The sequence below is a fragment of the Blennius ocellaris genome, assembly GCF_963422515.1.
Source record: "Blennius ocellaris genome assembly, chromosome: 9".
Taxonomy (NCBI): Eukaryota; Metazoa; Chordata; class Actinopteri; order Blenniiformes; family Blenniidae; genus Blennius; species Blennius ocellaris.
Genome location: NC_137658.1, coordinates 9,680,957 through 9,817,563, shown reverse-complemented (window position 1 = coordinate 9,817,563; position 136,607 = coordinate 9,680,957). Strand labels below are relative to the sequence as shown.

Sequence of the window (136,607 nt, the reverse complement as noted above, 5' to 3'; positions counted from 1 at the left end):
CTCATGGTTTAGGACTGGGTTAAAGAATTGATTTTTTTTTATCAGCCAAGCTTCCACTGAAGCCCAGTGAATGTCTTTGAAAGAAAACTTTGCACTATGTTTTTCTGTCACCAACTTTTCTACTTATTTACTTTTATTCCCTGGCCTGAAAAAACTGCTTCATATTATTTTTCATACTCAATGTACTGTATATGTTATTTGCACTTTTTATTCTTTCATATTCTTCTAATGGCACTCAGAGATCAATTTATCTCATTCTACAACTGTTTGAATTCTCTGATTTACAAAAACAAAAGGAAAAATATATTGCGATTTTTATTATTAAGTGAGTGTGGAAGGTGTGGGTTTGATTCCCAGTTGCTGCAGGAGGGTGTCCAATGCAAAAACTGCAAGTTGGAATGACTTGGCAACCCCTGTAAAAAAAATAAAAAATAAAAATATATAAATAAAACTGTTATTATTAATATTATTCCACCTTTCAAACATCCTCATAGAATGCAGTCCTGTTGCGTTGAATATGTCCAGTGTGTCCATCCATATGAGTGTGTACACACACACACACACACACACTCACGCAGGGGCGAAACGAGTACTCCGAGTTCCTTCCTGTCCTTTGAGGGCGTGGACCTCATCAATGAAAAAAAAAAAAAGAGAGAAGCGGTGGACACTCGATTGGTGGAGACTTTGATTGACAGCAGCAGCGGACCAATCAGGTGGCTCCTCTGCAGAATCGTCGTTTTTTTCCGCCGGTTCTAGAAAACCAACCACGAGTTGTGGTGCTGTGGGAGAATCCATCTTGAAGAGAGCTCTCCGGTTGTGTGTGACCAGTAAGCAGGTTTTTTTTTGTACTTCCTTATTCTGGTTTTTTCCCCCCGTTAGATTGTCACGTAAGTAGCCCGATTCTTGTAGGTTCTTTATCTCCGCAGCTGTTCGTCTGGGTGTGGATTTGAAAGGGGGGGAGGGGAGGGGGGTGGGAGAGAAAAGTGTGTGATCGTGAAATTGCAAGGCCCGTACGGCGATGTGAACGCTTTACAATTACGTAACGAGCGGATTCCAGTCGCTCTCCCCGGGTTTGGTTTATCAGCGGCCACCACATGGCCACAAACATTCGTAATCTCCTCCGTTGGGTAGACATGTACTTCAACATGTCGCTGGCTTGCCGCGGCTGTTCTAGTAAACGATACCCGGTTGCCATTTCCCGGCACTGGGCAGCGGCGGCTGCCGCTAATGTATGGATCGTGCCGGGGCAAAATGGTGGGAAAAGCACGTATTGGCATGGCGTAAATGGCGAAGCATGTATGATCGCTTATATAACCACCGGTGATTTCACGACTCGGGTGACTCGGGTGTTTTATTATTCTTTTTTTTTCTCTCTCTCTTTCTTTCTTTCTCCTCTTATGTTGCATCAGGTCTAATCGTTCGAAAATGTCTGAGGCTGAGCAACAGTACATGGAAACGTCGGAAAACGGCCACGAAGCCGACGATGACTATAACGGAGCCGGCCTCGCCGACGAGGGGAACGACGGCAGCGCCATCAACGAGTGCGGGGAGGGAGAAGCGGAGGGAGAGGGAGAGGGAGAGGGAGAGGGCGCGGGGCCCGACGCTGACGCCGACGCCGACGCCGACGGAGACTCGCAGAACGGCGGCACCGAGGGCGGACAGATCGACGCCAGCAAAGGCGAGGAGGACGCGGGGTGAGTGCACACGACCACACCGGAATGGAAACCACGATCGGAGCTGCCGGTTTGCCGTGTTCTCTTTGTTTCAACCGGCCTTTTGTTGGCGCCATGTGCATGGCGGAGGGAGGGAGAGAGAGAGAGAGAGAGAGAGGGGGGGGGGATGGGCGCTCCAGCGGGGATTAAATGTAACGCGTTTTGGTTTATGAAAGGAGGAGAAACGGTGGTGGTGGTGGGGGGGAGAGAAAATGAGCGAGAGGGAGGTGGTGCTCTTGTGTCGAGGTTTTCAGTTTATCGTGTTTAAAGAATCTCGAGGCTCTCGCGGCTGCAGGCTGCCCCCTATGCCACTGGGTCAACAGATGTTCGGGAACAGTGTGTACATAGTGTATATTTACCCCCCCCCCTACCCCTGCCGGGCGCCACCCCCACCTCCACAATATGAAGCCTGTAGGAGAGCTGCTGCCTGGGCCGCTCAAAATGTCTCTTCCTCTCGCTCTCTGTGCTTCAGGAAAATGTTCGTCGGTGGTCTCAGCTGGGACACCAGCAAGAAGGATCTCAAAGATTACTTCTCTAAATTTGGCGAGGTGACGGACTGCACCATTAAGATGGACCAGCAGACGGGCCGGTCAAGAGGCTTCGGCTTCATTCTCTTCAAAGATGCTGCCAGCGTAGACAAGGTAAGTGGGGAGTGGCGTTTTTGAGGTTCGGCGGTCCGCCGTCTTTCCAAAGATTGGTGAATTCCATTCTTCCTGATGTCCGTTTCCCAAACCAGGTTCTTGAGCAGAAGGAGCACAGGCTAGATGGCAGACAGATTGACCCTAAGAAAGCTATGGCCATGAAGAAGGATCCCGTGAAGAAAATCTTTGTCGGAGGCCTTAACCCTGACACTTCGAAGGAAGTCATTCAGGAGTATTTTGCGACTTATGGAGAGGTACTGCCTTCAACAAACTGACCGGTTACCCAAGAGGCTATTGAGTGTGAAATGTTGACCGCTTTGCGCTTTCCTCTTTGGTAGATTGAGACCATCGAGCTCCCACAGGATCCAAAGACGGAGAAGAGGAGGGGGTTCGTATTCATCACGTATAAAGACGAAGCTCCTGTCAAGAAGGTTATGGAAAAGAAGTACCATAATGTTGGTGGGAGCAAGGTAAATGCTGAGCACAGATTGGATTTTGGCCGAAATGCGTTTGAATCATGTTTCACACTTTAATGTGTGCGTTTTGTGTATCATTACAGTGTGAGATTAAAATAGCCCAGCCCAAAGAGGTCTACCTGCAGCAGCAGTATGGTGCCCGTGGATATGCAGGACGCGGTAGGGGCCGTGGAGGTGATTACTTTGTGTGTTTGTGTATGCCGGCAGAATCTGCGCTCAATAACGGCTTTAAATGTGTGCATCTGGTCTGCTGGAGGTATATGACGAAGCTCTCGCCTGTTGTTTCTAGGCCAGGGCCAGAACTGGAATCAAGGCTACAACAACTACTGGAACCAGGGATACAACCAGAACTATGGTTATGGACAGCAAGGCGGATACGGATATGGCGGCTATGGCAACTATGACTACTCTGCTGGTTATTACGGCTATGGGGGTGGCTACGATTACAGTAAGCGATAAGTGCCCCCAGGGAAAGATATAAAAAAAAAAAAAAAAGAAAAGAAATGAGCGAAACTTTATTTTCTTGGTCCTCCTTGTTGTACAGAAGAACTCAGTCCCTTTTTCTCTTGTCCTCCAGACCAGGGCAATACAAGCTATGGGAAAACTCCAAGACGTGGAGGCCACCAGACTAGCTACAAGCCATACTGATCACACATAGCGCAGGTATGCATTTTTGCATCATCCGTGGTAGTATGAGAACATAGCTGTAACCATTAGTGCCTTTTGACCCCAACAATCTTTCATCTACTCTAAATCCATTCAAGCATTGTGGTGGGGTTAGGGTAGGTCGTGTTGTGGGGTCTGTGACCATTCGAGATGGATTCATTCCACCTGTCAGCCATCTTAAGATGCATCTTTGCTAAGACTTACTTGATCAGTAAGGATCGAGTTGGTGGTGGTTGAGAACAGAAATAAGGGTCGTTTCACCTTTCACTGGGGTGCTAGGTGTGCTAGCTAGCGGTCGTGTTCCTCCTTCCCCCCCCTTCCCCTCCTCCCCCTCCCCCCCCTCCGCCCTCAAAGTGTGTCTGTCCATTCACTGACGTGTCAAACTCATTCATGCACCTGTCTTGTCTGTGTGTAACTGCATGCCACGTTTGGTTTATTCTCAGTAACGTTAAGCACCGTGTTTTTCTCTTAAGGTCTAAAGTAAATAAGAAAAAGAGATCCATGGTCTGACCACAGCGAACATGGGCTCTGGCTTTTCCTTTGGAGTTGGCAGAAATTTGGACTCATGCTCCATTTGTACAGATCAAGTGAGGAACTGGGGAAGCAAATGTCACTTTTCCACTTTTTATTTTATATTGTTTTGTGTCCATTTACATTTCCAGTGATGGAAGTGTTATTTTTACTGTACTTTTTGGTACCTTTTTGAATCTAATGTATTGTATGGTTGTATTTTTACATGTCTACTGGATTTTTGAGCAGAAGCAAGAGCTTTTAAAGCTCATAAATAAAACGATTTAGCTTTTTTTTTTTCTTTTTTTTTTTTTTTCTCCTTTTGGTGTTTCTAGATCTTTAGTTATTTTCTCCCATGCTGAGTGTTGGATGCGAGTTGCATGGCTTCAGATGTGGGGTGAGGTAAATAAGGGATTTAAACTAATCAAAGGTTCTTTGTAAGCGTGTCAAATGAATGTTTGCAGATGGCCTCGTAGACGAAGACAACCAGCATTTTTTTGTTTCATTTTTTTTGTTTGTTTGTTTGTTTGTTTGTTTGTTTTGTTTCTTTTTGGCTTTTAAGGAAATTCTTCCCCCATCTTGTCTGCAATTTTAAGTGGCTTTACTAGTGTAATTCAACTGAACGCAAGCCTGTTAATGTAAGAGGGTACCCCCTCTCTCACTGGAAACTCATTCCTCTAGTGTCTTGGGCAAATTGGTAGAAATAAACTTTTGGTTTATATTACAAATGGATCTTTTTGTTATTATTTGTAAAGATAATGTTAAATGTTTTGTACTGTTAAATGGCTTGCTTGTTTTGTCATCAAGTAATGTTAACATCTCTACGGATGCCTCTTTGGGAAGCTGTGGGCGAAGGCTTCACTGCCTGCAGGATAACTGGCTGAGTGTTAATACCCACCCCACTAGATGTGAAACTGCAATACTTGAGGTCATTTTAATGATTGTGTCCAGGAGTTAAAAGAATGTGGTCCGGTAAGTGATTAACTCCACCATAATGTGTCTCAACATTACAGAGCCAATCAGTATTAAGGGGAGGCAGGTTACATGAGTGTTTGCTGTTGGTGGGTTAAAAGGAAAAAAAAGATGAGGTCAAACATGTAAACAGTTTATTCGGTCTTTGGTACAACTGTGAGGGTTAATTAACATTTTAGTGTGTGATTTCACAAGAGACTGTGCTGTAGTTGGCATCAGTTGAATTGTTTCCACCCAATTGGCCCGTTGTCATCCGAGAGAGTTGCTGGATCTTCCAACTTGATTTAATCTGGCACACATCTGGGGGGGGTGGGCAGATATAATAACATTTAACTTTCAGGGTGTTTCAGGACTATTATCTAAAACTCACTGTCCCCACTTTGTCCCTAAATTAAATCAAGATAGATGAGATGAAGAGAAACCATAGCTATGACCCATTTAATAAACAAAGGAAGGAATCCTCTGTGATCAATACCGGCTGGAGAGAGACGACACGTTCTGCTGAGTGGAGTGAACTTGTTTGATCTGCTGGAGCCTCAAGGATATCTCATATCTCTACCTCTGAACTTGATGAATGTGACCACCTGACAATGTCTGATGCAATTAAAGGTTTTCTACAGGTTTAACAAACCTTAGATGTCTTCCTTTTCCAGTCTGAGATCATTGGCTGTCATGTCTGTGAAAACAAGCAACCCGGAATAGTCTGTTCACGCTCAATATAGGAACGGTTGAGATCAACAAGTTCAGTGTGTTACACAGAACGCAACAGGATTTTGTGTATCGACTACATAACTTGAGTTAATGCAGCGAACCTGTAAGTATGCGGTCGATACACTGCACCACCAGCTCCGCATCCTCCGAGCTGAAACACATCGGAGGCTTAAACTTCAGGACACTTTCCCAGGGGCCGTCAGTACTGACACAGATCTGATGGTCCATCTTCAGCCTAAGTTTAGGGGGACATAAACGTGAGCACGTATTCCATATGTATCGGAAGGAAGGGAAGCTCAATATTGGTCCGCACCTTTTTACCACCCACGCTGCTGTTTTGGTAGCCGGAGTTCTCTTCTCTCTGTCTGTGACCAGCTCGATTCCCACAAACAGCCCAACTCCTCTGAATTCGAGGACAAATGTGAGATAATAGTGGAGCTTTATTAATATTAGGACAATGTGCACATGTCTAGTAAAAATGTGCAGCCAACAGTTTTACAAGGTAATGTAAAAAATAATTAGAATTTCAGAGTACTGATCATATAAACATGGTAAAGTATGAGCTGATTAGGAATATTTCACAAATGATATATCAATGTTTCATAAGATGAAGCCCTCTGCTAAATATGCCTTCAAAATACTTTTTTTTTTGGTTTGTTTTTCTGAGAAGTACTGGCCAATTGGCAAAGCATTGCATACCTATCCTTACATGTGTTTTTGATCATACCCCAGACAAAAGTAATTCATTTCTGGGAGTTTTGCTGAGATCAAGAATCGAATAGACAACTAGCATAATTATCTTACTAAAAGTTGTCTGACCAAAACAGTAGAAAATGAGAATTAAGCTATACATATGTCATGAAAGGGGTTTAATCAATCTAAACATCTGTGGGGACGTTTCAATGGGGTGAAAGAGGCCTGTAAATAATGTACGTAACGACAGTAGACTGCTGATATTAATTTATTTGTTTGGCTGATTTAAAGTGACTCTTGTCATTGAACCCAGAACTGAATATGTTTAGTATTATTCTGACTTGCTTCACTTTGGAAGCACTGCTCACAGCATCCTTACCGAACATCTCCAATGATTTCATGCCGCGTTTGTAGGTTGGTCAACAAATCTTTTAGATGTGCGCCCACTCTGGTGGCGTTTCCTCTGAGGTCCTCCTCCTCGATCACATCAAGGACCGCCAGGCCGATTGCACAGGACACTGGATTCCCTCCGAACTGCACGAGGATGGTTAAGAAAACATACAGCAACAACACTGGTTGTATAATCGCAACACATTGAAGAGTGACTGAATCCCTTTCAGTTAACAAAGTTAAACCTAATTCCACATTAGTCCAGTTCATATTTTGTGTTACTCACCTCACACTTTTTAATGTATAAATGTGTCATTATTCGATTAATTTCAATATTTACTATACGGGTGAGCAAATCCTCCAAATAAAAATGTGCACAGTAGTTACCGTATTAAAGTACTCCACGCCATTGGCTGTGAAAGCTCCTGCTATCTCTGCAGTAGTTGCCACACATGCCAGGGGATGCCCGTTGCCCATTGGTTTGCCCATCGTGACAATGTCAGGACAGAAATCTCCCTGAAGCTGAAAAGCCCAAAAGTGACTCCCCACACGTCCAAAACCAGTCTGCACCTCATCTGCCACAAAGACGCCGCCAGCAGCACGGACGTACCTGCGGAGAGAGCGATGCACCATGACAATGCTGTGTGCATAAGGCTGGACAAATTGAAAAAACAAGTAAAAAGGTGAATCCCAACTCTGCAACTTTTGCAGAGTATCCCTGAGGTAGAATGATTTGTCCTCCAACGCTGGGCAAGGATTCAGCGAAGAATGCACAGATCTATGGGAAAAAAGTTTGATTTGTTACATTTCTCTTTTAGTATGCCTGATAGTAAGTTTTCTGACAGCAGCAGGGATAACCATGCCTTGCGGCCTTTCCCCTGCACTTCGTCTATCAGGTCTTTCACTTTATCAGCGTAGGCTTGGCCCGGGTTGGGATGATCTTCTCTGTAGGTGCCACGGTAGGTGTCCGGTAAGGGTGCCTGTGAAATTAAAACACATTCTTTCAAATAAGCAGCAGGTAACTGCTATCCAGGAGTTGGTGTGAATATGGCAGCTTAAATTTACAAACCACATGAACCCATTTTTTCTGTCCTGCGAGTTTCCGGAACTTGTAAGGACTAATGTCGATGAGGGACATTAGATGCCCATGGTATGCACTGGCACAGAGGGAGAATTTGTTGTAATTTACAAGCACGGTGTAGCCGGAGGGTACTCCTGCTGTACCAGAACGGGACACTTACTGATCCAGCACAATGACGTCTCGATGCTGGGTGTACTGCTGTGCCAAACGTAAGGCAAGGTCATTGGCCTCTGAACTGTGACACAAACCAGATACGAAGTCACACGGTTGCTCCTTCTGGAGAACTTCCATGTGGGTTGCAGTGGTGTAAAACAAAGCAACTCACCCAGAGTTGACAAAATAGAAAACACACAGTTTGTCTGGCAGGGTGGAGGCCAGGCGATCTGCATACAGGACCACGTTGTCATGCAGGAATCTGGTGTTGGTGTTCAGGAGCTCCATTTGTGCTGCTGCAGCCTTTGTAACGCTGGGATGACAATGACCCACTGTAGAAAACAGAATCCACTAATGAAAAGCTGTTGCCACTAGGTGGCAGGAGCTCGTCATGACAGTGTTTTATTAGTTGATTATAAAAAGTGTACTATGAACTGAATAATAAACAGCTTACCATGGTGGACGTTACTGATGCAATCCAAATACCGTTTGCCGTTTTCGTCGAACAGATATTGCCCCCTGGCTCTGAGTATCTTCACAGGGTCCTCGGAATAAAACAGTTTGCACGATTGCCTGTGTGCGTATAAAAAAAAGACGTGTCAACACACCGGAAGCTTAAAAGAAGAGAATACCAACATACTTAATTATACATACCCGATCAACTTCTTCCTCATAGCGAAGGTTTCTTCCTTTTTAAGTTTTTCTAGTGCCATTCTGCCTTCAGTGTAAACTTGACAGTTGCTACTGAGGTTAAAAACAGAAGTCGAAGGAAACTTGGATAAATCCTGCTGCACTCCCTGCCCAGCTCCGCTATAATACGCCCCCCCCCCCACACACACACACACACACACACGCATGCGTCAGTCACATGACCACTTCTAACTCGTCAATATTCACAAACATGTATTATATATATTTTTGTATATCTTGCTACTATAAGTAGTTGGAATATGTGAATAGTACAGAAAATATGAGTGTACGATAATATTATCTACTATGACAAGAAGTCTGCCTTTTGCTTTATCTGGCCTGTTCTAACTGTGGGAGTGTCAATAAGGTAAAGACGTGTGAAATTTGCGTGAACATACTTGTTTTGTCTTAACCTGACGTTAAAAATACTTATATAAACACTCCGAAATAAAAGGTATAGGCGAAAGAAGTAGTCGATGGTTTCTTCAATCTTTAAAAAGCAAGGGTTGTACATTAACCCCCACCCATTATGGTATCGCCCAAAGGCTATATATACTGCGTTAATCTGCCGTCTATCCGGTTCGCTCGCTGTGCAGCTTCGGTTGCTAAGGAAACGCTGAATGCAGGTAATACATCAGGACAGCTGTAGCATGCTAGCTGCAGACAGGCTGCGTGACCGAGCTAACGCCACAAGTCATTCAGATGTGCACCGTGGGGCCACGCTCGTCTTCTTTACGGACCAGTCCACTATTTGTCTTTCCTGGACGAATAATGGCCACGGCCGTCTGCGGTGACACACCAGCGGCCGGCAGCAGATAGGACGAGATGACGCTCGTAGTTGTACTTGGTGTACTTGTTATCCTATCGGCGAGCTAACATCACCGGCTAGTCACTCCGTACTTCACGGGGCTGCATCGTGTTGCTGAGCTAGCTCACGATTTGCTAGATGAAGTCAGTATGTAACTTAGCCATCCTTTCACCTGCTTTTTGGAGGTTTTTTTTTAACATTTTTATTTACGTTTTGCACTGTCACTGACACAGCAGCCTCACAGCTACACATCGGTGATAGCGGGTTTTTGCAGACGATCACAGACGGGGTTTTTCCCCCCTCCCTAGTTAGAGCAATCTGCGCAACAACGTCTATAAGCTGCTTGTTGGGTCGGACGGTCAGTGAAGTATCCTCAGGTCATAAGTAGGTAATTACCTAATAACCTCCATCAGTGCGTTTCACTTGTCATGCCTTGCTTGTTGATTGAAAGCATCATCCAGTCGTATTATAATTTTGCCCAGGCCTTCCTAAAAATGTGTAGTTAGTGTTTTTGTGTGTGTGTGTGCGTATGTGTGTTAGCTGGCCATTTGACAGCATTGCTTTTAATCACACTTGGATGTCAGAGGTTTCAAACGGTGGCTGCCACTACAAGTTGAGTTTTGGCCTCTGAAGTAGCTTGTCTGCTGGCATGTGGAACAAGGCTAGCAATGTAGCACCATGATTGCCACAAGGAAGAAGGCCCCAAAGGCCACTTCTCACTGCAAGTCCTGAAACAAAGTCTCTGCAATGAGTTTGATTTCAGATATTGTTAATTTGTTTACTTGTGACTAAGGAACATATCTGGAAGATGATGCATGCTATGTTGTAATATTTGTGTCTGTTTCAGCTTTAAATGCACTTCAGCCTTTGCACTTTTCAACAACAGTGCAAAGGCTACAGGGCCATGTTCCATTTTCACACAGCAGACAGGTCTGGGATTGTGCGGTGTCTTTTATTTTATGTTCAATTTTGAGATGTACATATCTCTGCTGTGACAATGAGCAGGGTGATCTCCAGAGATTTCCGGGAATCACTAACTTTGAAACTTAAAAGTTATGTGTGTGTGTGTATGTCTGTGTGCGTGCATACAAAGAAAATACCCTCGGTATGTGTTTTTATTGAAATGCACAGACGACTGTCGCGTGGCCTACTGATCTCGGGCTGTATTGCCATTTTGGATTTGCCTCAGTCATATAAGTCCTTGAGACCTGGTCTCTGTTCTTTTGTCCCTGTTGCAAAGATACTATGGCATGCTTCCAACCCCTTTCCCATTCATTTTTCACACACTTCCCCCATCCTTTCCCTTTTAGGCTCTCCCTCCCCCTTCCCTCTTCACTACTTTCACCTCCTGTCATTTGAGTTTATTGGGCCTGGCTGACTTGATTGCATTTGTATTGCCCCAGAGGTTTTTTTTGTGTTTTTTTTTTTTTTCCCCCGACAGATATAAGCAGCATTCCCTTTGAAATGACAAAAGTTCATGTTTGAAGTACCAGTAAAAACATTGTTCACTTCACATAGTGAAATGAGAAGTGCTTCTTTGTTCAATCTCCTTGTATGTTCTTTGGCTTTGTGAACATAAACATGTTTTTCATGCATGAATGAGGCAGCCTATGGATCCCATGCCTGGGTCACATATAGAAAATATGTGCTCGGTGTGGAGACATTATCTTTTCCACAGACCAACTACAATAACCAATAACATTTTGAACTTTTTATTCGCAGATTTGACTCTTTCAAAGAGTCACATGTTGAAAAATTGCAGACTTCCATTTGTGCAATATCCAAACTGCTGAATTCAAATTTCACTTGGTCACCAACGTTGTTTAATTCAGATCTGTTATTGCCTGTCCTCGTAGGTCTCATGGAGATTATGGTGGCATAGTGAGAAAGCTGGTCCGTCTGGCTGGTTGAGGTGTGGAGGGGACACCGCAAACCACGCCAGGATTCGTACGGATACAGTTCACTTCACACTGCAGGTCTCCTCGTCTACATGCCTCCCCTTGAAACAGAGCTACAACTATGGTGACACTTATCACAGAGCAGCTCCGCAAGCAGAGTCTGGAAGAACCGTACCACAAGTCTTTCTCATTCAATGTGAATGTGGTGAGTTTGATACCAAAGTTTATTAATCGAGCTGTTCTGTATTATTTCAATACAGTTATGTTGGTTCTGTATTTGAATTTCGGTTATGATATTTGTTACAGTCATTGCCTGCAGTGGGCTCCAGCCCCACTGTCTCATGGAGTGGTTGTAGAACACCACAAGGCAAGTTCACTGAATCAAGAACTTCATTTGCACCAAGCAGGAAACCCTGTCTCATGTCTCTTTTTTTTATTTATTTTTTTTATTTTCAGAGTCCAGCTCAGCGGCACACCTTCCACCCAAAACGGGTGTTTTGGATGACTCGTCTGGACGAGACTCGATATGGCCTCATTCACACTCTGCAGACCATTTCCAGGATTCCGAGGCTCCTTGTAAAGATAAAACTTTCGAGAGCTCCCCTCCGCCGCCACCTTCAAAGCGCCACTGCCGGTCCCTCTCTGTTCCAGAGGATCTGTCTCGATGCCGGTCCACCTGGCACCCCAGTGCATCGAAGGTTTGGACACCTGTCAAACGCACCTGTCATAGTGGGGGAGTCTCCAGTTCCGGCTCTGGAGCCAGCTCTTTGCCACTTTGTGGTCCCAGCTGCTCCTTCACTTCTTCCTCCATACACTCATCTTCCAGCCCGACCTTCTTCAGCTTAGCGCTGTCATCCGACTCCCCTTTATCGTGGGGTTTCCCTTGGGACCCCAGCGACACACTGAAAGGAGCCTGCTCTGGCTCGTTTGCTACTCCTTCCTCCTGCTCCTCATCACCAGCCCCACTGGTTCCTCACTCACTGCTGCAGCGCCGCTTCTCTCTCTCCCCCGTGCTGATTCAGAATGCCTCCGGGATGCCCTTGCCCCCTCAGCCCTCCCTGGCTTCAGTTTTGACTTATGGCTGCTCTGGCCTGGAGCATCCAGCTGTGTGTCAGTCTCCCACCTCAGCCTGTAGTACGCCATCCTCCTCGAGACGCGGCCTACACCCTGCACTGCCACGATGCCACTCACAACCCAGCGACATGCGCAAGCCTCGGTTGAAGAGGCGCCACGACCCAGACATTCTGCCCTGCCCCAGGCCGGGTCTGGACTTCAGTAAAATGACACAGGTGGGTTTGTAGTAAGTCATGCACCAGGCGTGATGTGTGTATTAACGTTTTCCTGATTCAGTCATGAGTCTCCCGTCACTGCATCTTTCCTCTTTTCTGAAAATAAGCTTTCAAATTCAGAAATGACTCATGTTTATGAGACTGTGCTGATAAATAAGCCTTCGCTTATTTTGCCTGAGTGTCACATCGCCATGGCTGGTTAGGTAGGAACCAAGTTGCATATGTTCCTGCTGTTTGCTCTTCTTGGGTAATTTGATGCGTCGTCAAGCAAGTTCGGTGGAAATAATTTTTTTGAAATTACAGATGCACCTTTGTCTCCATAGTGAAATCAACATGTGCGACATGCATGTTTCAAGAGACTGCCGATCTGTGATAAACTATTTTCATGCTCTAGAACGTTACATATTTGGCCTAAATGGTGGTGAATGAGAGCACTGTGATAAATTCGGGCCAAGAGGAAGAGCGTGGCTATTTAAAGGAACAGATCTCAAAGCATAGATAATAACATCGTAAATGTTTCTATTGATCACAAATGAATTCATTATAATTGTCCGTTCACCTGATAACTTGCAGCCTAATGCATGCACAGTCGGTGCAAAGTCTTGTTCATTGCAGGTCCGTGTCCTCCCCTGAGTCTCTCTGGATTTACCTCCAAAAAAACATTTTGCTCTTTCAGCAGCTGTTAACAGACGAGCGAAATTTCATTAAAGCTGGTTGTGGATCTTCTTTTTTTAACTTGTTGCATCCCCCCCCCCCCCGAATCTGTGCAGATGAGTAACCACGAGGGCTCGGTGGGTGTGATCGTCCCTGCGTCTTCCCAGGCGGAGCGCCGCTCGGCCTTCTCCCCCGCCGAGTTCCTGGGACGGGCCAGCATCGGACCACTGAGCGAAAGCGAGGAAGAGGACGAGGAGGAAGGGGACTTAAAGAGGACTGTAAACGACGGACAGAAGATTGTCTTTGAAAGGGACTGTACCGAATTGGACTTGAATCTCATCGAAGAGAACTGACCACTCCTGCATCCATAACCCCGTTAAGCACACGTGTAAGGCTTTGCGCTCCCTCCCGCAGAGTCCCGAGGCACATGTTCAGAGTTCATGAGTAAGAACCAATCAAGTAGGAGCTAGTATCAAAATACATTGCTATGATTGTAACACTTGAGCTAGTTCACCCTTCAGCAATCCACAAGAAAAAGAAAAAAAACCGAAAGAAAAATCCAGTGCCTGCCTGTTCAGCACTCCTTGGGGAAATGTGCATGAGAAAATAAGCAAGTTCCCATGAGCAAACAGGTCATATTTGATATTAACAGGAGTCTTAATTAGCATTGGTTTGCATCTTGATAGTCTTACATATCATCCAACACCTCTATATATGAGAATAAGCAGAATGTTCCTACTCTTTTCTATTTTCATGCTGTACACTGAAAGCCAATAGTTGCAAAAGAGGCGAACGATCACTTCTCTGCACCAACAGGCGCACGACGCCGCTTGTGTTCGAGTCTGTAGATGTGAGCTGCTGTTGGGGGGGGGGTGAAAAGTTGCCATATGCATGCAACACGACATCGGAGGAGCTGAGAAAAGCCTTTGAATCTACATTCAAATTGTGCTTTGGGTTTTCCAGGACACATTCCAGGATTATCTGTACTTGCTGAAGTCCTTCAGCTCTTTAAGTGCTGGTGTCCAGTTCTGTCCTCCTGAACTCCTGGCCTGGCTGATCGAAGCCCTCCGGCTCCACATCAACAGGTTGTTTTTAGCTTTCTGCAGAGCTTTGCAACAGGCCTTAAATTTGTATTGTTGCTGTCAGAGCACCAACATGTCAAATCCATACGGGGCAGCAGCTCTGAAGACACTTTTACTGCTGTCAGTGATTCAACCGTCTCCTTTTGGGGGGGGGGCCTGCATCGTTAATGGGACGCTGTTCCTAACTATAAAACTTCCCTAATTGTTTGAACGTTAGCACATCTGGTCCACAGTAATACTGATGATACTGTTAACTGACCATGCCTTAAGATACAGAGTTCCTGCTCCTCTGCTCTTTTCTCTTCACAGCCAGACATTTTTGCAATCCTCATTCGCACTGATTCAGATATTTTTCGAACATGGGCTACAATACTACGATAGTCCGTTGAATAGCTAAATCAGTGCTGCAGCGTGACGCTGCATCGCACAACGTAACGTGGTTAGAGTGAGCAAGCACGTCCAGCCATTCCTGCGAGTGTTTGCAACAACAGCGCCGGTCATGCCGATGGTTTGGTGGCCTTCAAGAAATGATTTTCTTTTCATGTTTTCAGATGGAATTAAACCTGTTGCACAATTTATGTACAAATGAAATTTAATAGAATTATTTTTTTTTCCAAAAAAGCATCCTGGCTTACTTTTTATAAACTGTACTGGGTTGTGAAAACGTGTCCTGTTGTCATTTCTCATGCAAAGTTAGAATGTATGAGTTTTTATTTTTTTGTTTCTTCTTGTGTGCACACAGAGGGGGAGCATAAATGTGTGTGCAGAGAAATTATGTATCCTGCAATTTTCATACAAAAACTAAGTTGTAGTGGGAATATGCACAAAAGGATATGAAAAACCTACAATAATTATTTTCTCACAGTCACCAACAAACATGTTTACAGTAGAATGTGTTGTATGTGAGGACCCTGACACAACTGAGGAAATCTGGTAAAATGAAACAGATTTCATGAAATGATTAATGACCAATCATCAAATAGATTATTATTCATAAACACTGTACATGAAAGCCTTTTAACTCCTCACCACCTGGAACTATAATGATTTATGTGACATTTAATGAGTTATCACAATAGACTTGAAGAACTTTATTAATGCCAATTGTTGTTTCTTTTGCAGTGTTGTGCCACACGGAACAGAACAAAATCTATATAGAAATAGAATGGAAAGTTAAAATATCAAGAGAGGATGAAAAAAATCAATAAGTAAATTAAAATATTCATATGTACAATACTTAGCAGTGACTGATATAAGCATGGGATTTGACGGAAAACCTAAATTTACAAAGAGGAGTTTTACAGTGTTGTTGCCACAGGAAGGGAGGATAAATGAAGAATCTGTGACTCTACTGCACTTTGGAGGCATGAGTTCAGATGAAGTTTCTTCTGCTGCTGACCAGGACATCACGAGGGGGAGTGAAAGACATTGCTCAGGGTGGACCTCAGAGACTCCATCTATCCATCTCCACCCCCACCACATTGCTGGCCTTCCTGATTAGAATCATCTATCTTCTGTATTGTTTCACCCATCTTGTTGGAGGGGGGGCCCGGAGCCACCGTACATTTACTTTGAATTGTGTTATCTAATCCATCCATGAAGTAGAAATAGAAAGAAAAAAAACCAAAACAAAGACAAAAACTTTTTTATGGCACACGTTTGTCTCCTCCATCTTAGTTTCAGACTTTTTGCGAGTGTGTTAAATCGTGAAAGCAAGTGTGATCAGAAGTTTCCCCAGTGGGTACAAGTTTCGGACTTGTTGCCCTGTCATGTCTCGGTGGATCCTCCGTGGACGGGGAGGGCGCTCCTTCCAGTCCGCGGTTGCAGTTTCACGGACCGTCTGACCCCCACGCAGAGCAAAGCCACTTCCTCTTTTGTCTGCTTTCATGGCGATCGGGAGAGAGGGAACACCACGGACACACGCACACTGTCTCAGCACTCCGCAAAGAGTTTATTCGGGGTAAATAATTGACATTTTCCGCGAGATTCGAGCACCGGCGCGCACGTGAGACGCGACCGAACACAATCCCCGGGGTGATTCCAACTCTTGTTGGAGGATAGTTAACATTTTTGGAGCTTGTGGGTGAGATATTTCACATTGTAGCGCCCCTCGCTGATAACAGATCGGTGGAAACGGGCTCCCCCTCCTGCAGCTCTCCCACTCGGCGGCACGCGACTTAACGGCGCTCGCGAGCTAACGGTAGCCGCGCCGTGAGCAGCTCATATAGTTGTTGAAATCGCCCACATCGACCAAACTCCTGCGTTAAAAGAAGCCAAAGAACGCCGAGTACTGTGTGCATTCATTAACGGGCTCTTGTTTGAATTTTTTGCCACTTGTGGTCCTCAAGTGTTTGTTGTTTGGGTTCGCTAGCATCTTCGGCTAGTTAGCTGTTAGCCGCTGTTAGCTTTAGCCTGCGATGGAGAAGTTGTCAGTTTTGAGTGCCTGCAAGTGTGTAACCTCAGTTATATGCATCCGAACGAGTTGTTTGCGAAAAAGGAGAGCAGGAATTCTTCACTACACTTTTCCCAGCGAGTGTTGAGAGTTTAAGCAGCGAGTTAGCTAGTAGCATTGGGAGCTAACTAATTACGGTCACTTTACTACCCTTAGTTTAACAATAAAGTTATCATTATTTAACTTATTTACAGCAGCTACTAACTGTGAAGTATCTGTTTATCAGTAAGGGATGGTTTCACAAGTCTAACGCAAGCTGCATATAAAGTTTGAGACACTTTGAATCGGCAGATTGTGTGAGGGGAATTATCGATGCAAACTGAACTAGTCCTAAAACAAGATTACAAATGTAATAAACTTTGAACAAAACTAAAGGATGGGTATAAAGTTGTCATCTTTATCTTTAAATTGTCAGAATGACAGTATCTCAGTCTGAAGTCATCGTTTGGTTGTTTTGTTTACAGTATAAACTGATTGACAACCTGAGTGGCACAACACACGTCGTTCTCTAGGTGAGTGTCTGTCACCAAACATTTCATCAAGTTTTAACAAGTTCTGGGAGTTAATACCTGAAAATCACTTAACATAAGTTTTAAGGAATGGTGCGATTTGAAGTTAGATGCTTCCTTTATGCATTTCATTTAAAAAAATAAACTCCACACAAACGTCATGCTGTGCAAATTTGCCACGAAGAATGTTTTAAAGCTATAATTCACCCATATTGTTTTTCTTAAAAAGTTTTGATGCAGATCCTTATCTAGTTTTTATTGGTCTGCTAACATGCATGTTTACTTTTATATGTTCATTAATATGTATAGTCGGGGTTTTTTGGGGATTGCTTTTAAACAAAAGTGTGAATTATCTCCCTTCTCTGACTGGACTTTCCGTCTTTTGTGCAGGTGACACTAAGAGGACTTTGTTAAAGGGGCTTTCCTCGCACTCGGATCTGTTCTTCGCTGTCCCAGATTGAGACTAACTGGTCTATGGCTCTGATGGACAAGCACAAACAGGTTAAGCGACAGAGGCTTGACCGTATTTGTGAGGGTGAGAAATGATTCACACACACAAACACTTCAAGTTGAAATGTGAAGAGTCCGCTGCGGTATTCATGTCATTGATGTGCTTGTTTGGAGTTGATATAAACTCATTTTTAAGATTGGCACTACATTCTTAGCTGACCATGTTACATTAACATAACACCTTGCTGCTTTTCTTCTGGCCCGAAATTTGAGTTCCAAGTATCATGATCCATTTAATACTTGACCCTGAGTGTGGGGACCTGGTTTGAATCCCTCGTGCAATTTCTGATTTACTTAGTACTGAATTGTGTAAGGAATATTTTAGTGGGGTTTATTTTTATGTTGTTGTTTTTTTTTTTTTAAGTTATTAGTATGTGGGTATCATTGTGAATACGCCCCCCCCCCCCCCCCCCCCCCTTACCTCAAGTGTTGATCAGCGTTTGCTCTGACCTGATGGAGACCATGGCTCTGTGAATGTGTGCTGTGCAGGATGTGTGCTGCATTTCATACTAGAGATCAGAGAAAACCCGGTGAGGTATATTCTTCTGGGTGTGTGTCAGAGCGAGAGGGGTTTTACTCTGGGATAATGTTGATTGGAGGTGGTGGTGATGATGGAGCTCAGACATAAAGAGGCGCTAAAATGGAGGGAAGTGTCTGGGAGCGTCTCTGGAGACGGGTGAGAGGGAGAGGACAAGGTGAAGGGTCGCGGCCGGCTGCAGGGAAACGGGCCAGCTGTCTCTTTAAAAAACGACAACAGCTCAAACCGCCTCCGGCCTGCGCGGCTCCGGCTATGCTAATGAGGTTAGTGCTGGTTGGCCGGCTCTGAATGGCGCCGCCCGTGATTGGCTGGCGGCCGTGGGGGAGGGGCTGGGCGTGGATGACAGCTGGGATCGAGTCGGCCAAGAGCAGGCTGGCGAGAGAGGGAGGAAAAAAAAGAGCGAGGGAGAGAGAGAGGAAGACAGGCTGACACACTTCATAATGCAAGGTTAGGCCCGGTGCTCGTGTGCGTGTTTTTTTTTTCTTTTTACATTTCTATTTCTGTGTATGTTTGGATGTGTGCGCGCGGTGTGTGAGAGCGGCCGGCGGCTCGGGTGTGGTGCGGCTGGCTGCCTGCAGTTTCCCTTTTATGTTCACCAAGATTGGCGTCGCAGCCGTTGAAGGAACTGAACAACCGTGTGTGTGTGTGTGTGTGTGTGTAGCTGCGTCTGGGTGGAGTACTGCTGCTTGCTGCATTATCATCGCTGGCTGCCCCTCCCCCCTCACCTCTTACTCGAACTACAGCCAGAGGGAGAGCGGAGGGAAGGAGGGAGTGAGGGGAAAAGAAAGGGAGAGGGAGGGAGAATGAATGAATCACTGAATGAATTGTATTGTGTGTGCGGCCATGCTCTTCTCGTAGGCCTTGGGTACTGCCATGTCCCTTTGCTCAAATTACTCTCTGTGTAGGCCTGCTTGGATATATGTTTTTTCAGAGGGGGTCTTTGTCACGGGCCCTCTGGGTTTCCAACATTGTGAGAGACTCTTTGTGCTTTCACCATGTTGCACTAGACACGATAGCATTCTTCAGCTAGCTGCAGTGATTGTACATTCTATAGGAGCTTTATACATATAGCTATTTTTTTTTTGTTTTTTTTTTTGTCCCGTGTGCATTCCCCCCCCCCCCCCCATGTTGGGAAATGCTCAGACGTCAGAGGAAGTGTTCACAAATATTTGCTTTCCACCCTCGACTACCAGCTCCTTTTCCTCCTCGGTAGTCTCACAATTGCGTCCTGCCCACAGCCCGAGTAAATGTTCCAGCTCGTCACACTCCCCCACCGCGCGCGCGCGCGCACACAAACACACAAACACACACACACACACACACACACACACACACACACACACACACACACACACACACACACACACACACACACACACACACACACACACACACACCTGTCACCCAGCAGGGGCCTGATAGTGTGTACTGTGCATATCTGGAGGGAGTCCAAATCTAGAACTGCTGCAGAGATGAGGACAGAGTAGGAAAGGTGTGTGAACCGTTTCAATGATATCACCATGAAGCAATAAGGAAAAATGCCATTCTAAAGGTTTTCCCTCCAGGACGGCTAATCTGGATCATACAGGAGAAATTTGTGTAAATGTGCATTTTTGTTTGTCTGCACAAACAGAAAACGGGGACTCCTCATGTCTGAGAATTTAGGTCATGACTCGAACCCCCACCATCTCCTCCCATACACCCCGCACTTTTCTCCACCCCTCCCCCCCCAGCCGCCATACTCCATCACCTCTTCTTATGCCCCCCCCCCCCCCTCCTCTGTGCATGTCCGCTGCTGATACAGTAGGGAGGTCAAGTTCCTAGATCAACACTAAACCAAACGTCTCCCGCTCATTCATGGCCGTCTGAGCTCCCCCACCTCCGAGGTGCCGAGCACAACAGGGATGGACCTGTGTGCATATTAGTTACATGGTTTCCTAAACGAGCTCCAGTTTATCACCAAATAGGCCAGAATACTGGACGCTCTCCATGCGCCAGCAGAGATTTGATTACACGTTACTTTTGTATCACTCGTCGCGCACATCATCAGAGTCGTACCCCTCAGGCTGCTTTTAGATGTGTTGGAAAATAGGGGAAGTCAATAAAGTCTGACTTATTGTCTAAGAAGTGTCATGTTTAGCCATATGCGTTAATGGAATTTTATGTCCGTGCAGTCAGACGTAGGAAACGGTCGAGTGACTAACGTCCAGGTATAATTTATTGTCTTTGAAATGCACGCGCTTCATAGCCGTGCACCCCGAGTGTCCTCAACAAACGGTCTGCAGCCTGAACCCACGCCTCCAATGTGTTCTGCTCTGTAGTTTTATTGCACGCTCGTTACTGACCGGTGTTTCCTCCTGCTGTACTCAGGTATCCGACCCCCCATCCTCAATGGGCCCATGCACCCGCGGCCCCTGGTGGCTCTGCTGGACGGGCGTGACTGTACTGTGGAGATGCCCATCCTCAAAGATGTGGCCACCGTGGCTTTCTGCGACGCCCAGTCCACACAAGAGATTCACGAGAAGGTAGGCGAGAAACACCGACATGCACCATGGCACAACTCTTATGAGTTTGTTCTATGAAAGAACTACATCTTGTTTTGTTTTGTTCAGTTAATGACTGCTTTTATTCGTATGTTTTTCTATATTGAGCATTATTTCAAACATGAGCACTTCTGTCACTTCTTGTCTTCCTGCTATAAATGAGGTATGGGGGGGCAGGGGGTGGTCTGCTTGCTGTAAACAGCCAAGAGTTGTTTACTAGAGTTTGCCTAGAATTAAGATACACAGCATTCATTCAGGATCTTCTGTCATTTCTACGTTAACACATGAAACTGTTGTGTCCTCACGCCCAGCTGCATCCTTTATTAAAATGGAGCCTGAATAGTAATATCGATCATCAGCAATCTTGTCAGTGGTTTATGTGATAGTTTGGTGTCAATGGATTCAACAGTCTCACAGGGGAGAACGTGCAAACTTGTCACCACTTGGATTAATTCGACTTGATGCTTCACAGCTCAGCGGAGGCCAAAATCTAGCTTTATACACACATGCTTGTGAAATGTACGTACGTACTTGTACATGTAAAGGTAAAATGTTATGAAGCTTCAGATTTAGTATTCACCTCACTCTGAGTAGGTTTTGAAAAAGAACGTGGCAACGGAGTCTACCAAAATAATTTTCACAGCACTTTATCTGTAATACAGTGGAAACAATATATCACAATGTCCTGTTTTTTTTTTTTTTTTTGTGGATCAGCCTTTAACTTTTTTCTGTTATCCTTGGCAAAGACTCAGTAAACGCTCTCCATCATATAGTCTGTAATCTGTATTTGTCTTTTGCAGGTGTTAAATGAAGCAGTCGCTGCTCTGCTGTACCACACTATCACTCTGTCCAGAGACGACCTGGAAAAGTTTAAAGGCCTACGAGTAATTGTCAGGATCGGCTCCGGCTTTGACAACGTTGACGTCAAAGCAGCTGCCGAACTTGGTGCGTAGATAAACGTAACTTCTCCAAAAGACACAGTTTGCTCGACACAAATGTTTTTAAAGGAGACTGACCGTTCCCTCCTTCCTGCCACCCTTCCAGGTATTGCCGTCTGCAACGTGCCAGCCTCTTCTGTGGAGGAGACAGCCGACACGTCTCTGTGTCTGATCCTCAACCTGTACAGGCGGGTCACCTGGATGCACCAAGCCCTGAGGGAGGGGACCCGTGCCTCCAGCGTGGAGCAGATTAGGGAAGTGGCCGGAGGGGCGGCTCGCATCCGAGGCGAGACACTGGGCATTATCGGGCTCGGTGAGTGTAGAGCTCTGAGTGAAGTTTAAAGTGTTTTAGTGCGTTATCTTTGTGACGCTGCAACAACATACCGCTTCCTGATCAGCTTCCTGCGCAAGAGCAGCTGTTTCTAACCTGCCGTGTCCTGTGATCTTTCAGGGCGCGTTGGTCAAGCGGTGGCTCTGCGGGCCAAGGCGTTTGGTTTCGGCGTGATCTTCTATGACCCGTACCTGCCGGACGGCGTGGAGCGCTCCCTGGGTCTGCAGCGAATGGCCACCCTGCAGGATCTGCTCATCCACTCGGACTGCGTTTCCCTGCACTGCAGCCTCAACGAGCACAACCACCACCTCATCAACGACTTCACCATCAAACAGGTCTGTACAAGCAAAACGGACCTCAGCTTCTACCCACAACTCCCAACATGCGTTTCATACTTTAGTGCCTCCGCGGTCAAACATTTGACCCGGCTTAGGCAGCGTTTCAAACTGTAAGTAGGACAAACGGCACATTAACTGATATTTTTCATAATGCTACTTCTATTGATTTCTCTAGGAGTTAGAATTTCTGTGAAATTAACAGATACAACTGGCAGGGTGGTGTATTTTTACCTGCTTCAGCAGCTTTTTCACAGTTGCATGAAGGATTTAAGATTGCACTTTAAGATCGTATGTTGTTTGTCATAGGTTTTGTTCAAAGTGCAATAAATGTAGCAATCTTCAGAAAGTAACTGAATATGAAGACCTGTCTTGACATCTTTGTACCTTTGCACCAAGCAGATTTTTTTTTTTTTTTTTTTTTAAATGACAAATGATGCAAATCCAAGCCGGTTGTATTTAGTTATAAATTCACAGCCTTTTGAACAAAGCCATTGTCTTCCTGTGTTATAGATGCGTCAAGGAGCCTTCTTGGTGAACACGTCGAGAGGCGGCCTGGTCGATGAAAAAGCACTGGCTCAGGCCCTGAAGGAGGGTCGGATACGAGGAGCCGCCCTGGACGTCCACGAGACGGAACCCTTCAGGTAGCACCGTGGCTCACGGCGGATTGCTATTAAAAAGGGCTTTTGTAGATCCAACAACTCCACAACCGACTAAAGTTTCATCGCTGGCCACCTGAATTTGGCTACGTTTCGATTCTTTGAAAAATGTATTAAAGTTTTTTGTTTTTTTTTTCAACAAAAAGGCTCAAACAATTGAAATTAAAGGTTAAATGTGAAGGATTTGTTGTGTTTAGGTTTTACTGGGCGATCTGAAAAATTTGATAATTCCTCCATGAGCCAGTTTACTGGGCTAAAAATCTGATAACTGGGAAGATTATTCTAATAATCAAGTCTGAATCAGTTATGTACCCTTTCAGAAATGTGAGCTTTAATGTTTCAGTTTATTGGACGCCTTTCAGAGTTGAACATGTTGATGCCTACAGTCTTAGTCTTGCAGCTTTTAATTTCATTCAAGAACAAATTCATGTCTTCATTCTTTGTCGTCTTTCCACTGCTGCATGTTTGTCTTCCGCTCACATTGTGAATTCTGTTTTCTGCAAAAAAAAAAACCCAAATCAAATCTAAACGCGTGCAAATTTAAAATGACAGATTAAATCATCAAAAGTCTCGTCACACTGCTTACATGAATCGCTGCAGAAATCTAATGAGGTTTTTAGTTTGATTGTATACAAGCTCAGCGAAGAGAATCGGAGCCACGCATTAAACACTTCTTCCAATAACGTCCCCGCCTCTTCTCAACAGCTTCTCCACGGGCCCTCTGAAGGACGCCCCCAATCTGATCTGTACTCCACACACATCTTGGTACAGTGAGCAGGCCTCGGTCGAGGCTCGCGAGGAGGCGGCCAGGGAAGTGCGCCGGGCCATCACTGGTAAGACACGTCCACCGCGAGACCAGAGAGTGGTTACAAATACTCCGAATCCGTCAGTAGCTCAGATGACCCGTTAAGAGACTGTCGTCTGAACCTCGACGAGGTAGTAAGAGGTCTCTTGTTTCCCTGCAGGCCGTATTCCTGATAGCCTGAAGAACTGTGTTAATAAGGAGTATCTGATGGCAGCCTCTCAGTGGCCCAGCATGGAGGCAGCCACTGTTCACCCAGAACTTAATGGAGCCACCTACAGGTGAGACCAAGTAATGCTCCCGACTACGCCACAATTACAATTACACAATTACAAATTTTGGTGTGAAACGGTCATCGGCTCGCATTACAAGACATTGATGCCAGATGCATTGTCCAGCTCGAGGCTCGCATCACCTTTTTAGTTCACGAGTCACCAGCCGAGAATCACTGATGTAAAAGACGTGAGCAGACATCAATTACCTGAAGTGGAGTACGTACATGGAATCTCTGTTATGTTGCTTGAGTTGTACTTCTTTATCACTCTGCAAAGCTTTTGCAGCCCAAATCTTTTATAGAGACGTTAATAAAATGTTCTAAACCTTGCCAGTGTTTGAGACCAGTGTCTTTAAGCTGACTGCTCACAGGTTTTATTCATCGTCAACAGCAGCGACATAAAACGCAAACACAAATAGCCAGTCACTTTGTCACAGTTTTTGCATTCTGCAGTTCATACAAAGAGACATTGTGAGGAGCGTGGCATCTATAAAAACACAAGTGGTCATCATTAGAGTCAAAACAGCTTCAGGTTTTTGTGTTGATCTGCTCCAAAGAACTTGTTAAAACCTGATCGGGCAGCTGTCACATCTCGCAGCCACACCCTGCCGGTGAAGCAACCTGGCATTTTACCCGAGCCGGCTTTTATTCTCTCCCCCTCAACCGAGGTCCCCTGACACATAACGCTCTGTCTTTTGGCGGGTTTCAGATTTCCTCCAGGTCTGATCAATGTTGCAGCAGCAGGGGGTCTCCCCGGAGCCGGCGCGGGCGTCGAGAGCCTGGTTTCAGGAACCCTGGCGCACGGCATTGCCCCCGTCTCCCATCCCCCTCACGCCCCATCCCCGGGGCAGCCCACCAAGGCTGAAGCCGACAGAGACATCCCCTCCGACCAATAGCCCCCTCCCACCCACCCCCTCCCCCCATCCCCCTTCCACCCGCCGCTGCCAGCACATTCCGTCATCTCTGGAAACCATCCCCCCCGCCCCGCCCCCCCCAGGATCAGACGCAACCAAGACCCTCCAGTACATCGGCAGCAGCAGTTTGACCTGTCGTGGATCTACAGTCTTTTCTCAGATCACACAACCAGCCCGGGAGTGACCGATCCACCACTAGCCCCCCCCCCCCCCCATCTCACTCACTCCCCCCCTCCCCCCCAGAACACACGCATCCCTCCATCCACATCCCACCCATCATCCCGTCCCCCCCCGACCTCCACTCCCCCCCACTACGTCAGCAATAACTGTTCTCAAGGATTCAAAGATTGGATTGGTTTATTTCCTTAGTTGGCCGTTGTTTTAATGAGAAGTTGATCTGTTGTGGTCGTAGGTGATATTGTTTATAAAAGATAGCATTTTTCTGACGTGAGGCTTGTCAGTCTGCCGCCCCGTGCGCTCCAGGTCCTCCGGCCGGTGACGCGTGGGCAGAACGGTTGGAGCCCCACTTTGTACATTAATGGCTCATGTTACTGCTCTTTTTTTTTTTTTTTTTTTTTCTTACTCTCTTTCTTCCCTACCGCCACCGTTCTTACGACGGTGGGTAACGCGTACTGAATTAAACCGGACAGATTCACAACCAGGTCCTCGCTCCCCTCAGCCCACTCATGCCCTTATCCCTCCCCGGCACCGTCACCAGCTTGCTCAGCAGAGGGATTCAGAAAGCTTGTCGGTGTGAAGCTCTGGCCCATCAAAGTGTGTTTGAGCTGCTCTGCTCATATTTAAGTGTTAAACCTTTAAATGGGGTTGCCCGGTATCCTTTAACTCTTCCTCTCGTCGTCGTATAGTTCATCTGAATGGTCATCCCAGTATGGACACATGCTGTGCCACTTTGTGGATTATCTTTCCCCCCGAGATATAAAGCTTAGTCGTATCAGATGGCATCAGAGCGCATTGGTATGAATTTCCATCACCTGCCAGCAGCCGAGGTGTGTGTGTGTGTGTGTGTGTGTGTGTGTGTGTGTGTGTGTGTGTGTGTGTGTGTGTGTGTGTGTGTGTGTGTGTGTGTGTGTGTGTGTGTGCGTGTGCGTGTGCGCGTGCGCGTGCGTGTGTGTGCGTGCGCTCCTGTGCTCCTCATTGATACAGTTTTAGCAGCTTTTTCATGCTCGGGGGGAGGGAAAAAAACAAAACTAAAGGAAAAACCCCACCAACATGCCAGAGGCCTTTCTGCCAGCAGATGGCGCCATCTGGCCAGCTGAGAGTCGGCAAGCTGATCTCAGTGAAACGGGTTCAACTTTTAGCCCTCGGGATGAACAATACGGTCACACACTGCCGAAATCTCAAACTCCGCTGGGAAGCAGGGCTCGACTACCGCCTTATTGTTTGAAATTATCTCGTGTCCCTAAAAGCACCCTCCCACCCTCTCTCGACTCTTCTCCCACTGTCATGCCCCCCCCAACCCACCCACCCCACAAACACACACACATCCACTCATGAACCAGTGTGCTCCCACCATTTCCTTCAGCCTTGAGGGAACAGTAGAGATTCAAACCCCCCCCCCGAGGAGCAAAGGGACAGTGGTTTTGCATGCTAGCTTTCTTACCGACAGTGGTGTGTGCGCGAGTGTTTCTGTTTGTTTCTGTGTGTATGGGTTGTGTGTTTGTGTGTATGGAGTGTGTTTCTGTATGTGTGGGTCGTTTGTGTGTGTGTGTGTGTGTGTTCTCTCACCCTGTTAAGATAACAAGCTGTTGTCGTTCCAAAGGAATAGTCCCTCGGAGTAACTCTTAAACGCTGTCGCCCTGGTGTCAAGGGAACACCTTTCTAGTACCTCAGTAACAGATATTGAATGTACCGTGCATACCCTTTTATTTTTTGTACAGATTTTCTAGATACGTCTTTACTATTCTTTACTAGAAGGGTTGTGAAATTGTAGCAGTAAATGAGACAATAAAACCAACAAAAACACCACCCCGGATGATTTGACAGAATCTTTGTAGTTTGGATAAGGTCACTGAATACTCAGGCTTCTAAAACCAATGTGTTTCTCTTTGCCTTTTACCTTTTTATTTCCCTGTGGAAAAGTCAGCACAATTCCGCTCCCCCCCCCCCCCCATTCGTAGGCTTCAGACTGTAGTTGATGTGTTTCGACCTCCAGCATACTGACATTTTGAAAATTGACAAAAAAAAAAAACCCCAACAAAAAACAAACAAACAAAAAACAAAAAAAACAAAAGGCGGTCGTCGTGGTCTGCTCGTTTTCTTTTATTAGAACAGTAATAGTAGTAGAAGCTGTTTTGTTTTTCATTTGACCCCCCTCCTCCCTCCCTCCCCCCTTCACTGTCGAGCTGCTCTATCTATAGTGCATGTGAGGTAATTTTTTTAAGGAGAAATACTATTGCCCCCCCCCCCCCCCCCCCCCCCGTTACCCAACCGTACCCTCCTCTTCCTCCCTCTCTTTGAAGGTGTTTTCAACCCGAGTTGCCATTTTTGTCGTGGTCAGTTTCCAGTGATGTACAGTTTCCCCCCCCCTCCCCCCCAACCCCCCCAGAGTCTATGAGAGACATGGAGCATGTCTGTGTCCTGAGAAGTTAGGCTCCTCTGTCATGTGATGAGTATATATTTTTAAAATAAAAAAAAAAATAACCCCCATAGTTCGGATTATGAGCATAATAGCTATCTTAAATTTTGCTGTTGATGATGATTATATATATATTTTTCAGTTCAGCAGTGCACTGTTAATGAAAACCATTGTTTATTGTAGGATTTCATTTTTTATGGATATGCTGTCTGTGTTCTACATGTTGTACTGAAACATTTCAGAGAAAAACAAAAGCCCTTACCCCCTTTTTCTTTTTTTTTTCTTTTTTTTTTTTTGGTTTTGTTTTTTTTGGGGGGTTTTTTCCCGCCCCTTTTGGATTTGTCGTACCCTACCTGTCCTCTCCACCTTCTCTCCTGTGGGCCTTACTTCTTCACTCCCCTTAACAGTAGCTGTTATAGAAAGACGCCATGGAACCACTCACTGCCTTAATACAGTTGACCACAGCAGGTGAAGTCGGGAGACGCACCCAGCCGAGACGAACGGGCCACCATCCAGTCCGCTCCGCTAAAAAGCCCCTCACACCACCACCACCCCCACCCCGTCAGCCTGTACCGACTGCACCCCCCGTCTCCCTCTCTCGCTCTTTCCTCCTCCTTTTTTGTGACGATCCACATTTCGCCTCGCGTGAACAGTTCGAGCTCAGCCCCGCATTACTCCAGCGTGAATCCTCCTCGCGTCATTAGCTTTGTTCTCCAAGTGAGTCGAAACCTGCAGCGTGTGTGTGTGTGTGTGTGTGTGTAGGCAAAAAAAACAAAAACAAAACCAACTTTTAAAGCACAGTGTGTATGCTCATAACACGACAGCTGATATTTCACTCTCGGGTGTGAGACCGCCCCGGCCGCTCGCAGCCTGCCGGCGGGGCGGGGCGGGAGGTGGAGGAGGGCGAAGCGGACAGTGGGTGTGGCCTGTCGACATATAAAGCAGAAATATACGGTGAGAGTTGGTCACTTTTTCTCTCTCAGGGTTCAAATGCACACATATCCTCCAGCAGTCGCCCTCTGTGTCGTGTCCCTCATCCAGAGTTTTCTGCCTCCCGAATGTAGAACAGCCTCCTGTGTCTTCTTTTTTTTTTTTTTTTTTTTTTGTACTCTCCCTTCGTTGCCCCTTCTTTTTGTGCACAGGTCTGAACTGTTTTTTTTTTGTTGTTTTTTTTTTCCTTGGCTTTCTTTTTAGCACTGACATCTAACCATCTAACAAGGAATGAATGAATGTTTGAACGTGACTGTGTGTAATGTTAAAATTGGGAAATGTATTTTTACAACATGTGAACATTTTTTTTTTTTTCCACTCACTCATTGTGAATTGATTTTTTTTTTTCTTTCACCAGACTGCAAAAACAAACAAAAACAAATGGAAAAAAAAAATCTCCTGTAACTAGGCTCCTAAGCTTTATTTTTGTTTTGTTTACTTTTTTATTAGAAACAATCATGTTTGTGATGGTAACTTCCAATGGTAAACTCCACACCGTATTTTAATAAAATCTTGAAAATTAAAAACGTGCTTTTTGTTTTTCTTCCCCCCTCCCCCACCAGGTTTAAGCGCACAGCAGAATTCATGGCGTCAATCGGCAGAGAGGAAAACGTACAAATATAAAAGTACCTCACTGTTCATGGCGAAAGGAAATGGTGCCAATTAATTCCAGTTGTCGGTGCATCGCCCCGCCGATGTCGCAGGAGCACTTTGAGGATGTGGAGCTGTGTTTACAGGACGTCTGCCATTAACAGAATTGTTTACTACCGCAGTTTGGCGGCTCTTTTATACGGCAGCAAGGGGTTATGCAGTACCAGATGACAACAGGTTAGTGTGTGTGTGTGTGTGTGTGTGTGTGTGTGTGTGTGTGTGTGTGTGTGTGTGTGTGTGTGTGTGTGTGTGTGTGTGTGTGTGTGTGTGTGTGTGTGTGTGTGTGTGTGTGTGTGTGTGTGTGTGTGTGTGTGTGTGTGTGTGTGTGTGTGTGGAGTGAGATGCAGGAAAAGGCGGCTTCTGTGTAGGCCTACGGGGCAAAGAAGAGTGGGGAGGAATTATCAGCCTCACAATTGCTTCCACATGCAGAGAATGGAGAGCTTTCACTGAAATATGAAGTGAGCGATGGGTCGTTGGGCGACTCGATGGCTTTTTGATTTTCATGTGTAAATATTGCGACGCTTGGTTTGTGTGTGTGTTTAGCACGGTTATATTTTAACTGCCCATATGAGCCCGACAACAACGTAGTAGTACTGTTGTAAATCTGTGAGATGGCCCCCTCACAATGTTCTGCGATTGGCTCATGGTTTCACTCACTTGGCTCTTGAGACATTGGCGTGAGCATGTGATTGACAGGAAGACATTTCTCTGCTATCTCGGAGGTTGGTTTGGTCTCGCAGACTTATAACGGCACTACTGCATTGTTGTTGGGCTCATATGGACAAGTTAAAATATAACTATGATAAACACACACGCATGTATATTACCGGTATATGTGGTTTATCTGCACTCAAATGGAAAAAGAAAACCTCGTGTGGGTGTAATAAGATTCAAGAGGCAGAAAACAAAGACAAAGATTATTTTAAAAAGAGAAAAGTTTAACAAAATGTGCTTTTGTTTGCCTGTGTTTTCCCTGGGATTGATTAGTGACTTGTCCAGGGTGCGTTTACACAGAGTTGGCTGGGAACGAGATGCTAAGTCCGATAAAGCAGTACAGAGGGCTGACGAACCATTCAAGCTATGTAAGTTTTATTTTAGGTTCGTGAAAACTTGCCCATTCAGGCCTTTTCTTTGATTCGTAGGAGTCTGCTTGACCACTGACTCAAAGTCTTCTATAAGTTTGTCTTGGTTGTTTTACAGCTATGATCTATGCAAAAGACCAATAAGCTGAGTTTCTTCATAATTTGATTTACGTGTAAATAAAAGAAAACCTTGACTTGTGTCAAAACGGTGCCGATTCACTGGATGAATGAATGTTTGATTTCCCGTATTGAATTAGTAAACCTATTTTGAAATGGCATCAGTGTATTAAACACAATTGTGCTTGTAATATCTGCCTGGGTGAACTTTGCTGAGGCTACAAGACAAAATGCCACCAAACGGTTGAAGAATCACGCCGAGGCTCACTGACCACATTCCACGAACACATGGAATAACAATATTTTGACATGCTGGTGTTTAAAAATAGATTAAACAAATCATGGGACCGTATTTACTGCATGTTCTGTGTTTGGATACTGGCACGCAAATCTTTTAGTCCGGCTGGTATTTTGGTTCTAAATTATAACAGGATACAGATGAGGGGCCTTCGTTAGTTCAAAACTGCTCATTTGTTATTATAACAAACCACCAATGCCAACATCAGTGAGGCGCTGGAGAGAAGTCTGCAAAGACAAGTCAATCCAATACCAGTTAAGATATTTTATGTTGGCCCGAAAGTAGCTCTAAGCTGATTTAATGATTTGATGAGAGCCTTGATATCTACCTCTTGATTTTTATGGCTCTTTATCTGAAGCAGAGACCCAACATGCGTTTTGTTTTTGCATAAGTGAGGGACGGATGTATTGCGTAACGGTGAGGCCCAGGATGCGAGCAGTATTTTAACAGACATGATTCACGGACACTTCAAACACTCTTAAAGCCCCCCTTCCTATCGCAGTGTTCAATACTCCTGCCAGTAAGCATGCCGTTCCTCCAGACTTTTTCTTAATCTGTTTGTTGGGGTCGTCAAGTCTTCAAGAAAAACTGTCAAACCAGACGAAATGCGAGGGCCTATATTCTCACAATGCCGCCGGGTCAGTAAACTCCGTTAACTACCCTTTAAAGACGAGTTGCTCTGCGTTGGTAACTTCTGTTGATTTAAGTGTGTGTGTGTGTGTGTGTGTGTGCTGGGATGTGCACACTTACTCGTGTGATGTATTAGTCTCTAGACAGATGACCTATCGTTCTTGGAGGGATTGTGCTACCAACCCCAAAGCTGTGGGATAAATGTTTGCTTTTGAAATGATTAACTATTATTCCAGCCTCTCAGTGACTCAGATGCTGCATCAATAGGATGTTATATATATATATATATATATATATAACAACCAGCAATGAACAGAAAAAAAGAATGTTTGTGCAAGTCCGATCCATAACATACTTTTGTTTTCTGTTGTAATTCCCGAGGTGATGCACTTTAACACAAGACTGTTGTATGTAATGGATGTCAGCATTATCCAGCCATTCTTTGTAACTGCGGTCTTTCCTCGCGTCTGAGGCCGAGACACAAGTATGGCCTCCACACAAGCGCTCAGCGATTAGCTCATGGTTTCCCTCTTATTGCTTCACTCACTTGGCTCTTGAAACGTTGACGTGAGCATGTGATTGACAGGAAGACATTTTTCAGCTATCTTGGAGGTTTGCGTCAGGCAGGCAAATCTGCTGCCATATCCTGCGTGTGTGTGTGCGTGTGTGTGTGTGTGTGTGTGTGTGTGTGTGTGTGTGTGTGTGTGTGTGTGTGTGTGTGTGTGTGTGTGTGTGTGTGTGTGTGTGTGTGTGTGTGTGTGTGTGTGTGTGTGTGTGTGTGTGTGTGTGTGTGTGTGTGTGTGTGAGTGCGTGTGCGTGTGCGTGTGTGTGTGTGAGCGTGCCAACCACAAACTGCACTTTAACTGTAAGCCACTGATGTATGTATGAGTGTGTTTAAGTAATCAAAGCAATCATCACTTCCCGCATATGTCTGCAGGCACACTGGCCAATGTGAGTTCACATTCGGGATGACTGTGTGCGTGCGTGCGTGTGTGTGTAGAGAATGTTAAGACAGACACACACCTGTGTAACTGAGTGCCAATGACGTCTCACTTTAACGTGAGTCAGTCTGGACACTGAACTCTCTGTCATTAATTATTGGGGGAACTGGATTTTTCCCATAACCTACTTTCTATGGTGGATAGATAGATAGATAGATAGATAGATAGATAGCAGAGATCAAGCCAGAAATGGCCGTATAGACGGTGTAATGGTTTACTTGATTGTTTATGACTGCGGGACACAAAGTCCAAATTGTTACCTGATACACATTTAATCCCACTTCTCCCCTTCCTCTGTCTGCACCTCATCATCATTCCTTATTCCTGGAAGTTTTACAGAAGAGCCCTACAGTGACGTGGTCGGCGGTGTTTAAAGATCTCCAGTCGCAGGCTTGTGCTCCTGCTCTGCTTGATGTTTGCCAGGTCAACTTCTATGGTGCAGATCTGAGAATCAGCCGGGCGAAATCCACTTGTGATGTCATCCCTCAAACCTGACCCTGTGTGTGTGTGTGTGTGTGTGTGTGTGTGTGTGTGTGTGTGTGTGTGTGTGTGTGTGTGTGTGTGTGTGTGTGTGTGTGTGTGTGTGTGTGTGTGTGTGTGTGTGTGTGTGTGTGTGTGTGTGTGTGTGTGTGTGTGTGTGTGTGTGTGTGTGTGTGTGTGTGTGTGTGTGTGTGAGTGGATCGGTGATATACCGGTAGAGTGCCTTGTTGCGTCGCTGCCTTTGGACAATAATGGGGAAAAGCAGCCGAAGGTTTTTGACACACACTCTCGATCACGCGCCGGGACAAACGGCCTTATTTAGTCTGAGTTTTGACACGTTGATAAGTGAGTGGCGGCCGGCAACAGAAAACCTCCCGAGTCGTCCATGTGGATACCAGCTGTGGGAACCAGTGACCACCACACATCTCTGTTTCATTCCCGCACACACACACACACACACACATTTGCGCACCCTGACCTGAGGAAATGGGGTTCCTCGGCTGGGATCGCAGCTGGATCTGTCACAGGACAGAATAAGTAAGCGGCCATTTAAAACCCTCTGATCGTCTTGCAGAGTCCCAATCAGTAAATTAAACACAGAAAATCAAATCATGCGCTCCAGTCCAGAATGCACTTGTCTGCTATCCAGGTTGCACCTACTTTGTCTTCCCCTCTCTGCTTCCCTGCCATTATTCAGCAACTCTACACCTCGCAGGTCTGACGGTGAGCACTGAAGAGCAAGGACAAGAAAATACACAATGCTGAGTGGTGTATATCAAGACGCCCAATGTGGTGTTGATTACCTTGTCAGCAATGAGGTTGCTGAGTTTATGTGGCCACACTGAAAGACTGGAGTGGGAGAGGGAGAGAGAGAGAGAGAGAGAGAGACAGATAGACGGAGAGAAGAGGGGGACAGTGGAGGAGAGGAGGCTGTTAACTGCCTTTCCATACAAGGAGAGGTAGGGGGAGAAAAGAGGAGGAGGAGAGAGAAAGAAAGAGAGCGAGAGGAGGGTAATTTGAGGAGATACAATGAGAGAGTGAGGGAGAGAAAGAGCGAGGAGGAGGAGAGAAATTTGGAAAGAGATAAAGACGGGGAACAGAGAGATTAAGAGTGATACGGCTGCCACAGATTGCTGCTGGTAGCAGAGAGAGGAAGAGAAGAAGAGCGAGCGAGTGGAGCTGTGTCCTCTGTGCCCAGGAACTGATCCAGCACAGGTAGGAGAGAGACACACACACACACACACACACACACACACACACACACACACACACACACACACACACACACACACACACACACACACACACACACACACACACTTCATTCAATCTCTTGGGTATAAAGTCCAGTTTTGTTTTGCTTTTTCAGAGAGATTCAGGTCCAGGGAACTTTAGAGACGTGGAACATTTACATAAAATAAGTTGAGATGGATTTTAATCATGAAAAGCAGCACTACATCAATCTGAAAATGAAGAGCTACAAATGAAAGAGAAGCTTGTGTGTGTGTGTGTCCAAAACAAAAAAATAAATAAATGGAGCTTCCATGGCTGAATTTACAACATGTTTCTTTTCAAGCAGAAGCAACGTGCACAGATGTCTCTTTATTTTTTACGAGTTGTCTGCGCGGCAGTCTGAGGCTGCCTCTGATCACACCGCTGATGTTTATATCCATTTGCATCCTCACAACGAGAGCCGTTTTCCCCTTCGTCAGGGCCAGACACAGTATCCTGGCCCGTGCCTGCATAAATCCATCCTCACTGTTGCTGATGTTGGAAATGTGGCTCGAGTTAAGTAAATCAAACGCTGCACAAGCGCCTCACTTTCCTTTGCTGTTTGAAGTGTTGCCTGCTCTTGTCATGATTTCCCCGTCTGACTGCATGAGAAACGGGGTTTCTGACCTCCCGTCGTGACGCACGTCTGACCTCTGTGTTCTTTTTTTTTTGTGTCTTTTTTTTTCCAATATAAATGAATGAAATAGTAGGAGCAAATATGTGCACTCTATCCAGGTTTGTGTGAAGAAAGTCTCTTCAAGCACCAACCCAGGAACACACCTTTGCCTCACAAGAGACTCTTGAGAAAATCCCAGGGAACGCAGCAAATTACATCTCTGACACCTCCTCGTTAAAAAAGAAAATAGAGCCTATCCCTGGCCGTGTGCACGAATCTCTGCTTGTGTGTGCATACCTGACTGCCTGTGTGTATGAGCGAAGGTGAATGTGTGTATTAACTCTGCATGAGACTCCTCTAATTACACAGTGAAGGAGCCATAGGGCGGCGGCGGCTACATTGGCTCTGCGCCACATCCCCTTGTTTTATTGTGTCTTGCGCCTGACAGAAAAACTGCTGTGTGTGTCTATATGTTGACTGATGACAGCAGGTCTGCGGCGAGAGCGTCGAGCGTCTCCTTAAGCGTGTAAACTTTATGTTGGTGGAAAATGAGCGCGCGCAGGAATACTGGGTTTGCCCTTCATTATCCTCCGAGGTGTTTTTCGGGCAGCAGACATCAGCTGGTTTTGTGGGTTTGTGTGTTGACTGTGGGGATTCACGAAATGTCTCTTTGGTGTGTTATAGTGCTTCTGTTACAAGTTCGGCGGGAAGGTCAAAGGGTCTGTTGAACCAAAGTCTGGGCGTAGAATGGGGAGTGATTATTGGGTATTACATGACGCCATGCCAAATAAATCATTCCAGAGGAAAGCGATCATGTTGGCCCATATCTCCAATTTAATGTTGGTGTGAAAAAGACTGAAAAATGTTAAGACTTTCTTGTCACGGGCCTGACCTGGTTTTCTATACTGCGGAGAAGCATTAATGTGAAAAACTTCGAAATCCACACAATTTTTTCTTTTTTTTTCTTTTTCTAGTAAAGTTACTTTTTGAAACAAGCTGCAGTCTTAAGTATCTCATGTTGGAGCTTCACCGGCCTCCTGCGGCGTGGCGAAGCTGCAGCCAGTGAGGTGATCAGATGACTGAGCCGGAAGATCAAAGCTGGGCGCTCTGTGTCTCCATACCCGGGGTATTTTTTATTTTTTTTTATGGCTGGTTGTTAAACCATGCAGTGGTTAATATACATTTAATAGAGACAGGGAATTGATAAAGCACCGGGGAGACATATTGCTCGCGGTCAGAAAAGTGTCGGAGTTGGAGTTTTGCAGCTATATTGGCTGAGTAATACTATCTGACCTCTAGAAATAGACTTCAGGGACAATGTGCGGCAGGACACCAGCGTTATGTGTGTTGACGGAGTGTGTGTTTGCGCTGTGGTCCACTTGCCCAGATTTAACTGTCTGCATTCTGCAGCTGCTTGGAGTTTTAGTTATGATATAGTAACCCGTGGAAACAGCACTCTCTCTCTCCCTCCCTGTAACGCACAAACGCAGCAAAGAAAATCATCTCTCATCAACTTATTAACTATCGTGTCAGATAAATAGCAGCAGCTTATGAAACAGCAAATAAATTAATTGACGTCAGTATTTTGCGACACATTTTCCACAGGTTTCTCCCTCAGCGCAGAGTTTTGGAAAATTTCTAAAAGAAACTTTTCAGATCAAATCACTGTCTCATTCTGGTGCCAGTTTGATGGTGGTTTTTGAAGCTTGTGTTTTTTTTTAATGCAGACTCTCAAAATTCATAAGTGTGGAGTGAATTTCGATGAGGATTTGGTGACAGGCTGCGCATGCAGGCAGACTGCGGGGTAGTTTGTCTCGCTGCTGGTTTGTCAGCAGCTAATTAATCTCCTTTCTTGCTACTTATGAAAACGCTGTTTTGTCCTGGACAGATGTTTCCAAGGACCACGCTGCAGGCCCATTCCTGGAACAATTGCTTTGACTTTTCTCAGATTTTGTTGCTTTGAAAGTTTTCAACAAGCCCCTATTGGTGGTAAAAAAACAAAAAAAAAACAATTTAAGAATGGATGGGAGAGTGCTACTAATTTAAATACAAAAATAAATACTTAAGACCATGTGGTGTAACTTGCTAGCACATCCAAACTTTTTCAATCCACACATGAAAAAGTACATCTTTTGCTCTTTCAGGTTACAAAGATATTTTCTGTCTTTCATAGCAAAGGCATGAAGCAACTCACTGACCGCAATGCTAATGACAGAAAAGGTGCAACAACCAGTTTTCCGAGTTGTTCCTACCACCAGCTGTTGAAATGTGGAAATAGGAGTGATAGTTTTGACAGAAATCAGGAGGTGGGAGCCGCCACATCTCGTTAAATCCGTACTACTCAGAGAGTGAAGGTGACGATCATAATGGCGGCACTCAGGGGACAGTCATTTACTTCACTAACACTTCTCTGCTATTTGAACTGAGGCACACAAGAAATAGGAATAAAAAAAAAAAAACAACAACCGTAGCACCACAATATCGCGAGAAATTAGACATCAACATGCTGTTAGTTTGAAAAACTACAAGTCTGCTGTGGGTAAGTGAAGGCGCTGACGTGATGGAAGGATGCCTATTAACTGGTGATCGGCAGAGAAATAACATACACGTTTGAAAAAAAACCCAAAACACACATTTGTTAAGAACAAAACTGGTTTCATTCTGTTATTCTCCTCCAAACCACACAACGACATATAAGGCTGTAATGTGTTCAGAGCAGTCGTCGTCGTCGTTGCATCCTAATAGAGTGTGAGTGTGACTCAGCAGCCGGCGATCGGTGGATGACCAGTCGGTGAGGTCAGTCGAGCACCAGAGCAGACAGAGTTTGCATCTTTCCCTCGGAGATGTCATCCCCTGTCGTTTTTTTTAATTTTAGCCTCCGTAGCAGACTTTACGCCGAGCCTGGTGAGTGATGGCTGGTTTTGTCCTGCCGTCAGCCTGGCCCTGGCTCAACAGCACGCTCAGTCCACCAAGGAATTTCAAAGGATTTCTTTAACTCAGCGTTTCAGGGTCGGTGGGTTCAGTAACTTTAGTTCTTTGATTAAAATGACTGTGTTGTGGTATGGCAGACAGGGGATTTCCCACCATTTATTCTAGGATTGTCTGAGATTTCCTAGAAATTTCCATATTTTCATTATTTTTTTCACAGATATACTGTGCAATGAAATGCCCTGGGCAGTTTTTTTTTTCTTTTTTTTTTTCAATATGCCATACATTTTCTTGGTAGTGAATACCCCATCAGGGAAGGGACTGTCTGCAAACCTACCGTGTACCAACGTACCGTGTCTTTTCTCTCTTTCTTTCAGATGATGTTTTCAGAGCACCTGACCTGCGGTTGGCTGCAGCAGCTACTCGTCGTACTCGTGAAGCTTTGCCTCACCTGCGCTGGACCTTTGAGACCAAGCAATGAGACGGAATGCACAGCCAAGACTCCTGCTTCCTACATCCTGGTCTTTACCGGTCACTGGAGTCCTCAGGCCTTTCCAAAACAGTATCCACTCTTCAGACCCCCCGCACAGTGGTCCAAACTCATAGGTAAGGAAATGAGAAGATTAGAAAATCCACCCTGTGTAAAAAAAAAAAAAAAAATGTTTTGAGTCTGTTGAACATGGCTTCTTATCCGCAGCGATGAATGAGGGGCCAATATTTCACAACCAAGAGTTGCAGGTGCAAAAAAGCCAATCGGGGCGGCAAAGCAACGCGAGGGTGTCCAGACCAACGCAATCTCCGCTTCGCCTAGACACAGATTCCTTTGTTTCACGTCATGTGTCGAAGGTTTACAACCTCGTAGTCGGCCGGCAGACACGAACACAGGAGGGTGAGAGATGTTAATGAGCAAAGCAGCTTGAAGCGGAGAGCAATAAGACTCGTCTAAGCGCTACCAGATGGTATCGCCCCTTTGTTTCTCAAACTACTGTTCTGTCCACAACTTTTCTTTAATATTTCTCCATTTCCTCTGCTGGTTTACCTCAGAGTCGGCAGTAAAACACCAGAGCAGTTTTTAGGGGCCGGTGAAGGTGGGTGATGATCTTTGGGGCGTTGGTGGGGTCAAACCGGAGATGGGAAGATGCGATTTGGACCATTCTAGTCTCCATTTTTCTTTTTTTTCTTTTTTGTTCTTCCCCAAGCCATGAAGCATGGGATGGCTGGCAGATGTTAGCACATGTGTGTACATGTATGTGTGTGCGTCTATTTCGCTGCTTCGTGGCGGCTGTGGCTTTGTCTGGTTTCCAGCTCTCCTAGTGGTGCCCTGCTGCCCCGCCAGAGGAAGGTGCCCTACTTACTGCTTCTCGAGACAGTCACAGGAGATTCTGACACATTTATGAAGGGATTTTTATTGTCCCTGTTTAACAGGGTGATGCAGGAGTGAAATCTTTCTCTTGGCCAGTCTGGAAGTTTTCACCACAGGGTTTGATTGACATGAAGAAATAACATTGGTTTCCATAAAGAACAACTGGTCTGCGGGACAATCTTTACAGTAAGATGCAAGTTTAAGAGTGAGTCTATGTAGGGCTTTAAAACAAAACACAGGACATAGGTGGATGGGTGGCAGGGGTGGGATAACCTGGATACTCCCTGTGGTGTATCCAGGAACATCCCTCCTCCCATCTGCTGAATTTTTATTTTCCAACAACTGGTGGCATTATATTCAATTTAAATAGTTATCAAAAATACTTTGACATTTGACACAACCAGTGTAACTTTAAAAATATATATGCTGTTTTATGTACAAGTATAATTTCTTTAAGCATTAAAGTTTGTAAACGACATTGAGAGTGTAAAAGCAAATTTGCCTGAAGTCTGTTTTCTTCAGCCATTCATCGACGCCAAGAGGGATATTAGTTGATGAGTGTCATACTATACAAGGAGATTGAAAACTTTGCCAATACTATGCTAAACACAGAGCCAATTTTAGGAAGAAAAAAAAACAAAAAAACAACAACAACATACAAACATGCAGCCTTCATTTGTGAGCTACAAGACCTATTCCTGTGTTATTCCATGAGGCGGAGCAAATTGTAAAGGCTTTGTCAGAAACAAAGCAAAACAGTAGGGGCTTCATTTTGTGACAAAAAGCAATGATAAAATAAATATGGAGTTTGCAGCAGCACAAAAAGAAACTAAAGCCGTTATGAGGTTTGAGGGTGTTTCATGGTTTGTGCAGCTTTATTGTGAAGACCAAGAGTCAAGGGACCAAGGGCACTGCCAGAAAGAAGAGGGGGATGGTTTTTATCAAGGCCAAAAAATACAAAAGCAATTTAGGAAGAGTGGGAAGGGGGCTTTGAAGCCTCGGTGGGGCTTATGTGTGTCGTGTTATTGGGTTTCAAGGTCCTGACGCTGGTGGGAGACTTGTTAGGATGGAAATGTAATTAAGTGCATAAGTAATGGCAGTTTGGGGAGAAACGAGATATTGTGTGAAGTGTGCTATGCAGGTTTTGTGTGTGGCTCGGCGTGTGTTAATACATGTGTCAGGAATATTTCAATTCAACTCGATAGCGCACGGTGACTGTGTGTGTGCGTGCGTGCTTGCGTACGTACTGTACGCAGCATTGAAAAGTGAGGCAAGGCAGAACCATCAGAGCATTTGTCAGCGTGTTTCTGGCTAACCTCACTCTGCCCTGAAAAGCACCGGCCTGAGCCAGAACCTGGGGTACAAACAGTTTAAGCTAAATCAGTGTCCTGATTCTTTACAGATTTCATAGATAATCAAAACTAAGCATACGGATGTGAAGTAAATGGCTCTATTGGCCCATATTATCACAAAAAAGCATGATTAAGACTTTATTTGAACGGCTTGAATTGATTTTTGTCCAACTTTGAGTTCGGAGCCTACTTCCTGGCCGCTCCAGACTGCAGTTTCCTCGGTGATAGATGGAGGAAAGATGTGACGGTAATATTGCAATAACGCCAAAAGACAAACATGTGTACAGTTCCTTAGAAATTGTGTTGAGGTGCAGGAAGTAGGAGGCAGCCGTAGAAATACATACAGGCTCCGTGGTGGAAATGATCTCACCGTCTGGCTGGGGCTCTGTGGTGCTTCAGTGACATTGATATACATTCCAGTGAATAGGCATCTTACTTCTGCCCTCTCCTCTTCTCAAAAATGTCTCTTTTTTTTCCCCCTTCAGCGGTCAGCCATAATCACCATTTTCATCTATGGGAGGAGGGCGCTCAAGCCAGTGTAGGGGTGCAGAACTTTGCTGAACTTGGGGTGACGGTGGAGGTGATGAAGACGGCCAAAGAGTCCAGGAAGAAACGCACAGTCGGCGCCATGTACCGAACAGCTGGCATCCCTAATGGCATCGGGTACAGCTCCACAGAAATGGTCGTGCACCCCCGGAACTCGCTGGTAGGCATAAATAAACCTCATTAGTATGATACCCATTCATAAAAGCGCACTGCGTGCACAGATGCATTGAGTCACACAAACCATCTGTTTGACGAAAAGACTCGGTCGTCTGGTGACCCGGGTCCCCCCACAACGTTGCTCATTTGCTCCGACCAAATAGTTCTTCACCGCTTTTTTTTTTTTTTCCACTATCCAATCAGACTATGTTTAGCCCCAAACGCTGCAGCTCTGTAGCCACAAACGCCCACATCCATCCTGCGCGGTCTGCACTCTGTCTGAGGCCTGGCCCACTGAACCCTGTGAGCCGAGGACAGAGGGGCCAGGATGACGTTCACAACCGGAGCTGTTTGGAAACATATTGAAAGAGGACACCACTACTTTTGGTTTATCAGATGTATAAAAAAAAAAATCAACATACCGTGGCATGTAAAGCTTATAGACTAAACTTTTTTATGCTGCCATTTAATCAAACTCAAGCTAAAACCAAAGGGAAAATAATATCTTGCTCCCATAACCCATCAAGGAAGCTCATTGTTTCATGAAACAAACACATTACAATGTGCGAACGCATTCAAATTGTTGCTTCTGCTGAGCGGCAGCATTAACAGGCTCATCACAAACGGTGTTAATTACACAAAAACCTTGAATCGATGCATTCCAGCGGTCATGCTGTGCTCTCATCTGGAAGTGAGAGTGCATGGGGTGCAAAAACAGCATCTCACGCAAGAAAAACTGCTCCTCGACTAAATCAATCTTCACAGAACTTGAATCCCCGTCACGAAGTGATGGTTGAAAGCTCGCAGCAGATCACTCCGGCTTCAACAATACCCTTATGTTAAGGTTGACACACAAACAAAGAAACGTGTTGATGTTCTCAAGGTGGCAAGACTAAAAGTGAGTTCAGGGTAAAATTCGGCCCTGATGGTGAGTGGAACAAGCTGTGAGAACATCCAAACCAGGTTGCAGAAAAAGAATGATGCTCGCCCCAGGCCCTCATAGTCAAATCACAGGAGATAGATGGAAAGAAGGAGTTACAACAGCCTCTCATACTTAAACATCTGAGCTGAAATAGCTCCACTCATCATGGCCATCTTGAACCATTCAATCCATCAGGACTAGCGGAGATTAGGTCAAACAGTGCGACAGACTTTCGCAGTCTGCATCAATATGAAATCCATCAACAGGTTTCAAAATAACCTTGGTATCATTTTTTTTTTTCTGTGCAGCTGCCTTCTCTTTTTAAATCATCTCACATCCAGGCTAAAATACTTTTATAGGCTTCAAAAAGAGTGATTAACTCACGAGGAAAATCACGTTTTTGTTTTTAATATTTTTTTATATCTGCACATGTTCGCCGTGTCACACTGATGAGTAATGAACTAAAAACCAGTCATCGATTTAAAATGCAACACAACAAAAGAGTTCGTGGAAGACCACGGAGCACCGTACCAGCTAACATAGGAGTACACGTTACAGGTAGTTTCCTGTTGTCGGGCCAGCTTCAACTGTGTTGGCGGCCGCTATTTTCTGATGGCGTGACCTGAGCTTACTTGAGTTTCAAAGCTTCTGAGTTGAAACAGACAAACACAAAAGCACGCGCAACAACCGAGGCGAGCTAGCTAATATCAGTTACAGCAGAAAGGCTAGCTCATCGTCTGTCACGAAGCCGCTCATTTCACGAAACACTCGCCAGCAGCTAAAAAGATTTACTCTCTGGTGGATTTTTTTTTTCTCCAACTTTTTTGTTCCAAACTCTTCGTCATAAACATCTTCTTTATCGTCTTCACCTCTGCCATGATGTTTGCATTAAGAAAAAATAACGAGCTAGCGTGTAACAGGGAGCATTATTCATTCGTCCCTGGACGTCATACCCACTTACCTAAGTTACTGAGGGCGAGTACATCCAAAAGGGAATAAAAGAGGTGCCTTTGAACTGCTTACACTCCAGTAAGACATCAAGATGTTTCCAAGGCTGTTATTTAAAATAAAATAGTTGCGTATTGTTCCTTTAATTAGTGAGTTTTACTGCTGCTCTGGGGCTGCTTTTGGCGGGCAGTTCACTGAGGCTCCGTGCTGATGTGGTGCAGTTGCAGACTGTTGCTTCACATTTGGTATATCCAGTCGATAAGAACAAAAGGATTTCTTCTGTATGGAGGCAAGACCCCGTCGCACTCGGTATTATGAGGCAAGCCATTGCTGCTGATTGGTCCCTAAGTCTGAGGGCAAAGCTCAAGGCTGGACTGTTTTTTTTCTTTTTTTAAGTCTTGAGCTAAATTGGTGGTCAAAGAAAAAGGGTTTGAAATATGGCACTGCGGAAAAATGTGCCATAAAGCGTCCCGTTTATTTGTCAAGTAGCTGATGAATGGGAGAGAGAAAGGTGCGAGGAGGGGGAACATTTGCTTGAGCTTTTTTAGAAATAGGTGTGTGTCTGCCCGAAAGTCTGGTGACCTACATTTGTTTATTGGTTGTTCCACCGCTTGAACCCGAGAGCCCTCAGAAATCATAAACATCTCTGTTGGAGGGCATCTTTCGTGAGTACCCACCGTGGACGGCAGCTTAACAGCTTGTCATCCAGCTATGTGATCTGTGTGACTGATTTCAAACGGCCGTCTGTTTTTAGACCGGCGTGCCCAACGGGAAATACAAAAGCGCGGCTATTGTTTGTTTGTTTCAAAAGTGACTGACGTGACTCTGTTCCCAGTTTAATCCGGTGGTGTGCTTCTTGGCCATTTCTTTCTCTCCTGCACTTATTTAGAAACGTCCACCCCCCCCACCACCGCCGCCACCTTTTTTATTTGTTACTTTATAAAACCACAAGTTCTACGCAATGCTCAAGAAATCCCAGATACATATGATTCCTATCTTCTTATTTATCAGCCTTATGTTACTGTTTTTTTTTGTTTTTTTTTATGTGTAATTCACAACGCCCGAACAAAACCAGAGAGGTACCATCCAAATATTCAGCTGTGAGAGCAGAAACTGAGACAGCAACGGCTCAGCATTAATGCGACTGTGCCTGCTCTGGGCTGTGTGCCTTCTGGGCCGACCAGCTCTCCTTAGGGCTCCGAGGGAGATTTGCTGTGATGGAGATCAGCTGAGGGGGCTCATGGTAGCTTTGAGTAACAGTCTGTGCTCCAGAGATACTTCCTTGACCGTATATTGCAAACCACAGGGAGCTGATCAAGCCAGCAGCAGGGAGAACCCCCGAGAAGACATCCTCTCTGAGAAGGCCCAATGGATATAGCAGGACGGCTTCTTGGAAAAACCGCTGGTTGAGGGGAGGACGAGGTGGATGAGAGGAGGGAGGGAAGTGAGCAGAAAAACAAGGGGGGGATTGAGGAGGATCGGCGAAGGATTTCCAATGCAGTTACTTCTCATTGTCTGTGTGTCGAACGGATCGACTCAGAGACTCCGGGTGTGGGTGTCATGCTGAGTCGACCTGCTCCATGTACCAGGAGGTCGGTCCAGCTCTATGTTCTGATCCTATCCCAGTCCCACCAGCATACCCCCACCCATTGCCCCATCCCACTCCAGGCCACCGTTTCCCTCTCCATCTACAGTTGCCCACGCCCAAACAGCCCTCCCCGAGACCCAGCAGCTTAACGTGAAAGTCCTCAAATAACAGCGTCTTGCAAGTGAGGAGGCGTTTTCAGATGTGCTGTTTTCTGGGCAACTGCCACCTTGGTGTGTGCTGACCCCCAGGCCACTTCCTGCATGAGGTCACCAGCTCTCAGGAAACATCCATCACTCGAGAGACACAGTCGAACCCAGCACAGGAAACTGAGTGGGTTGCATGCATGCACACACATGCAGGTTCTTGTATTTATAAGGTACGGAGTTATACAGAGCTATAAATCCTGACGTAGATTGTGTTGGTGCCTGTGATGTCATGAACACTGCACTCATTCTCCTGGCGATCCAACTTAATCTATTCTCCGCACGACATGCAGTCCGAACCTTGAGCGTTTGGTCCGTTTACACAGGATCAGTTTAAAAGATGAAATAAGGAATCCCACAAAAACAGTTTTCACTTTAATTTCAACCGGTTTATGGCATTTTTGTGATGAATTTGTAATTCAGTATATTTGTCCATGGTATGGAAAAAAGAGATTTGGCGGGTTAATCATTCGAACAACTTTACATAAGTTTACAGTTCCAGGGGAACTCAAAGTCAGAATAATGTGAGTTCATACAGTATTAAGTCAAAATCTACAATCAATCTGAAGACTGTGAACCTGCTCCAAAGCTTTATGTCTTCTGAGGCGTTGCTCTTGAGTTCTTCACGTCATTCAGCGTTCACATTTTCCTTCAGGAAATAAACTGCAGCTGAATCAGACGGAGCTCTGGTGTTAATCTCAAGGATATCCCACCGCTTCAGTCTGAACAGTTGTTTTGTGTCTTTTGGACGGATGTTTCATTTTAACAAGGCCCAATCTGAGTACAGAGGCTGCTGGAATGTGACGAGCAGTCGTTATTAGTCTGCCAGTTGAATTACCAGCCATGTATGGCCATGTACTAGTAAATCACTTTGATATTGGGGTCATGTGGTGGACTCTGGTGGGTCGTCAGCCGTATTTCGTGTTTTCTTTCCAAATGTTTGATTGTCGTTTCTTCATCTCGTAAAACCTTCAGCACTTCATTGAGTTTCTGTTGTCTCTGCAACGATCTGGCTTAAACATGTTGTGACAAAGCCCCTGAAGTTTAGCTCTTGAAGTCTTCTTTTGATCACTTGATGAGGAAATGTGTACACCTCCACCCACGAGGGCATTCTTGACTCACCGCTCATGAAAAGGTTTTTGTTTGTCCCTGGGAAAATGATGTTCCTCTCATCCACATGACTTGGCGGTCATCAAGTCATTTAACAGGTCAGAGTTCTCCTCTGTGCACCTGATTTCAATATAATATATCCAAATATTGAGGGTAGCAAACCAGCTTAGATGTTTCTTGGGTCAAATTTTACTTTTGTTTACTAACCTGATGAGTTCCGTTGGCACCAAACAGCTTTACAGCCAAAAATAGCAAATAATTCATGCTTTTATTCAGAGCAGTATATTTAAAACTCTTACCTAATGGTTATAATGGGCTAGAAAGCTCCTTACTTGATTACTTAGAATAAAACAGACTTTTTGAATGGATCTGCCTGCTGGAGTATTCAGTAAAATTCAAAACAAATACTGGGGAGAAAACGTTAAAGCACTTGTCTGTGTGGTCTCAACAGGTGTCCCTGATGGTGAAGGTGATTCCCAGCCCGGACTGGTTCGTCGGCGTGGATAGCCTCAGTCTCTGCGAGGGCAACCAGTGGAAACAGGACGTGACTGTTGACCTCCACCCTTATGATGCCGGCACTGACAGTGGATTTACTTTCTCGTCGCCAAACTTCCCCACCAGCCCACCAGAAAACATCACAAAGGTATGAGCTTGTGCGGTGCGATATAACGACAATAATACGTCAGACATCCTGAAGAAGTTGGAGGCGTTTTCCCTCAGTGGGGAAACAATGCAAGGTGTGAGAGCCCCCTCTTTATATTCTTAGAATATTATGCGCAGTGTGAGAACGGGACGTCATTCTTAGCTGTCTCCACTTAAATGATTGCTTGGAAACCCTCATGCCTGACCTGAAGTGATTTGACTAAAAAGGGCCCCGCTTATATAATGCACCATCTATCCTTTCCCGGCATGTGTTTGAAAGCGGGCTATTGTGTATTTGAAGTTTTTTTGAGAATCTGCCGGCTTCCGTGATGAATTATGTCTGACTGTTCTCTGCTGACCTGTTCAGATCACGTCTCAGATGCCAAACCACCCAGCCAACTCCTTCTACTATCCACGCTTAAAGGAGCTTCCACCTATTGCCAGCATAAAGTTCATTCGACAGAACCGATCACCAGACCGTCATGCCCCGATGTCGAATCATATTCTGCCCAACTCCATCAACCCCCAGCGCTTCTCAGGTATGACCATGCATCATCGTTGTTTTTTTTAGCATTTTCGGGCCCAAAATCAAAGGAAATATGCAAAACAGTTGAATTGGAACATGATTTAAGAGAAAACTGCAGAACTTTGGTAACCTCTAAGATTCTGTCATCTCTCGCTCTCCCGTCTCAACACAGCTACGCCACTGGACTGTGAAGTGTCTCTCTGGTCCTCTTGGGGTCTGTGTTTGGGCCCCTGCTCCAGAGGAGGCGTCCGCCACCGCACACGATACATCCTTTTGCGGCCAGCCAACGCTGGCGTCCCCTGCCCTGAGCTGGAGGAACAGGCCGAATGCGTACCACACAGCTGCATGAAACGCCAGTAACACCACAGAGCGTCCCAGCACACGCAGTGCCAGCACACAACACTGGGACTTTCATGTTTTTTTGTTTTTTTTTAACTGCTGGACTGAGAAACATCACTGCATCTTGAGCAGGGTCGTGCAAAGGATTGTATCGTCTTCGTTACAACCAAATTGTGGAAGTTTGGGATGCACTGTATTACCCATTAAGGCCATTAGGTTTAGAGTATACACTCGTCTGGGTCTGTTTATCTGCAGTAATGAGAGGCTGAACTCAGATTGTGTTGGAAAACGGTTGAAGAACACAGCGAAAATGATTTGTTTTGTAAAGTGACTTATAAACTATTGTCGACACAGAAGACGGACAACTGGGAAGAAGAACCGTGAGAATTTGACGTCTTATGGTTTGATCACTATCAGACAGATGTGCATTTAAATTGTTGTGGCACACCAAAGTCACAGATGCACATCTTCCACATGCTCAACCTCGTACATGAATGCACACATGTACACGCTGAAATCTCCACACAAAGGTCCTTGCACATTCTGCATACCTTTACAGGCGTGGAGGCATTAGTTTACATAGATATCCTATACATGCTTGGCACACGAAGCTCTTTTAAAATAACCCTACACCTAAATTTATAAATATCACCTAATAGCTCATTCAGAGCTTCCAAACCTGTCGAGAGAAGATGGACAAATTACAACAAGATGCAGGTTTTCGTAACCGGATGAAAGATTGTATTTGTAATATTGTATCTTTTTATATTTGACTGTTGAGATTTTGTACATATTGTATGATGTATCGTATCTTGTGTAACTCATGAATAAATGTGGAGGTGTGTTTTTCAAATAGAAAACATTCGTGTTACTTTGTCTCCACGGATCATTTAGCTGTTTTTACAAAGGCAAAAATGCTCATTTAAAGCTCTACAAATGGGGTACATTCTGGATTTGCACTGCTCTTGATAAGCACAGCATTGATGTGCACAGGGAGAAGTTTCACCCATATTGACACTTCTTATTTTATATCAACAGAACCCACAGCCTCCAGGCACAAATATACCCCCCAAAAATATCACACTAAGAAAAGGTTGTGATGCTTTTAGTTGGCCAGAACAAAAGTCACAGATTTATATCGATGGGCATTATTCATATTACCGTCTCTCTTCTAAACGTTGATAGCTTCATAGCTTTTTGGCCTGTGCTATTTGAAACGTGGTATTTGTTCTGTGGGATCATCCCAAGAAACCCTGACTCCCCCATTGCATTGCAACACTGAAAAGCAGAGGTTTGTGGCGAAGCAGCGCCGCCTACTGGTCATAATCAAGGTACCCACCTCGTCAAAGATTAGGATTAGGACGATGATGATGACAATGATTTATTCTTTGTGGATATATTATTTTAAAGGAAGCCATTACGTGACTAAATTATTTTCCAAAAATTATTACTATCATTATTATTTTTTTTTTTAGAAATAACATGCTGTAAATATAATAAACACATTACAAGTATGGAACATTCTAGTTGAGTGGTTCTTAAGCTGTCTTGTGTCCAAGTACCTCCATCGTAACTCGTAAGATTAGGAATATAAGCTGTTTTCATCATATTTAATGCTATATATGAATTTCATTTTATATATTTATATTCAAAACTTTATTTAACTGAAAACAGCGATGTTGTTTTCCCACATAAGTTTGAAATAAACCTTTCAGAATAAACTCATAAATGAATAAATAAATCAATTCATAATAAATAACTTGATCCTGTTTTGATCATTATAATATTCGAATTGAAATTGTATATTCTTTTCTCTATGTGCCACTAGAGGGAGCCAGTGTACCACAGTGTCAGAATCTATAGTTCGGTTGTATGGAATCACCGGAGTCCCAAACTTGAAAATAAATAAATGTGGAAATATGAAGAGAATCAATAATAGAAACGTCTGGAAAAAAACAAAAGCGATACAATGCAAATCGGCAACGGCTGTGGGCGGGTCTTTCTGTTCAGGGTGACAAGTCGATACCTGATCACACGATTCCTGCTCGAAGGACGTCATGTTGAGCATTTTTTGTTCATGCCAATAGATGGCACTGTTGCATTATGAACACGTCTGTATTGCAAGTATTTAATTTATTTTATTCCTTTTAGGCATTTCTTATTCCTTGCACAATGTTGCAAATATAATTTATTTGTTTTGGTAACAAAAGTATTTTGTTTGATTAAGAATGCGTTGGTTATGTTGGTTTTTGGCGTAATGTGGGCGTGTCCACTCGTCGTCTTATTTATATTTCCGGGTTTACCGACGAACGAGAGACGACATTTGGGAGTTGAGGGGAAAACATACAATCGTTCTGTAACTACACGCTCCCCATGTCCGCGAGTGTCCATAGATATAAAACACAACACAGCAAACATTTGGAGTGTTGAAATTTCAGGGTTGAATGTTTCTGAGTTGATTTAAAAGTGTGATTTTTAACACATTCTGATTTAAATAATTATCAGTGTTGGCGTTATTTGATCGAGTAGATCACATCAGTGTTGACTCCAGTGTAGTTGTGTACCGTAAGTGTTGTAACTGTTAGCAAGAGTGTCTGGCTGCAGAACCTCCACTCTCGAGCTCCCTCCACTGCAGCCAAGACACTCTTGGGGAATGTGGGAATGTGACGCTACACAGTCATGTACAGTAGATGGCGGTATGCACCTGAAAGCGGTTTGTAACCCGCAAATAAATGAAAGAAACAGAAGAAGAAGCTCCAGTTAACACTGCGGAAAACATGGTGCTTCGGCCGGCCGCTAGAGGCCGCTGTTTCCGCCCTCTCTCGCTCCGTCTCCGCAGTGCTGCCCGTCTACGAGGAGTGCGTTTGATTGTTGCAGGGCTCAATGGCGGACAGAGCAGGGTAGTCGCGTAAACGCCGAGGACAATAACGTTTCGACTGGGCGATCTCCTGGAGTGACTCCGTCCTCCACCGCAACTGTCAAAAGCTCTCAGTCCGTTGTGCAGCCACATCCGACTCAAGTGACCCGCCGCCTCGCAGACCATCTCCCTCGAGTTGCCCTCCCGAGCGGCGGAGAAGTTACACTGTTCATGGTGGCTCACTAGAGGCTGCTGCTGCTAGCTTGTGAGCGAACCATGGGGGAACCTCTCGAACTCATCGGGAAACGGCTGCTTCTACTCCTCGACGACGGCAGGTCAGCGAACGGGCCCGAGCAGGGGAAGCCAGCCTGGGCCCGTGACTGGCTCCGGGGAACGGTTCGAGCAGTGAGCGTCATCGGCCTGCCCGTCCCGGAGGTTAGCGGAGGGGAGGCGACAACAACAACCACCGCTGCGGGGCTAACGGTCAGTGTTTACATACAAGTAATGTCGTCCTTGGTAGCCAAACACACGCCATTTAAGGCTTGTAAAGTACGAGGTAGCTTTTTAGTGTGTTCTTTCCTACATTTAATCTGTTTTTGACCGTCAACATCGATACCTTTTCTGGGAGTTTACATTAGCACTTACATGTACTAGCTAGTATTCCAGTCGCAGACAGCGGGGCGAAGCCAAACTCGAGGGCGGGGATTTTACGGCCTTTGCTTTGTTCACCCTTTGGCTCCTCAACGTTTATCTTCACAATTATTCACCTTAATATTGTAGTTTACGATTGCAAAGCACTGACGAATCAGCGCGAACTTGAACCGTGGCAATATTACAAGTGGTGGCAGCAAGGAAGTAAATGATAGTAACAGCGGATCACCGTCAGCTAACGTTAGTGGAGTTAAAGGCCTTTTGGGTTACAGTGAGGATTCGTCTGTACTGAGGTCTCCTCTCAGTTTAATATGATCCCATCTACACGAATAGATCACTCTTAAAAACATTGAATGAGTCCACATATATTATATTTGAGAACCCGCTGTGTGAGATCTGCACAATAAACGGGTGGAGGAGGCTGACCTACCTGCAGATAAACTTGGTGATGTAGGTAAGTGTCTCATTGAAAACAAGCCTGCAGTACATTTAATTTCAGTTGCATTAAAATACTTTGACTTCAATCGGCTGATTCCTCTATCTATGTCTGACTTAACTAAGTAGTTTGTCCATTCTTTGGTGAAAATATGTGAAGATTTCATCAGTTGCATCCATCATGTGTACACATTTTGTCACACATTTTAAAAGTCCACTTTTTTTGTCTTGAGCAAACTCACACAGCAAAATGTAACTCCAATTCCACTGTTGTAAGATGTAACTACTGTCTTTTACAATTGATAATTTTCCAATAAATATACTGGTGTTCCCTCCATCCAAATATCGTCAAAATTTCAGGAAGGGAAATGTTTACTGGTAACCCAAGCCTAAAGCGCAACCTAAAGTGTTTATTAAAGATCCCAAAATGTCAATTGGCTGCAGTAATCCAGGGTATTGTGATCAATCCACCCATCTAATGTACTTTATTCGTCCCAGGGCTGCAGCCAATCGCCTCTGGTGATAAATGATGACAGGTCAAATACAAGGAGATGGATGACCACACAGACTCACTTTCACAACCATGGACAGTTTGGATTCTGACTTGACCTCAAATGCTTGCTTTTGCAATGTAGGAGAAAACTGGAGTACCCAGGTGACTCCAGAGAGGTGCCCTCTTCCCTGGACTCAAACTACTTACTGATCAAATCTATTGCAGTCAATCATCCACATGAAAATAATTTCAAATTGTATGAACATATTTGCGAAGGCCTGGTGCCCCTCAAGGCAACAGACAGAAAATGCAAACTTTACACACCAAGCCCCCCCCCCCCCAAACTCGACTCAAACAGAAACGTTCTTACTATGATGCTAAAGTGCGAACTCCTACACTGTGGTGTGGTTCTTCTGCGTCATGACATAGGTGTGCAAATTAGAAAACCGTCTCGTGACTGTGGAAATGGTTTCAGAGCATCAGGGAACGACCCAGAATCAATGTACATGTATATTTGGTGAAAACATATTTCACCTCGGGTGTGTGTATCTGTTGAAACGCATTACGACAGCCAAGCACAAGCGTGTGTGATCTATCCACAAGCTCGGTGGGTTTGAAATACTTTGCACCCACTTGTTGCATGAAACACGTCGTGAGTCAGCCGCTATAGGACCAGTGCAGAGGGGATTTGAGGATGTAGTTAACTTGGCCAATTCCCACTGTCCCGCTGACGTTTGGAATCAAAGCCAGCGATCAAAGAAAAGGTGAATTGTCCCATATCTGAACAAGTACTGACAACGCCAGCTGTGATTGTGAGCACATAAAAAAACCAACTGTTTTCAGCCAAAATTTCCAAGATATATTTTGCCTGACAGATTTGAATCAGTGGATCTTGAAGGTTCCAATTGTGGAGAGTCTCTGCGTTTTGAATCTTGCTGACAATTAGTGATGGTAAATAGTAAATATGTTCAATTCCACCACTCTTCCCTTTTCACAGTTGTTGCTCTGAGATGTTCGTGTAGAATTTCAATACCAAGTATACAAAATACACAAGTTTTGATTTATGGTATTCATGAAAAGAAAAAATGAATAAATTGTAGAATAAAAAAAACCAAACCTGTCATCGCAGTAACCTCAAACTAAAACTCATGCTGACCAAACAGAAGTGTAGTAAACACAGTTAGACAAAACTTATTAGCGTTTGCTTTTGGTAATCCACAATATCAATACATGGTAGATACATTAAAGTTAAAGAGGTTTCACAGTAAAATTAATGGAAATGTACTGAAGCTAATATTGCTGCCAATATTACATGAACTGATACTATCATTTATGTTGCTAAAACACACAAAAAAAAATGTACAGGGTGTTTTGTTTCTATCATTTGCTCCAATGATAAATAAAAAGGCATGGTGAGCACCAAGTGACCTGGATTCAAATGCTGATTCAATTCAACTTTATTCATATAGAACAAAAAATAAAGTGCAGTCACATCTGGGCACTTTTACATAGAAAAAAACCCCCCAACAATTTCAAATGAGGAAACAATAGTGAAAATGGGAAGGGGAAAAAAGAACTCCTCTTTAACAGGAGGAAACTTGTGCAGAACTAGACTCAGGGGTGGCGGCTATCTGCCGTTCCAGTTGTTGTTCGTGGATCGAAGGAGAGGAAAGGATAAGACGGACAGATTGTGTGGACAAATTCAAACCCGAGTTCTTCATCTTCAAACGTTTGGTCTGGACCCGGGACAAGCAGCCTCCTTCAGCATTCACACTGGGTTTTCTAGATTTAATAAACCGCATTTGCTTCACATTTTGATTTATGAACTTAATGTTTTCTGAACGAGCATCTACTAGTCTTAACTCTTCCCTTACTTTACTACCCGTGTCTGTTGCACTGTGATGTTCTCTGTCTGGGAGTAAATATGTCAAATGCTTATGCACCGTGAACTCCCACTCCTTAAGCGGCTCGAGTTCTGAATTTGATTTTCTATGTCTTTATTTAAAAAAAACCCAACATGTATTTGTCTTATAGTTTAATATTAGACCTTCAGTCTCTGGAGCTAGTTCATATCTTCTCTGCTTGGTGTTTATGTCAATTTCAGACATAGCAGTATGTCACTCCAAACCAAGTACGTAGTTGATACTTTGCACAAATCCAATAATAATGGGCTGCCAGGCCACCAAGAGCCGAAGCCCATGTAAAAGTTGTCTATACATGACACGTGGCCTTTCCCAGGCTCGTAAACATCCTCTTCAAATCTACCTTCTCTTTGCAGTATGAGCACATCTGCTTCTTTCCCATGAGCCACTCTGCGTTTTTATTCCTCTTCCTCTTTGTATATGTCACTGACAAGCCGTGAAGTGGCAGCAAAGTGTGGCCATGACAACCCAACATGCCATTGTACATATAGTTTATTTTGAGCATACTAATCATCTAATGTTTACAAAATTAGCTTTCTCAAAATCAATGACACACTTGTGTCCTCATTGTGTCGCATGGGATTGGAGGTAAGATTCCTTTTTTCAAGCTGAATTATCCTTAACGTCAACAGAAAGTCCAGTTTGAAAGGAACGTTAAGACCTTATCGAATATTTCTGCTACATAACTTTCATTCCTGCGGTGTCCATTCTGTATGAAACGCTGTCAAATTCCATGCCCCAAAGCAAACAGTTCAAGAAAAACTGTTGAAATAACAATTTTTTTATTTAATAGACCAATGTGAACATTTATTCACGAGCTGCGGTTGCATTGACCATAAGTAATCTGATTAATCACTGATGTGATTCAAACGCCACCATATAGCCAGTTCTGATCAGATTGGCCCCATCTAATTAAATTAAGACATTATGGGATTGATCCATTGACTGAAACAGATATTTTGGTGCATATAAACCTGAACAAACATTTTTTTTTTTTTGGGAGGGGGGGGGAGGGGTTGTGTCCTTGGTGAAGTGGGAATCTGATCTTACAAACAAATCGCTCTGATTCACAGCATGTAAACACTGCTCGTGTGTGTGTCTGTGCTACTGTGGCCAAAGTACTCTGCTTACAACAGACACCACATGGTGTGACATGCTCCTTCACACACGGCCAATTTGTGCTAAATGGCATTTATCTCGGGATGTAAAATTATTCCTCAAAGTGATTAAAGCAGCTTCATATAAGGAGTGGCCATAAAATACACCAAATAAAGGTCCTAGATTCAGACCAAAAACCGAGTGGTTGTATCGCTCGCATGGAGAAGGGAACGTCATGCCAATCACTTCTGATCATGCCACACACACTTTGCCTCACACCCGGCGTTAATGAAATAATAAAAATCGGGCAAAAGCTTGGTATTGTAATGCATTATATTTGCTTGTGTTCGATCTGACTCTTTCTCACATGGCCACATTCATACAAGTGTTTTTCTCTTCTCGTGGTAGGTGTGTGTGGAGTTTGAGAACGCCTCCCAGCGGTCCTCGTGGGTGCAGGTGTATGATGATGGGGTGAAAGCGGTGCTGGTTGAGGACTCCATCGTTTGGGCCAGTCGAAGTGAGGCGACTGGGACTGCCGGAACTCCAGCATCAGCCACAGCCTGGCCAGCTCTGGTGAGATCAGCCATTGGTGTAATGATTTGTTCAGACATGTCGAGCAACAGCATTTACAGATAATCATTGACACAGTTCACGTTTCAATGTACCCATATTCCAACAACTCGTGCATGTGAGCCCTCTCATACAACACAAACATTAATCAATCCTTTTTGGGGATTATACTGTGTCCCAGGCACTGTTGAGCACATTTCTTGTATAAAAATAATAAAGATTCAAGATTTCTTAAACTGCTACTTAGAAATATAGAAAAGTTATAGTATTTTTCTTCCCCACATAACGGTTATAGATACAAGAATCTTGAATAAAAGTGCAACAGGCTAATGGAGAAATAAGTGAGAGTAGAAGGACAAATGAATTGAACTGCTGAGTGGATGTCCTCAGCATTGCCCCTGATCTGTCAGGAAGAGATGTGAGGTAGAATTTTATGCATTGCCGTGTTTATATGCATTTTAACTCTGAGGACAATTACAGCAATAAAGTTGCACTTTTGACAATATATATATGATGTCTGCAGTCATTTTTGAGTGCATTGAGAAAAAAAATCAAATTGAAACTCGAATAATTTTTTTTTTTTAAATAGATTTTTCTTTGAAGTCACATCGCCCAGCCCTACTGGCTCGATATTGATACTTGCTAACAATGTCGAAATGTTTGCTTAAAGATGTCCATTTCTTGATAACTGACACCCATTGACGGTGTTTTTGTGTAGTTGAACTTTTTCCCTCAAAGTGTTCAGATGTTTACGTGTTGTTGTGTTTTTCCATAGGTTTACCGCTCTCTGGTGGACAAAGTGGGTCTGGGTTCGTTGGTTCCCGTGGAGTACTTTGGAAACAAGAACTTAGAGTTCCTGCCCGATAACAAAACTGTACAGAGGTTTGAGGTGCGTCAAAGTGTTTCCAATGAGAACACAAACACTTCTGCTCATTCAATTCTGCTTTTTTTTTGTTTTTGTTTTTAACTCGTGTTAATTGAATACATGACTCTTGATTGGACAGTGGGTTTTGGTGTTGTTGCTACGCTGTTGCAGTGTCACTAGTTTGAATCCAATGTGGTGTCTGTATGTGCAGGTTGACAAAGACCTACGGCATCCGTTGCTGTTGGAGCAGCCGTCTGTGCAGGCTGCCATCACCAGCTGGCGTACTGACTTTGAACTGCAGGAGATCTTCAGAAAGGGTGAGGCAAAATTGGTACCGGTTTATAGTTGTTTTCAATATTAGATGTAATCAGTTGATCACAGCATTTCACCAGACGCATTGCAGGTACTCACATGGATCTGCATCCAAATAACAGTAAAAAGCAACACTATAACAACCAAGATAAAGTTAATAAAAGTATATCCGCTCGCCATGCCACGTCTCCCGTCTTTTATATTTTCCAGGTCTAACTCCTTTTCCATTCCACTGTTCGTTGGTTTCAGGTTCATACACGATTCAAGGACGCAGAGTTCGTGTGTATCAGCCCGAGTTTGAGGAGTGCTGGGCCTCAGGATTGGTGTCACAGCACGACCCCATCTCACACATCATGGAGATTACCTTGGATAAGGTAAATCACATTGATCCTAGTTTATACTCAAAGTCATGACATGAAAGGAGGCTTCCCAACACTCACCCTTTGTTCTGCAGGGAGAAGAAAATCAGCTTGTAGATCCTCGGGTCATCCATGTCAAGCTGACTGAGGAGGAGGTAGGACTGTCATCTCGTTGGGAGAACCGCGTTTTCTCTGTCCTGGCGTATTGTTATCTTTTAAACACCACTCACAATACAAATATTCCCTAATGTTCTCTCTTCTTTTAGCTCGGTAAGAATGGCCGGCGGAGGAAGGATAGTGAAACAATGAAGGGTGATAATGGTCGCAGGCGCAGGACTGCGTCAGAAGGTGAGGATGACTTGAACTTGAAACGTTTTAAAGGAGCAGGAGACCCGGCAGCGGACGCACAGAACTGTGGCGACTCCAACAATACTTCAGCGGAAGGGATTGGGATCTGGGCTGGAGATTCGAGCGAAAGAGTCAGCAGCACGACCAAAAACGGAAGCTCCTCGGAAGGACCCTTCCCTCAGGGCAGAGTGGCGTCCCCCAACACCACTTCTTCCCTTCAGATGGACCCGGCAAACGCCGCTGCCCGTTACTCTGCCCACGTCAAAGAGAACGGCCGCTCCCTCTCCACGCAAGGAGCAGCAGACTCCACCACCACCATCACCCACACCCCAACCCCTCCTCCCCTGAAACCAGCCCCCTCCCCTTTCTCCACCACATCTTTTCCTTCACTAGGCCAGATGCCAATCTTAGTCCCTGGAGCTCCAGGCCCCAAGGCTTCCCCATCCCCCCAACCAGACAGAGAAGAGGCTTCCCAGTCGGCATATTCCAAAACAGCTGCCCTTGTCTCCCCGGGACCTGTCACCATTTCTTGGTCTCAGGACAGTGGTCCCAGTGTGGCGCTCTCTGCTTCTGTGGGTTTCAGTGCGAAAGCTCCAACCTGGGGAAGCCAGACTGAGGTAAGACAATCGATAGGATGAGTGCTTTTGTTTTTATATGTAAATTACACATGTGGACCATCATCAATTAATATATTTTGACTTCCGTGAGGAAAGTTAAAATAAAATTAAAGTTTAAATGAAGGTGAGACTTGAGAAGTTAGTGATTCCGAGAGCTGTCAGACTATCATGGCAAATAATTCACAAGCGGCTTTAAGCTGGTCTGCATTGGACCAGCATGAGCGTGAACAGAGCAGACTATGACAACGAAAATCAAATGTGAAGAGCAGTAAGTCTGGAAAGAGCTGCATTGAGTGATTAGGAGCTAGTGCCTTGAACATTATCCTCATCCAAAGTCTGAAATTGGTTTGGAGCAAAGTGGTGTTGAACAGGAGAAAATAACATGTTCTACAGATTCATCTGTGCCACAAAGAAGTACAACTGACATTTCAACTGTTTTAAATGTGGAAAATTGCTACAAACTGCAGTACATGAAATGCGTGGAACACTGTTGCCATGTTGATAATTCTCACTACATTTAGCAAGTCCTCAGACATTATTTGGAAAAAGCCACCAGCAATAAATCGGGTGACTGTTTGCAATGTTTTTGACACTTATAAAGATTTATTATGAAAGGACATATTATTTTCACTTTTTTTTTCCCCAGCAGAGTGCAGCAGCAATGGAATAGAATGGATTGTGCATGGATTAATTTTCAATAGAATTAAAATATGCTTTCCGGAGAATAATTGTAGTGCTTTCCACATTGACATGTTGAATAATTATATTGGCCATAATTGTGCACCTTTCTGACCCCCTTTTCCATGAAAACGTTTGTGAAAAGGCACATAACGAACTGTGACATTTCTATTGTTGTGGAGTGAACACACATACTATTACAACCTGATATAATGTGATTTTAATACCCTCACTGATAAGTGTTCTGTTACTGCTGTTAATATACATTCACTTGTTTTCGCAGGCTCCTAAAACGGCCTCAGGTTTCCGGTTGTCCCAGGCGGTGTCTGCCGCTCCTGTCTTTGGAGACGTTACCTCCCAGACCAATGGCGCTCCTGCTGCGAGTCCAGCTTCACAGGACACCCCGAGGCCTTTCGGCTTTGGATTTGGAACCGTAAAGAATGAGTCTCAAGCTCAGCAAGACCAAAACCTGTTTTTCCAGTGTATGACCCAGACGTCTGGCTCCAGCCAGAGCCTCGCTGCAGGTCAGACCCAATCCAAGGACTCCAACTATTTCACTGCAGTGTCGGAGGGCCTGAGCAAACAGCCCCCAGTTCTTTTTAAGAGCACAGCCTCCACTGAAGGGCTGAAAAAGCCTGACCAGCCCAAAGTGCCTGAGGCCCATCCAACAGGAAACGGTGTGTTCAACAAATCGCCATTGGCCTTCCAGGGTATGGGTGGCTCCGCAGGAGGACCGAGCTCCAGCTTATCTGGTGGTGGCGGTGCCGCGACTGCTGGAGTCCAAAACACTTCTAAGAAGAACTGTAATAATGGAACTTCTGTTGGGGGATTGGGGTTGCAGTCCGGTTTTAAGTCTTCAGACAGTCACCAGAACCTGTTTCTACAAGCGTCGAAAGAGCCTGCAAATCCCTTTCTGGCATACGGAGATAAAACCTCCCTCACACCTTTTGCTGGCCTTACTGGGACTGAGCCGCAGACCCACGGTTCTGTTTTGGACGGCAAACCAAACCTGTTCACGATGGCGGAACCACCAACGGGGATTCTGTCTTCCGCCTTCCCAGCAGCTGCTCCAGCCAGCTCCTCCTCCTCCTCTCTGGCTCCCGCCTCTTCTCCCAGACGGCAGAGTGACGGAGCTGTGAAGAGCGAGGAGCAAAGTGACGGGGAGATGCCGACATCCACGTCAGGATGCTCCATGTTCGGCAGCACCGGCCCTGGTGGACCAGAGGACGAGTCCATTTCCTTTGACCAGAACCAGTCCCAAAAGTTTAACCTGGAAGACAGAGGCCAGTCTTCTAAACATGACTCTGACTCCAGCAGCAACAGTGACCTCTCAGACCTGAGTGATAATGAGGAGGGGTTAGAGAAAGGTCAAATTCCAGGAGGACCTCCGCATTCTTCCAAGGACGCAGCCCTTCTACAGAAAAATAAAATCCAAGGAGCTTCAAAGAGTCGTCCACGTAACAAACCTTTTAAAGGTAAGGTCTGCTCACTTTCAGTGCCACGCCATCATTTATTGTGATCAGGTTTGTTGGATGCAGAATGAACAGAAGTTCTCTTTCAGTGGGCCAGTCTGTACTGAAAGACCAGAGCAAAGTGCGCCGTCTGAAGCAGTCCGGCGAGTCTTTTCTCCAAGACGGCTCCTGCATCAACGTGGCCCCTCATTTACACAAGTGTCGTGAGTGTCGCCTGGAGCGCTACCGCAAATACCGAACTACAGACGACGACAGCGATAATGATGACGATCCAAACGTGGCCTGTCGTTTTTTCCACTTCAGAAGGTATGGGCAATGCTCGTGTTTTGCCCTGCATAATTGAGCTTAATATTAGTTATTCAAATAAAGCACACTATCTTACTTTGTTAAAATACTAACATCTATTTTGCTTCTTAGGTTGGCCTTCACTCGTAAAGGTGTGCTGCGTGTGGAAGGCTTCCTTAGTCCTCAGCAGAGTGACTCCATGGCTATGGGTCTGTGGCTTCCGGCCCCAGCTGTTCAGGAGGGCCTGGACCTCGATACATCCAAGTATATCCTGGCTAATGTGGGAGACCAGTTCTGTCAGCTGGTCATGTCTGAGAAAGAGGCCATGATGATGGTGGAACCTCACCGTGAGTATGGCGATACGTGTCCGTCCTCTTGTCGAGCCACGTGTTCATCTGACCGTCATTTCACCCGGTGCTCCCAACCGGTCAGCGGTGTCGTGAAAACTTGGTTGTTTTTTTTTTTTTTGTTCTTCAGAGAAAGTGGCCTGGAAGCGTGCCGTGCGAGGTGTCCGAGAAATGTGCGACGTGTGCGAGACCACTCTCTTCAACATCCATTGGGTGTGTCGCAAGTGTGGCTTTGGCGTGTGTCTGGACTGCTACCGGATGCGCAGGAACAGGCCACGCGAGGGTGAGTCTTGGACATCCAGCAATATTTAACTTCGTCTGCTATTGGTTAACCAAACCGTCTCGGTTTTACCTGTTCATTTTATACCCTGCAGATATTGACGAAGGTCCAGAAGATGACGTTTTCTCTTGGTTGAAGTGTGCCAAAGGCCAACCCCATGAGCCACAGAACCTCATGCCCACTCAAATTATACCTGGGACAGGTAATAGTACCAAATCATTGCATCATAAATGTGTAAATCTTCACATAAACACCAGGTTTATGAACTTTATTACAATACGAGTACAATGACATATTAGTAGAATGACATGGGCAATGACGGACCTTTTTTTTTTTTGTTGCTTTTTCTCTCTCAGCTCTTTACAACATAGGCGATATGGTACATTCAGCGAGAGGCAAGTGGGGTATTAAAGCAAACTGCCCTTGTGCCAGTCGACACACGAAGCCTCTAGTGCGCCCTACTGCGCCAAATGGGATATCACAGGTACTGTTCATCAAATTACTCTTATTGAGTTTCTCTGAAGTCGTTTGACCCGAACGTTGTCCCGTGGCTGCGCTTGTCTCGTCAGTCTCCCATGAGCAGCGGGGGCAGTGGCCTTCCAGTCGCGGCGTCTGGTGCTGGCACCACTCCGAAATCAGAGGGGGACACACCTGCAATCAAAACAGAACCTACGCAAACGGCAGCGCCATCAGACAGTGGCGGTGGCGAAAGTGTTGGTAGCACCAGTAACTCCACCAGTGGTACGTCGTCCCCCTGTAGCCTTGCCCAGGCCTCTGCCAAGGAGCCGCGCTCATCGGGAGAAGGCAACAGCTCCGCTTTGCACTGGCTGGCAGACTTGGCTACTCAGAAAGCGAAGGATGACACCAAGGGTCAGTAGGAAAATTGAAATGGCTGATTCAGTGGAATCCATCAGAAATGAATAATTAAAAAAAAAAGTGAGCAAATCAAGATGGAAGTTTAATGTTGCATCGATATTTTATGCCTCTAGAATCGGGATCTCTTCGCTCCATGATGAATCGAGACACTCGGCCACCCTTCGGACTGGATTCACTCAGTGCCCTGTCAAAGCCTTCTGCTTCCAGCCCCAAGTTGTTTAACAGCCTGCTACTGGGCTCCAGCATGACCCAGTCCAAACCCGAGGGCTCCAGTCTCCGAGACCTGCTCAATTCAGGACCGGGGAAATTGCCTCAAGGCCCCGGAGAGAGTGGAGTACCTTTCCCCTCTGTGTTCACCTCAACAGGAGTACGTATACATCTCTTTATCAACCTCATCGGCAAACGCCACTTGTAGACATTGTCCCCATCAATGTGTAAATAGCCGAATGTAGAAATTTGAAGTGTTAGTCATTGAATTTTCATGTTATGTTATTGTCCTGTTAAATGTTTGGGAGGACTAACATTGGGATTAGCAGAATGGTTACAAATTGTATTACTTCTATCTCCTGGTGTGTGAATTAGTTATTTTTGTCCAGGGGTTAACTGCCTGTTAAAGCAGGCTCTACTGATGAGCTCATGTTTCGAGTTTTGTAACCAAAGACGACTGTTTGGTCCGTCAGGGTGACAAGTTGAAGAGCAGCCTCCCAAACTTCTTGGATCACATCATCGCGTCGGTTGTGGAAACCAAGAAGGCAGAGGGCCGTCGCTCTGGGACGTCTGAAGGCAGCGAGCTCAGCGTGTTGGGGGGCCGCAAAGAAGGCGTGATGGGCCTTAGTGTTTTGGAACCACACACATCACACTCCTGGCTCTGCGATGGGCGACTCCTCTGCCTGCAGGATCCCAGCAACAGCAACAACTGGAAAATCTTCAGGGAGTGCTGGAAGCAGGGACAGGTGAGAACGCACGAAGGAAAGATTGTTCCAGATGAAGGAATTGGGTCGACTGATGACGTGACTCACATTGCTCTTTCCTCCCCCCCCCTCTCTTCTTTTCTCCTTGATAAACAGCCTGTGCTGGTATCGGGGATACACAAACGCCTGAAAGGGGAGTTGTGGCGGCCTGAGGCCTTCAGTGAGGAGTTTGGAAATCAGGACGTAGACCTGGTCAACTGTAGAAATTGTGCTATTATCTCTGACGTGAAGGTGCGAGAATTTTGGGACGGCTTTCAGGTCATCTCCAGTAAGTAACCAAGCATTTATTTGTGTATGCGCGTGTGAACACCGTCGTTGTTAATAATGCATCTTGCTCATATAACGGAGTGTGGCTGCTGTTATTTCTGTAACTGCAGAGCGGCTGCGAGACAGTGATGGGCAACCCATGGTGTTAAAACTAAAAGATTGGCCTCCAGGTGAAGACTTCAGGGACATGATGCCCACACGGTAAGGAACTGACATTTTGATTTCCTCTCCTCCACGTGTTTGCCGAGCAGTCACAGATCTGTGAACTAATATTTCCAGTGTCACATGTGGAAGTGCCTGTCAAATGATTGAGTCCTACTTCCTCCAGGTTTGATGATTTAATGGATAACCTCCCCTTGCCCGAGTACACAAAAAGAGATGGCCGTCTAAACCTTGCGGCCCGCTTGCCCAACTTTTTTGTGCGTCCCGATCTCGGACCCAAAATGTACAACGCCTACGGTAAGAATCATCCTCTGACTCAAAGACGGTGTTTGTCTTTACAGTTTGTGCGCCGCCACTCACACGCTCTTTCACACTCAGGCTTAATCTCGACTGAAGACAGGAAGGTGGGAACCACTAACCTCCATCTGGATGTATCTGATGCCGTCAACGTCATGGTCTATGTTGGCATTCCTCACGGCGACGGAAACCACGAGCAAGGTCGGTAGACTTAAAAAAAAAAAACAACCTTGTCTCTGCATCCGTGTCTGATGTGCTGAATCACATGCAAACATGCCCGATACACTCGTTTTTTGTTTTTCAGCATTGAGTGAGCAGCTACACTTACTGAAATCAGTTTTTTGCATTGCAAAACAAAACATTTAATCCCCAAAATGTTTTTATTGACAGTGTTGCCTTCAGTTTGCGTCACATCAAATCCAACACATTGCACATTTGTTGTCATTTTCTTGTAACTGATCACTACTGAGCAGCTCTCTCCCAACACTGTCTAGACTTCATGTTTAGACTGTTTGAAGTCATTCCAAACTTGGTAAAGACTCCTGGAAAGACCCTCCGATGGGTCTCGGTTTTTTTTACATTGTGGTAAAATTTCTCATTCACAGAGGCAGATATCTCTGGACGTGCAGGTCTGTAGACTTTCAGTTGTATCACTTGAGTAGCATGCCCTTCTACTTGACTAACGCCCCCACCTTTCACTCCTCTGCTCCGTCCCTATGTTGTTGTTTGTGCCGTAGGGGCCAGAGCACCTGGGCCTGTCTTTCAGTTTCTGCTGCTGCGTTTTTAGCCCGTTGCATATTTCTTAGTTAATGCAAGCTGCAGTCGACTGCGTTAACACCTTGCCGCCCTCTGGACATCCTTGCTTTTTTTTTTTTTTTTTTCCTTTCTGTGTAGACTCAAAGGTTGAATTGAACAAGTGTGTCACATTTGGACATTTTGATCAATGTGAATCTTCATTCGCATTGTCCCGAGTCGTTGGATTGGGAGATTCTTCAGTTCCTGTCTGGCTTGGGTGCGCTGTGCTCTGGTCCTTACACTGTTGGGTGGAAAGCTTGAATGAAGGGCGTCTAGAATTGGCACGCCTGTTTATCTCAGGCGCCAGTTTTACTCATCATACGCATCCCCAACCGAAACAAACGCAATGAGAGGGTGTATAGTGTTAGCCTTGACAGGTATTTTCATAAATGACAAACTCTTCACTAGGGTCCTTTTTCAATTGTTGATCACAGACAGGGAGCAAGAATTGAAGAGGAATTTATTGTTTGGTAACATATAACCATTGGACTGTCAATTCAACAGAGAATTACTGGAATAAATAGAAGTGAAGCATCAGTCTTGTGCTGAAACCTTTACAGGTCTCATTGAAATAAGTAATTTCAATTTTAAAAAGAAAGAGAGAGAGAAAGTTGTTCCAAGTATATTTCAGGATATGTCTCTTATGACTTTTAAAACTTAATATAATTGGTTACTACGATCTGTGGTGTAAAACTGACCAAAACATGCATCAGGTATAGAGTTGAAACAATTTAAACAGCTTGCCCTGAACAGGAAGTAATAAAGACATGCCTATTAAAGGGTTAACGTAACAGAATTATGCTTCAGTGTTGACTTTCAAGACTTCTTTTTCCAAGTTCCCAGAACCAGCTTTCCTTTCATTTAATTTGTTAGTACAAAGCGTTCAGAGCCACCATCGTACCAAGACACTCCAAAAAAAAAAAGAGAGAGAGAATTTGTATTAATTTCTTATTCATCTTTCATTCTTACAACTGGAGATATGAAATACCTGCACTCCTCCAACCTGGCGACTAAATTATGGCTGTGAAGGATTCGGCTATGGAGATTAAATAGGGATGACTGTGCCAGTACACACAAACATCGTAAGCCGACTCATAAGTCACTGCTCACATGGCTGGATCGCTAAAAGAAAGCGAGGATGCATAGCCCTGGGCTCGTGAAAGACAAAGGCCCACTTCGACATACTTGTTAGTGACTCTGCTTGTTTGCAGTCTTTCAGCGCTGAATGTTGGAGGTCAGAAGTCTCCCGAGGCAGTAGGGTTATCTGCGTTTTGAATCAGCCTGTGGATGTGAACATTGTGTTAGTAAAATGTGATCGTGTAGTCTGTAAGTTGTCCTCTTTTTTTTTTTTTCTGCCCCAGTGGTTCTCAACTGGTCTGGTCACATGATCCACATTTAGTTTCAGTCACGTCCAAAGTTTAATGTGAATGCATCTCCTTGGTACAATATGTCGAGATAATAGTCGTATTGTAGCTTCGTGCTTCATCAATTGGCTGCTGAAGGAAAATACCAGTCCACATACAGGATGACTGCTCGGGGATATTTTGCAGTGAAAGTCATATTGTGCAGTTGGAAATGGGCTTTAAATGGTTTGTTCTTGAAAAAAACAAAAAAACAAAAAAAATCCAAGCCCTAACATGTAAACTCCTGAAGTCCACCAACGATGGACGTGTGACCCTCCACTGGGTCACGAGCCAGTTGAGAACTACGGTTCTGCACCGTCTGTGTCCAGCAGTATGATGGTTGTCCACTGGTGCGCTTAACAAGTACGTGTGAAAGTGGGACATTAACGGTCGTGGTCACGGTCCCAGGCCTGAAGCATGATGCGTTTGGTCAATAATGGGGATGGGGGGGGAGAAGAGGCAATAACATTGAAGTGATTGGAATAACATTAAGTGCTGCTCAAATCGACCTCTTTAAAGAGGAAGCTGGACTCTTCGGTTCTTGTTCACATTGAAACCCTGCTGTTGCTGTTGCTCTGTATGTGTCGGTTTGGTATCCAGAGGTCATGACCACCATTGAGGAGGGCGACGTGGATGAAATGACCAAGAGGAAGGTTTACGAGGGAAAGGAGAAGCCGGGAGCTCTCTGGCACATCTATGCTGCCAAGGACGCGGAGAAAATCCGAGAGCTGCTCCGCAAGGTGAGCCGCCAGTAGATTCCTGTTTCAAATGGCGAGAGATCCCACTGAGGCCACCGTCAGTCACTGCACTAGTTACAATTTAAACCAAGTCCTCCCGAGAGCGGACAGAACTATCACAAGTCAACACAAAAAGGGGTAGATGAACCCTCACCAGTCATGAAAATGTCTTTGGTCTTTTCTAAGCGATGACCTATTTTAATTTTAATTTTGCTTGCATCAGGTGGGAGAAGAGCAAGGACAGGAAAACCCTCCAGACCATGACCCCATTCACGACCAGAGCTGGTACCTGGACCAGGGGCTCCGCCGCAGGCTCTACGAAGAATACGGCGTCCAGGGCTGGGCCATTGTCCAGTTCTTAGGAGATGCTGTTTTTATCCCGGCTGGAGCTCCGCACCAGGTGGGACGTTTAGACCAAGATAAATTTAACATTCTTAAATGGCCCCCATTCATAAACATGCAACGCTGTCCCGTTTATGGAAGAGGCTTGCTCACTTGTGTCGTCCTCTCCGCCCCCCTCAGGTACACAACCTGTACAGCTGTATCAAGGTGGCAGAGGACTTTGTGTCCCCCGAACACGTGAGACACTGTTTCAGACTCACGCAGGAGTTCAGACACTTGTCCACTACTCACACGAACCACGAAGACAAACTACAGGTGGGTGTGCTTCTCTTCTTTTGGCCTCATCGTGTCACATTCTAGTCCAGTGAAGCTTCAATCCAAGCTTCCGGCTCCTCTCCAGGCCGTGTGGGGAATTTTGTAATAGAAGCTGCGTTTAAAGTCCAATTGAAAGTATTCAAGCTCTGTTTTGGGAAAAATACCATAAAAGACACAATGGAAACTGCGGTTACGGGATGCCTTTTCCCAGTGTCATTTCTTTTCAACCTCTCTTTCATTGCAAGGGGAGAAATCATGAGAATGAAAATACTCAAAAATAAAATAATTTTTGCAAAACCAAACTGAGGTTTTTTTCGAGGCAATACTCCCAATGTTTCGTGTTGTTTTTTGAGGCCTTCTGTCGTTTTTTTCCACTGCTTTCTGATGACACTTTCTTCGCGCCATCAGGTGAAGAACATCATCTACCACGCAGTGAAGGACGCTGTCGGGACACTGAAGGCCCACGAACCCAAACTGGCTCGTCCCTAGTTCCTCTGTCTGAACAACCAGCCTCTGAAAACCACTCCACTCTGTGCACCAACATAACACAAGTACAAGCTGCAGAGAACAGAGATATTGTAGGGTTTTTTTTGGTTCGTTTTTTTTTTTTGTTTTGTTTTTTGGGGACAGGGTGGGAGCGGGGCGGCGGGAACATTTGATTTGGGGATCAGACGTTAGGGCCTAATCAGCATTTTGATGAAGGAAAGTCCTTTGTCACTGTTAAAACAGTTCACGCAAACATGTCTAGTTTTTAATTTGATTTTGGTTCTTTTTATGATTAACTCTGTATTTAAGGTCAGTGTGTTTGTTCTGTTTTCATTGTATATGTAAGATGTGAGAGTAAGGGAGGTTAAAGCTGATGTGCCTTTGGAGCAGAAGATCAGCTACATTATAAGCAAACTGGCAGAAATGTGAGTTCTGGGCTAACTTTCCTATTTTGATGATAATGACGATGATTTTTTTTTTTTTTTTTTTTCCCCAATAGGAACAAGGTTACCTTGTTTTGTTTTTGTAGATTTCTTTTGATGTCTTTAAACAGCTGATTGTTTCTGCCCTCTGTGGCTGAAATAAATCTGAGGAGCAGCCAGTTAAGGGAAGCAGACCAAAGTTTTATATTTTTAGTTTTCTTATTTCACTCTTAGTGTAAGAAATCTTTTTCTTTTTATACATCACAAGGAAATGATTGGGACGGCTTCAGAAAGGATGTTTGTTTTTGTTTTTTTCTTGTTTTTTTTTCCCTTGTTTTTCTTCTCCCCACCTGTCTTTGTTCCGTGAGTTGAATGAACGGCAGACAGAACTACTGGCCATTAACATTGTATCAATATATATATATTGATCTTAGCAGTCTGTTTGATTTTTCACAATAAAGTTTACAAAAACTAATGTTTCTTTCACAAAGTGTCTTCACCCGCTCAACCACATGGACATGGAAAATATTTAAAAAGGTCAGGATCTGGCCATATGGTGGTGTACTGTGTTATATTATCAGTTTGTACTGAGTTACTCCCAGAAGTGTCAATTTTGCCTGCAGATTAAATTAAATTAAACTTTTGCTGGATGATACGCTCTCCAACAAACGCTCCCTAATATATTGAATCAAAAGCAAACCCAGGAGACATTTTACTGCATTACTAGTAATTTTGCTTGAATTGTGCCTTAGTAATATTTCAATCTGATGAAAATTAGCTACAAAATCAAATGCGCATTTAGTAAAATTACAAAAGCAGAATGCTATACATCTGTGCATTGTTACTGCTGTAGCACTAGTGCAGCTGAAGGTGACTGTATAATACTGTAATCTGGACAATGGTATCGCTTATGTTCATTGGATCTTCGTTTCAGAGGTTTCTGTATTCTGCAAGGAAGTCGATCTGCTTGTTTTGTGTATCGGCATTCACATTTCCACAAACTGCTTTCAAGCACGTGAGGCTGCGAACACTTATGACTAACAGTGAAAATGCCCTCAGAGGCACAATGTGAACTAATTAAATAATGCCACTTCTGTACACAAGCAGTGACTCACTGTTCCTCAGCGCTTACTGTTAAGGCTGGCACGCACTGAAGGATAATCGGGCCGATTTTAGTCCCGATTTCCTCCCGAGCATGGGCCCGATTGTCTGCAAAAAAAAATAATTTAAAAACCGTGTGATTTTCCTGTGGTGTGGGGGAGTGTTGAGAGTGATTTTGTTGAGTCCGATCCGCTCAGAAGGAGAGATCGACGATAATGAATATGTTCAATATTTGTGCCGAGAAATCTTGTCTGTTCAGAGTCGATATATATATATATATATATATATATATATAAAGGATTTTTTATTTTTTTTTAATATATATATTTATGGTACAGAGCTTGATACTCTGCTGAAGAATCAGTTAGTGTGTGGTGAGCGCCGTAGTTCAAACCACACACTCCCAGATCAGAAGAGGAACATCTTGTGCGATCCGTCTTTTGTGATCAAGTGTGTGGCCTCTTGATCGGTGAAGATTTTTTTTTAAATCCTGTCGTGTGTGTCAGGATTTAGTCTTCTGTTCGTCGTCAAGAGCTCCAGCAGTCTAATTTTACATTGCAAGAGTCAGATTCAGCTGCTGCAGCTTCTTAAGAGTAACTCACTGCACCATCTTGTGGCACATAAAGGGTATTGCATCAGTAACTGGACAGCTAGTTCACTCAGGCCTCAATATGACTATTTATAACTAGAAATATCTAGTCGTGTACCTTTAAGGGGAATTATGGAAGCAGGGAGGTTTTTCCTCCTGAAATTTTGCAAATTTATTCAAAAATACTAAGCTAAAAAAAATAAATAGATCACACATGCACACACGCGCACACACGCACACACACACTATATGCATGTGTGTGTGAGACAGTTGACAGTGTGTGTGTCCCTTTAAGAGCCAGTTCTTCCAGCCGTTGCTCGGTGGAGGTCACATCGTCCACACAGACTGCAGCAGCACCACCAGCGGCAGCAGCGGCAGCATCTCCAGCGGCGGTGATCCGTCCAGAGAGCAGCAGCACCGGGGTGAGCCCCGGAACCGCCCCCGGAGGGCTCATGGAGGGCCACCCGGCCGCCACATCCCACTAGAACTCTTCCCAGGAGCGGAGCGGAGCGGGCTGCGGGCCGGCTGTCCCAGCGAGATGGTGTCGTGGATCATTTCTCGGGTGGTTGTGTGAGTATCCGAGGTCCTCCAGCTGTCTGCGGCTCGGTCGTCCATTTTCTCCCCGGGGTTTCGGTGTTGACACTCCCGTCTCCGGCTGCTCGCCGTCTCCGTTGTGTCGCTTGAATCGATGACATGATGCAGCATTATCCGCATCCAGCGCCCACGAGCCGGTCGGTGGCTATAAGGTCTGCCGGCTCACCAGCTGCCCCGGCTGCAACCGAGGTGTTGGGGGGTGATTAAAAAGCCCGATTCACACGCCACAATGCTGCAGACGTAAACACTGCGAGCTGCCTGCCATGGCGATCTGTGTCTGTGCAACGTCCCTGCCTGCTCTGTGGAGGCAGCCTTTCTGCACCATATGGTAACAGGACTTAGTCATCCTATCCATCCATCCATCCATCCATCCATCCATCCATCCTTCCATCCTTCCATCCACCCCGGCCCCCTGAGCAAGGCTTGTTTCCAGCATCCGCACACGAACGTGTCTGATTGGCTTGGAGTGTCTTTTGTTCAGACACATTTCTTTACAGCAGATTCAGCAGCTCAAGGCCTCAGCTGCTGCTTCCACCTGTACACACACACGCACACACACACACACACACACACCACATCCAGCATCCCGTGTGCATGACTCAACGAAAGACACACACACACACACCAAATCCAACATCCGTCAGCGTGGGTCAACACAATCAGGTGTCATCTACAAGTCATTACTTTATGATATTTTACTGTATGGTGACAGAAACCTGCCATCGTCTAGCTGCGGTTCTCAGCCTGGTGTCACAGGGCCAGTTAAATCTCCATCGAGTGTCTCCGTTTACATTTGCACTTGTCAATGAAAACCAAATGAAGACACAGAGGTTGGGTAAACACGGCGAGCGACAAACGAAAAGCCTGCGGCGTCAGCTGAGGAACAGCGGATGATCCGAAGAGAAACCACAAAATCACAGTTGATGCCTCTCCAAAGTGAATGTGGGAGAAGACCTGAGCAAAGTAGATAAGAAAAAAAAAGGACCCTCTGTATCCTAAGCGTACAGAATGCTTTTGGCGTCACCTGAGCCATACCATCAGCCTGGTCAAACAGGAAAGTTCTAAACCTGAACGGCAAAGCATGAGTGTTTACTGTCAGGGGGAAAAAAGCCTATTGCAGTGTAAACAATGTAAAAAAGAAAAGTAAAGAGAAACATCCCATTTGTTTGCTTATGCCACGGGGTCAAAAGTTCTTGTGGTTTTGTAGTTTGCGCCGTGGATCCCAGCCGTACGTCAGGTACCATCAGCGCCTCCCCATTAGACACAGTCGGAACTCTTCCACCAACTCGCTCCACTAGTGTGTGTTCTATCTGCTCGGATCAGCCGTTCTCCACTAAAACAGCCTTCGGGCCACCCAGAAATAATCCAGTGCTCCTGATGGGGACGTCAGCAGTTCATCCTCCTTCCAGCTTGCTTCGCCCCACCAGCCTGCGGGGTGATAAATCTTTTCGGTGTTCCTAAATCGGTTTTGAACACAAAATGAATGTCGAGTTGATTGTTTTCAACACACCCAGAGCCTGTCAACCTCGCCATTTTTTTGGGGGGTCTATCAACATGTACTTTCTTTGATTACATAAGCAGAAGGGTAACGGTTATTTTTAATGGCTTCCATGTGGCTCTTCCGCTTCCGTGCACCTCAGGTTTGTCGTCCGGCTTTGGAGGCGACGTGGGAGGAGGCGCAAATCTTAACGCCTGCATCTTGCCTGTCCCGATCCGGGAGAGTGTGTGTGTGTGAGAGATCACTGCAGTAGCTCTGTGAGGGAGACGTGAACACAAGGAGGCACGGGATGTCTGCTGGTGGGGGGGGGGGTGGGGCGGAGGGGCTGCTGGCACCGAGGCCTGCCGCCGATCGTCTCGGCTTACTGTACAGAGCGGGCAGGCGCTGCACACATGACTGCGCAGCTCGCCTAACTGGGACAGGAGATGTCACCCCTTAACAAAAAAAACAAAAAAAAAATCCCGAGAGGCGATCAGGCTCGGGGGCGAACATCTCAACTGCTTCTGGCGTCACGGCGGCAGAGAGTGCAACCAGAAGGAGCACGTCAAAAAATGCAAGCCGTGTTCCAGTCCGCCACGGGGATGAACACACGGTGACCCGCCTCAGAGAGACCCCCATCCGGGGTGGTTCCCCCCCCCCCCCCCCCCGTCTTCATCTGGTCTTCCTTGACGGCACCGAGCTCCCATTTCCATTGTTTGAGCTCATTGTGGGAGACGGCGCTCTGATGAGTCTCGCCGCCCGTCACACGTCAACGTGCCTTCAGCGTTCAGTCGTAACCGAATTTACCGCTCCTTGAATTCGTGCAAGTTCAAGAGCAGATGTGTCTCACGTGCAGGAGCGTGTTGTTGAGGTGTTGGGGAGTGAAACACCCGGAAGCCATGTTCTCTAACAGAATCTCCTTTTCTGCCCTTTTTTTTTTTTTTTGCAGCCTTGCCTTTGGGACTCTTTACCCGGCGTACTCCTCGTACAAGGCTGTGAAGACGAAGAACGTGAAGGAATATGTGAGTAATAGCAGATTTCAGCCAAGTGTATTTCAACACCTGCCGGGTTTGTTCATGACCTTCGGGACAGTTCGCTGGTGGGATTGTGTCTGCTCTTCTTCCTGTCGCGTGTTTGGAAAAAGGAAAGTCAAGCTGAAGCCCAGCAAGGCTCTGTTTCACAGAAGGACACGCATTCATTTCGCGAAGTAATTTTAGCGCCATTGATTGACCTCATTAAAAAAAAAAAGTGTGTTTTTTTTTTTTTTCGCCCTCAGGTTTGTTTTGGATCACGAGGTTGTATTTACCATTCAATCATCGGACAATGTGGCCTTAATTTGGGGTTGAGCAGCTTCATCAGGACAGAAGCACAGCAATTGAGTGCCTCTAAAAATGAGATATATTTTCAACCGCTTGGGGGAAAAAGCCTGTTTACAAACACAAAGTTGATCATATAAGGAACTGGGAACCATCAAAGGCACTATTTAGTTCTGGGGTTGTATTTCAAATGATGGTTATGTGAACGCCACTTTGTTTGGACGGCTAGCGGCTGATGGGACATTAAAAATGTATCGAGGCATTACTGTGCTGAGTGCTGATATCCAATTAACTGATGTGACGTCTAACTGATCCAAGATCAACTTACATTATGCACGATAGTGCCTTTTTTCTTCTTAAAAAAAAAAAAAAAAAATCCCTGCAAGTCCTTTTAAAATATATTCTCCATTCTTACCAGTTATTTTAAAATGTAAATCAAGGTTTTTGTAAGAATCTTTGGCTAATGTATGGATTGAAAACAGCCGTGGATTTTCACTCGTTGGCTGCATGTCAGTCAAGAATCCGGGGGTCCTCCCTGCTGACCTCATCCCCACTTTGGAGGAGGAGGAGGGGGGCTCGAGGAGGAGGAGGAGGAGGAGGAGGAACTCTGGCTCTCAGCCTAGATTCTCGCTGGCGAACAGTCTCCTCCTGGGCAGGTTACCATGGCAACCCACCCGCTCAATGGCTGCTGGAGCGGAGGATGGAAGGAGGACCCATTTTTAGACCTGATGTTTTCATTTCCTCTTGTTGGGCTTGTGTCTAATCAGTTCTTTGATTCAGTCTTATGTGTCGTTATTTGCAGCTCGCGGCCTTCAAACATACTTATTAAAATAGACCATTTTTCTTTTTCAAACGGTAAATTATCAAGCATAGGTTTCCACTAAAATGTATTAAAATTGCTCCCCCGTCCTCTTTTGATAACCTAGATTGTGTCCCATTTACACGCGGCGCGCGATTCCTTTGTCTCTGTGATCAGCCGTGCGTGCTGATGTGACGTGACCGGAGCGAAGCGTGTGTTTCTGCGCCGCCACATCTGTTCCGAGCGCCCCCCCACGTGCCGCGGCGCACGTGGGGGGCGCGGTCGTGTTCATCGCGCTTTTGTTTTTCTTCTTCCTGCTCCTCACCTCTTTGTGCGTCCGTCCAGGTGAAGTGGATGATGTACTGGATAGTGTTCGCACTGTTCACCACGGCAGAGACGGCCACCGATCTGCTGCTGTCCTGGTGAGCTGCCGATCACAAATCCACACATTTGAGTCGTCCGTCTCTCTTTGGGTCTCTATAAGTGGCGCGGTTTCTTCTGTTTCACCCCCTCCAGGTTTCCTTTTTACTTTGAGCTGAAGATCGCGTTTGTGATCTGGCTCCTGTCGCCGTACACCAAGGGCTCCAGCGTCCTCTACCGCAAGTTTGTCCACCCGACCCTGTCCAACAAGGAGCGGGTCAGTACAGCGGAGTTCCGGTCGCCGCGATGCTTTTGTACCGGCCGTTTTCTAGTCCACCCATTTCAGTTTAGAGGCCAGCGTCTCTGCCACCTTTCTGACCAAGAGAGTAACTTTCCACCAAATATATTTTGTCTAGAGCCACAATTTTTAACTTCATTTTGGATCATCAGACATCATTTGTTATTATTTTACTGTTTAAAGAAAAAAAATCTGTTTTAAAGCCATTGTAGGAGCTTTAGCTTTTTTCATTGCATTGACTCTTTGCCATTTAGCTTTTTTTAAACTTTATTTGAGGCTGTACTTTTTAAATGTATTTAATCTATTTTAGCTTTTATAAATAGCCTCTTTTTTCTTGTTCTGTATTGATTTGAGACATTTTACAATAATAGTTTTTTAAAAATGTTTTAATTTTTGTTGTTTAATGTAATATTAGTCAGTTTAGCGCCTTTATCTTTTTTCAGCGATGTTCAGTCATGAGATAAAAGTTATTTTAAAAAAGAAAAAAAATAGTACAATGGGCAAATAAAATGACGATAATAAAGTTTTTAAAACGTCACATTTTCTAAAAGCTTCAGGGAGCCGTTACAGCGGGGCTAAAGAGCCACATGTGGCTGCAGGTTGCAGACGTGTGGTCTGGAATTGAGGAAAATGCGAAGGCTTTGTCCACAAACCCGTGAGAACAGAGATGCCGTTGCTGCTTCATGAAAAACTGCTGCAAAATCCAATGAAAACATTGGAATACATCAAAGCCATCAGGGTGCTTCCTGAAACAGGAAACAATGGTGCAGAAAAGGAAACTTGCAGCACAAATCCACACGTTGTCATGGAAACATGAGGCTGGTTGCACCAGGGCAGTTTCGTTGTGTGAACTCGGCCCACATCGACTCCAAAGTAAAATGACCTTCCTGGTTCCTCGTCCATATTGAAGTAGTGTTTAGCTGTTTCCTTTTTTTTTCTCGTGTGCCGCTGAATTACATTGGTGTTTTTCGCTCCTCGGTCGCCGCCGCCGCCCCGTGCGCTACAGGAGATCGATGAATACATCGCCCAGGCCAAAGACCGGAGCTACGAGACCATGATGAAGTTTGGGAAACGAGGCCTCAACCTGGCTGCCAACGCTGCCGTCACTGCCGCCACCAAGGTGAGTCCCGAGGAGGTGATTCTGACCAGTTACTGATTTCATATCCAGTGCTTTTTGATACAGTAATTTGATTATCTGTCAAGTTGTACCGGTACTTAAAAAGTACTGATGCTGTGAAGAGGACACGTCAAGTCGTTTCATTAATCATTCAATGTGCTCTGATGGTAAATGGCTGCTGTGGGTTTTCAGACATGCTGGGGTAGATTCAGTAATGTTTCCAAGGCCAAAAATCTTATTGCACCTTTCAGTAGAAACATGCATATGTCGCATAAGAGGATGAACTGAGATGCTGACGCAGCCTTTGTTTGACCAGGGACAGGGCGTGTTGTCAGACAAGCTGAGGAGCTTCAGCATGCAGGACCTGACTCTCATCAACGCGGAGGACGAGCTGGCCCTGCACGCTTCAGACGCCCGCAAGCGGCGGGACCCCATGGACGAGATGAGCTCGGGGGCCAGCACGCTACCCCGGGCCAAGAGCAGCACCACGGCACGGCAGAGTAAGGCTGCGCAAACCCTCCTCGTCGGCTCCTCCGCACGGAGACCAGAGGAGGCAGACGTGTACAGTATGCATAAATAATGTGTCGGGGGAGGTCACGTGACTTAAAGCGTCGCAGAGCAGCGACACGCGAGAGTGGAGAGGCTGGTGAAAGCATGTGATTAAAGTGGGAAGGAGAGGACGGGGAGGGAGCTCTCTTTGTGTTTCACCGCAGCACCGGCAGGCTGGCTGTGTGGGCCAGACGAGCTGTGGACAGAATACAGAGACAGACACAGAGCCACTGAAACAATGAACCAACAGAGGAAATGGACTGCTTTTTTTTTTTTTAGCTTCTGCCGTGCGAAAGTTTGTGAAACCACTTTGATGAACGGCTGGTTTTTCCCAGAACGTGATTTACAGCAGATTCAAACTTTTCTAAAGGGAGTTTTTCCTCCCGTTTCTCATCAGTATTCACAAGGCGGAAGTATTTGAGGTGTCGCACATTGATATAATTCTCGCATGTATTCATACTCGGACTTAAACTTGTGATCTGTAATATTTCTTTTGTTGCTGATGAATGCAGAAGCAGCATTTTGATATGAAGCCACTAGATGGTGTCGCAGGCTCGTCTGCTGCATCTTGAATAGTGGTAAATGAATGAGTTCCCTGATGAATAGTGGTAAATAAATGAGTTCCCTGATGAGGAAATCGTGAAGGCCGGCCTGCCCGCTCTCTCTCTTTGTGTTCTGCCGTCACCTCGTGGACCCGCCCGGAGCCTGACCCGACGGCCTTCTGTTCTGTACTTGCAGCTCGCTCGCTGGCCGCCGCGTCCCTCGCCGACGAGACGTCGTCTCAGCACAGCTCCGACCAGTCAGACGCGAGGACCGAGCACTCCGACGACGACGTCGGGGAGAGGGCCCCCAAGCGTACGACTGCCGCCAAGGCAGCCAAGAAGCCTGCTGCCGCCGCCGCCACCGCTGCAAAGACGGAGGTAGGACCAGGCAGGAGCTGCCGCCGCACCTCGCCGGTCACCTGTTTCCTACTGTTTTCAAAGTGCAATCTGCATCAAGGCCCATTTCATTGTTTTTTTTTTTACTTTGTGGTGAAACGGTTCTCTATATAAAGCTGTCATTTCTGCATTTTTCATTAATTAGGTTGGTATTCAGTAGCACCAGTAGCTCCTTCTTTCGATTCTACAGCAGTCTTGATACAAGACTTTGTACAATGAGTGTGTCTCGGTTAATGAGATTTACTCCGCTTCATAACTTTATTCCTCTCTCGGAACCGTAACTGAAAAAGTGACATTTTGGAGCCCTTCTTCTGAGCTTGTAATTATTATTTATTATTTGACAACAGACAAATTAAGATGGTATGATACAACAATACGAGTAGTCATTATTTCATTCTTGTTAATGAAAAGCAGTAAGTATTCACAGTTCTAAGGGGTTGGAGTTGGATGCATTTAAACTTCTCGTTCTTCTTTTCGAGCATGTAGAAACGCACAGAGAAAACAAATGGGTGGTTTTATCTTTTTTTCATGCTCCTTTTAAGGGGCGGTTAAAAATCCATCTGATCTAATATAATATTATGCCCTTATTGCGCACATCTCCCCCTCCCTCCCCTTCCTTCTGCTCATCCACTTGTAAACAAACAAATGGGTATTTAGTGATTGAACAATGTATGTGGAAAACAAACAAAGCTGAGTAGGAAATGGCAATGGCTATAAACGATAGAAATCTAGTACCGAGTCTATTCCAGCTCATTAGGGAACAAAAATGTCTGTTTTTAAAACATTAACTATCAAGACGACGTCACTCGCAGCGAAAAACTCATGCACCTGCACTGGCCTTCTATATATTTGAGTTCCAGCTCCATGTAGCCCAAATGTTTCATTGCCTTTGAAGATTTAAATGGTATAATAACAATCCACTGTGATCTGTGGAAAAGCCCGTGATGAATTGAGGCGTCACGTTGAAATTGCAGCTCTTCAATTAAAATTTCCGGTTTTTCACGTGTTGTGAAAAGACGGTTCATTAAATGTGAACTGCTTAATGATTTAATGATACTTCAAACCAGAGTTCTAGTCATTAGCATGTCTGCTGAGGTAAAGAGTTTGACACCCCGGATGTTTAATTTCCTCTTGGTGATGGGCTTCTCTGAATCCTCTCTCCTGCTAGACTCAAACCAAGACGGTGAAGAAGGCGGTGAAGAAGAAGGCCACCGCCAGTAACGCGGAGACGCCCCCATGAGTCCCGCTGTTGTCGTTCCGCCAGGCCTCCAGCCGCTCCACCCACAGCCTGCAGTCTCCTCCTTCCTGTTCGGCCTCCACACTCACGCAAAACGCAAAACTGTGTCGCTCCCGCTGGGCTTTTTTTTTTGTTTGTTTGTTTGTTTTTAAGAGCCAACCACTTGTTTTTAGTTCTTCAGCCTGCAGGTCTAGGAGTGTTTTAGGTTTGTTTGACAAACATGCAGCATCCAGAGACGTGTTCTGGGAGACCCTGGAGTAGTACGGCCAGTTTTACTGCAAAAGGTGTCTTTAGTTGAGGCGTAACACTCGACGCTGGTTACGGTTGACAAGTTTAGAGTCTCGTCGAGATGATAACGTTGTATTAAAGAAGAAAAAACAACTTGACTCCACCAGGAGGATGGAAATCTTTACACATTTTCGAGCATCTACCAACCAGAAGAGGTGGGTTTTGTGTTCCGGGCCTGAGTTTGGTTTTTTTCTGCCGTCATTACGAACTCTTCGGCCTGCATTAAGTGACGTCATCCACGCCGTCCCTCACCTCGTGACCCCTGCCACTCAGGAACCGCCACTTCCTCACTAATGCCACCATCTCATTTTAATACGGTTGCCTCTTTATTGCGTACTTTATTTTAATTGTCCTCCGTCTTGGACTGAGTTTTTAAAGCCTCGCTCTCCCCGACCTCTCGAGTCTGCATCCGTTCTTCACCATCAGTTTTATCTGTTTAACAGGGAACTCGTAGTTCTCTCGTGAATAGTCGACGAGAAGCTACCCAGTGTTTTTTTGTGAGATGAAATATCGGCACGTATTTCATTCACGTCGGACGTTTCACAGTAATGGCTTTTCTTCTCTTTTTTTTTCGCCCAGCATCATCCAAGATGCCGAATTCAATTGAAGCAATATTGAAATGATCAGACAAAAACCAACTTCAGCTGTAGTTTCACGTGTGTAGGGGGGAGCTGCAGTGAGCTGTGGGTGTGTCTGCTCCGGGCCTTTATTCCTCTGAGGACTGGCTGATGGGAGAGTAGAAAGCATGTCCCTACGTCTGCACTCAGTCCTGCCGTGTGGTTACCTCAGTGAGCCACTCGAGGGAGACAGGCCCCCCGCTAAACAGTTGGCAAAGTTACTAAAGTCAAATAACGTGTAAATAGTAACCTCGACTGTATATACAGGACGCGCTTGCTTGCCTTAGTCATTCTCTGTGCTTCTGTCAGTTATGTTAGGTTTTTCTTTTTCTTTGCCATCACTTGTGAGTTTTTTTTTTTTTTTTTTTTTTTGAGTTCTTAGTCTCGACAAATCACTTCTTCAGCGACCAGAGGAACCTTGGATTTGATCAGAATAGACTTCTGGTGGAGAAGATAGTTTTGTGTTTTTAATTAACATGTCAATATGTCCATTTGTAGTTTTTTTTTTTTTTTTTTTTTTTTTTTTTACTTCTCTTTAAAGAAAAAAATAAGTGATTCACCCACTATTAAATGCTGGTAAGGTCACAACCTGCTTTGTTCTCGGACTGGTTCAGAAGATTTTAAGGGCCAGAAGTTGAACATCTGTCTTTTTTTTCTCCTCCCGTTTAATATTTGCACTGAATAAACAAAGGACGTCATCGTATCCAAACGCTTTTGCTCTTACAAATGTGCATATTTTCAATATTTATTGTTAATTCATTTGTCTGGAATCAGTATGATATACAGGGATCTTTATTCGTTATCTTGTTTCTGCCAATTCTCAAAGCTTCATATCAAAAACTGCACCCCCCCCCTTCTCTCTCTCCCCCCACCCCCTCTCTCTCTCTCTCTCTCTCTCTCTCTCTCTCTCCCTCCCTCTCTCATGTATCAGCAATTGAACTACTAATAAAGAATAACAGAATAAAAGTTTGTTCGGTTGTAAAATCTGCTTTTTACAGAACTATGTGACTTTAGCAGCCAGGCTGTGACCCAATTCACACAAAAAACGAAACAAAAGAAACTGAGGCCTATGAGAAAACCAAAGCCGCAAACAGGACTGATGGAGATCTCCAACCCAAGTAAATAAAATTAACATATATATATATATATATATATTATATATAAATGGGGGGTTGCTATGGATATGCATAATGTCCTATTGGAGGGGGGGGGGGGGCTTTTCTACCGGAAAAAACCGGGTACTACACTGACAAAAATAGTCAGTAATTTCCACACTCTTAAAATTAAGACATTTTACAATTTACATTTTTTTTTACAATTTTCTTTTTTCTAACCGTTGCATGATTTACTCTTGAATACTACTACACAATTACAAGCATTATTTGTGTGAAAGGTTTTAACCAGTAATTATCTTGAAAAGTGAACTCAGCTTAAGAAAATTACAAAAACCAAAAACGACGATTATTCCCTTGAGAATTACGAGGAGCAAAGAATAAATACGAATTCTAGATTTTCTCTGCGGTAAATGGCCACTTTCAGGAATTAATAGTCTCCCTGTCAGTGCACATTTAATCTAGTCCGTACCAGTGTTTGTACACACGATCTGCAAATGTGCGCCTCTCTTGTGCTGACAGCGTCATTTCTGCAGGGATTATAGCGAGGCGGACCGCTACGCACTTTTCGTATCGGCGACTGAGCATACAACCATGATCGCCACAAACGTCGGGGCTTTAATGCGCATGCGTGCTCTGCAGAGGACGTTTTTTTTTTTTTTTTTTTTATATCCTTCTTATCTCCATCCACGTAAACAATCACAAATATCCGGCGCTGGAGTCCAATTTCCTTCATCCCACAGGTGAGTTTCTTCAGAATCTGTCGGATTCTGTGTTGATGATCACACACTGACCGCGACGCGGGGCCGGTGTTTTATTAATGCTGCTCAGAGGCGGGGAAACATGTTTGACACCTGACTGGACACGACTTCACCAACATTCATGGGTGTCAGTCGGTGGCGATGCTTTTTTTTTTTTTTTAAACGTGAGTGCAGACGACGAGAGAGCTTGTACTGCTTTATTTTTTTTTATTTTTTTTTTTGGGGGGGGCTCTGCAGACATCATCTGAGCTGTCGGTGAGCTCCCCCTTGTGTAGGCTGCTGATTGACGAGCGCATGTCCCAAACGGCTGCTTGTTTTCAAGGGGAGGAGGCTGGAGATGAATAACAATTATGTTTACAGATGAAACTATCTGCCCCGTCTTTTGCAGGAGAAAATGTCCTCCCGTGTCCTCTTCACTGCTCTCCTGGTCTCTCCTCTTGTTCTGGGTGAGTTTTTAAAGGGAAGTTTTGGTGCCACTTTTAATTATTCTCCTTCTAAGTTTTCTCTGGTGCGTCAGTGCGTTTCTCCTTGAGAACCCCTCCACAGACCCAATTTATGTGTATTTGTATTTACCAGCGATTCAAAATGCCTTGTCGCTATATTTATTAGTTTAAATGGTTAACTAGCAGTTTATGAAGAGGTTATATTAGTTATTCTCCAGTATATCAGACATAGAGTGTCATTAGTTTGATTTGATAATTCTGAAATTGTGGGAATTTTACAGTGGGATTCTACCTGGTTTGACCTGAAGCTTGGTTTGCATGTTCTCCATGTGCAGGCCGTTTTGTTTTTCCCGCAAATTCCCAAAATACGTGGTTAATTGGTGTCTTTCAACTGTCCATATTTGTGAATGTGAGTGTGTGTGAGATTACGTGTTTCTCCATGATTTCCTGTCAAAGGTGTTTACTGCCTGAAGGTTGAATGGAGGATTTGTTATCCTCAGTAATGTACACAATAATCCACAATTCTTATACCTATTAAGATATTACTACAGCCTGTGTGTAAAAGTTGTGGCTTATCTTCCGTCGATCCAACTTCTACACTACTTTGCAGACTTCACATCTTGGATAAGTCACTAGATCCTCACTGGGCAAATACAGAGAGGCAGCCTCACACACCGGCATGTACAGTTCCGGAAATTTAGACGCACCAGATGGCCTCAAATGCAGAAAGTATCTCCAGACTGTGGGAGAAAAGCAGGCAGGCACAAGGAGAACACGCAAACTTGAAAGACCTTCCCTCAGGTCTGGAGATGTTCCCACTGTGAGGTGACATTACAAACCACAACACCTCTGTGCTCCACTTAATGCCTAAAGTTATTCTGACATCTTGCCACAGTTGCATTGTGCTGGCAATAACTGATGGTCTATTTATATTCTTCTCCCAGGTTGGGATTTGCTCGGTGAGTAAAGTGCCGCTTTTGAACACACACACGATCATCTGCACAACATCGTTTCTGAGTCGGTGTTATGCTCCTACAGGAGAAGGAGAGAAAGTCCAGACGATTTGTGTCGGGAAGGAATTCCGTCTTCCAGTGGACTCAACGTCTCGAATTGTGACTTTTTCACCACGGCCTGATGGACCGAGACGTGTCATTCTTGAAAAAACTTCGGTAAGTGGGAGTGTGTGGAACTGTTTTAATTTAAAAAGGAAAGAAAGAAAGAAAGTAACTCGCATCCTAACGTTGCTGTCTGCGATTCAAAATACAAAAGCAATCTTTAATAATAATAATAATAATACATTTAATTTGGTGGCGCCTTTAGTTTCAGCTGGGCAGAGAGCAGCAGAGATCTCGTACAAGTACAAACTGTACAACGTAACTGTTTACATTTCCCCTGCAGGTGAAGGACCCCCGCTTTGAGTGGACTCGAGACAAGTCGCTGGTCCTGAGAGAAGTAACTCACAATGATCAGGGCCTTTATTCCAACAAGTTGTCCATCGGGTTCACCTACGAGACGGTTCATCTGATCGTTTCAGGTATACAAAAGATCCGATTGTTGCCTTGTGTTTTCTTTTTCCATACTCACTGGTGTAATAATAATCTGCTTTTTGTGGGATTATATTGCAGCATTAGAAGTCTTTTTTTTTCTTCTTTTTTTAATCTGAAAATCGAAATAATTCATATCCAAGAATTTATCGACAAAAAAAAAATGCACAGAAGTAAAACAATGTCACCAGTGAGTGAAAATGGACGTATGTTAAACAAAATGTAATAAACATATGAAAATACCGTTATATTATATTGCTTTTGAACTGTTGGACTCCGAACACCAATGTATCATAACTACAGCCTGTGAATATTATACTTGGGGGTACAGTGGCTATTTAAGAGATCGAAGTTTAACCACATGGCATTAGACCATTAGACGTGAGAGTATCCCTGGTTGGAGTCCAGGTTTTGGGGGAGTTTCTGTGTGACGTTAACATGGTTTCTTGCTGCATGTGTGACTTTTCTCCTCATACTGTGGTTTTCTCTGATTCTGATTCCTGATTCTGATTCTGATACTGGTTCGAAAGTAATGCAGTAAAAAGTTCAGTATTTGATTGGAAACATCACGAGTGGAATTAAAAGCAGCATTTCAAGACTGTGACTTTGTTTTGAACGGTTCTCTCTTTTCTTACCTCTCCGCCCCGACCCAGAGTGCATCAAGCCGTACCGTAAGAACTACGGGGAGAACTTTGAGCACAGCATCCCTGTAAATGGCTCCTTGCTGGAGTTTTCCCCCCGGGGGGCTCCTCCCGAGGCCATGCCGGTCGTGCTGTGGAACCGGACAGACCCCGAAACCAGCGATGCGCGCCGGGGGCGGCTGCTGCGAGGGGGGAAGGTGTGGGTGGCCGAGAGAGTGACACAAGCGGACCAGGGCAATTATACAGTGAAAAACGAGGAGGGCAAGGTGCTGTCTCGCAGCACCCTCACTGTCCGCGGTGAGCAGAGCAGGCAGAACATGAGACATTTAAGACGCTGACCGACGAGTTTCTGTATCTTTTTGGATCTCTTTGTCAGTGGTGGTAACTGTATTTATCTTTTCTTTTTCACCCGATGCCCTCTCATGCCTCCGCATTTCCCCTCATTCTCCTCTGCTCCCGTGTTTTTTGGTTCATGATTCTGCATGTGGACGCAGGCCACTCCTTCAACGTCACGCGCCTCACCAGGGAGTCTGTAAACCTGCCCTTGTTCCTTCCTGTCCCTCACGCCCATCTCATTTTCACCCCTTCCCGATATCCCGACGAATCCTCCCTCGGCCCTTTCGATCCCAAACCCCCACGGGGCCCCGTGCAGCTGATCCGTGAGGGCCAGATAACTGACCACGACCTCCGCTACAGGGGCATCGTCTCTCTGAGCAGGAACGGCTCCGTCAACGAAGTCGTCATCACCAGACTGACCCCGCGGCACGACGGGCTGTACGAAATCAGAGACGGTAACGGCAACCTGGTGTCCTCCACCTTCCTCCAGGTGATCGGTGAGTTGCGAGCGTCCGTTTGCTCGGATCACGCTTCGAAAGTAAAAGCGCCCTAAAGTCTGCGCCGTCGTTGTGTCTGTACTCCGTCCAGACAAAAGAATTGGCAGCTGGCGAGCCCTCCTCAAATCCATCACGGTCCCTTCCGGCATGTTCGTTTCACTGGCTGGTTTCATCCTGTTCATGAAGCGCTACCCAAGCTGCAGCCTCTCGCAGATCATTACAGGCATAAGAACAAACCGCGCGCCACCGGCCAACCCGCCGAGGGTCAACATCCAGGTGAGAGTCAACGAACCCAAATACTACCTCACGTCGCATCGTAGCAAACACACAGCAGACTAACTTTGCATTCTTTTTATTGTTCCGCTTGTTTTGCGTTCATATTTTTGTTTACACTTTCTCCCGATCATATATTTTTGTTGGGAATTTTATGCACGTCCTTCCTGTTTTAAGTCCTCAGATATTTTATAAATCTTGACTTTTACGGCTCCATTACATATAAACAAACTGACCCTTTCTCACTGGATCTGCTTGTGTAAAGTATCTTTACGTTACAGGAAGTCGTTCCTCCCCACGGCAATAAGACTTTTTAACTCGTCTACCTCCGTCAGAGCCTCAATATAATTACTCATGGTTATTTCTAAGTGCCCATGTTCCTTTCTGTGTTTTACTAAATTTATGTCCTACTCAGATATTTTATGTCCTACCCAGATATTTTTATATTTTTATTTTTTACTTTTATATTCTATTCTATTGTATTTTATAACATTCCTAGGTACCAGATTGCTGCAACAAAACAATTTCCCTTCGGGGATGAATAAAGTTATCTATCTATCTATCCAGTGCATGGTTCTCCTCCTGGTCAAAAAGCGTTTACTGAATCAAACTATATTCTCACTTCTTATGTTTTCATGCAGAATCCAATAAGCTGGGTTAGAAACTGTGTGCTTCCCAGTTTGTGAAACATAAATCAACACAAGCTATAGTGGTAAATCTCTGGGTATGTCTGAGACATTTTATTATGAAGCGCTTATGCGCTCGAAGCATTCAAAATCCACATCACGTATTTTCACAGTCTTGTTTTTGATCAACTTTGCCAGCTTCTCAGATATTGGCAACATGACACTGCTTACATAAACAGCAAGTCCCTTTGAAGGTATTAATAGAAAATGTTGCACCCGGTGTGATAAAGGTGTGAAACTGGTAATTACACGTGTTTTTGGACCTGTATGTGTTCATGAAAATATTGAAAGTAAAATCTATGTGATTCTAGAGTAGAGGTCTGTCTTCCTCCCCTGAATGCTGCATCACCAGTACACTGGGTTTGTTTGTCTTTGCTTTTGCAGGAGTATAATCAGCCCTGTCCTCAGCCAGGCCCTCAGCCCTCAGGCTACTACAGTCATCCTCAGCAGCTTGGAACGCCAAGAAAATGGACCCCGCAAGCCAGTCCTGTTCACACAGTAAGGCTCACAAAATCAACCAAGTAGGTGAAAACACTTCGACTGAGCTGGGTCTTTCTGCATATATGCCGTTGTTTTGTATTTCCAGGGTTGTACCCCTGTCATGGTGAGGAATCCAAGAACTGAAAATGAGGAGTCGCAGAGACTGACGGCTGGAAACTCTCCAAGTCATAACTTACCTGTGGAGGTATTTCAGTGCGACACTGCAATGTTTGAATGTTCACAAGTTTTGGATTGTAAATATATGTATTTTTTTTCAAAATGTTTTTTTCCAAGCAGGACAGATCCAATGAGGAGGACAGGTTTTCCATCTCTGTGGCGGGGACCTCGGATTGCCTCCACTCATCTGACGACTGCATTCGATTCCAGATCAAGAAGGATGGAGACGAACAACGATGGAGCACATCACACCAGTTCTTTTCCACACTGCCTTTAGACTCTGACACGTCTGAGTCGTGCAGCATTTACACATCAAAGAAGCTGAACTTTTTATAAACGTGGAGCTGTGACGGAGGAGGAAGAAACACACGGCGTGAAGAGATGTCAAGATGGAGGAACGTCCAGTGGAATTTAAGCTGTCGCGCAATAGAAGGACTTCACTTTTTTGCGTTTTACACAGTTGAAATGGTTCACTCTCAGAATTGCTTGTAATGCTTTCAGTATTTTTTTCCCTTCTGAAGCACGGGGTTGAGAATCAACCTTCCTGTCTCAAGTAATACGAGTACAGATGGATGATGCTTGTGAAATTTGTTGCTGTTACCTACCTCCAGACCCTCAGGACCAATGTGATCTGCACTGTATCTTCTGAGTGTCTCTATGTGTGTGTTGGTGTGTATGATACGATCTTTAGGGCTACATGGAAATTAAGGTGTTGATACCGTAGTTTGCAACAGAGAATTTTTAAGTACTGTGCAGTAAGATTCAGTTAGCGAAAGTACCATCGTTTTGCCCATTCCTAACTTCAACAGCAAATAATTACGTGAAAACGTCTGTTCTGAAGTTAAATAATTTATACAGGTGTAGTGAATTTACCTTTGAGGCAATTGTAGTAATAGTCATGTGACAAGTAACATGTTTTGCCGGATATTGCAATAGCCTATATTAATATGTACATGTTGTATACAAGATAATATATTAATCACAGTATTATTTCATCAAAAGAGAAGTTGAGACTACAGCTTGTGATATTTTTTTCATTACTGAAATGTCATCTTTCAAACAATAAACTTCATCTTTAACTTACCAATCTAAAGTAAGTATTCAATAAACTGTATATTTTAGTGGAATTAACAGCCACTGTTGGGAAAAAAAAAAAGTTTTGAAAAAATGGATGTCCCAAGTTACCAAAGCTCAACTTGAGAATGTGGAGCTCCACCAGTTTCCCTCCGCAATTCACTTCTGTTTAACATCTACATGATTTCAATAAGTTCAATTCTAGATAATGACAAAATACTTAATACAAAACACGATTCACATGTATCACTACTTCATCGGGAGACTACAGATTCTTAGTGAATATATTCAACAGGTCAACTTTTGGATGTGCCAAAGCGTATAAAGATAAATCTGAAGTAGTAGAGATTTATGGAAAAGCCAAAGCTCTTTATGGGGTCATGGATTCCATGGAGTCCAACCAGCCAATATAAAAAAAGGTCCTTTTACGTTTATCTGAGGAATTTTGCAAGTTTTAAAGGGCTGATCTGTTAGCATAATTTTAGAGACGCCATCCATCTTCTCCATCTATTCAACTTCTTTACTGTTTAATCCTACGCAGGGTTGTGGGGTGCTGGAGTCATTCCAGTTTACTATGGGAGAGGGCAATGAAAATCAAATATCTACAGCCCAATCAAAGCCCTACTGGAGACGTCACAAACAGTGACAAATATGACCACATCACTACAGCTCTGACCTTTTCCCTGATTTCCTGTCATTCATAGACTTCAAAAATACTACTTGTGGATGGTTTACGCCTGCTATCTAATTCAAGAGATAACCTGCTTTCTGTCCTCATAGTCAGGTAAAGCAAACCATTTAACTTAATTGTGCATTTTTCACTTTGGAATGGATTTTGAACTGCCTTGTTGTTAAAATAAGTTTCGTAAGTAAAGCCTCATTGGTGACACCTGGAATCTCTGTAAGTATTTTAATCTTTTATATTTTTGATTTACTTCTTTCGCATCTGGTTCCGACGCATAAACAGAGATTATACTGTATGTTTTATATCATGCAGTTTCCATGTTTGCCGCCTGGCTTCTTGTCGGTAGGGGGCAGTGTCGACATTGGAGCTCGAAGGAATCGTAGAAGAAGAAGCAGCTCCGTTTGTAGCGGCAATGAAAGGACAGCGTGTTACTTCCAATTCAAGCAAAACATAAGTAAAGTCTTCATTAGTGGTTATAACTTTCTGTTACTACGCAAGCACGACTCTCGGTTGTGAAGAGGCTCTTAGGACTGCGTCGGAAAGATGTCTTTGGTCTGTGCAAGTAAGTAAACGCGCGTTCATTGATATGACGGAGGCAGTGGACGTTAGCTAAGTAGCGCGCTAATGCTACTAGCTAACGTGGCTAACATTCGCGGCCATGCATTACCGCCTTCCTCTCCAACTAGTCCCGTAGATTTGTTCTGGATCGTTTTACTAATGGTTTTGTGTGATTTTCAGTAACGGAGCTTTGCCTTTGTACTTTCACGCAGTTTCCAATGAGGTGCCGGAGCACCCTTGTGTGTCTCCGGTGTCCAACCAGGTGTTTGAGCGTCGCCTGATCGAGAAGTACATCGCAGAGAACGGGACGGATCCGATGAACGGACAGCCGCTGTCCGAGGAACAGCTGGTAGATATCAAAGGTAAAACCACAGACAGCCAACCGACGGAGACGTATTTCATCATCAATGTCTATTCATGTTTAAAAAAATAAAAAACGCCCAGAAATGTCAATTTCCTGCAAAATTGTATGGATATTTAATGTTTGACGTGCTTCGTGGTTGGTCATTAATTGTGTAATTGATCGGTTAATTAGTGCTGTAGTAGTTACTCTCTTCATCTCTATTTGATTTACTTTATTCATTTGGGAGAGTTCTTCAAATACAGATTTGAAGACATAGAAAAACAAGCATGAATAAATCATTTAGTATTTGCACTGGGCATTTACGGTTTTCATGTTTCTTTATAACCTTTGTACTCTGGCTTATTCTACCTTACAGTTGTCCATGTCAATAGGTAACAAGTTATGATAAATCTTGGTTAAGTTTGCACTGATGAGCCCTCGGTTGTTCATCTGATTATCCAGCTCCTATTAAAAGGTCACGTAAGGTGGATCGCTAAGATTTGTGGTCATATATGTGCCAGGCTGCTCATATACGACCAAAAAGGAAGTAAAAATCATAACTCTCTAACCAATGCTTCACTAATCTATTGTAGGGACGACGCATGTAGTTCAAATAAACTCACAATGTGTATTTAGAGTACACTACTGTTGCAAAGTGATTGTCTCATATTCATCATGTTTCCCAGAAACCTTGTACATCCCCATGACCAGACAAAGACCAGATCAGTTCCAATAACTTGTTCTTTTTCTCTATTCTAGTGTCCCATCCTATTAGACCAAAGGCGCCATCTGCAACAAGCATTCCAGCCATTCTCAAGTCCCTTCAAGATGAGTGGGTAAGTGCTGTAAACCTGAAACCCACATCAAATCACAGAAATCATCTGCTTTCAACTTACTGGTGTCTCTTCCTCTTTGTGAATATGAGCATATCTGATATTGGGGGGTCTATTTCTCATAAACATGTTGCTACAGTTGCTTGTCAAAGCGACCTCAAGACATTTGAGCCAAATTGATAATCCCTAAATAGTTGTTTGCCATTCTCTTTTTTTAAAATCACAATTTTAAACGGTGACTTCTTCTGTTTCAGGATGCTGTTATGCTTCATAGCTTCACCTTGCGACAGCAGCTGCAGACAACTCGCCAGGAACTGTCGCACGCCCTTTATCAACATGATGCGGCCTGCAGAGTCATCGCTCGACTCACCAAAGAGGTCACCGCTGCAAGAGAAGGTGCTCTGACTGCTGTTTATGTCTTAATGCATGAAAGTGCCTGATCAAATTTGACACTGCTGTCAGGTCAACATAACACTTTAGATCATGTCACGAGTTCTCATGGGGTTCTCACCTTTTTCCCTCCACAGCTCTGGCCACACTTAAACCCCAAGCTGGATTGATTGCCCCTCAGGCAGTCCCCGCCTCTCAGCCGACTGCAGCAGTAAGTGACCGAATTAATCTGTTGTAAAAGAAAACCCTCAACAACACCCATCACTGAGTTTTCAAGCCTTTTTCAAAATTATTATTATTATTATATATAATCCTCTGCTGTTGCTATTGCAGGGTGCTGGTGGAGAGCCGATGGAGCTTAGTGAACAGGTGGGAATGACCCCAGAGATCATTCAGAAGGTAAGTGTTGATTCTTTTACTCCTGAAGAGTTCACTGTTGGTCTCTGAACACTTTTAAGATGTTTTATTTTATTTCGTTTCTATTTACAGCTCCAAGACAAAGCCACCATCCTCACTACAGAGAGGAAGAAGGTATTGTATTCCTCTTCTTCGGATGTGACTTCTGTTCTGTATTGCCTCCAATCTACCGTCACACTTCTATTTCTGTATTATTATCTGTTCCCAGAGAGGAAAAACTGTCCCAGAGGAGCTGGTTAGAGCTGAGGATCTCAGCAAATATCGCCAAGTGGCCTCACACGCTGTAAGTGTTGATCCTCTAAAATCTTTTAAAGCTGTGGTGGGATCTTCACCGTCTCAACAATCTGTCGTCTGCTGCCTTCAGGGTCTTCATAGCGCCAGTGTTCCTGGTATTTTGGCTCTGGATCTGTGTCCCTCAGACACCAACAAAGTGCTCACCGGTACATAAAATCTGATCCAACTCGTACTTGTTGTGTTCCATGTCCAAGACGTGTCAAGATTCTGCTTTGTGACGTTGACCCCTTTGTGCTCGTTCAGGTGGAGCTGATAAGAATGTGGTGGTGTTTGACAAGAACGAAGAGCAGATTGTGGCCACCCTCAAGGGCCACACTAAGAAAGTCACCTCCGTCATCTACCATCCATCCCAGGTAACGCTTGGTCTGTTTGACCACTTCAGCAGGAACCAAGATCTCCACACATCATCTCCAAGACTATCAGTGACTTTAAATATGAGCCACTGTTCACTACTTCTTCAATCTCTCTCCTTTTGTCCCCCCCCTCCAGTCTGTGGTTTTCTCTGCATCTCCCGACACCACCATCCGCGTGTGGTCCGTCACAGCAGGAAACTGCGTGCAGGTGGTGCGTGCCCACGAGGCGGGAGTCACTGGGCTCTCCCTACATGCTACTGGAGATTACCTGCTCAGCTCCTCTGAGGATCAGGTGTGTGTGTGTTTGTGGAGCTTTCAATGTTACTAGAAGGAAAAACGTCTTTGTAACTGCTTCAAAACTAACTGGTTTTGTATTTTCTGTAGTACTGGGCCTTTTCTGATATCCAGACCGGTAGAGTCCTCACCAAGGTCACTGATGAAAGTGCTGGCTGTGGTGAGGGACCCGATACTTCACTATTTAACCCGCCGCGTAAAAAAGAGACGTTCCGTGTTAATGTTTCCGGTGGCTCTCCACAGCCCTCACCTGCGCTCAGTTCCATCCTGACGGCCTCATTTTTGGCACCGGCACGGCCGACTCTCAGATCAAGATTTGGGATCTGAAGGAACGCACCAACGTGGCCAACTTCCCCGGCCACTCTGGACCCGTCACCTCCATCGCTTTCTCCGAGAATGGATACTATCTGGCTACAGGTCAGCGTCACTGCTGCACATAACCATTACATTACATTACAGATGTTGCACTTGCGTTACACGCATCTCTGCCATAATCGGCTGTTGTTTGGTTTTAAACATTACGGTGGATGTTTTGCTTCAGGTGCCCAGGATAGCTCTCTGAAACTGTGGGATTTGAGGAAGCTGAAGAACTTCAAGACCATCACGCTGGACAACAATTACGAGGTGAGAAATATCATACTGGCATTTGATTGCTTGCTGTAGTTAAAAGAAGTATGTATAGTGCATGCCAGTAAATAGTGTTGTGATATGCTGACTTTGGCACCCAAGTGTTCTTGCTTGGAGGAGAGCTTAAACGAGGCTGTGCCAATGATTATCCTGGGTTAGATATTTACATGAACCGTGTTACATTTGTTAATGTGTAAGTGAATATATCAATTGGTAACATTTCAAACGTCTAACCCTTCAGAAATGTGTTTCTCCTTCAGTCAGCTAAACTCACCACCTTGATGATTTAATTCTTGGGGCCACATGCAAAGTGAGGCTTACTGTGGTGGGCTGAACCACAGGACAATCCTGCAGCCACCTTAAGAATTAAAGCAAGACAGTTTGATTGCCTGCATCTTGCACAGTAATTGTCTGATCACTGCTCACTCGCTCCTTACCGTTTGCCAGTGATGGCTAAAGAGCCAGTGTCGCAGTTTCAAACAAAACAAAAGCAAGTTTTATTCCTCCACTGGCTTCTGCGTGAAACAGGATGTGGGATCGAGTGTCACACATGACCAACTCTCTGTTCCCTTTAATGTGAAATAATTCAGATTGGTGAATGTTGTCGTGTAATAACTGTTGTGATTGGAAAGTGTCTCATATGTTTGTTTGTTTTTTTCTGTTTCAGGTGAAGTCCCTGGTGTTTGATCAGAGCGGTACTTACCTGGCTGTAGGCGGCTCTGATATCCGTGTTTACATCTGCAAGCAGTGGTCTGAGGTCCTCAACTTCACAGGTGAGCAGACGAAATGTTCTCTCCTCGTGTTCAAGCAATCATGAAGCATGAAATCCTGCTGTCAAATGTCTAATGAATCCTCTCATTGCAGATCACTCGGGATTGGTGACTGGAGTGGCCTTTGGAGAGAATGCTCAGTTCCTGACCTCTGCAGGAATGGACAGAAGCCTCAAATTCTATAGTATGTAGGAGAGGACGAGTCCACCTGTCCTGGATGCAGTCATTTTCTTAGAAACAAAAGAAAATACTGCTAATTTTGCTTCTCTTAGTGTGTTAGTCCTTGTGTCCAAGAAAGAAATCCAATGAAATACTGTTATGTTTGTTTTTTTAACTGCAGCAGGAGTAATGTGTTTAGTTAAACAACTGTTTGAAATTCAAATGTTAAAACGAGACACAGAGCCTGCTTCAATTCCCTCTTTATTTTCCAGAAATTGATTTTATTGTAGATTGCTTGTGTGTTGGGACGTTTTCAGGCGATTATGATACAGCTCTAAAAATATACTCCATGGAAATCTTCAATCGGACGTCAATAAAGTGGCTTCTTGATGTAGACCAGCTTCATTACTACTTTCTCTAGGGGGAAATAAAAACACGTCTCTAGTGATACACAGTCAAATTGATGAATGATTCTGTGTGAGTTTTGTGTTTCAAAGTTTTATCCACGTTTAAGTACCCCGTGGTTTAATTTTTCTCTAGTTCAAACCTTGTTTTTTTCCCCCTCAATTGTATATTTCTCACCTCTTGTTGTGTACGAGTCTCACCTCTTCTTTTACAATAAAATATCTTTTGTATTTCCATGCAAGTGTCTCGCATTTGTTGATCTTTGGTGCAGACTAAAAATTCAAAATGCAAGTCATACACATTTAAAGGCAGGTAGAAACACATTAAGATGTACCGTTGACTGACTAAACTACATGTGTGGAACCATGAAGCCAGAGGACACCATGCATGAGTCACTCATCCGTCACAACCACAGTTACTGGCAAAGATACCAACCTGAAGTTACATCTTGAATGAGTATATCAAACTAAGCATTTGTAATTTGTTTCTGTGGTCCTTGTGCATGTCTTTGTAGTTTTGTTCTAATACGATTTATTTCTGTGGCTGCTGTGCCTCTATTATTTCTCTCCCCTTGTGGTTGTATTGTGTCTGCAGTTATTAAATATCGTCGCACAGTCAGTGTATTTCCAGTCCTTTTATATCTCCCTGTGCTGTTTGCAGGCCGTCTTCATCATAATGGTGGCCTTAAACTATTTGTGCTCTTCCTCATGTCTCAGAGAGCGGCTGTGACTCAGCTGAGGGTTGTTGTCTCCTGGTTGAATATGTTGAAGTGTCCTTAAGCATGATCCGAAATGGAGGTTGAGTACCTTGTGTGAAGAAGTAGTGTACATGTATATACGGTAAGTGAAGTCATGTTCAATTGTTTGAATGACATACTGAAACCTCATCATGGCTTCATCCGTCTTTCAAACTACTCGTGTTGATCTCAGCTCAGTATGAGAGAAGACACCCCTCAAGTGTATCGTCACTCCATCACGTCGACAGACACACTAACCATCCATACATCTTCTATCCCACTTTATTCTGCTCAGGTGTGCTGGAACAATCCCAGGGTAACACAGTACACATCCTGGGCAGGTCGGCTGATCGTTGCAGGGCAAACAGACAACCATTCACACCTACAGACAATTTAAGGTCACCATTTAACCTTAACGCAGGCTTTATTTTTATATTTATTTTTTTTGAGAAAACGTGCACAGGGGAGAACATGCAGACGTCTATGTCTATTTATCTATGCATACTTATTTTAGAAGTTGAAACTCAATAATTTATGTCATAAACTAAACAATACAAAACTTTTTTTTGTGGAAAGAAATGAATTATTCCATGTCATTTCAACATTCCGGGGGGTGGGGTCAGTCACACACACACCAACCGACGAGAGAGAAACTCGGGTCTTTGCCGCCATCGAGCCAATCTCGACCTCTCGCGGCGGCCCGGGGAAACAGCCGGCGTCCCGTCACGTGAGGCTGCAGTAACGTGACTCTGATAAACGGGAAGTGGGGAGAAGCGGAGAGAGAAGTTGAGCCTTGGTACCTGCGAAACACGTCTAGTTTGGTTTGTCCCGGTTTTACGTTCCCGGGACTGGCGGGACAGCGGGACAGCAGGGAACCGGACCTCCTGACGGCGACGAGGCGGCGCGACAGGTGAGACGTGAGGCGGTTTGTGAAGATCCACTTTGTGCTCCGAAAACTGTCGCCGCTGTTGTTGTTGTTGTCAAGGCTGAAATCAAACCCATGTGCTTCTGCTTAGCCTTCCCACGGAATCCCCCCTCCACCCTCCTCACCGAACATTATGGCGAAAAATGCGTTTATTTCAGTGTTTCTAGCGGCGGGTTAGGATTGTCTGGTGCCGCGTTTTATCTGGCTCCAGTGAGTCCGTCGAGGTCAACGTTCATACACTAAAACAAAAGACAGTTTTCTCTTCAATGTCCTGCTTTCTTCTTCTGGAATCTGTTTCCAGAGTTTTTTTTTTAATCCAATATCATTTAAATGTGTATAGTACTGCTGTTAAAGATTTTAAAAATATATATATATAACCGTCTCAGCTTAGTTTTTAAGTTTAATTTAATTGTTTCATTCATAGCAGGCACTTGATTCAATTTAAGTAGGACATGGAAATGACCCTGTTCTGTCATTGAGAAGCTGTTGTTTTCTCTACTGGAAGAAAGACAATGCAGCTCTAAGGTTCCTGAGTGTGACATCATTTGTATGTCATTTGTATTCAAATAGGAATAAAGTGCAATTATACCGGTTAGTATCTCCCAATGCTGATCATTTATAATGAGATGGATGCCATTTGATTCTCACTGAAATCAGCCAATTTGCAACGCGCTGGTTATGGAAACTCCCATGTTCGTCATGAGGTGTTGGTTCAGTTTCATTGTCTTGCTAGAGGCTGCGGTTTGTCTGCACCACTTTAGTGTTTGTGTGAAAACAGCAGCAGAGCAAACCACAGCTCGCTAAAGAGAAACCAAAGTCAAGAGCTTTTCGCCCACAGTAATCTGGAGGATTCGTGTGACTTGTGACAGTTGTGCTGCGTGAACGTATTCAATTGTTACTCATGTCGTACAGGCACACAGGCGTCTTGTGCAAAAATGGAAATCCCACCTGATCGTCAGTCAGAACTCCACGTTTCCTCTTTTCTTTAGTTTCCATTCTTAAACGTCTGGATTGTCTCATTTTGTTTGTCATAACTGAAAATAGACACCACCTGTGTTTTAGTGTTGGTTTTTTTTTTTTTCTCTCTTGACAAAACCAGAATGTTACAGTCAAACATGGAATACATCACCTGATCAAGTGACTGAATAAAGGGAAACGGGTGGGATGATTGCCATGATTGTGGTTTTTGACTTTGAACGTGTTTTCTCCCCGCCGCTGTGCAGGTAGCTATGGGCTCCATGTTTCGCAGCGAGGAAGTGTGCCTGGTGCAGCTCTTCCTTCAGTCCGGCTCGGCCTACAACTGTGTCAGCGAGCTGGGAGAGCTGGGCCTCGTGGAATTCAGAGACGTGAGTGGAAAAAAAAAAAAAAATCCAGTTTTTTGGGGGGGGGGGTTTGCACTTGGGTCGTCGTCATGCGGTTGAACACACTCACGGAATATAGGAGGGACTGAAGCCTCCGTCATGTTTGAACACTTTGCCGGAGGGCAGGGTACAAACTTCACAGGGTAAACACAAAGCGATCACCAGTTCACCCCGGTGTGTGTCTTCGGAGGAGCCGGAGAAGACGCTCAGACGCAACACGAGAAAACGCCGCTGGATTTTTCGCGGCGCGTCCCGCGAACTGGTGCTGCTTCGAGTCGACGAGATGACGCGATAGTTCCCCTCCCCTTCTTCCCGTCAGACGATGGCGAGTAACCTCGTGACCGTGTCTCTGTCCCCTGATGTTTCAGTTGAACCCGAATGTCAACGCTTTCCAGAGGAAGTTTGTCAGTGAGGTCAGACGATGCGAGGAGCTCGAGAAAACCTTCAGTGAGTATGAACCTCGTGGGTAAAGACGGGATCTTAAGCATAGCATTTTTATAATGTATTTTTCTAATATTCTCTCCGTTTTCTTCTTCAGCTTTTTTGGAGCAGGAGATCAGTCGCTCCCTCTCGCCACCTTTGCGGGGCGCCCTCGCTCCACCCTGCCCCACGCCGTCGGCCCCTCAGCCCCGCGAGCTCATCACCATCGAGGAGGAGAGCGAGAGGCTGGCCCGGGAGCTCAAAGAGGTCGGCAGGCCCGCCCCGTCGAACGGTTCTGCCCCGTCGCCGAAGGCCCGAGGCTCTCGGTCTCGCCAGGCGTTGACGCGTTTGTTTCTCCGCAGGTGTCCAGGAACAGAGACAGTCTTCGCGCCCAGCTGACGCAACTTTGTCAATACCGAGGAGTCCTGACGCAAACCCACTCTCTCACAGTCTCGCATGTGAATAATCTAAATTTTACCCCCACCGTCATCAGTTTATATGGAACAAACGACGACAAACTCAATCTCTTCCTCTGGCTTTGTCCTTAAAGGCACCGCCACCTGTGCTAGAAAACCAAGGCCTGTTTGACAATCGCCAAGATGTCCACCTCAGGTACACGCCCACTCACAACAATACCTGCTTCTTTTTTAAATCCGTCTTCTTCTACTACATTTACCCTCTTTTCCTCTGCGCCTCTTGCTCAGTTTTGTGGCCGGAGTGGTCCATCCTTGGAAGGTCCCCTCGTTTGAGCGGTTGCTATGGCGGGCCTGTCGTGGCTTTATCATCGTGGACTTCAGAGAGATGGAGGACCGACTCGTGCACCCGGACACGGTGAGAACTCGTTTTGGGAAGAGGACAAAATTCCAAGTCGAATCTCGGCGGTGACGCGGCGCTTCGACGTTTTCTTGCCGTAGGACGAAATGGTGCAGTGGACGGTGTTTCTCATCTCGTACTGGGGAGAGCAGATCGGACAGAAGGTCAAGAAAATATGCGACTGGTGAGGAAACCCGGCTGTTTCTGTTCAAACTCGATTTATGGACGCGCACCTCCTGAAGCTGACTCTGTTTTGATTTTTTTCCAGCTTCCGCACACAAACGTTTGCGTACCCTGAGAGCAGTACTGAGCGAGAGGAGATTCTCCAGGGCCTCCAGGGAAGAATCGAGGATATCAAATCGGTGGGTTTTGCATTGACTTGTGTGTCCTTTTTTTTTTGCTGCTGCTCCAATGATAGTTCCAATCATAATTATCAGCATTTGCAGTACAACCCTTATTTCACTGGATGCCACGTTTCCATAATATCGTTTTTCTCAGGTTTTCCTCACATGACACGCAAACACGTTTTATGTTTCAAATATATTCTCATCTCAAATCCTTCTCAGTTTAATTTACATGAATGAGAACATGCAAGAAATGAGCTTGGTCTTCATCTCAGTTATTTTTATTACCTTCAAACAACAAAATAATTTCTGGCCCAGGTGACGCCCCCATACTTATGTTGTCTGTTTAAAAGACAAGTTCAGTCTTTCTTTTCGGGACTGATGACGGTTTAAAACGATTGCAGTAATGTTTTTCGAAGCAGTGCATCTTACAGTACATCTGGAATGTGTCACTCACGCCCTGGCCCGTCCTTTCACTTCCTGCCCGCCGTCTCTCAGGTGTTGACCCAGACCGAAACCTTCCTGCAGCAGCTGCTCGTGAAGGCGGTCGCCGTCCTGCCGCAGTGGAAAGTGCGAGTGCAGAAGTGCAAGGCGATCCAGATGGTCCTGAATCTCTGCAGCCCTTCGGTCACTGAGAAATGTCTGATCGCCGAGGCGTGGTGTCCCACCGCCAAGCTGCCGGAGCTGCAGAGCGCGCTGAGGGAGGGAGGGGTGAGACGGCCCGGCGGCACGCGTGAAGGAGTTTTCGATCAAAAGATTAGACGCTGAGGGAAAAAAAAATTAATAAATTTTTGTTTGCGCTGCTTCTTCATCCTCAGAGGAAGAGCGGCAGTGGGGTCGACTCCTTCTACAACCGCCTGCCGTCCTCCACCCCTCCACCCACCCTGTTTCCCATCAACTCCTTCACAGCGGGTTTCCAGAACATCGTCGACGCCTACGGAGTGGCCAGCTACCGAGAAGTCAATCCAGGTACGTGGCTGTGCCGCGACAGTCATTCCTCTCCAGATGTGTGCAAACCGTCGCATCCATGCCAGTCCAGCCTCGTGTGCCTTTGTCAAGTGTTTTCTCTCGATGGCTCTGCAGCGGTGTACACCATCATCACGTTCCCCTTCCTCTTCGCCGTGATGTTTGGCGACGTGGGCCACGGTTTACTCATGGCTCTGGCTGCCCTCTGGATGGTCCTGGAGGAGAAGGACCCCAAATTCAAGAATAACACTAATGAGGTAATTCAGTTGGGTGTTGTAGTTTTTTTTTTTTTTTTCCCCCCACTGCTGTGATCCGGGTTGCTGGAGGCCATTGTACCCGACGCTCTGCGGAGGCCAGGGCGCACCCTGGACAGCTCACAGAACTCACAGAAAACACTATGAAATGGGAGAAAATCGTACCCAAATAAGTTCAATAACATGATTTCTGTGTGTCCCTCAAAAATTTATTTAATTTGATTCTTTATAATAATGACTTTTTCAAGTGTCTTGTTTGGAATTAAGACGTGACGGACACTGTTTTCCAACCTTGAGAAAATGTCTGCATGAGGTGGGATCTACTGGATTAAACCTGAGTTCTCTATTACAAACATGACGTGGACTTCAGCTACAAGAGGAACGTGTTTTATGTGATCTTTTCTATGAAAGAGTAGGAAAGTTTTAGTTGTCTGTGAAAAATATCTTTTTTTTTCCTACTTGTTTTTGATTTTACTGAGCGCAGCATGACAAAGATCATCCCCATGTAATCTATTTAGGAGTGTCTTCAGTCGGAAAACATTTCTGTCCATATCCCAGTCACATGAATTGAATTGAAAATAATAGGCTTTTGTGCGTTTTAAGATTTATTGGAGTCATTCATGTTCGCCTCTCGGTGATTCGTCAAAAGTTACACGATGCCTGTGCAGCCATGTTTCCTTTTTTCAACTTTCATTTTTATTGATGCCCTTCACATTCAAAACAACGTGATCTGCATTACAAAAGTACAACTTTTTAAATTGTTCTGAGTATTTTTATGCTTTTACTGATGTCCCTTGCTTTTATCTTTTATAGAATGTATTCCCGTGTAGCCTTTAATAAGAGAAATCTCTCGTACAATATCCATCCACCGTTTGTGTTTTGCGTGAAGTCAAATCCCGCCGACGGTTTACAAATAAAACTTTAAGACGTACGTGTCGTCCGTCTGCCTCGTCCTCGAACCTCGCATGCTGACGTCGGCATCCCGCCTCCTGTGTTGCAGATCTGGAGGATGATGTTCGGAGGGAGATACCTGATCCTGCTGATGGGCCTTTTCTCCATCTACACGGGGGCCATTTACAACGAGTGCTTCAGCCGAGGCCTCACGACCTTCAGCTCGTCTTGGCGCGTCGAACCCATGTTTAAAGAAAACTATTGGAAGTGAGCACGTTGTATTCATTTATTCGAGAAATTGTTTATTTTTTTCTCTATTCGCCAAACGCCTTCATATATTTAATTTGTTGTTTTTTTTCAGCTCCTCAGTCCTGGCAGATAACCAGTACCTAGCTATGAATCCGGTTGTGCCTGGGGTTTTCACCAGCCCTTATCCTTTTGGCATTGACCCGGTAAGACCGTGACACACAGTCTCTTCCAGACAACAACAAACTTAACTAGACGACATCCACTTTTATTGGCTCGTTTTTTTGTGTGTGTGTGGTTGTCAGATCTGGGGCCTGGCCAACAACAAGCTGACCTTCCTGAATTCGTACAAGATGAAGATGTCCGTCATCATCGGTATTTTTCACATGACGTTTGGCGTCTGCTTGTCACTCTTCAACTACTGGTAAAGTGACACGCCCCTTCACTTTACGGCATGCGTTTCCTTCGCGCCTGTGATCTGTGACATAACCGTATTATTCTCCCCTCCGCCTCAACCTCGCTGTCCGCCGCAGTCACTTCGGTCAGATCAGCAGCGTGTTCTTCGTGCTGATCCCGGAGCTCTTCTTCATGTTGGCTCTGTTTGGCTACCTGGTGTTCATGGTGGTCTTCAAGTGGATCGTCTACAGTCCCGCGCAGTCCAGAAGTGCTCCCAGTATACTAATCCACTTCATAGACATGTTCCTCTTCACGGAGAACGCTGACAACCCGCCACTCTACCATGGACAGGTGTGTAGTTTTGACTACATGAACATAATATTAGAGTTTCTGACATATTTTAGCCAAGATGAGACAAGGAGTTAATTTTTTTTTTTCTATCTTGTGATTTCCTTTATTACTCCTTGAGAATATGATTAAAATTGAGGCCAGTTTTAAGATTCTCGTAACTTAATTAATTTGATTTACCAATACAAAAAAAAAGAAAATCGTGAATGAGACTTGCAAAACAACAGTTGTTTGAGCTTGTCCCACCTGTAACTTGTCCTGTGTAGATGGTGGTGCAGAAAGTCCTGGTGGTGCTGGCTCTGTGCTCGGTCCCAGTCCTGCTGTTCGGGAAACCCACGTTTGAATACATGACCTTCACAAGAAGACGCCGCCGCGCGGTAAGTCCATTCGCCGTTGCACTCGGAACGACGATGTCGTGATTCCTTGACGAGAGTTTCGATATTCCGCAGCCTCCTGAGGACGACCGGCGTCCGCTGGTCGTCGACGAAGGCTCCATCAACTCCCGTCAGGGGGAGGTGGAAGGAAGGGCTGCGGAGGAGGAGGAGGTGGTGAGAGCGACACTCATGAGCTGCTCTTTAAAAAAAAACAAAAAAATCCCAACAGATTTTTATATTGCGGTAAACGCATAATTTTTGCAGGAGTTTGACACGGCGGATGTGTTCATGCACCAAGCCATCCACACCATCGAGTACTGCCTGGGATGTATTTCCAACACGGCGTCGTACCTCCGGCTCTGGGCTCTCAGTCTGGCCCATGCTCGTCAGTGCTTCTTCACACTCCCTCTCTTGACTTCAACCCGACTCGCACTGCACCCCTTCATAGTGTGTCATTCTTCCGAACATCTGTGCTTGTCTGCGTCCCCACAGAGCTGTCGGAGGTGCTGTGGGTGATGGTCATGCGCATTGCTCTGAAGTGGCAGGGCTACGCGGGCGCCGCCATGCTCTTTGTCATTTTTGCCTTTTTCGCCACGCTGACCGTCGCCATCCTGCTGGTGATGGAAGGACTGTCGGCTTTCCTGCACGCGCTCCGTCTGCACTGGTGAGGATGAGAGGAAAGGGCAAGATGGTATATTCTGAGAAACACAATCGGCGACTTAGTTAAATGGGTAATATTTTAAGGTGAGGTGATGTTGTTTCGGATTTGTGCTGGCTGTGTGTTCCAGTTGGCAGCCTCTATATGGAACACTGAACTTTCCTCTGCGTGTCTTCAGGCGCCTCACATGACTTTTATATTGCGGTGCACATTGCACCCTGCGCAAGCTTTGTCACTTGAAGTCACTGACGCAGACGATCAGCAAACTGCTGGCGTGTCGTATGCAGTGGAGGGATTCTTTTTTTTTTAGTCTTGGTTTTTCTGTTTTAAATTCTAAAACATATCTTACAGTCAACTCCATGGACGTGTGCAATAAAGCTTTAAATTGAACCGTATTACGTTGTTAGAGAGCAAATATTGACAAATTGGTTGATTGAAGCCAGGAGCTCTTGAAAAAAATTGGGTTTTTTCTTGCTTCTCTTACAGGGTGGAGTTTCAGAACAAGTTCTACAGCGGGTCAGGCTACAAGTTCAGCCCTTTCTCCTTCTCCTCTCTGATCAACGCCTCGGCCGTTATATGATCGGCTGCCAAACACTTTAGTTAACGTGTGTATCTGTATCTTAATAATGGTATTCTTGTTGCCTGTAGGCAATGAAATGATTTAATTAACTTGCACAATAATCATGATGAATGATTGACTGTTATTTCTGCATCCGTGGAGGTCGTCCATCTATAATGAATCACGGCTACGTTATAGAAAAAAAAACAAAAAACTTTTGTATTCCCCTTGCAAATTTTTTATGCCTCTTTATGTACTCCTTTCTAATTGTTCATTCAGTAGCTCGAGTAATGGGGATTATTTGCATTTCATTGTATTAATAAATCTTGACGACACCCATTTAAAAAAAGGGAAAATAGACGAGTCTGTGGGTCTGTCCTGCAGTTTAAGGGAATGTGTCATCTTTGACTTCAGCTTGTAAGATCGAACTAAATGACAGCAGGGAACGGTACAAAAGATTTTCACGAGCCAAAGATACTTTACCCTCATTTTCACGTCTTCCAAACTTGCCACACATCAGGTATTTATTGATTGATTGATTCATTTTGTATGTGCCTTACTGGAATTCTATGTGTAAGCATTTCTTTTTGAATGGATCCCTTTTTCATTTTCTATCATCATGCTACTGTATGCTTTTTTTTTTCTTCTGCCCATTTACACGGTTAAAAAAACCCCCAAAACAATCATCGACTGCAAACTGGAATTAAATAGGACTTTTCCTGTTGGGATTTTATTATTTGAAGTCATCCACTGAACAAGTAATTTCTTGTTTCACAAATTATATGCATGTCGATACAAAAAAACACACACACACACACACACCAAAACATACAACTGACCAGATGCTCAACGTTTGTTTCAATTTATGCTCATACTCTGGTTTGCATATATTGGCTGTCCCGAATTCGTGAATAATTTATAATATTGTGAGAAAGGTTTGCAAATAAATGGATGATGTCTGATCGGATTTGTTCATGAAATGCCCCAAACTATTTAACAACAGGAAATTAAAAACTTTCCATCCTTTCATTGAGGTGCTGTAGCTGATTTCATGTGACTTCGAGGCGGAGTGCGTCATGAACATGTCACAGTCCATCACAGGGCAAACTGCTGTTCTATTATTCACATATACTGACAATTCAAACTTGCTCACTAATCCCAAATAATTTTTTGGGGACTTTACAATTGTCATTCTTTCACGAATACAGGAGCTTTTAGGAAAATTAAGATATAACTGAAAAGATTTGCCATCATTTATAGGTGGATCATTGGTAGTGTGTGGATAAATTGTTCTATTGCAGAAGCATAGATAATAGAAATATTGCAATGAAGATACATATAACATACACTACTGAGTAGTAATATCTAATGAATTTGTAAGGGGGAAATGCAATATGAAAATAATGCAATGTTATATGATGTATCTTAATGTTTTTAATGATATAAATGTGTGCATATATATATATATATATATATATATATATATATATATATGCTGTGAAGGAGTATACATATAATAGGCAAGAACAGACTTATAAAACACTTGGATTACTGGCATATTTACAATGAACACATGCAGCAGAACATACAATATGTAAGTGACGTGAATGTGGACAGCAGAGACGGCGAATTTCTGTCACATGGAGGTGAGTTGTAAATACCTCAATCATTTGAAGTTCTTTTGCTTTGTTCTTCATAGGTTAAAAGGCATTATGTTGCACAATATCCATTTTTATTACAGTTAACACATTTTAAACTCCTGAAACGTACAAGTTGATGTATTAAAACAATTGTTTATCATTCTCTTGTTTTACTTTTTAGCACCTTAAAGAGTTCAGTTGGTATTAGGTCATTTAAACATTACATATAGTTTTCTGTTCAATAACTTCTGTGTGCTGTTGAATGACCAACATATTTGTGATTACAATTATTTTCAGTTGAAAATACTTCTAAATTCCTTTCATTTGATCTCTCTGCTCCTTTTCCTCTCAATTTAATTGTTCGTATACAATAATGTACACATTTAGATAATAAATACAGACTTTAAACAAATGTATACTTCCGGTAAAAGCCTCACTTCCTTAAGGTGGATGAGTTGTTTGTGATTTATCTTATGATCTCTGAGGTCTTGAGTAATACATATAGACATATCAAGTGTTCTTTGCGATTTTGTAAAAAAAAAAAACAACCCTCAAACTCCTTGTTATTTAATTTCTTTATTTTACCAAAATAAAAACCCAGTTGAGACTGAAATCCATTGCAACTGAGGCCTGCAGATATTTTGTGCCCCTTGTCGATGGGATTTGCTAAAATATCTAAAATGTGTCAAATAAATAGTTTAATTTGAAATATAGTACATGACATATGTTGTTTCTCTTCTTGGGAATTTTGTGTGTTTAAAGACTGAAGATATAGCTGTCGCATGTCTAAGAAAAATGCTCTTTTCATGAGATTTGAATCTTTATTTCATTTATTTGTAAGGGAAGATGGAAAATGACAAACATGCACCATTTAGAGTAACGCTCCAACATGTTAAATCTACTAAAACAGACAGAAAAGCACCAAACACGTTGGACTCAGTTCATTAAAAGCGTACGATAGCGGAACTAGTGTACACGGAACGGAAGGCGCGGTGTCTGTTTCCGCCGGAGCTATTTCTTCAAAACCGGAAATCAATGTAATGTCAAACATGGCGCCGCCCATGTCACGGTGAAATGCTTATGGAGTTAAAGTGTACTGAGTTGTTCTAATAACAGACTATTGGAATAGTTGTGAGCAGGCTGCGGTTTGGCTTTGGGAGGTTTTGTGGAGGAAATGTCTCTGCGTGAATTCAGCCGCGGCGTGCGGCGGCTGTTTTTAGGTCAAATCCAGAGAAATGTGACCACAAAACAGACAGGTGAGCTCGGTTCACTTTTCATTTACACCCTCTTGTTTGTGGACCCCTAGCAACTCACTAACCGGCCGTTTGTGTGCTGACTGACATTTGTGTGCCAGCTCGGTGCTCGAGTCAGATCGCCTCTCAGCCGCAGCCCAGCGCGGATGGAAATGAAGACGTGAACCCGACCTTCGAGAACAGAAACCCCCGCAACCTGGAGCAGATGGCTCTGGCGGTGAAGGATCGCGGCTGGAAAACCACATGGCCCCACCAGCAGTTCTACCACAGGTCGGTGTGTCATGATCGGCCACTAAAATCACCCTGGGAAACTACTTCCAGTGTTATTACAAGCAACAGCATCATCATGCAAACCGTGGTTTGTGAGTCTGTGCATGATCAGGGAGGATCAGTTAACTCTCGCATATGAGAGGCCACGTTAGAGTTTTGCAGCCTGTGACAAACAAGAGCATCGGGCAGGAGGTATTTATGTACAGCAGATCACCACAATCAAGTAATGAGAGGAATGTTGCCTCCACCAGTTTATTTTCCTGGCACCATAGGAAAAATAGGACTTGTTTCTAAAATAGCTTGTCTAAAAGTCAAACGTTCATCAATTAAGATACATAAATACTTGCATTGCCATTAGATATTCATTATAATCCTATAAAAACAATCAGAATGGCAGTCATATTGTTTCTTAACGATGTTTTCTATACAGTCAAAGCCACTTTGTCTGCCCATGGCTGAACATTGTAGAATACTCTGTTTTTGTAAAGTTTGATGTCTTTTTGATATCCAACCATTAGAAACAGCTCTTGTTTGAACTCTTCATTCTTCAGGTGTTCTCTCTTCATTGTGTTTTTCACTCTCTTCTTCAGGCTGCTGTTTTCTCGCAGCCAGCATCACGTCACCGCCCAGGTCTTCTCCTGCACTTCTCCCGACCCCGTTCTTACTTGTTCCACCAAAGAGTGGGCGTTGAAGAAGGAGCTGGCTTCCACTAACTGCGTGGTCGCGTGTCAGGCGGTGGGCGAGGTGCTGGCTCTTCGCTGCCAGCAGGCTGGCATCACCAGGATGGTGTACCGGGCCATTCCCTGGACGTACCGCTCCGATAGCGTGAGTACACCAACGGAGGCCGTCGGACACAAAATAACGTCGGGATTTTTTTTTTTTCACCTCACTCACTCACTTGTTAATTTTTCTCTTCTCTGCAGGTTCAGGCCTTCAGGAAAGCAATGAAAGAAGGAGGAGTCATCCTCAGTGAGCCCAGGAGGAAATATATCGGGACCTGAATCTTATCTTGTTTTGTATGAGTGTCCTCAGTACCTTTCTCATTCTGTTCTTGTATAAATGATCTCATGTCCTGATAAAAAAGTTGTTCAGTCTTGCAGCCATTAACAATCTGAAAGAGTCGTCAGATAAAAGTCCTTATTGTCGCTTGAGGATGACGCGTTTGGGAACACAAGTTTTTATCCCCCCCTGGTGTTTTCATTCAATCGAGAAATAAAGTGGCAGGTTGGAGTATCAGCGTTTATTTTTCACTCAGTGTGGTTTAATGTACAGTGAGGTGAAGACAATCCAACAATGAAAAATACGTAGCTTTAGTAAGGAATCATTGTTTCAGTGTGAAGTTGGCTCAGGCAGTGAGAACAGTATGCCATGGGATTATAAAGTGTATGTGACTTTTTTTTTTTTTAAATGGTGAGCATGCAGGTTAAATGAAATAAGCTTGAGCTTGGGTTCACTGGACTTGTAAGAGAAAAAAAAATACCAGCATGAAGTAAGAATGTTTCACATCAGCGTCTAATGAGTCAGAAACTAAAATAATTTCTTCATTCTGTGACATAAATACAAAAGGACACCCTGAACAGTTCGCGATCATCAGCTGAAAAAAACAAACATGCACCCAGATCATCTATCATTAGATTTCAACCTACATTTTTTTTTTTTTTTACTTTGATCTCACTATGCAACATGTTTCTACTTGACGTGGCCCTCAAATACCAATGGTCATCAGCAATAATGTGTTGCTAGTATAACAGTACAACGGATACATGCACACTGGTACTTCACATGTGTCTCAGTCACACCGAGTGACAAAGTCCACAAGACTGATAACCTCATAGCAGAAGCAATAAAAACACCAGTCAAGAGTCGGCGCTCATTCTCAAGTTGAAGGCACACATGCAAATCTGGTGTTGGATTTAAAGAAAAAAAAAAAAGTGACAGTAGTACATAATGGTTTCATAGTTAAATATAATCATTGGCACATAGTAATACATGGTTTGGCAAATGGGTGAGTGCCATAAAACTGGCCCTGATACGATGCACAGCTTGGAAATGTACAACAATCATCTTCCTCTGACCGGTGCTGTGACACAGGACATGAGAAACTTTTCATAATGCCTAACCTCGGTTTGACAGCAGCACACAGCCTTTTATTCATCGAGCGAGGTGAAAGGGAGCCGTTATTGCATAGATATCTCTGGAGTGTTGACGGACGAGGAGAGCGAGTCCTGGACAGATGTACGGGTCAGGAAGATACATAAATTAAAGAAAAAAGAAAAGAAAAAAAGACGATGTACACTTGCAATGACTTCAGCTATCAGATATTCAGGGTTTCACTGGGACAGCAATACTGCAGGATGGTACTTATCAACGTAAATATCAGATATGAGTTTGAGCCAACATATGTAATGAAAGACCTGAAAAATATAAATTAAAATTGCAGTATCCTAGTATAAAAACCTTGGCATGTTCTCAGAGCTCTTTTCCCTGCTATTTTTTTTTTTTTTTAAATAATCTATCTTTATTGGTTTAATCCGCCACCCCCATTCGCCAACTCTTTGATCATTCAAGGTTTCTTTTGCTCGCCGTCCTGCAGGCTGCGCGGCTCAGGTGACACGTCCACACATGCGCCCTGGTGAGTGAGACCCCGTCGAGCTTGGCTACGCCTCCGCTGGTGGGGGGATCGCCTCGGACTGCCCGGCGGCTTTGAAAAGAACAGGAATAGTTTGGAAATTCATATAATTGCTTTTGCTTTCAGTCGATTTGTAGGATTCAGATTGAATATACAAACTTGTGTTTCCATTTGCCATCAATACGCCATTTTTAAAAGACTGAAAACTGTAAGAGTACAGTGAAGACTGACTGATTTCTATCATGCACTCTTCATCAAATGTTGTTAGAATTTAATACCCAGCACTCAAGTCCATTTAATGTTCAAAACTGAAGTTCTGGCAATGAAAAGCTCTTGAAATATTTCAGTTCATGTTGCTCGTGCTAACAACACGTTTATTTACCTGTTCGCGCCCTTTGTCATCGTCGTCCAGTTCACTGATGGACTGCATCAGAGAGAAGAGATTCATCCTGCCACTGCGATTCACACTCGGAGCGACCTGGAATAAAAACAAAACAAACAAATGCAAAAGCTTCAGATTCACTCTTTGAGCGCGTTTCTGCGAGAAGCCTTGAAGTCTGTTCACCTTGTCGGGTTCATTCACAGTGATGATGGGACCGGATGTTGGCGCGACCTGCTCGGTCTCCTCGCCGGTTTCCGACTTGGGGGCGAGACTGTGTAACACCTGGAAGTGTTTCAGAAGGGTTGTTGGATTAGAATGGGGGGGGGGGGGGGGGGGGGGATTAGATTATGACTACATACATACTGATGGAATTAATTACAACTACCGTGTGGTCGTCTTCTGAATCACTGTTTTCATCGGGGCACTCTTCATCTTCATCCTCCACATCAAGCCCCTCATCCTCCTCCTCTTCGTCATCCTCCTCCTCCTCCTCTTCTTCATCTTCTCCATCGTTTGGCTTTGCGTCGCTCCCGCCCACCTCTTTGTGTATCGACTTCTGTCTTTGGTCTCTTGATTTCCGCCTCCAGAGTGTGCTGTGGCGCTGCTGGCTGGATGGACGGATAAGCGGACGACACAAAGCTCAACCAGCTTGTCCAATCAGAGGTCGGTATGATGAAACCAGGGAGAGAAAAAACAACACGGAGGACACGGCACTCTGCCCGACCTTGCAGTGAGGATGCCGTTGTAGGTCTGCAGCTGCTTCATGAAGCCGTCGTTGGGACGGACGACGGCCCGGCGGTCCCTGACGAAGGCCAGAGCCACGTCCAGTGTCCAGCGCAGCTGCTTCATGGCGTAGGCGATCACCGTGGACGAGGAGCGAGACACGCCCATCTTACAGTGGACCAACACGCCCTGTCCACTCTTTCTGCAGTACAGAAAAATACTTGGTCGGAAACGCAGCAAGCATGGGACACATTTCGAGTTTTTCTCAGTTCCTTCTTTCAAGAACAAATATAAACTGGACCAGATGAATTTTGGGGGTTCGGGTGGAGCAGCTGTTTTGTTTCACGGCTCAGTTTTACAACTTCAACTGACCAAGTAACCGATATGATTAGAAAACTGCAGATAACACGATATTAGCCATACATTCGCTTTCATGTGAAGCTGGATGAAATAAAGCAGAAGTGACGCGCCTGAGACGGTTGAATGACATCCACTAAGCTTGCGGCATAAAGGATGTGTCCACACATGTCATGTGGTTCCTTCTATCAGCTCAATCTGGCAGTTGATAACGTCACGCCAGAAGACGTAAACAGTGAGAACTGTAATTTCTTTAATCCATGCGTGATGAGCGCACACTGCAGTCACCTGGTTACTGTGGCGAGATGGCTACCAGCTGAGAACTCAGTTTACAAAATGTATGAAATGTGTAGTAAATAGAAAAGAGTTGAGATGTCTGCAAGCATAAAGTTCTGAAAAGTCCCCCTTTATCAAGAAAAAGCATGAAGAGCCTCGAGATGGCAATATTCTCTCAGATAAATTAACTGCAACATCACTTCGCACAGGAACTACTGCATAATGGAGTAGAACTTGTTCATGCAAACACAGCGTTTTGTTTGAGACACTGCTGCTCTGGAGCCGAGCAAAGAATTTCATCACTTAACCAATACGAGAATTGGATCAATGCAAATGAAACTCAAAGACAAGGAACTAAATAAGTGTGTCTAGCTTGATGCTCATGACGTATTTGAAATGTATGTTTAAAAAAAATAATAAAAAAAAGTGAGTGCATCCTGGCCCGGGTCAACACAAATGACCGTTCAGAATCATGAGGCGTCACACGTTTCACCTCCTGACTGAGCTGCAGGCCACTGGAGGAGTCACAAGGACAAGAAAGATGGCAGTTTCATGGCTAACGAGTCGACAAGCCTGTAGAACATGTAAAGATATTTAGAATTTGACTTTCATACTAACCATTACTTCTGTAGGATTTTACACTTAATATATAGTACTTATTATATATACTTCAGTGTGTTAAAAAAAAACCATTACTAATATCTTGGTCTTTGAGGTGTAATGATTATGCACCGTTTACTATTTCACTCATTTGTTCAACTTTTAATTCTATTGCCCAGGATATTTGTACGTTTGTTTCTCCACACATGTACAAATGATTATGTATACAACTACATGGTTTTCCTTTGAATTGTTTCTGTTATTCACTTCTGAATCACCTTGAGTAGCATTCTATAGTTTGAAAAGTTGGTTTCCAAATCAAAACGGATTTCGACATGTGGCTCAGTGTGCTTGTGTAAAACTTTCAGGAGTCTCGATTAGACTGGAGAGTTCAACCTTGCAGTGTTGATGAAGTTGTACGTATCCGTCCAGTGCTGCAGCAGGTCCGTGGCTTCCACGTCGTACACCCGGATGTTCATGTAAGTGAAGGACTCTGGGAAAAAGTTGTCGATCTCTCTCGTCACATTCAGGATGTAGCCGATGCTAGAAAACAGACGCAAACTCGCCGTGAGTAAAACTGGCGATTCAGCAAAGCAAAATGCCTACGTCAGTGTAAAACGTGTCGCAGAGTGACGCAACGTAAAATGTGGTCGACTTGCGGAGACTTCACAGCCTGAAGCACTGACTTGTTTTTCTGCAGCTCCTCAAAGTTTGCCGCGTTCCACTCGGAGCCCTGAAAGTAGAGGGAAAAAAACCAAACCAAACAGGGGTTCAGACTGAGTGGAGGAGGAAGGCGCTCACACAACACTATCGCTCTTAACACAACATCTCCCACAAAAAGGGGAAGTTACAGCGACATGAAGACTTCCTGGCGAACGCTGACTTCAGTGAGTTTACTGACCAGCTGGAGAAAAACACTTCTCACCACGGCCGTGAAAACACTTTCTCCGGCCTGTAAAGCCACAATAGTCGCTCACCAGGTAAAGATAATCAAATATCTTGGCGGGCTTGTCCATCTGAGCCATGGTGACCATCATTTCGTTGTCGATGTACTCCTTGTAGGGCCTCACGTCAAACCCGATCCTGGCCTGAAGCGCAGTGTGCACCTACAGTAGCAAATGACATGGCAAATGTTGGGAGCTCATATTTCTGTCAGTCGTGTTCTGATGATTTCAGTGTTTCCACAAACAAACAAACAAACAAACATGGCCCCATCTTAACAGTGTGGGCATTTCGGTTCTACTTCCTCTCCTTCTCTCTCCTCCTCACCATTCTCGAGGTCAAGTTGTCCAGGTCCTCGGTTCTCATGATCTCTCTCAGGTGCTCTGTGATCAGGCGCTCATTGGAATATCGATCTGATGAGCTTTGAAGAAGACAAAGTGAAACGTCACTATTAAATCTTTAGAATTCTACAACAGCAGCACTGCAACGACATAAACCAATATATTTATATGACGTCGGAAGCTCCATTAACTGGAAACTCAACTCAGAAGGTGATATTGTAGCTCGTCATTCACTACTGCGGTGGGATAATTTCAGCAGCAATCTTAAGCTCGACATTAACAACCATCTGAACGTCTTTTAAAAATAGGTTTCAGCGGCACCGCTTTGGCGAAGTGACGCTTCACCTCTGCCCGTCGATGTCTCTGCGCACAGACTGCAGGTCGTCCATGACCTCCCACTCATTCAGGCAGAAGCGGTCGGACTCGATGTGCTGGTGGTAGTGCTGAACCCACTCCAGACCCGAGCCGGGGATGACGGCGCCCTCGACCGCACGCTCGCAGCACCCGTGCAGCGCCTGCAGCACCGACCTGACGTCAGTGAAGGCGACAGAAAAGAACGTCACCCTGACGGAAACTGCAAACTTCAGAAAAGTGCCGACAGAGGTGAAGACGGCATCACATTGAAGAGATCCAGTGGCATAGAGTGATTTACTGGATGCTACTCACCACAGCGTCTGCATCGACACTGGTTTAAAGATTCGGGTCTCCTCCGCTGAGGTGACGCTGAAACCGCTGCAAAAAAACATTTTAATAAACTCTCAGAAATAGGTCTGATGAGGACAGAAAGAAAAAAAAAAAAAAAAAAAAGGAAATGATACCGATAACATGCGCCACAGGGAAACATCTCAGTCTGACAGAGAAGTTATTCAGTGTGGTTTCGCCGATAGTTCTTGTGAATAACGTGGAGAACTAAATGTGAATACACGGAGGGCGATATGAGCGCAGTGTGAAGTGTGATCCAGTCTGGTGAGGGCGAACATGCTGGCGTGACAAGCCAGACGATCACAGAATCCTGTTTGACGCTCAGCGTGCGGCAGCAAATTAGTTCAAGCCCAGCAGGGCACTCGCAGGGTGTCGGCACCACGCTACACTGTTCGAATAGAAAATCAAAATCCAACCGTGTCGACAGTCGCATGACTAATTATATTCATGACACCTGGATTTATTTTGAGTTGGTTGCAATAAAATAGGTAGGAAGGTCCATATTCCAAAGAGAACGTCAACTTTAAGGTGTGTGTGTTTGACGGAACTGAGAACATCATGTTAAAAAACATATGACCTGCTGAGGAATCTTGTCTGTGATTAAACACTGAGGACGTCCTTCAGTCCACTATAATAACTCCAACATGGGAAAAAGCTCTATTTTTCTGGTTTCCGATTGTTTAAAAAAATTTTTTTTTGATGGTCTTGATGTTATGGTTATAAGAATGCGAACTAAATCCTGTCAGCAGCAAGATGTGAGGGTGAACAAAATCAAAACCGTTTGAAAATGGTCCTACTTTTAAACTACAGACTCAAACTACTAAAGTTTTCAAGATTTCATTTCTTGGAAACTTTTGCACACTCAGAAAAAGATTTCACTTATATTTCTTAAACAAAACACACACATGACCTACATGCTTGTGTAAGAATCTGGGTTGTAATTGATGAAGAATGATTCAGTTCCACAAATAAGAGCATTACTCATTCACATCATCACTGGCCGCAGTCCCAGACATGGGACTGCACCGTCTGTGCAGCAGCCTCGCAGGCTCCTCGCTCGTGTTTTTACACTCTAAATTCAATCACGTAACAACACAAAAAGAATGAAAAAGGTCGTCCTCACCCATCTCCGTCCAGATATACTTGAGTGTCGCTCCATATTGGCAGGACCAGGCCGATGGTGCACTGATCGCTGTGACAAGGGGAGGAGGACACACGGAGACAATGAAGGAGCGTTCTCTTGTCAAAGGCCGAAGGTGGAAATCGAACCCGGGGGGAGTCTCTGTGGAACTCTACACCGCCATCTTGGTTACACACCTGTCTGAGCTGGGGAAATCCATGCCCAGCAGGATGCTCTCCTGCTTGTTGTTCAGTGTGGAGACGACGATCAGATACCGGACCCGAACCGAGCTGACCGATTCCAGCTGCACGGCCTGCACCGATGGGGGGGGGGCAGAGGAAGAGGGCAGTGAGCGGACCGAGGGAGTGGGACACTGACATGACACTTGTAAGACCAAGTTTCAAAATAAAAAGGAAAGAAAGAGAGAAATGCTCTGAATGTGCATCACTCATTTGTTATCCGAGCATCTCTCAAATGTGCGTTTTATACGTGTTGCACCAGCCATATTTAATTGTCTCAATGAGTCCAACACCTCGCTGCACGGTAGCGTAGTGGTGAGTATTCAGGCATTACAGAGACTAAATCCCGCTCTACGTGCATTGGTGTTTTGCCACAATCAAAAAAGTTTGCATTTAATTGGTAACTTTAAATTGCTCATGTAAGTGTGCGCGAGTGCCTGATTGGCGGTATTTGTCACTACACCTTTACATATAGCTGGGATTGGCGACACCATCCTGCACGTTGGATCAAGCGGGAGGGAAGATTGATGACTAAAAACAAAACACTTCAACTCTCAGAATAGCTCCGTCTCATCTCTTTGTCCCAAATTCCTCCAAATTTGTAACTGTGTCAATGCGAAAGGATTGTTTCAACTAATGTAGCATCAAGCAGGAATATTCTAGGAAGCTCTTTGAAATTGGCTGGAGATAGTAGTATTATTTTGGACATGAGACCTTACCAGCTTTATAGTGTCCTCTGGTCTGAGCTGTTCCACCATGGCGTGGACGTGTCCGTGTCGCACGTCTGACACATGCTTCACTGGCGACACGGCCGTGGGAGACGTCTCTTCGTGAAGGCCCACGTTCTCGCCTTCTTCCAGCAGGAGAACGGCGCCCTTCACGAGGGCGAAGCTCTCCCTGGAAAACAGTCGGGGTTAGTGACGTTGCACCGGCCTCATCATGCGACCCGCTTCTTCGTCGGAGTGAATTAAATGAAGATCCAATGTCTGTATGCACCTTTTCTGGAGGATCCCTCTTCTCTGGAAGCTTTCATCCTTTCAAAGTAAAATAAATCATAGGAATGTCACGTCACATAGAGAAAAGAAAAACAGGCAGACTGTGTGGGTGACTGTGTGTGAAATTCAGATTTTAGAGAAATCGTACTGCCTTATCTCCTCCTTTTCATGATTATAGTTGAATGTTACCTTTGTAAACCTCAAGGCTTCCTCACAGGCCGCACACTACCCTGCTGCTGCCTTTTGCTTTAAAGTATTACTAGTAATACATCATCTGAAAGAAAACCCTGTTTTCCAAGTGTGCACGCAAACAGCAGTGAAACGCTTTCCCTAATTCCTCTGGTGAAATGTGGTCCAACACAGATAAGGTGCAGTGGTGATGAGGCAGACACAAACAGTGACATGTATGAAGAGGGAAATGGAAGCTGCTGCGGGCTCAACACTAACAGATAAACAATAAATGCGTCCGAAGAAATGAAAAAAGGCAATAAAGGAGAAATTGAATACATGGCAAAGGATAAATAAAGAAAGAAGTAGCAGGATATCAAGGCTTTACAGAGAAAGAAACTCGAGACAGTAACATTACCTGTTACGCAACTGACAAGTCCAGACAGAGTGAAGGCAAAAAAAAAAAAACAACAACCAGAAATTAAAGAGGAGAAGTGGGACGGAGCCAGGAAAGGAACAATGAGGGTTTGAAGAGGAGGAAGAAAAAGGGAGAACACAAGTTAAGATATCAGCGTATGCAAAGTATGCAAAAGAAAAAAGAAAGACTTAGACCTGCAAGTTGGGTGTGTATGGTTAAGTAGGCAATGATAATAACCAAAATAAGTCTTTTACATAACATTTCCATGATAGAGCGACAGAAGAAGGGCAGATAAGAAAAAAAGCGGCTGATGTTACTGTGAATATATGACACATTTAACAGACAATGTGAGTCACTTACTGATTGTGCTGTAATGAATGTAAATGAGAGCTAATTTGACATCGGTGGCCCGGTATCGGCTGCATATTTGCACCACGAGCTGATCGGCGCGTTCACATTCCCAGGCAACAAGTGCAAAACAAAACTACCTCATTGTCACTCAAGCAAATGTGCCGATGGTAACCACAAATGGACATGTTCAGAAGCTGCTGTTCTTGGGACAGCACTAACAAACGGTTAAAAAAAAAAACCCACTCTGAATCATTCCTCCGAAAAGGCAAAACGGAAATAAATGATAAGTATACAAAAGGACAGCGTGTGGGTGCAGGACAGTGTCAACTCACTGGAGCAGTGGTGATGGATGGGATTCTATGCAGCGTTAACCGAGCCATTGCACTGCACAGGTCTGCGCTCACTCAGCCTGCTACCTCTGGCAGGTTCAGACAGGATTTGCAGGTTTCTCTGCCAAACGTGTGTGGTAGGTGTGGCGAATGCTGGTACCTTTCTCTGCAAATGACACGTGGACAGTTGGCTTAAATCACTGGCAATGAATACTACTATTTAAATATTTACTTATTGATATTGTTTGTGCCACATTCTTTCTTCTTTCTTTCTTTTTTTTCTTTTACTTGAGTTTTGTTGTCATTAGTCCTGTAAGGCAAGATGAGTTCATGCATTTGTGAACTCATGTGGATCATGTGGCCATAGAGCCTGTTTCCACACAAGACATGTACCCATGGAACATTTCTATGGTTTTCTCTGGTCAAATCCATTGCTCAAGTAGCATAAAGTAGACGCTTAAAGTTAATTATACATCGTGTAACAAACAACTGAAACAAGTGGTTTGACAAGTTTTTAAAAGGTCAAAGATCAGCTTTATAGGTCAAATGAAATCCACATTTTAGACAATTCTTTGTTGATCAGTCAATAGAGTCACGTTTGTCATTTTATTTTTTACACTCATAAATGTAGGTAATCCCCTTGCTGTCATAGCTTAGAGTAGCCATTAAAAGTTATTATGTAAGAATTCACAACTATTTACTGAAAAAGAGACAAGTTCCTACACGTATCCGCTCAACAGAGGTATTGTGAATTCCAGCTATTTGGGAATGAACACAACATTCCTTCAGCACTGTTGCCCAATCCCAGTAGACAGGGATCCCCTGCCCTCGACATCACCTGATTTAGATAATTAAGTCATCATCAGGCTTCTTGCAGAGCTTGAGGATGAGCCATTCATTTGGATCGGGGGTGTTTAAACCGGGAGACATAAAAAGCATGCAGCACTGAGTAAAATTTGTGCAGTGCTGAGTGTGTACACATAATGATGCCTGTTTTAAATGTCTCCCTGCTTCATCTTACTTCATTCAAATGGAAGAGCTGCAGGGGTCTGATGACAACTCGTTGATTTCACTCAGTTGGAGCAGATCACACCAAATAAATGACCAAATCAAAATAGTACATTTCATTTTATATCAAAAACATGAACTGAGCCAAGTATCAGGATGGATATAACTTGACATATAGAATAGAATACAATAAATGGAGGTTCCCGTGAAGACAGCACAGCTCTGCAGCAGCTTAATGTGTGTAAAGTGAAAGCATCAGACATTCGTGAGATATGTCCAGAGATTGTTTTCTTGGTATTTCCAGAGATTGTTTTCTTCGTCTGCTGACCATCACTGTGACCTGGACTGTGTGGGAACGACATGACAGACACAGAATGCTGCTCTGGTGTTATGGACAATCCAGACAGAATGCTGAATATTGATTCACGAGCTATTAATAGACATCGATTCGTTGCTGCAACAAACCACAAAGAACCAGCTAGCAACAGTGAGTTGCCTGTTACGTCCAGTCCAGGCTCACAGCTGTCGATAATCATTGCTGCTCCGCGACAACACGACATGAACGCACGTAAACACAGCGAGCAAAACCAGTTTCCTCACCTTTTTCGAGCTCGGTCGACTCTCCGACTTCCTTTCGCCTTGCCTACTTTCTTGTTCCGCAAGCGGAGCTCCTTATTATCCCGCCCTCTGTGGCTTTCGTGGGTGAGGACTTTTACCATTTACAGCTCAGCTGCTGCTCCTCCGGAGCCTTCACTCACTCCCGAGCCGAGTGAAGCCGAGTGACGCCGAGCGGAGCCGAACGTGAAGCCGGAGGTTTCAATTACGTCATATGTATGAAAAGTTTCAAGTACGTCGTCGTAAAAAGTAAAAACAACACATTAGTGACAAGTTACACGTTACACACACAATAAAAATGTAATTAAATAAATCTGGAAAGAAAACTGAATTTATTGGTAAAGGATCGATGAAAACGTGGACTATTGGAAAATAATCACGGAGAAATATAAACTACATAATCTTAATAGATTTTATTATTACAAATCTCAATTTTCATGTTCAGGAATGTAAATTAACAAAGGCAAAACCGCTCTATAGTGTTTACAAGAGTTACATCGTTTCTATTGAAAACTCCTCACATACGAACCATCTTTAATATTTGTACACGGTTTTGTTCCTTTTTAAATTATTATTTATTTACAATATGTTTTGGACTACAACTTTATTTAATAGTATGTAAATGTACACAGTATTATATCTGTTGTTTGTTCAATAATAAGCAGAATATTGCATCTCCAGCACAATGCGGTGAGATCAGAACCCAAATATAAAGTAGTTTAGAAAACCGCTGAAAAAAAAAATATATATATATACATACACACCTATATATACCTATATATATACATATATGTATATATAAGAACCAGCGTCTGCGCATGCGCAGTGGAGTGGGCCGGAGTACTTCCTAGTTGAAGGAGCGTGTGTGAAGTGTACCGTAGTCTTTTACTGTGAAGGTGAACAGTTTGTAGCTGCAGGACTGAGAGAACATCGACCACCGTCCGTGCTGTCAGTCACGCGGGGGTCTGGGCTTCTTCTTCGCGGTCGGAGGGGATGCAGATAGTCGGCAGACTGATGAAGGTTTTCCTGACAAGGCGCATCCCGCAGGAGGGAATGAAGATCCTGTCTGCGACTGGAGTGTATGAAGTAGCCTACAACATTTCCATCTCCACCACAGATCTCGTTGTGTTGGGTTCATGTTACGTGTTTTTAGGTTGCCCAACTGTTAATACGAAGCTCTTGAGAAGTTGCTTGAAGTCACACGCAGCCAGGGTTGCTGCTCAAACTACTATAAATATTATATTGTTTTGATTGACTGCTGTTTCATGCATTAACCTCTGTTCTGTCTGCATGGGTCCAGGTGTGAAGTGTCTCAGTGGGACTCGGACGAGCCAGCGCCCAGGGCGGAGCTGCTCAAGGGGGTCCAGGGAGCTCATGGCCTCCTGTGTTTACTGTCTGATAAGATCGATGCTGAGGTCCTGGATGCTGCAGGTACTCTGCAGGATGCCACAGGGCTCATGTTTTATGTTGGTGCAAAAACCAACGCAAGTCTCTGATGGATTCTCGTTATTGTTTGGGCACACACACACACATATGGCTAAAATGTACGGTCGATTTCTATTTATGGTTGCAGGTGTGTAAAAATACTACATTCCGTATGGATCTGTATAAATAATTAATGATTAAACCACAGTACAGCGCCATAACAATAAATAGCCTTTAATATATATCACCCCTGTGATGTATTTCAGTTTCACTGGAAGAAATGTGATTGTTCGAAAGACATGATTTAAAAAAACAAACATTTCTCAGAACAATATCAATATAACGTGGGCAGAAAAACGGCATGTGCAGTTGCTCTGCCACACAGTTAAAAGACAAATAAAATAAATAGGCACATTCAATATGTTTGCATTGATATGTATAAGTATATGCAAATAATTTGCTATCTCGACGGTGGTAAGGGATGATTGTGAGGCAGCTCATAGTTACAGTTGCATGTAGAAATTCTGGCATCTTGATAGTCTGATCATCTGATTGGTTTTCCATTTCAGGTCCAAATTTGAAAGTAATCAGCACCTTGTCTGTGGGATATGACCACTTGGCTATGGATGAGATCAAAAAACGGTGAGGCCGCACCTTTTTTTTTTTTTTTAAACTCACCATCCACTACCAGGGAAACGTGTTGCGCACCTTCTCATGCATATTGCCGCTTCTTCTCAACAGTGGCATACGTGTCGGCTACACTCCAGGCGTCCTGACCGACGCCACGGCAGAACTGGCCGTGGCTCTGCTGCTGTCCACCGCTCGCAGGCTGCCAGAAGGAGTGGAGGAGGTCAAAAAGTCTGTTTAACCTGCGTTACACATTTACAGTAAAGTTCTGTAACTTTGTAACTAAAAATGCAAGTAACTGCCTCAGTCGAGGTCCGCAGTGGTAATACTTTGTTGTGCTTGTCTCCAGTGGTGGCTGGAGCACGTGGAAGCCTCTGTGGCTGTGTGGCTACGGTCTGTCCGGCAGCACCGTGGGCATCGTTGGGTTGGGACACATAGGTTGAGTTTACGGTTACTTCATTTGTTTTAGCCAAATGGCTTTATTAGCATCAGATATGTTAATGTTGCTATATCCTGCAGTCGGACACAATATGATTTTTTTCTCCACGGGAAATCTCACTTGTGGTTAAACAGCCAGATGTTTGTGTTCAGGTATGGCCATAGCGCAGAGGCTCAAGCCGTTTGGAGTGAAGAGAGTGCTTTACTCGGGGAGGACAGCCAAGGCCTACGCTGCTGAGGTCAATGGAGAGTTTGGTAAGAAGACCTTTTTTTTTTTAAAGTGCATTATAATGAATAAAATAAATGAAGTTTGTATTTCTTCCCTTGTCCAATGTGCCCTTTCCTCTCAATTTTTTTTTTTTTTTAAACAGTCCCCCTGGACACGCTGCTGTCTGAGAGTGACTTCATAATGGTGTCCTGCTCCCTGACACCAGGAACCCAGGGCCTATGTGACAAAGCTTTCTTCAGCAAGATGAAAAAGACAGCGGTCTTTGTCAACATCAGCAGGTCGCCCTTCTAAAATCAGCCCAGATGTTCACTGGCAAACTGTTGAGAATAAATAAACGGCCTCTAAATTGGAAGGATTGTTTGTTTTAGGGGAGCTGTGGTGAACCAGGAGGACCTGTACGAGGCTTTGAAGAGCGGACAGATCGCTGCAGCCGGATTGGACGTCACAACGCCCGAGCCGCTTCCAACGGACCACCCGCTTCTGACTCTGAAAAACTGCGGTGAGTCAAGACGCTATGACACGGGCAGAGATATTCCCTTTTAAAAGGATAGCAGACGACGTGTTTTTGAAATATATTGTCTGTCTCCTCTTTTCTCACGCAGTGGTGATACCACACCTCGGCAGTGCCACCTACTCCACAAGAGGAGTCATGGCAGCTTTGGCAGCTCAAAACCTTGTGAATGGTTTACAAGGCACAGACATGCCCAATGAACTCACAGTCTGAGGAACATGGTTTAGTCCGAGTGAAGTGAATAATAATATCCACTCAACTTAGTCATGTGCAGTTAGATATTTCAGTCTGTCGGTGGCTAGATAAATTAGTTTCATACAATATTATAGTTAATATTTCATTATATTTTGATTCCAGAGTGGAGCTTTGACATTTCATGGATTTGGGTTTTTTCGAAGAGATCTGTGTCCGGCCAACGCGTGGTGAGAGGCAGGGTACATCCTGAACATCACTGTCCATCACAAGACTAACACACAGAGTGGCCTTTGAGATAAACATGCTTCAACTTTGGATTATTTTTATTCTCAGAGAATTTGAATACATAAGCAGTGGTTCCTCAGCTCTTATTCTAAATGTGCCACGCAGATTAACGTTAAACCTCAGAGTGCACTTTATCTGCATGACGCTCCATGTCTCTGCTTTTAAAAAACAAACAAACTGATCACTCCCATGTTTGTGATAAACAGATGGTTTTCAGCCATATGAGCAAAGTGTCATCGGATTGTACAACAGTATTTGCAGCTGATGTTCTACAGATGCTGGAAATGAATTCATATTGAATAAAATACTAAACTCGTTATTTGTGTGTCAACATTTTTTTTCCCTACCTATTTTATTAAGATAAATAAAAAAAATAACAGCATGGTTGAAAGCAAAAAAACCTAAAGAATACAAAAGAAAACAATCTTTGAATGCAAACATTATTCCATCAACAATTCATCATGTCCTGTTTAATAAATAAGGACTTCGGGTGAAAAATGTCAATTTGAGTCTTTAACTAGGTCGCTTGATAAAAGCAGTGTGTCCGAGAAGGCCTGATCATCTTTCCAGTTCAAACAGGTGTTCTTTGAGTGCTTGTACAGATGGGAGGACTGACTGAAGCGCTTGCCACAGTTGGGACAGGGATAGGGCTTTTCGCCCGTGTGGACGCGGATGTGCTTTTTACAGTCGGTCAAGTTCATGAAGGTCTTGCAGCAGATCTTGCAGGCATATTTCTTCTCTCCCTCCACCAGCAACACATGATCCTCAGCAGCTGCTTTCTTGCATTTGGACAAAACGTCCTCTGAAGCTCTGGTCAGGGGCGGCCGGGTGGCCTCTCCGACGGATCCAGAGGAGGGATCCGTGCTGGTTTCTGATCCGGGTGGGACTTTGGGGGCGATTCGACGGAACGTCGTCGTCCCGGAGCTTTTACCAGCCCTGGGGGGAGAGACGAGGGAGGCTTCTAAAGTTAGGCCCGGTGCAATGCCACTCAAAAAGCCTGACAAAGGGTTCTGGGCTGGCTGGAGGATGATGGTGTCACTAAAATTGGGACTTTGTTCCGGTAGGAGCTGCTGCAAAGGGACAGACGCAACTGGAAAAACGAGAGATGAGGAATCGGAGGACTGTGCGGAGGTTTTTGCTTCCTCCGCTTTTTGACTCCGTTCGCCTGGACCCGTGGACGCCGCGTGAGCATCGCTGGCGGCCGCGGCAGCTGTCGCAGCGGCTGTTAGGCTCGCGAGACTGTCCTCATCCTCCAACCCCCCCATGACACTTTCACCGCTGGGATTGAGGAAGCAGGTGAAGGCCAGCTCTGAGAGGCTCTCCAGACCCTCACCGTCCACCGAGTCCTCGCCGAGATCTCCAGGCCCGTCGTGTGCGTCAGTTTGGAGACCTGTGCATAGCTGGGTCTGTAGCGAACGAACGTCACCCCCCACTGAGCTCATCGTGGTCATTTTCTCATTACTCAGAGTTCCATCCAAGTTGTCTGTGCAGTCCTGCAGAGGCAACGGCGGTGAACTTTTGGTTAATGTGTCTAGATCTGAGGAATATAAGCTGGTGTTTTCAGTTTTCACCTCAATCAGGGGCATCTGTGGCTCCTTGATCTCTTCCTCTGCCACCTTTATTTTGACCACAAAGCCGCCGTCTGTATTATTAGTCCTCTCCCACACACTTGCGCCTCCTATGCTGCTGTCTGATTGACTGGGCAGCTGCATTTCTTCCGACTCTCCCTTTTCTGCTTCATCTTTCACCTCGTTTGTGTCAACATCCTGGTTTCCCCACAGCCTGTCTATTGACATCAGGCAGTCTGGGGACAACAAATCTCCTTCCTCCGTGCCGACGATGCTCCTTGTCACGGTCGGCGAACACTCTTTGTAGTTTTCTCCCGGCATCCTGCTGGTTCTCTTCCTGTCGCCTAACATGTCTTCTTGTGACTTTCTCTTGCGCTGTCGAGACGTTGCAGCGGGCTGCCCGTCGTCGATTATTCTCACGTCGCTTTCTTCATCCCCGCCCGACTGACTCACCTCCACCCCCACCTCCTCCTTATCCAGGTCCACTATCATGATGGATGAGACCTGCTGCTGGGAGGCGGATGCAGCCTGAGAGGATGTACTTTGCTGCTGTTGTTGCACTGACCTCCAGCCTTTAGGCGGTGCAGCAGGAAAGTTTTTCCTGGACAGGTGAAGCTTGCAGGCCTTCACCACAGTATTAAGGTGCAGGTGCGACGCTGCCAGTAGCACATCCATCACATTGGAGGCCCCCAGAGAAAGGGTGGAGGTGTAGATCATGTCGAGCAGGGTGGAGAACGCCTCTGGGGTTACCACCCCTGGATCAAGGGTCAGCACACTGGGACCTCCATCTCTGCCTCCGTCCGCCCCCGACCCTTCCATCTCCATCTCATCGCTGGAGTTGAGCAAAGCCCTGAAATGGGAGCTGCAGGCAGCAAGGATGGAGCGGTGAGCCTGGAAGGTCTGTCCTCCCACCACCACCACACAGTCACACAGCTGAGCGTGGAGACGCTGGTGATTGAGCTGCTGGAAAATATGCTGGAAATGACCGGGGAAGTCCATCACAGCCAGCAACGTGTCATGCAATCCCTAAGAGTCCTTTTGGCGCATCGGTGGTGCCAAACGTCAAACAATAGGATGGGAGCGGGAAGATGCAACGTCATGAGCATCGCTGCAAAACGCATCTCTGCATCCTCATCTCTGCAGCTGAAGTCGAACATAAAGCAAACGGCAAACTATAGATAAGCACGCGGTTATATTTTGTCACTAAATGCTCACAAATACGCCCGGTCTGGCATCCATTGTCGGCGCGTCCATCAGCAGCGACCAGCAGACGCACACAACACTGCACCCTGGCGGTGAGATGGAGGAAGTGCAGACTCATGTTTATTCAGCTTTCACATGTTGGATATTATTGTGCGCATTTTATAAAACTACAACGAAAACGTCCTTAAAAATATAATTTTACTCTCCTATGTAGTGTGTCTAGACATGTGTATCTTAAATAAATATATTATGAAAGATGTATTTTCCCCATATTTAATATAAACGAAAATATATTTTTTGACAGATTGCAAAGAATTAAGCTTTTTAGGTCAGAGATAAAGCTCAGGTTGAGCAGGGTTCAGGTTGCGATGGTCTAGACATGGGCCTCGAACAGATCCAACAGTTTATAAATGACAATGGATGGGATTACATTGGAGAAGGGTTGGAGAAAATTCCCAAATTAAAAATCATTTTTACTTATGTGAGCAAAAATATAACCTTTACAACAATCCAAATACCAAATATTTGTATACTTAAATTGATTAGAACTTTGTAAATTCAAATATTGCATACATTGTACACATATTGGATTAGACATTGAGAAATTAATTTTCATCTCCATGTATCATGCATCTTCTGCCCTGCTTAGTTTGTACTGTTAACAGTACAAAGGTTCAAAAAATACAGTAAGACAGCCCGGTCCCCAAACACTTCCTCCAGCTCCACTCACAGATATGAAGTAAGGAGTTGAACGCTGCAGAATCCTTCTCTATATGAATGAAACTGGTTTGCTCTGTCAAGCTCACCCCCCAGCCAGCTAGTTTTTAATGAATTGGTAATTTAAACATTTTCAAAAACTAAGCTCTTTTTCATGTTTCCACAGTTCTAGTTTATTAAATATAAAGCAGGGTAGAATAAGACAACTTTTATTCGGCTATGAGCTGATCAGCTTGTTGAGGGGCAAAACATATAAAAATACCAGCTCCCTTTCATATGGTTGATCTGCTGTATGTGATATTCCTCCATGTTGTTTAGTTTCCCCTTCCACTACACTTGAACCTACATACACAACCCATCACCAGGTGTGCAGAAAGGATGCTTACTAAAGTTTCTGAGTTGAAAAGCATAAACACGTGCAAACCAACAAAATCAATAATGTACTTTAATGTGTGACATAGGTGACAGACACACTGAAAACACAAGCTGTGCATTTAACAAAGACTTTAAATAAAACAAATTTAAAGTTAACAACATGGAACAAAACTAAAGGAAAAAAAAACAAACAAAACGCTTGTGTGTCCGGTGCAGTGATGGAAAAACACTGGTCACGTCCCACAGTGATGCTGTAATGGCCCCGGCTGTCTTGCTTGTGGAGATCCATGAAGTCCCTGATGCAGGAAACTCTTGAGTGGATGGAGGAAAGAAGAAACCAGCTGCTCTGTTCATATGCTGTCAAGCTTCTTCAACACGTAGGGAGCTGAAAAACACAGACGTGAAGAGGATCAACAGCACAGCCTGTCACAACACACTGCTGCCGCATGTGGGAACATGGAGAAGTTTGCATTCGTCTTTACAGGGCAAGATTGCAGTTAACAGTTTGCTTACCACCATACATCTGCAATAAACAATTTTAACACAACAAAACACAAATGTTTTGAATAAATTTTATATACATTACTAATATGAGCAAAACTAGTAAGGGATTGGTCGTGTTGGCACTCATTCCTAACAGCAACGAAAACCCAATTTTAATCCAAGGGATTGTAATTTTTTTTTATTATGAATGGGTTTCTCTTTCGACATCCCAGTGAATTTTATGATGAATTATATTTATTGCAGTGCCTAAACTGACATTTGGTCTGTTTCTGCATTCAGGGTCCCAGAAGAAAGTTGGACAGGCTTCAGATCGTTAAAGACACTAGAAAGACACATCCAACTAACAAAACGATGCATAATGTAATAATAATCCTGCATAACAAGTAATGCCTCGCACTTGATGCATATTAATTACAGACTTGTATTGAGTGATGAAGTGTTTCCCCCCCGTTATTAAACGGTCCATATAACATACTGATCGATTTTGGCTAACTTGTGGTAAATGTTCACATAATCTCCACTGACACTGCAAAACTATCTATTACATGATCAGTATTACATGTAATGCTCCCTGTGGATAAATCTTTTTTTTAACCTGTGCGTAAAGCTTTCTTTTTAATTAATTTATATTAAATCCTCACAATGATCTGTATTTATGTACAATTAGGGTATTTGTATGAAATCGTAAGCGAAACAGCAACGAGCCGGGAATAAATTCCACAAGTAGTCAGATTATTATGTATGTATGGCAGGATTACTTCACGCAAAACGCAAACAAACCGATGTACCGACGAGAACCTGAGAAACGTGTGAAAGTGGAGCGTCAATGTCACTCACTGGCTCTGAGAAGAGCGACGTAGATGAGGAAGTTCCGCAGAGACGACATCACATCTTGGCGCATCTTCTTCTTCATCTCCTCTGGGTCCATTTTGGGACCGAGTCCTTCCAGTTTGAACATTTTGACTGGGTTTTTCTTGTTTTTTTTGCTCAAAAGCGAGTCTCGTTGTAGCCTTTCAGGGGCGTCGTCACGTGGGATGAAGCACTTTAACCCGGAAGTACGCAACAACGCGTGGTGACGGCGAGCGCAGAGGGACATACCGCACGAAGGCGCAAAAAAAAAAAAAAAAAAAGACAATTTAAATGAATACGTCCACCGTTTTCTTGTCCTGTCCTTGTCATAGTGTGATGGGACTATTTGACCTGGACAATTTGACGCATACTTTTTAATTTGTTCTTTTGTGTGCAATATACATATATCTTTCATTTATTCTGTCTAATAATGATATATTTGTTGGTATATTCCCAATTACTACCAACATTATCGTGCAAGAACTTAAAATATTGTCACGGTAATATCAAACCTTGATGGTCTGAATGGTGGTGTATAAATAATTTTTCTTTGCCTTTTCTTTGTATTATTGTTACGGTTGTAATCATTTAAAATATTTATTATAAATAATGTTGATCGAATTCTTTTATGCATTTTTATCATTGGCCACTTGCTGCTGTAAAAATGCAAATTTTCCGTTTGTATGACAGATAAAGTATTATCGTATCGTATCTTATCTTATCTTATCTTATCTTATCTTATCTTATCTTATCTTATCTTATCTTATCTTATCTATTCTCGTCTCATCTTTTTCATCTTGAAAAAGCTGGATTTAAACACAACATATTTGTCTATATCCTATTATATAGTAAGCATTATCAAATTATTTCATGAAGTGCAATCATGTATTAATCGCGTCATAAGGTGAGTAAAATATGCAGGTAAAATATTAAAACGTTGAAAGAGAAAGAGAGACACAACTTTGATTTTTTTTAAAGAGCTATTTGTGTAAAGGTCCACAGGGACAAACATGTGGCCCCGGGTGACTCTGTCTATGGTAATTTACTAAGAAAACAAACTCATTTAGTGTTCGTCGGGGGAAAGCGAGGGTATATAGCAAGACCTGCTTTAAAGAGCTTCTCCTTTGATGGTTGTTTTATTAGTGACACAGAATGGCAAAGTACAATACATGCTGAAAATGACTAAAAACATGACATCTCTTCCCCACTAGTTGTAAATAACTCCACAAAGTGGCAACATGTGAACAAATGATAAATATCTAGATGTTTGGTACATTTCGATTCCGTTCATTTGACTCTGATTTCATACAGTGTCTGACCTTGCACAGGAGGGGCGATGGAGGCAGGGAGGAGAGAGAGAGAGAGAGAGAGAGAGAGAGAGAGAGAGAGAGAGAGAGAGAGAGAGAGAGAGAGAGAGAGAGAGAGAGAGAGAGAGAGAGAGAGAGAGAGAGAGAGAGAGAGAGAGAGAGAGAGAGAGAGAGAGAGAGAGAGGAAAGAGGAAAGAGGAGCAGAGGGAGGGGGGTGGGTTATTTCTGAGCTCAGGGCCGAGGATTAAGCTGAGAGAGACAGTCCCAGTGCGATGACAGCTTCCAGCATACAGCCAAACCCCCCGCTCACTACACCACCACCACCACCACCACCATCATCTGGAGGATATTTCTGAGGATCCGATATCGTTCCTTCTCCTCTCCTGCGCATCGCCGATCATCTTGGGGGTAGCAGCCCCTCCAGCCCAGACCCTGGTCCGTCTGTCTGGTCCTGCTCAGACCACGAGGTGAGTCCGGTCGCTTTCTCCGGTGTTTATTGTCTGGCGGAGGAGCCGTTCGGCCGGAGACACCGCCGGCACCTTGCGTCCAGCCCGGCCACATCGCAACCCCGATCTATCGCATCAAAATGGACCATTCGACTAATGGCCATGTTTACAAACGCGAGGGGGCTACACCCCGGGTTCACGTTTGATGGAGGCGACGGAGAGATTTAAATCCGATTAAGATTATAAAAGGAAGCAACAAAAGAGTGACCTTTTTTTTTTTTTCCTTCTTCTTCTTTGTTTAGCCTACCGGTTTGAGTGGCGTGGCCGCGATCACTGATAAAAGTTATTCCTTTGGTCATTTCAATTGAATATATAGATTATTCTAACGGATTTACGAGCGAGTTCTCCCAACCCGAGATCATTTGGTAAATAATATATGGGGAAACGCCACTGCACACACTCCCCCGCCTTGCAGTGGTCATTCTCATATTTATACCGTTTTATTTACAAACACACGCTGTGGCCGTGTGCGCAGTGAAATCTCCGTCACTGGCTACAGATGGGAAAACGCGCAGACTTAAATCCGTACGGATTCCGGGGGATGCCAGGAGTCTGGATTGTAAAACACGCAACATTATGAATGGGCGTAGGCGACATGTAGTCACCCTGGGAGAGTCGTACCCCCACCCCCCTTTTTTTTCTTCTTCTTCTTCTCTGCTCGTATCCTCTGGCCAACATCAGCCCGCCTCTCTCCCCCTGCGCTCCGCCGTGCCGTGCGAGGCGTGACAAGCGCAACACAACTAGACCGGAACAATGCGTTTTGCCGTTCTGGGGCCTTCGTTTAATGCATGACATGATTTAATATGACCGCTGATTGCGGTCCAGACTTGTGTGTGCGCGCGTGTGTGTGTGTGCGTACGTTGATTGGTCTTGTTGTCTCTAAACATCCCCATATGCAAGAGATCTATGGGTCCACATGCCATTTTCTGCGCTGTGCCTGCGTGGCCTTTATGGACGCTCAGCGCTGCGCTTTGTGCACACTTGGTGTTTATTTGTGCACGCTGCTGCCGCTGCTGCAGGGCACTGTGCTATGACTCAGGGATGTATGCTGGAACATGTGATTGGAGTTGTTGCTCCGAGGTCATTCTGCCAGAGGAGGAAGAAAAAGAAGGAGAAAAGAAAACGACGGGGCATAACTTGCACATCAGGGAAGACTTGATGCCTGGCTGCATTAGCCTCGATCTGGTGACTGCTCCTGTGCCCCACTTACTGCAGCCAGCCATCCAGCCATGCAGCCAGCCATCCTCTCCCTCTCTTCCTCATCTTTAGTCTTGGAGCTCCATGTCTCCCGGGCAGACTGTTGCTGGGCTGGTGCTCGCTGCTCCTGTCAAACACTCACCCACCAATCTGTAAATAATGGAATCCATTCGAAGCATGTTTAGTTCATACTGTGGGAGATGACACAATATGCCAAATAATCAATTTATTTCAGTTAGTTAAAAGGTTACAGCGCACACCAGTGCATTTTAATTGATCAATTCATTATTGGTTGGCCAGTTGTATGACTGCATTTGTTTCCTCTTCAGGCTGGATCAGTAGAACGAATCGAGAGAGCAGAAATTAGCCACAGCTTTCTTGATTTGACAGCACGACTGCAATGGCACAATTGACTGGAAATGAGGCGCTAATGTAGACCAAGTCTATTTCTGAATATATAGGCTGCAAGAACATCTTGATTACGAGGAGCATGTATCTAAACCAAAAACAGGTTTTTCCTCCCTTTATGTTTTTGTTTTGCTGACATATGAAATGTTAAAATCATTTCCTATCCAGAGATGTATGATTCCAGAGTAGTATTGTATCTCCAGGTCAGCCGAACATGACTTTTCCCTGAAGATAAGACCTTTATATTCTAGCTTCCAGGATCACTGTGTCGAAGGAAATTGTGTCAGACAGCAGAAAGTCAGACAGATTTTCCAGACTCGCACATCCATCATCTTCCAACATCCAATGGCCTACTTCAGACATTTCTGTCTGTCTGTGTGTTTCACCATCAAAATCGTTGACAGAGATCTCGAACACTATGCAGCGTACTATTAAAAGACTCATTATTTAATAGTGCACGGGGGAACACTAGCTTTGCCAGGTCGCTGATGAAAGGAGGAAATGAACTGAGCCGCACACGGTGAGCCCAGTTTTCATAAAACTAATGGAACCGGCTGACAAACCGAATGATGAAGAAAAGATGTGATTATGTCTGGAATATCGATAACGGGGAAACCGAAAGGTACACATGCCACAGAAGTCACAATAAAATAATGAAAATATACCAAGCTGCTGTTTGATGATGATGTTTTTTTCTTTAATAATTTGTGAAGCCATCAGAAACAACAATAACAGTAATGATCTACATATAATTTGGGGTTGTTATGGCTGGAGCTTACCCGTCTGACACGCAATGAATGATCAGGTCAGGTTTCCACTCCAACACAAATCACACGGAAACAGGCTTGCACACACCAACAATAATACATACCTATGACCATTTAGAGTCAGATTGTGTGACAATGCCCCAATAAAGCAAAACAATAACGAAAGAAAAACCACACAGAGACACAGAGCAATATGCAAACTCTCTAAGAACTTGAAAACACGAATGCTTCGACCCAGATTCAAACCTTTATTGGTGTGCGATGATGCTGTGAACCGTTAAATAGGGGAATAAAATCAACAACATGAAAACACCACTTTTCTGAAACTGTCCACCAAAATAGTGTTAATGTGAACTGTGTATACTATTTTCACCAGACAGTTTCAACATGAAAACACATGGTAAATACCACTTCACATAAATCAAAATGATTGACAAACATGTGGTAATCATACAACTGTGTGAACTCGAGTCTTCAGCAATATTTATGCCAATGGGAGTTTAGTGTGCCAGATTTTACAGGGAAAAAAAAAACCCAACAACAACTTAAATACCAGCATTGTGCCCTCTGGGAGCTGTGGGTGAGTGTCCCAAACGATGTGCCAATGATGTGGTGCACGCAAAGATATTTTACTGGATAAGTAACAGTCTTGAACTCATGGTGGCATTAAAGGCAACGCCTTGGTTAGTACCACTCATGCATGACAGACCACAAATGTCAGCACCAAATATGTATGTATGTATGTATGTATGTATGTATGTATGGCATCCATCCCATTGTCGTTAAGATATTTCAGTTTCGACCGGAGGGGTGCACTAATAAATAATACCACTCATGCAGTCGTGATGCCAGTTTGCTTAAAAACACCACAAACCGGAGTTAATAGAAAGCATCTGATTAATCGTGACTGCATGGCAGATTGTTCTTGAAACAACAACAACAACAACAAACTACTTTTAATAACTTTAGAAACATTTGTGGAATGATCCATTTGGACTTAAAAGGTTATGTGAGAAAATGTCATGTCACAGAGCGCTGATTCACTTCAACATTAAGGATACAATGAAACGATTAAACTGAAATCCATTTGATCTATTAAGATTGTGGCCTTTGGCAAAATGTAATATATTTAGTTTCCGTTTATAATTGTAGTTATTGCAGAAACCACATGTTCCTAAACACGACATGGATAACCATCAGACTCACATGCAGTATTTGACGAATGAAAGCATGAAGAATCTTTGTTCATAGATTGTTGTAATCTTTTGACTGTCTCAATATCTCCTCTAAATGTATGTATTCCATGTTTAATTATTTAACGAAATTTTTAAAAAAGTGTAGTACATCACAAAGCCTTTTAGCATACTGATCGTCTGCTCTGCTTGTTGATCCTTTACAACTTTGCATTGCAATGAAATCTGAAGTGAGTCAGCTGCTTTACATAAACTGAAACCGCGCTCACATCTAATCATCCAGAAAAATCACACACACAATACATTTTTTTTGCCAAGTATGCTGCTGGACTGAATCTTCGATGAAGACTGTGTCCAAATGTATTGGCCTCGACTCAGCGCAAAAATGAAATGTTGAGTCGCTGAACCAACTCCTGCTGCTGCTTCATGTGGTGCAGCTGTATCCTGTGTGTTTGTGCATGTGTGTGTGTGTGTTGAGGGAGCAGATTCAGAAAAAGATGTCAATTGCAGCAAACTGCTCTTTACCAAATAAAAGCTGTTGTTAAATGAGTGCAAAACTCTCCTGCTGGAGTCTGATTGCTAAATTTGTGATGCTTCATTTGTTTATCATATCAAAGCTTGTAATGTGTGTGTGTGTGAGAGATTTATCCAGGCAAACCCGTCTGCAATCAAAAAAGTTTATGACTGATATAATAATCCTGTCACTATCATTTAACACGAATTGTAATGTTGAACAGATGAACCCGGAGATTGTTTATCACCCTACCATGATGTAAAGTGCCATGTGTCGGCCCCGTCCAGGGTGGTGTGACCTGCTTTGGCCCAGCACAGCTAATTGGGCTTAAAACTGTTTTCCATTCAGCTGGCTGCACAAGGACGGTCCGTTCAGTGCCACCTCCTAACCTCCTGAGGAGAGCACTTCTATGAACTGCATGTGTGCTCATACAAGGGTTCAATAACTGACTGTTTTCTCAGAGACAGAAAGTCGTTGTGTGGGAAAATTAGCAGAGTGAGACAGAAAGCAGAAGAGAGAGAGAGAGAGAGAGAGACAGAGAAACTGTATAGGAAAGCGGTGGTTTCAAAGAAATGACATTCAGAAACTGGATTGGATTTGGAAAGGCTTCATTACCCAGCTGCACCTAAAATAAATATTCTCTGTGTGAAGGGAAGGTTGGTGTCGAGGTGAAAGGCCGGACACTTTCTGATGAAGTGTGTGTGTGTGTGTCTCGGTGACATGACAGTGGAGGACAGCGTTTACAATTGAGTATCGATTCAGAGCCAGAATAGGAGACATTGTCTACAGCTTTCAGACACTGAGCCTCGACTGAGCCAAGTTTGAAAATAAGATCTTCATTTGAAACAGACAGCGGTAACAACGCCACAGGTCCGCTTATTTAGCCTCTTCTGAACAACATACCATGTCTCAAATTCTCCTGCCTGGTTTTTTTTATTGCTCTCAGATGGAGTAGACATTCTTCGGAACACCTTTTATTCCCTCCTCCGTGCCAGTAACTCTTTTACCTCTTGCTGTAGATACTTTTGTTCTTTCCTCTGTTCTCCTGCAGCTTTACTCACTCATTTCTTCCCCGCTGCCCTCTTCACCCTCTTTAAACCCCCCTCCCTTTCTCCCCCTTCAATATCCTGTTCTTTCTCTCTTTTCTTTGCCCTGACCAATTCTCTTTTCTGTATTCCATCCCCTTTTCTCAGCCCCTTTAAAGGCCCCTCCCCTCTCCCCTTTCTCACCCCCGCAACCCCCATACGTCTTTCCTGTGTGTCCCCCCCCCCCACACTTCTTTGCTCCGCTCTTCTTCTTGCCCGTGTTGGCAAAGTGGCAGAAGGAGGCGTTCGGAGGCAGAGCTAGCTGCATTAGCCCCATACATTATTCATCTGCCCTGCAGTCTGTGTGGGTCTCGGTCTTATGCTGGCTTTTTCAGTGGGACACATGGGCCTTGTGAAAGAGCTCTGTGTGTGGGACACCGGGCCTGATGGAGGAGCTGCACAGATGGGACTATCGGTTCCCTGGTTTCTGCTCCCTCTTGCAGATGAAAGCCCAAGGGAGTGACAGTTTACATCCCAGATCAACATTTCGAGTGCAAAATGCGGCGGTTTCCTTAGACAAGATCAAGAATGTTTATTCAGTGTCGCTTCGAATTCAACAGTCGAGCGTTTTCACAACAAAGCATTCCCCAAGTCTGTCCCCCCCCCCTAACCCAAAGGCTGGCTAACGTTTCAGCCATATCTGCCCTGATGCTTGTATGAAAGACTTGTCCTCTTTTACCATTGGCCAAGATCTGTGTTTGCCTGGCAGCACTTCTCCTGCCACCGCATCAGGATTCACAGGCTGTCCTCTTTGCTCTTAAAGTGCGCCCAGTCAGAACTGTTCGCTGAACTGGGCTGTATGAAATTTTAATTGAGACAACCAGACGAGTGAGTGCCGCGTCTTTACATCGCCATGTGTTTTAGAAGCTGTGGAGGCGTAGAGAAAAGACAGCGGGTAAGAGGGAAAGGAAGGCAGCAAGAGAGAGAGAGAGCGAGAGAGAGAGAGAGAAAGAGAGAGAGAGCCTCTGGGACCAGAGGAGGGGCCTCTTTGGAAAACCACAACCACATAGCTGGTTTGGGCTCACATCTGCGCTCGGCTGATCCTTGCATCTTCACCCTGAACATATCAACCACTGGAGCATAGCTCAGTTACTTACTGATGGGTTGAAAACCGATGTCATATACAATTTACACATCCTAATCAGACTTTGTAACTGGACATTTCACGCTCAATTCTATTTATAAACTTGTTATGTGGATAGCTGCCGTGTTTAAAGGTTCTGACAGCCCTCCCTGATAAGCGTTGTTCTGCCCTGCACAGGTGGCCGCACCAGATTGGGATTGGCCCTGATGATCATAAGGACCCCTCTCGCCTTCTTTTTAGCCAATCCTGGAGGGGCTACAGAGCTGATGTCTCAGAGGACCAGGGGGTATGTCTGTTCTGGAGTCCTGAAGAGACAAGCTACATCACGGTGAGTCATGCTCTCGCAGTGTTTAGTTTAAAATGGAACACGATGCTGCATGCCTAAAATATCTGGGCAAGATTTTCGTCCCTGCAAGTGTGGGTTTCATTTGATTTTCCAGTGCGATTCTTATACAACGAATCCTTTTTGGCCTCTTTTTTTTTAGAAGCGCAGCACCGGCAAATAATGCACATTAAAATATCTCTTTGTCGAAGGTGTACACACTCAGCATATGTTTGCCCTAGCATCTGCCTAACTAGCTACTTCAGTAAGAAAGCAAATATAGTAAACCCCTTGCTCCAGTGCTTCAGAGTGTGCATGCTATAGAAAAAATTACTGGCGGTGGCTGTCCACAGAGACTGTCATTGGAGATGACGACCTGACTCGGCAAGGACAGTGAAGGTGAGGCAGTGGCAGAGAGAGAGAAAATTAAAGACAGAAAAGATAGAGAGAGGAATGACAGCAAAAACCATCATTTCATTCAGTGACTGTTGCACTTGACGCACCATTATGTCTGCAACATGTTGTGATACGTTTACCACAACATGTTGCAGTATTTACAGTCCAAACATAGTTTCAAATATTAACGAATATAAATGTAGTATTAGTATTTATTTCTCTAAATAATCAGGTGGAAGGGCAGATGTACAAATAATGATGATTGGTTCCTCTTTGCATCTGTCCACTACCTAGTCGCAGTCAGCCTTGTTCATCCACGTCAATCTGTTTCAATCCGGATAAGCAGGAGGTGCTAAAGTGACACCCTGACAAGTGCAGGCTCGTGCAGAACGAAAGTCTGTAATCCTCTTAAAGGGCAGACCCACACTGCACAGTTCACTACTACTAAGGGAGGTCGGTCAGCAGCAGTGGCCTGCAGTCCCTGATTACTTCATCTGACTGAGCGGAAACTCGACTGATGCTGATTGTTTCTTGTAAAAGTATATATTTAGTAGCTCATCCTTCAAGTCGAG

At 44.5% G+C, this 136,607-nt stretch overlaps 15 protein-coding genes across 20 annotated transcripts in view; 11 read left to right on the top strand and 4 right to left on the bottom strand.

Moving 5' to 3' along the window:
* The first annotated feature begins 1,152 nt into the window (after positions 1-1,152).
* On the top strand, positions 1,153-4,733 carry hnrnpaba (heterogeneous nuclear ribonucleoprotein A/Ba). 2 transcript variants are annotated; one of them, XM_080502738.1, is made up of 9 exons: positions 1,153-1,254; positions 1,410-1,694; positions 2,185-2,353; positions 2,449-2,607; positions 2,692-2,823; positions 2,913-3,003; positions 3,119-3,277; positions 3,407-3,492; positions 3,969-4,733. In XM_080502738.1, the coding sequence occupies exons 1-8, from the start codon at positions 1,232-1,234 to the stop codon at positions 3,475-3,477; spliced, it is 1,089 nt and encodes a 362-aa protein (XP_080358864.1). In that variant the 5' UTR covers positions 1,153-1,231; the 3' UTR covers positions 3,478-3,492; positions 3,969-4,733. The 2 variants fall into 2 exon arrangements, with proteins under 2 accessions (XP_080358864.1, XP_080358865.1); XM_080502739.1 differs by lacking the exon at positions 1,153-1,254 and having other exon boundaries at positions 1,411-1,694.
* Positions 4,734-4,882: 149 nt separating this feature from the next.
* On the bottom strand, positions 4,883-8,809 carry phykpl (5-phosphohydroxy-L-lysine phospho-lyase). The gene is made up of 13 exons (XM_080502737.1): positions 8,660-8,809; positions 8,460-8,578; positions 8,178-8,337; positions 8,013-8,087; positions 7,841-7,928; positions 7,635-7,751; positions 7,467-7,549; positions 7,159-7,381; positions 6,761-6,915; positions 6,002-6,091; positions 5,790-5,923; positions 5,609-5,653; positions 4,883-5,277 (listed from the first exon to the last, which is right to left on the bottom strand). The coding sequence occupies exons 1-12, from the start codon at positions 8,716-8,718 to the stop codon at positions 5,610-5,612; spliced, it is 1,347 nt and encodes a 448-aa protein (XP_080358863.1). The 5' UTR covers positions 8,719-8,809; the 3' UTR covers positions 4,883-5,277; position 5,609.
* A 403-nt stretch (positions 8,810-9,212) lies between these two features.
* On the top strand, positions 9,213-15,062 carry LOC308134852 (protein FAM53C-like). The gene is made up of 5 exons (XM_080502687.1): positions 9,213-9,321; positions 11,360-11,606; positions 11,708-11,768; positions 11,858-12,690; positions 13,461-15,062. The coding sequence occupies exons 2-5, from the start codon at positions 11,523-11,525 to the stop codon at positions 13,695-13,697; spliced, it is 1,215 nt and encodes a 404-aa protein (XP_080358813.1). The 5' UTR covers positions 9,213-9,321; positions 11,360-11,522; the 3' UTR covers positions 13,698-15,062.
* A 2,164-nt stretch (positions 15,063-17,226) lies between these two features.
* On the top strand, positions 17,227-25,322 carry ctbp1l (C-terminal binding protein 1-like). Its single transcript, XM_080502085.1, has 10 exons — positions 17,227-17,390; positions 17,778-17,922; positions 20,806-20,960; positions 21,779-21,923; positions 22,023-22,229; positions 22,368-22,582; positions 23,096-23,226; positions 23,947-24,074; positions 24,207-24,324; positions 25,027-25,322. Exons 2-10 carry the CDS (start codon positions 17,862-17,864, stop codon positions 25,211-25,213), a joined length of 1,347 nt encoding a protein of 448 aa, XP_080358211.1. The 5' UTR covers positions 17,227-17,390; positions 17,778-17,861; the 3' UTR covers positions 25,214-25,322.
* An 8,799-nt stretch (positions 25,323-34,121) lies between these two features.
* On the top strand, positions 34,122-48,433 carry spon2a (spondin 2a, extracellular matrix protein). Its single transcript, XM_080501990.1, has 6 exons — positions 34,122-34,291; positions 38,270-38,498; positions 41,093-41,313; positions 46,532-46,723; positions 47,090-47,261; positions 47,421-48,433. The coding sequence occupies exons 2-6, from the start codon at positions 38,270-38,272 to the stop codon at positions 47,606-47,608; spliced, it is 1,002 nt and encodes a 333-aa protein (XP_080358116.1). The 5' UTR covers positions 34,122-34,291; the 3' UTR covers positions 47,609-48,433.
* Positions 48,434-50,464: 2,031 nt separating this feature from the next.
* Positions 50,465-68,724, top strand: kdm3b (lysine (K)-specific demethylase 3B). The gene is made up of 25 exons (XM_080502652.1): positions 50,465-50,927; positions 55,452-55,616; positions 56,389-56,502; positions 56,690-56,795; positions 57,040-57,164; positions 57,245-57,304; positions 57,416-58,114; positions 59,076-60,267; positions 60,354-60,570; positions 60,682-60,896; positions 61,027-61,179; positions 61,271-61,378; positions 61,533-61,660; positions 61,746-62,046; positions 62,166-62,419; positions 62,733-63,005; positions 63,120-63,291; positions 63,401-63,491; positions 63,619-63,749; positions 63,831-63,950; positions 64,355-64,378; positions 66,548-66,687; positions 66,908-67,084; positions 67,207-67,341; positions 67,750-68,724. Exons 1-25 carry the CDS (start codon positions 50,721-50,723, stop codon positions 67,828-67,830), a joined length of 5,388 nt encoding a protein of 1,795 aa, XP_080358778.1. The 5' UTR covers positions 50,465-50,720; the 3' UTR covers positions 67,831-68,724.
* A 1,612-nt stretch (positions 68,725-70,336) lies between these two features.
* reep2 (receptor accessory protein 2) lies at positions 70,337-79,816 on the top strand. 2 transcript variants are annotated; one of them, XM_080502564.1, is made up of 8 exons: positions 70,337-70,509; positions 72,960-73,032; positions 74,471-74,547; positions 74,642-74,762; positions 75,790-75,903; positions 76,217-76,400; positions 77,188-77,369; positions 78,556-79,816. In XM_080502564.1, the coding sequence occupies exons 1-8, from the start codon at positions 70,478-70,480 to the stop codon at positions 78,625-78,627; spliced, it is 855 nt and encodes a 284-aa protein (XP_080358690.1). In that variant the 5' UTR covers positions 70,337-70,477; the 3' UTR covers positions 78,628-79,816. The 2 variants fall into 2 exon arrangements, with proteins under 2 accessions (XP_080358690.1, XP_080358689.1); XM_080502563.1 differs by having other exon boundaries at positions 75,790-75,918.
* An 8,823-nt stretch (positions 79,817-88,639) lies between these two features.
* On the top strand, positions 88,640-93,915 carry prpf19 (pre-mRNA processing factor 19). Its single transcript, XM_080502639.1, has 16 exons — positions 88,640-88,800; positions 89,009-89,158; positions 89,899-89,975; positions 90,227-90,368; positions 90,500-90,573; positions 90,696-90,761; positions 90,852-90,893; positions 90,988-91,062; positions 91,144-91,219; positions 91,317-91,426; positions 91,563-91,718; positions 91,811-91,880; positions 91,964-92,137; positions 92,262-92,344; positions 93,015-93,120; positions 93,212-93,915. The coding sequence occupies exons 1-16, from the start codon at positions 88,782-88,784 to the stop codon at positions 93,307-93,309; spliced, it is 1,518 nt and encodes a 505-aa protein (XP_080358765.1). The 5' UTR covers positions 88,640-88,781; the 3' UTR covers positions 93,310-93,915.
* Positions 93,916-95,190: 1,275 nt separating this feature from the next.
* tcirg1b (T cell immune regulator 1, ATPase H+ transporting V0 subunit a3b) lies at positions 95,191-103,999 on the top strand. The gene is made up of 21 exons (XM_080502638.1): positions 95,191-95,327; positions 96,566-96,688; positions 97,072-97,150; positions 97,242-97,390; positions 97,486-97,581; positions 97,674-97,735; positions 97,828-97,954; positions 98,038-98,120; positions 98,205-98,298; positions 98,779-98,991; positions 99,099-99,249; positions 99,364-99,503; positions 100,501-100,658; positions 100,753-100,843; positions 100,943-101,061; positions 101,171-101,384; positions 101,648-101,758; positions 101,831-101,929; positions 102,020-102,140; positions 102,248-102,419; positions 102,900-103,999. Exons 2-21 carry the CDS (start codon positions 96,572-96,574, stop codon positions 102,991-102,993), a joined length of 2,490 nt encoding a protein of 829 aa, XP_080358764.1. The 5' UTR covers positions 95,191-95,327; positions 96,566-96,571; the 3' UTR covers positions 102,994-103,999.
* A 1,658-nt stretch (positions 104,000-105,657) lies between these two features.
* Positions 105,658-107,337, top strand: mrpl18 (mitochondrial ribosomal protein L18). Its single transcript, XM_080502231.1, has 4 exons — positions 105,658-105,868; positions 105,967-106,135; positions 106,726-106,960; positions 107,059-107,337. The coding sequence occupies exons 1-4, from the start codon at positions 105,787-105,789 to the stop codon at positions 107,134-107,136; spliced, it is 564 nt and encodes a 187-aa protein (XP_080358357.1). The 5' UTR covers positions 105,658-105,786; the 3' UTR covers positions 107,137-107,337.
* A 201-nt stretch (positions 107,338-107,538) lies between these two features.
* Positions 107,539-118,423, bottom strand: LOC308134477 (protein phosphatase Slingshot homolog 3). Of its 3 annotated transcripts, none has more exons than XM_080502230.1 (17): positions 118,316-118,423; positions 116,711-116,873; positions 115,443-115,480; positions 115,166-115,343; positions 114,405-114,520; positions 114,211-114,279; positions 113,052-113,117; positions 112,731-112,913; positions 112,372-112,465; positions 112,080-112,208; positions 111,789-111,835; positions 111,499-111,645; positions 109,871-110,071; positions 109,532-109,754; positions 109,330-109,428; positions 109,147-109,242; positions 107,539-108,836 (listed from the first exon to the last, which is right to left on the bottom strand). In XM_080502230.1, the coding sequence occupies exons 2-17, from the start codon at positions 116,756-116,758 to the stop codon at positions 108,699-108,701; spliced, it is 1,872 nt and encodes a 623-aa protein (XP_080358356.1). In that variant the 5' UTR covers positions 116,759-116,873; positions 118,316-118,423; the 3' UTR covers positions 107,539-108,698. The 3 variants fall into 3 exon arrangements, 2 of the variants coding, with proteins under 2 accessions (XP_080358356.1, XP_080358355.1); XM_080502229.1 differs by having other exon boundaries at positions 108,147-108,836; positions 109,529-109,754; XR_013936767.1 differs by having other exon boundaries at positions 108,801-108,836; positions 109,510-109,754.
* A 770-nt stretch (positions 118,424-119,193) lies between these two features.
* Positions 119,194-122,340, top strand: grhpra (glyoxylate reductase/hydroxypyruvate reductase a). Of its 2 annotated transcripts, none has more exons than XM_080502167.1 (9): positions 119,194-119,409; positions 119,631-119,761; positions 120,325-120,397; positions 120,497-120,613; positions 120,732-120,820; positions 120,974-121,075; positions 121,192-121,327; positions 121,418-121,548; positions 121,652-122,340. In XM_080502167.1, exons 1-9 carry the CDS (start codon positions 119,324-119,326, stop codon positions 121,771-121,773), a joined length of 987 nt encoding a protein of 328 aa, XP_080358293.1. In that variant the 5' UTR covers positions 119,194-119,323; the 3' UTR covers positions 121,774-122,340. The 2 variants fall into 2 exon arrangements, with proteins under 2 accessions (XP_080358293.1, XP_080358294.1); XM_080502168.1 differs by having other exon boundaries at positions 119,302-119,416.
* Positions 122,341-122,540: 200 nt separating this feature from the next.
* LOC308134716 (zinc finger and BTB domain-containing protein 5-like) lies at positions 122,541-124,607 on the bottom strand (the record flags this gene model as incomplete). Its single annotated transcript, XM_080502489.1, has 1 exon — positions 122,541-124,607. One exon carries the CDS (start codon positions 124,605-124,607, stop codon positions 122,541-122,543), a length of 2,067 nt encoding a protein of 688 aa, XP_080358615.1.
* A 1,348-nt stretch (positions 124,608-125,955) lies between these two features.
* Positions 125,956-127,445, bottom strand: tomm5 (translocase of outer mitochondrial membrane 5 homolog (yeast)). The gene is made up of 2 exons (XM_080502255.1): positions 127,245-127,445; positions 125,956-126,288 (listed from the first exon to the last, which is right to left on the bottom strand). Exons 1-2 carry the CDS (start codon positions 127,363-127,365, stop codon positions 126,254-126,256), a joined length of 156 nt encoding a protein of 51 aa, XP_080358381.1. The 5' UTR covers positions 127,366-127,445; the 3' UTR covers positions 125,956-126,253.
* An 8,152-nt stretch (positions 127,446-135,597) lies between these two features.
* frmpd1b (FERM and PDZ domain containing 1b) overlaps positions 135,598-136,607 on the top strand; it is a 17,491-nt gene continuing 16,481 nt past the window's right edge. The window contains exon 1 of the mRNA XM_080502090.1: positions 135,598-135,645. The gene's annotated coding sequence lies outside the window, so the exon portion shown is untranslated. The remainder of the gene's footprint in view (positions 135,646-136,607) is intronic.

Bases quoted from the DNA above. Each gene is read 5' to 3' on its own strand.
- kdm3b (XM_080502652.1), top strand. From the start codon at position 50,721: ATGGGGGAACCTCTCGAACTCATCGGGAAACGGCTGCTTCTACTCCTC. The intron at 56,796-57,039 runs GTGAGGCAAAAT...CGTTGGTTTCAG, and splicing joins GCAGGAGATCTTCAGAAAGG to GTTCATACACGATTCAAGGA. The intron at 63,750-63,830 runs GTAAGAATCATC...TTTCACACTCAG, and splicing joins CAAAATGTACAACGCCTACG to GCTTAATCTCGACTGAAGAC.
- tomm5 (XM_080502255.1), bottom strand. From the start codon at position 127,365: ATGTTCAAACTGGAAGGACTCGGTCCCAAAATGGACCCAGAGGAGATG. The intron at 126,289-127,244 runs GTGAGTGACATT...TGTGTTTTTCAG, and splicing joins CGTCGCTCTTCTCAGAGCCA to CTCCCTACGTGTTGAAGAAG.
- LOC308134477 (XM_080502229.1), bottom strand. From the start codon at position 116,758: ATGGCTCGGTTAACGCTGCATAGAATCCCATCCATCACCACTGCTCCA. The intron at 112,466-112,730 runs GTGAAGCGTCAC...TCTTCTTCAAAG, and splicing joins AGAGACATCGACGGGCAGAG to CTCATCAGATCGATATTCCA. The intron at 108,837-109,146 runs GTAAATAAACGT...TTCTTTTCAAAG, and splicing joins ATGACAAAGGGCGCGAACAG to CCGCCGGGCAGTCCGAGGCG.
- reep2 (XM_080502563.1), top strand. From the start codon at position 70,478: ATGGTGTCGTGGATCATTTCTCGGGTGGTTGT. The intron at 70,510-72,959 runs GTGAGTATCCGA...TTTTTTTTGCAG, and splicing joins ATCATTTCTCGGGTGGTTGT to CCTTGCCTTTGGGACTCTTT. The intron at 74,763-75,789 runs GTCAGTACAGCG...CGTGCGCTACAG, and splicing joins CCCTGTCCAACAAGGAGCGG to GAGATCGATGAATACATCGC.
- spon2a (XM_080501990.1), top strand. From the start codon at position 38,270: ATGATGTTTTCAGAGCACCTGACCTGCGGTTGGCTGCAGCAGCTACTC. The intron at 41,314-46,531 runs GTAGGCATAAAT...TGGTCTCAACAG, and splicing joins TGCACCCCCGGAACTCGCTG to GTGTCCCTGATGGTGAAGGT. The intron at 47,262-47,420 runs GTATGACCATGC...GTCTCAACACAG, and splicing joins CAACCCCCAGCGCTTCTCAG to CTACGCCACTGGACTGTGAA.
- LOC308134852 (XM_080502687.1), top strand. From the start codon at position 11,523: ATGGTGACACTTATCACAGAGCAGCTCCGCAAGCAGAGTCTGGAAGAA. The intron at 11,769-11,857 runs GCAAGTTCACTG...TTTTATTTTCAG, and splicing joins TGGTTGTAGAACACCACAAG to AGTCCAGCTCAGCGGCACAC. The intron at 12,691-13,460 runs GTGGGTTTGTAG...GAATCTGTGCAG, and splicing joins ACTTCAGTAAAATGACACAG to ATGAGTAACCACGAGGGCTC.
- phykpl (XM_080502737.1), bottom strand. From the start codon at position 8,718: ATGGCACTAGAAAAACTTAAAAAGGAAGAAACCTTCGCTATGAGGAAG. The intron at 8,338-8,459 runs GTAAGCTGTTTA...TGTTTTCTACAG, and splicing joins CATCAGTAACGTCCACCATG to TGGGTCATTGTCATCCCAGC. The intron at 7,550-7,634 runs GCATGGTTATCC...TTTTTCCCATAG, and splicing joins TGCAGGGGAAAGGCCGCAAG to ATCTGTGCATTCTTCGCTGA.
- grhpra (XM_080502167.1), top strand. From the start codon at position 119,324: ATGCAGATAGTCGGCAGACTGATGAAGGTTTTCCTGACAAGGCGCATC. The intron at 119,410-119,630 runs GTATGAAGTAGC...GCATGGGTCCAG, and splicing joins ATCCTGTCTGCGACTGGAGT to GTGTGAAGTGTCTCAGTGGG. The intron at 120,821-120,973 runs GTTGAGTTTACG...GTTTGTGTTCAG, and splicing joins CGTTGGGTTGGGACACATAG to GTATGGCCATAGCGCAGAGG.
- prpf19 (XM_080502639.1), top strand. The intron at 90,574-90,695 runs GTAAGTGACCGA...TTGCTATTGCAG, and splicing joins CCTCTCAGCCGACTGCAGCA to GGTGCTGGTGGAGAGCCGAT. The intron at 92,138-92,261 runs GTCAGCGTCACT...GTTTTGCTTCAG, and splicing joins TGGATACTATCTGGCTACAG to GTGCCCAGGATAGCTCTCTG.
- hnrnpaba (XM_080502738.1), top strand. From the start codon at position 1,232: ATGGATCGTGCCGGGGCAAAATG. The intron at 1,695-2,184 runs GTGAGTGCACAC...TCTGTGCTTCAG, and splicing joins AAAGGCGAGGAGGACGCGGG to GAAAATGTTCGTCGGTGGTC. The intron at 2,608-2,691 runs GTACTGCCTTCA...CCTCTTTGGTAG, and splicing joins ATTTTGCGACTTATGGAGAG to ATTGAGACCATCGAGCTCCC.
- tcirg1b (XM_080502638.1), top strand. From the start codon at position 96,572: ATGGGCTCCATGTTTCGCAGCGAGGAAGTGTGCCTGGTGCAGCTCTTC. The intron at 99,504-100,500 runs GTAATTCAGTTG...CCTGTGTTGCAG, and splicing joins TCAAGAATAACACTAATGAG to ATCTGGAGGATGATGTTCGG. The intron at 102,420-102,899 runs GTGAGGATGAGA...CTTCTCTTACAG, and splicing joins CACGCGCTCCGTCTGCACTG to GGTGGAGTTTCAGAACAAGT.
- ctbp1l (XM_080502085.1), top strand. From the start codon at position 17,862: ATGGCTCTGATGGACAAGCACAAACAGGTTAAGCGACAGAGGCTTGAC. The intron at 21,924-22,022 runs GTGCGTAGATAA...CCACCCTTCCAG, and splicing joins CAAAGCAGCTGCCGAACTTG to GTATTGCCGTCTGCAACGTG. The intron at 24,325-25,026 runs GTGAGACCAAGT...GGCGGGTTTCAG, and splicing joins CTTAATGGAGCCACCTACAG to ATTTCCTCCAGGTCTGATCA.
- mrpl18 (XM_080502231.1), top strand. From the start codon at position 105,787: ATGTCTCTGCGTGAATTCAGCCGCGGCGTGCGGCGGCTGTTTTTAGGT. The intron at 105,869-105,966 runs GTGAGCTCGGTT...TTTGTGTGCCAG, and splicing joins TGTGACCACAAAACAGACAG to CTCGGTGCTCGAGTCAGATC. The intron at 106,136-106,725 runs GTCGGTGTGTCA...TCTCTTCTTCAG, and splicing joins CACCAGCAGTTCTACCACAG to GCTGCTGTTTTCTCGCAGCC.